The sequence below is a fragment of the Cervus canadensis genome, chromosome 7 (assembly GCF_019320065.1).
Source record: "Cervus canadensis isolate Bull #8, Minnesota chromosome 7, ASM1932006v1, whole genome shotgun sequence".
NCBI classification, from domain to species: domain Eukaryota; kingdom Metazoa; phylum Chordata; class Mammalia; order Artiodactyla; family Cervidae; genus Cervus; species Cervus canadensis.
In genome coordinates, this window is record NC_057392.1 from 8,800,738 (window position 1) to 8,913,252 (window position 112,515).

Below are 112,515 nucleotides of genomic sequence, written 5' to 3' on the forward strand. Positions count from 1 at the left end.
CCCACCTCCCTCTCCACCGGATTCCTCTGGGTCTTCCCAGTGCACCAGGCCCGAGCACTTGTCTCATGCATCCCACCTGGGCTGGTGATCTGTTTCACCCTAGATAATATACATGCTGTTCTTTTGAAACATCCCACCCTCACCTTCTCCCAGAGTTCAAAAGTCTGTTCTGTACTTCTGTGTCTCTTATTCTGTTTTGCATATAGGGTTATCATTACCATCTTTCTAAATTCCATATATATGTGTCAGTATGCTGTAGATGTCTCTACTTTTAATAAGCTGTCTAGGTTGGTCATAACTTTTCTTCCAAGGAGCAAGTGTCTTAATTTCATGGCTGTAGTCACCATCTGCAGTGATTTTGGAGCCCCCCAAAATAGTCTGTCACTGTTTCCATTGTTTCCCCATCTATTTGCCATGAAGTGATGAGGCCAGATGCCATGATCTTAGTTTTCTGAATGTTGAGTTTTAAGCCAGCTTTTTCACTCTCCTCTTTCACTTTCATCAAGAGGCTCTTTAGTTCTTCGCTTTCTGCCATAAGTGTGGTGTCATTTGCATATCTGAGGTTATTGATATTTCTCCCGGCAATCTTGATTCCAGCTTGTGCTTCATCCAGCCCAGCATTTTGCATGATGTACTCTGCATATAAGTTAAATAAGCAGGGTGACACTATACAGTCTTGACATATTCCTTCCCGATTTGGAACCAGTCTGCTGAGGAAAGGTTAGGGAAGAATATCAAAGGATTCCAAAGCATTTCAGTTGCTTTCCTTTGTCCACTTTGGACTTCTCTACCTATTGACTTACTGAATCCAAGATAGGAAGTTCCTGATGATTTCCTGAATCCTTCACTAGTAATTGTACCAAACTTTTGAACCCTTATCATAAAATCCATTTATCACTCTGTTGGGATACTCAATTGCTCTTACTCAAACTTTTTTTGGGGGAATTGCTTATATATTCATATAGAATTGAATTCCAATAGTACTAGATGCATATGATGAAAAATCTCTTTGTGTGTCTATTTCCGAGTCACTTGATTGCTTTGTTTTCTTTTAAGAATGATAGTGGTTCTCTTCTTTACTGTGTTTTTTTTAATCACTTAAAGTATATATCTTGGAGATGATTCCATGTCTCTATATAAAATGTTTTCCTTGTGTTTTTATGGAAGCTCATTATTCCATTGTATGTGTGTGTGCTCAGTCATGTCCAACTCTGTGACACCATGGACTGTAGCCCACCAGGCTCCTCTGTCCACGGGATTTCACAGAAAAGAATACTGAAGCAGTTTGCCATTTCCTCCTCCAATTCCATTGTGTGGATGCTTCTAAATTTACAAAAGTGAAAGTGTTTTGCTCAGTCGTATCTGACTCTTTCCGACCCCAGGGACTCTAGCCCACCAGGCTCCTCTGTCCATGGAATTCTCCAGGCAAGAATACTGGAGTTGATTGCCATTTCCTTCTCCAGGGGATCTTCCCAACCCAGGGATCGAGCCCTGGTCTCCTGCATTGCAGGCAGATTCTTTACTGTCTGAGCCACCAGGTCATTTGATGGACATTAAGTTTTTTACAACCCTTTGAACATAAACTCAACAAAAATGAAAACATATCATTTCTCTCAGGTACAACTAGATTTCTAGGGCAAATTCCTGGAAATAGAATTCCTGGACATAAGATACATTGGTTTGTAATTTTGATAAGTAGAACTTGACTGTCCTCTGCTGAAGCTATACAGATTTATGCTCCCAGCAACTTGTGAGTGACTGTTTCTCCACACGTTTCCCAACACCTTATATTATTAAACTTAATAGGCATTGAGAGATGAAAAATAGTATCTCAGGGCAGCTTTTAATTATCTTGTGAGTAAGACTGTCTTCATATATTGCAATCTATTTGGATTTCTCTTACTGTAGACTTCCTGGTCATAGTTTTTCCCTAATTTTCTACTGAATTGAAGTTTAATTTCTTACTTATTTATAAAATTTTTATATAACAGGCAATTTTTAACTTTACAATTTGATTATCTCTGACTTATTATTAAGGAGTTTGTAATCACTGTAGGGTCTGCAGGTCTTTCTATAAAATAAAATTATAAAATCAAATAAAACACAGAATCAGAATACCTCATAAGACAAAGGTGTTGTTACTGAATTATTGTTAGGTGAACAACCTTATAAGTATAATCTAGGACACTCAGGTGACTAGAACTTTGCCATTCGCCCCAGAAGCTCCATTCCATGGCTCCATTCTGATCTCAATACCCTTCCTTCTTCCAAAAGTATCCATTATCCTGTCTTTTATAGTAATCACTCTATTGTTTCTTTGTAGTTTTTCATCTGTGAGCAATCCTTGATACTACAGTTTTGTCCATTCAAAAATTATGTGTTTAAAGGGCTTTCAATCTTCAGGACTTCAGTCTATTTTTGCTTTTATTTAGATATTTCAGATGAAAAAATCTATGACTTTGATGTGTAGTTTCCCACAATGTAGATTTGGTTTTTGGTGCAGTTCAACATACTCCCCTATCTGTTTTTCCTGCAAATTGGCAGCTGAGGCCAGATGCTTTATCAGACTTAAGGGGAAATTCCTTTGAAAAGACCATAGGTGGTGCTGTGTTCCTTCATTAGCAGGTACACATGTCTGGTTTTCATTCTTTTTGTGATATTAGCTATGTTTCATGCCCAGTGCATAGATCCAGTCATTTATTGGGTGTTGAAAAATAGTGATATTCTAATTCAAGAATGTATTTTTCACTTATTAGTTGGAATATCTTTTATAACAATGCTATCTATATAGCCAGTAACCAATAGTGCAATTTTATATGGGAAATATAGGATGAATATTTGATTCTTTCTCTTACAAATCTTCACATAGTGAATAGATTCCCTATCACAATCTAAAGTAGAAGTAGAAGCATTGATAGACTTTATTTTCTTGGGCTCCAAAATCACTGCAGACAGTGACTGTATCCATGAAATTAAAAAACACTTGCTCCTTGGAAGGAAAGCTCTGACAAACCTGGATGGTGTATTAAAAAGCAGAGACATCACTTTACTGACAAAGGGCTGTATAGTCAAAGTTATTTCCAGTAGTCATGTATGAATGTGAGAGCTGGACCATAGAAAAGACTGAATGCTTTTTCTATGAAAGAATTGGTTCTTTCAAATTGTGGTGCTGGAGAAGACTCTTGAGAGTCTCTTGGTCTGCAAGGAGATCAAACCAGTCAATCCTAAAGGAATTAACTCTGAATATTCATTGGCAGGACTGATGCTAAAATTTAAACTGATACTTTGGCTACCTGATGGGAAGAGCTGACTCATTGGAAAAGACCCTAATGCTGCGAATGATTGAGGACAGAAAAAGAAGAGGGGCACAGAGAATTAGATGGTTAGAGAGCATCACTGACTCAATGGACATGAGTTTGAGCAAACTCTGGGAGGTAGTGAAGTACAGGGAAGCCTGGTGTGCTGCAGTCCATGGAGCTGCAAAGAGTTGGACATGAGTCAGTGACTGAACAACAACACCACAATCTAAAACTGGTCAATAAGTTTTTAAAACCTATGGGTTAAAACATACTGAGTTTCAATCAGTTTCATTTATGCCTTGTAAATAGAAGAGTATCCAATTTCTGTTAGTAGAAACCCCTATCACTGAATCATCTTACATGACTCTTTACTTGCTATCTGGTATGAGAATATATTTCAGACTTACCTTATATGTTTTTCTGCCTCAGGCATGAAATGAATCATTTTCCCCCAAAAGTCCTTGTTTCTCTTGGTGAGACATGATATTTCAAGACCATAATCTGAGTACAAGGATAGTTACTTATGATTGAATTGGTCATTGTTTCTAGGCCTCTTAAATGGACAGAGCTAGGAAAAGTGTATATACACACACACACACATCAAAACACCTCACACACCATAGATAATATACATGTTTCGATGCATGAGACAAGTGCTCGGGCCTGGTACACTGGGAATCCCCAGAGGGATCGGGTAGAGAGGGAGGTGGGAGGGGGGATCGGGATGGGGAATACATGTAAATCCATGGCTGATTCATGTCAATGTATGACAAAACCCACTACAATATTGTAAAGTAATTAGCCTCCAACTTACAAAAATAAATGGGGGAAAAAAAAAAACACACATTCACACTGATACTTCCAATTCAAAGTCAAGGATTGCAGGATGTTTCCCTTAACCTCTTGGATGTAGGTTTTTTTCTCCTGTTAGTTTGATTTTCTAATGCCACTCCCTTCTGGCCTATAAAGTCTCTGCTGAAAAGTCAGCTTATTGGAGTTTCCATGTATATTGTTGTTGCTGTTTAGTAGCTCAGTAGTGTCTCTTTGCGACCTGGTGGATGCAGCACACTCCAGGCTTCCCTGCCCTTCACCATCTCTTGGAGCTTGTTCAAACTCACGTCCATTGAGTTGGTGGTGCCATCCAACCATCTCATCCTCTGTTGTCCCCTTCTCCTCCTGCCTTCAATCTTTCCAAGAATCAAGGTCTTTTCTAATGAGTCGGCTCTATGCATCAGGTAGCCAAAGTATTGGAGCTTCAGTTTCAGCATCAGTTCTTCCAAAGAGTATTTAGGATTGATTTCCTTTAAGATTGACTGGTTTGATCTCCTTGCTTTCCAAGGGACTCTCAAGAGTCTTCTCCAACACCACAGCTCAAAAGTGTCAATTCTTCAGTGATCTGCTTTCTTTATTGTCCAATTCTCACATCCATACATGACTACTGAAAAAACCATAGCTTTGACTATACAGAACTTTGTCAGCAAGGTAATGTTTCTGCTTTTTAATACGCTGTCTAGGTTTGTCATAGCTTTTCTTCCAAGGAGCAAGCGCCTTTTAATTTCATGGCTACAGTCACCATCTGTAATGATTTTAAAGTCCCCCAAAATAGAGTCTGTCACTGTTTCAACTGTTTCCCCACCTATTTGCCATGAAGTGATGGGACCAGATGCCATGATCTTAGTTTTTTGAATGTTGAGTTTTAAGCCAGCTTTTTCACTCTCCTCTTTCACTTTCATCAAGAGGCTCTTTAGTTCCTCTTCACTTCTGCCATAAGGGTGGTAGCCTCTGCATATCTGAGGCTATTGCTATTTCTCCAAGCAATCTTGATTCTAGCTTGTGCTTCATCCAGCCTGGCATTTCTCTTTATGTACTCTGCATATAAGTTAAATAAGCAGGGTGACAATATACAGCTTAACGTACTCCTTTCCCAATTTGAAACCAGTCTGTTTTTCCATGTCCAGTTCTATCTGTTGATTCTTGACCTGCATACAGGTTTTGCAGGAGGCAGGTCAGGTGGTCTGGTATTCCCATCTCTTTTAAGAATTTTCTACAGTTTTTTGTGATCCACACAATCAAAGGCTTTACCGTAGTCAATGAGGCAGAAGTAGATGTTTTTCTGGAATCCTCTTGCTTTTTCTATGATCCAATGGATGTTGGCAATTTGATCTCTGGTTCCTCTGCCTTTTCTAAATCCAGTTTCTACATCTAAAAGTTCTCAGTTCATGTACTGTCGAAGCCTAGCTTGGAGGATTTTGAGAATGATCTTGCTAGCATTTTTAAAAAATTCTTTTCTGCTTGGGTGACTTCCACTACTCTGTCTTCCAGTTCACTGATCTATTCCTCTTTTTTTTTTTTTTTTTTTAAATCTATTCCTCTTTATCATCTAACCTAGTGTTAATTCCTTGCAGTGTATTTTTTATTTCAGTTACTTTTTTCTTTAAATCTATTTGGCTCTTCTTTGTATTTCTTGACTCTTTGTTAAGCTTCTCACTGTGTTTATCTCCTGAGTTTGTGGAGCATCTTTATGGTCACGACCTTGAATGCCTTATTGGTTAGACTGCTTATCTCCAGTTTGCTTGGTCCTTCTTCTGGAGTTTTGTTTTGTTCCTTCATCTGGAACATATTCCTTTGTCTTCTTAGAGAAATATATAAGAATGTCTCCTCATTTTGCCAAATTTTCTGTGCTTTTTTTCTGTGTATTAGATAGGTTGGTTATGTTTACTGATCTTGGAGAAGTGGTCTTATGTAGGAGACTTCCTAGGGGACCCAGCAGCACACTCCTCTCTGCTCACCAGAGCTATATGCTGTACGAGTGCCAGCTATTGGGCTGAGAGAGCCCTTCTGCTGTGATTGGGCTGACTAATGTGGGTGCACTGGTAGGTGGGGCTGGGTCTTGTTATGTCTGACTGTGTGGCCCAGGATATCCCAGGCTGGTACTGGCCTTCTATGGAGTAGGCTAGGTCCTGGTGTGGCTGGGTACGTATCTGGGGGGTGGGGTAGTATCCCAGGGCTGGTTCACTGGTGTGCAGGGTTGGGCCCTGTGTGGCTGGCCACAGAGCCTGGGGTTCTGGGAGTGGAGCTTACCTCCTGGGAGATGGGCCAGAACCTGGGGCATCTGGCCGGGGGCCTGAGTGGGCTGGCACTGATGCTGGCCCACTGATCAGAAGGGCTTGGTCTTGGATGGCTGGGGAGGCCCAGGACTGCTTCTGGGCTGCTGCTGAGCAGGTAGGCCCCCAGCATTCATAGGTTAGAGGGAGGACTCCAGTATGGCACTTGCTAGAACCTGTTTCCCTGTGGTAGCTGTGTTCCACCAGCGTCTATGTCCCCAAGGGGAGTCCTGGTTGCCTCCTGTCTCTCCAGGAGGATATCCAAAACCAGCAAGTCAGTCTGACTCAGTGCTGTTTCAAGCTACTGCCTCTGTGCTGATTCTTAGAGAGTGTGAGATCTGTGTGCAGTTTAAGAGTGGTGTCTCTGTTTCCCACAGACCTCTGCCTCTCCCAAACAGAAGTCCCACTGGCCTTCCAAGCTAGATGTTCTGGGAATCATCTTCCTGGTGCAGGACCCCCTAGCTGGGAAGCCTGATTGAAGCCTGATTGGACCCCTCCCTCTGGGAAAACCCTTCATATTTTGTTTATCCTCTTGTGGGTTGCCTTCCCAGGGGTGTGGGTCTTGACTATACTCCATCTCACCTCTGTTATCCGAATGACTGTGTTTTTTCTTTATATTTTTAGTTGTGGAAAAAAAAATTTTTTTAATAGATTTTTAAAATATTTTTTCCAAAGATTTATTTATTTATTTTTTGGCTGTGATGAGTCTTCGTTGCTGCATGCAAGTTTTCTCTAGTTGCAGAGAATGCTTCTCATTACAGCAGTTTCTCTTGCTGCAGAGCCTAGGCTCTAGGGTATGCAGGCTCATAGTTGCAGCACATAGTCTCAGTAGTTGCAGCTTGTGGGGCTCTAGATGCAGGCTCAGTAATTCTGGCACACGGGTTTAGTTGTGCTGCGGCATGTGGGATCTTCCAGGACCCAAGGATTGAACAGGGTATCCCTTCCATTGCAAGGTGGATTCTTAACCACGGGGCCACCACGGAAGCCCTGACCATCTCTTCTGTTAGTTTCCATGTCATTCTCGGTGATAGTTCCTCTGTAAATAGTTGCGATGTTGCATGCCTGTGGGAAGGGTTGAGCTCAGGGTCCTCCTACTCTGCCGTCTTGGCCATCTCCTCTGCTCCATCCTCTCAGGTCTTGCTTTTAGAATTTGTTAGGCAGAAAAAAAAAAAAAATCTGTTTGGCAGCATCAGAGCTGTGTTTAGTGTAAGGGTAATTTTTTCCCCCAGTACTGAGACAAGAGCATTCTGAGTTCTCTACCCCATATCCTATGAATTATCAGGTTTCTCAGCCTGGCTGGTGGGCCCGGGCGCTATTTCTGGCCCTGTGTGAATGCCACGTACTCTTCCTCTGATCCCTTTTGGTAGTTCTTTCCTCAGCCTCAGATGGTTATCTCATACACCTGCTCTGATTACTGCTTTGCTGAATACTCAAGCATTACCCTGTCTGTAGGTCTCTGGAATTTTTGCTCTGTGACTCTTTCTTCTCTAATACTCTGCTTACCTCAGTCTTTTGGATTCTCAGCTCTCTTTTTTCTCCCCAGTACAAAATGTGGGTTCTGCCTGGGCTCCCACTCTGCACTGAGACTAGAAATTCTCAGGAAGGTGGGTTAACCAGGCTTACCTTGTTCGTTTCCCATTGATCAGGGATGATTGTCTTTTATTGCCTGATGCTCAGTGTCTTGAAAATCACTGTTTCATACGTTCTACATTTTGTTTGTTTCAGGTGGGAGGATAAGCCTGGTTCCTTTATTCTGCCTCTGGAAATGGAATTCCTTATCCTGTATGTTTTTGATTGTTCCATTCATATCAGTAATCTCCTCTGTGTGAGGCTCTGTGTTGAAGAGAAAGCTCACAGAGCTGTTCCACCCGCTTCAGATCTTACTGGGAGCCCTCATCCTTGCCCTCGTCCCTGTTTTTATTTATTTATTTGGCTGTGCCAGGTCTTAGTTGAGGCATGTGGGGTCTAGTTCCCTGGGTAGGGGTTGAAACTGGGCCCCCTATATCGGGAATGTGGAGTCTTAGCCCCTGGACCACTAGGGAAGTCCTGCCTCATCTACTATCATACTGGATAAAACACCTCCCTGTCTCAGTGCGGCCACTCTTTCCAGTAAGTATCAACTGGATACTTTGATTTTTCCCTCCTCTCAGGTTTGGCTGCTTCCCTCTGCCTTCTCTACCACAGAGCCTGAAACCGTGGAGCTCTGGGGGCTACTGGTGATTTGTCACCATCCACTTGTATTCTGGGATTTAAGTAGATACCTTGCCACCTAGTTTCGCTGTAAATGTTGTCTGTGGGATTTTTGACTTTATAATTTAGTTGTTCTGCCTGTTTTTACACAGTGATTTGGATTTAGATTTTACACTGCTGCTATTATCATTTTCCCAGAATCCTGCTGAAATCCCTCAAGAGGAATTTATGTTTTTATCATGTCATGTACTTCTTTTGGCCCACTGCTTTTCACTAATAGTTCACCAATGTTTTCTCCTTCTGCATAATTTAAATTCTTCTTCAAATTCTTCACCCCCGCCAAGAAGGTATGGTTGCTTGCTCTTTTTTCTCCTTTTTTGCCCCCTCCTCTTTTCTCTTTCATTTCCTCCAAGAATATGTTCCATCCAGTCACAACTTTTTTGCCTGTTTCTTAACTCTTTATTTCCATCAATTTATTCTAAGGACAAGTTTCACCGTCATTCTTCCAGCTATTTTGTGCTGCCAGGGCAGCTTCTCCAAAGGCTTGTGGGGAAATCAGAAAAGGGAGTACTTCTTCAATGCCTACCACAGATTAAAAAAAAAAGCCAACAGAATTTAACAAGTACAGTTATGGGAACAGAAGAATCAGACCGGTGGAACAGAAGGGAAAACTCAAAGCCAGGTGTGCATACATATATATGGGGACATACATGTGGTGACTTGCTGCATGACAGCGCTATCACCGCCCAATGGAGAAAGCACATCTATACTGTAGATGATGTTGGAGAAACTGGTTCATTACATGGAGAAAAAAGAACAATCAATCTTTATATCCTACCACGTATAAATGTATGTTCCAAGTGGATGAATAAACTTAATGTGAACTATGACATAAAGAAAAACTATTTTTAAATGTGGGAAAACATCTTTGTCACTTAGGAGTGTGGAAGGTTTTCTTTAATAGGATTCCCCAAAAGCAAATCATTCAACAAAATATAACTGCTGTATTTATTGCATCAAGATGAGAATATGTGTTAAATAGAGGACATCAAAGACAAATTAATCCAGATGACATTTTGGGAAAAGAGTATTACAGTGTTTAAAACAACACAAAGCTAATATCTAGATTCCACAAGGGATTTGTAGATTTATAAGAAGAAGGCAGAGCAAAAACAAATGACAGACAAACCAGCAAAGCATATGGGAAAGCAATTTATAGAAGAGGAAAACAAATAGCTAACATATGTGAAGAGGTACTCAAACTCATTTGTTATCAGAGAAGTGCAATTCACAGCAATGGTGAGATACCTCACAGAATGCCGGTGCACTGATGACAATCTAACAACTGGTTACCAGCCTCGAGCTGGCATGATGGGCACGTGAATGGGCACACCAACAGGATGGATATGGTGACAAAGATAGCAGCCATACATCATCCAATAGTACAGACTCCCACTTACCAAGATTGATCCAACTTGTCAGCAACAGAGATCACCACCGAATCCTTGGTTTGGCATTATTTCTTGAGTCCAGCTGGCTACTTGGTGCCCAGTTGGTTGACTGTATCAGGCTCCTTCCATTGGAAGCACTAATGCTTCATTGTCACAGGAATGAATAGTCCAGGTATGAGTTTGCCTTTCCTGTCTGTAGGCTTCAGCTACAACACTGTTTGGGGTTATGTACTGCGTGATCCACAGACACGGGATCTCATATAGCATAGCATTTGAACAGAGGACTCACTCTGCAGTTATGGAGGTGCAGGAGTGGCTCCACTATCATGGGATCTACTGGTTGTGTCATATTTTGCACCATCCAGGGATGGTTTTCTGAAAAGAGATTCTTAAAGGAGCAGCTGAAGTTCTAGCTTGGAGAAAACACTATGAGAGAACTGAATACTATCCTTCAGTACACAGCATATTCATGTCAATTCAGAGACTTGTGTATGATGCTCTGTTCCTAATAGAAAGCATAGATGGATCTGGGAATCAAGGGCTGTAAATAGGAGTGGGCCCACTGATCACCACTCCAAATGACCTTATTAGAGGATATTGTGCTTCTGGTCCTGTAAATCTGGACTCTTCAGTGTTATAGGTTCTGGTCCCCAGTAAAGCAGATTCTTGCCAGGTGATACAGCAAGTGTCTCATTGAATTACAAATTGCTGCAAGGGCACATTGGACTTCTCGTGTCCAGAGACCAGCAAGTAAAGGGAACAGTTACACTGGTGAAGGTAATTGACTCTAATGAGAAGGAGGAGGTCAGGCTACTTTCACATAACGGTACCGGGGAGGAATATGTACTGAACTCAGGAGATTCAGTGTGGGGCTTCCTGGAATTCCCTGGCCCCATGATAAATTAACAGGCATGTGCAGCATCCCTGACCTGAGGAAGAGTATGACTATGAAAGGTCCAGGCACTTCAGGGAAATAAGTTGCACAACCAGCTACATTATGATGAGGTGATCTCTGGGGGTGAAGGCAATGGACATTAGACGAGGGAGAGGATGAGTTGCAGCCCTGAGATCAACTTCAACTACAGTGACAGGGCCTGTAGTTCACTGCTCTAACCTGCTTCTTGTTAGTTTCCCCTCAGTAAGAGAGGTCCGTGGGAACCATGGAAACACTGCTCCCTAAAACTATCCAGAAAAGTAAATGTGTGCATCTCAAGGGGTGCACTGTGGCAGTTGTGAGACTGTGCCTCATGGCTTTCCAACTGGAGGGAGCACAAGTGACCAACAGCCCCAGCTACTGCACTATGAAATACATCATTGAGTTGTGCTGGGGCCACTCTTTCCACCAGCTTTTCCCAGAAGTCACTGTGTGTGGGACTCATTCCCGGGAGACACAAGACCCCTCTAGTGGCTGACTTTGGTTTGAAGACTCTGATGACTTTGCTGAGCCTTCCTTAAACAAGCACAGCCTTGGGCAAGACAGCCTAGGACACTTCCACTCCAGCTTCTCTCAGACTTGCCCCATGATTTGACAGCTCTCCCAGCTGTACACATCTTGCTTCCTATTCTCATGCTGGCATTTCTCCTAATAAAATCCTTGCACAGCTAACCTCATCTCATCTCAGTCTCATGTCATCTGGTGGCCTGCTTCTGAATCAACTTGGGATTTGCCCCTGCTCCCAATAGGGTGGTGATGGTCCCTGAGCAGAGGAGAAGCACTGCCTCATACCTGGTTCTGGCCCTGCTCCCTCCATCTCCTGCCCTACCTCCTACCAAAGTGAGAGCTGCCAGCACACCCTGAGGAGAGATGTGACTCCTGTTCACATCAAATCTAGCTGATGTGACTCTTGTTCACATCAATTCTCCTGTTCACATCAAGGACATGGAAGCCTGGCGTGCATGGGGTCACAAAGAGTTGGGCACAACATAGCAACTGAACAACAACACACAGATTGCATAGGGATGCCCCCAAAGAATACCCCTTCAAGAATACCCCTGCAATTGGTGACTATTTCACCTAAATTCATAGAGGCAGAGAAAGTTAAGCAAAATGAAAAGACAGAGGAACTGGTCTCAACTGAATGAGCAAGAGAAAACCCCTGAAAAAATAATGAAACAGAAATAAACAATTTTTAAGATAAAGAAATCAAAGCACTAGTAATAAGACAGCCAACTGAATTATGGAAAAGAACAGATGGAAACAGTGAGAATTTTAATAAGGAACCAGAAAATATAAAAAGGAATGAATTAGGACTGAAGAATACAATAGCTGACGTGAAAAGCACACTAGAAGGAATGAATAGCTGAATAAGTGATATTGAAGAACACACAAGTGATTTGGAAACCTTCCAAATCTGGTTGGAAATCATCCAACCAGAATAGCAAAAAAAAAAAAAAAAAAACCAAAACCAAACAAATAAAAATAACTGTTTAAGAGGTCTCTAGAATAATATCAAGTATACCAACACTTGCATTGTAGAGGTCCTAGAAGGAAAAGAGAGAGAGAGAAGGGGGTCAAAAATGTGTTTGAGGAAATTATGGCTGTAAACTTCTCAAATTCAAAGAAGGAAACAGCTATCCAGGTATCATAGGAAGCACAGAGGGTCCCAAACAAGATGAATCCAAACAGAACCACACCAATAAAGTCATAATTAAAATGGCAAAAGTTAGAGAGAAATCTAAAGGCAGCAAGAGAAAAACAGAGTCATGTAAAAGGGGATCCCCAGAAGGCTATCAACTGATTTCTATGCAGAAACTTCACAAGTAGAAGGAAGTGGCATGATATATTCAAAGTGCTGAAAGGGAAAAACCTGCAACCTGTGATACCCTACCCAGGAAGATTATCATGAGAATGGAAGGAGAGACAATTTCTCAGACAAGCCCAAAGGAAAACAGTTCATCAGTACTAAATCTACCCTAAAATAAATGTTAAATGGTCTTCTCTAAGTGGAAAAGAAGTAAGAAGTAGTAGGAAAGGGGAAAATCCCAGTAGAAAAGGGTAATATATAGTTAGGATTGAGGCTCAACCACTTAAAAGAGCCAGTGTGAATATCAAAAGACAAAAAATTGTTAAAGTAGCTATAACTACAATAAGCAGTTAAGGGATAAACACAAAGATGTAAAACATGACATCAAAAACACAAAATGGGAAGGGGAGTAAAAAAGGTAGATCTTATAGAATGTGTTTGACCTTAAATGACTATAGTTAAAGCAAACAGATATAGTTATAGGCCTACATATATGAACCCTATGGTAATTACAAATTAAAAAGGTGTAATAGATACAGAGAAACTTAAAGGAGAGAAACACAAGTATACTGCTGAAGAAAATCATCAAACCACAAGGGAAGAAACAAACAAATGAAAAAGACATGAAGCATAGAACTACAAAAACAATCAGAAAGCAAGTAATAAAATGGTAATAAGTACACGCTTACCAATAATTACTTAAATGTCAATGGACTCAATGCTCCAATCAAAAGATAGAGAATGGCTAATTGGATAAGAAAGTAAGAATCTTCTATATACTGCCATCAAAAGACACATTTCAGAGCTGAAGACACACACAGACTGAAAATGACGGGCTGGAAAAAGATATTTCATGCAAACAGAAATGACAAGAAGACAGGGGTAGGAATACTCATATCAGATAAAGTAGATTTTAAAACAAAAGCTATAGCAAAAGATAAAGGAGGGCATTATATAATGATAAAGGGGCCAATATAAGAAGAGGCTATTACACTCATTGACATATATGTACTTAATATGTAAAGCAAATACTAACAGACATAAAGGTAGAAATTAATAATAACACAATAACTGTAGGGGACTCTGATAGCCCACTTACATCAATGGACAGATCATCTAGAAAGAAAATCAATAGGGACTTCCCTGGAGTTCCAGTGGTTAACACTCTGTACTTCCAATGCCAGGGGCATGGGTTTGATCCCTGGTTGGGGATCCTACATGCCATGCAGGATGGCAAAAAAATTTAAAAAAAAATAAAAGAAAATCAATAAAGCAACAGCCATAAATGACACAACAGACCAGTTGGGCTTAATAGAAAAGATGAGTTCAGCTAATCGCTGATTTTTTGAAAAGATAAACAAAATTGATAAACTTTTAGTCAGACTTATCAAGAAGAAGAGAGAGGACCAAAATAAATAAAATAAGATATGAAAGAACAAAAATAACAACCATTTCCACAGAGAGACAAAAAAATCATAAGAGAATTCTATGAACAGTTATATGACAACACATTGGACAACCTAGAAGAAATGGATAATTTCTAGAAAAATGCAACCTGCCAAAAAGAAATACAATTTGAACAGACTGACCATTAGTAGTGAAACTGAGTTTGTAGTAAAAAAGAACTCACAGCAAACCAAAGTCCAGAACTGGATGTCTTCACAGGTAAATTCTACCAAACATATAGAGAATAGCTAATATCTATTCTCCCAAGCTATTCCTAAAAATAGAAGAGACAGAACACACCGAAATTCATTCTATAAGGCCACCATAACCCTGTACCAAAGATACAACAAAAATAGAGAAAATTAGGGGCCAATATTCTTGATGAATATAGATGCAAAATCCTCAAAAAATATTAGCAAATCAAGTCCAACAATACATAAAAAGAGGTATACACCATGATCAATGCCAGGGATTGCTCAACATTTGCAAATCAATCAATGTGATAACCACATTAGCAAAGGAAGGATAAAAATCACATGATTATCTCAATAGATGCAGGAAAAGCTTTTGACAAAATTCAACATCATTCCGTGATAAGAACTCTCATCTCAGTTGGCAAAGAGGGAACATATCTCAACATAATAAAGGCCACTTATGACAAGTCCACAGCTAATATCATACTCAATGATGAAAAACTGAAAGCCTTTCTTTTGAAATCTGGAATGAAGCAAGAATTCCTGTTCTTGCCATTTCTATTTAATGTAGTACTGGAAGCCATGGCCACAGCAATCAGGTAAGGAAAAGAAATAGAAGGCATCCAAATTGGAAGAGAAGTAAAACTGTCACTGTTTGCAGATGACATGATACTGTATATAGAAAATATCCAACAAAAAGCTATAAGAACTAATAAGTGATTTCAGTAAAGCTTCAGGATATAAGATTAACATACAAAAATCTGTTGATTTTTCTATACACTAATAATGAACTATCAGAAAAAGAAAGCAAAAAACCAATCTTGTTTAAAATCAGATTCAGTTCAGTTCAGTTCAATCACTCAGTTGTGTTCAACTCTTTGTGACCCCACGGACTGCAGCACACCAGGCCTCCCTGTCCATCACCAACTCTCGGAGCTTACTCAAACTCATGTCCATTGAGTCAGTGATGCCATCCAACCATCTTATCCTCTGTCTTCCCCTTCTCCTCCAGCCCTCAATCTTTCCCAGCATCAGGGTCTTTTCAAATGAGTCAGCTCTGTGTATCAGGTGGCCAAAGTATTGGAGTTTGAGCTTCAACATCAGTCCTTCCAATGAATATTCAGGACTGATTTCCTTTAGGATGGACTGGTTGGATCTCCTTGTAGTCCAAGAGACTCTCCAGAACACAGTTCAAAAGCATCAATTCATTGGCACTCAGCTTTCTTTAGAGTCCAACTCTCACATCCATATGTGACTGCTGGAAAAACCATAGCTTTGACTAGATGGACCTTTGTAGGCAAAGTAATGTCTATGCTGTCTAGGTTGGTTACAACTTTTCTTTCAAGGAGCAAGAGTCTTTTAATTTCATGGCTGCAGTCACCATCTGCAGTGATTTTGGAGCACCCCCCCAAAATAAAGTCTGCCCCCGTCTCCACTGTTTCTCCATCTATCTGCCATGAATTGATCGGACTGGATGCCATGATCTTTAAAAAAAATATCTAGGAATAAACTTAACCAAGGAGGTGAAAGATCTATACTCTGAAAACTGTAAAACAGTGATGAAGGAAATCAAAGATAATAAGATGAAATAGAAAGGTATCTTGTGCTCCTGGAATGGAAGAATTAATATTGTGAAAATGTCCATACTACCCAAAGCAATCTACAGATTTAAGATGATCTCTATCAAAAGAAGAAAATTTTCATAGAACTAGGACAAATAATCCTAAAATTTATGTGAAACCACAAAAGACCCTGAATTGCTTTGAGAAAAAAGGACAAACCTGGTGGTATCATACTCCCTGATTTCAGACTATACTACAAAGCTACATTAATCAAAACAGCATTGTACTGGCACAAAAACAGATTAAATGGAATAGAATAGAGAGCTCAGAAATCAACCTACACATCCATGTTCAATTAATCTACAATAACAGAGGTGAGAATATACAAAGGAGAAAAGAGAGTCTCCTCAATAAGTCATGCTGGGAAAACTGGACAGCTACACGTGAAAGACTGTGATGAGAACATTTCTTCACACCACATACAAAAACAAACTCAAACTGCATTAAAAATCTAAATGTAAAACCTGAAACCATAAAACTCCTGGAAGAAAACATAGGCAGAACACTCTTTGACATAAATTGTAGCAATATTATTCTGGATCTGTCTCCTAAGGCAAAAGAAATAAAAGCAAAAATAAATAAATGGGACCAATCAAACTTAAAAGCTTTTGCATAACAAAGGAAACCACTAAGAAAAAAAAAGACAACATACTAAATGGGGGAAAATATTTGAAAATATTATAATCAATAAGGGGTTAACATCCATAATATATGAACAGTTCATACAACTCAATACCAAAAAGCAAATACCATATAAAAGGTGCTTATAAAATGGCCAGAATACCTGGATAGGCAGTTTTCCAAAGAGGATATACAGATTTTTAACAGGCAAATATGCTAAATATCATTAGTTATTTTAAAGCAATGCATATCAAAACCACATCTATCACTTCATGCCTTTCAGAATGTCTAACATCAGAAAGTCTACAAATAACAAATGTTGGCAAGGATGTGAAAAAAAAAAGCAATCCAAGCACACTGCTGGTGGGACTGTAAATTGGTATAGCCATTGTGGAAAATAGTATGGCAGTTCCTCATAAATAAAAATAGAGCTATCATGCAATCCAGCAAGTTCACTCCTGGGTATATACATCTAAAAAAACCTAAAACACTAATTCAAAGAGGTACAAGCTCTCAATGCTCATAGCAGCATTATTTACAATAGCTAAGATATGGAAGTAATACATATCCATCAATAGAGGAATAGATAAAGAAGATGTGATGTATCTATATGTGTGTATATATATAATATATATACATTATATTATATATTATAAATAATATACATTATATATAATGTATAATATATATAGTATTATTGCATTGTGTACATATAGTATTATTACATTGTGTACATATACATATACACAATGTAATATTACTCATCCATTAGAAAGAAGGAAATTCTGCCACATTTGCAGTAATGTGAATGGAACTAGAGAATATTATGCTTAGTGTAATGTCAGAGAAAGACAAATACTGCATGATATTGTTTATATGTGGAATCTGAAAAATAAAACAAATGAATGTATATAACAAAACAGACTCACAGATACAGAGAACAAAGTAGTGGTCACCAGCGAGATGGTGGAAGGGAGGAGGGGCAAGATAGGGGTAGGATACTAAGAGGTACAGGATTTCCAGGTGGCGCTAGTGGTAAAGAATCTGCCTGCTAAGGCAGGAGACATGTGGGTTCAATCTCTGAGTTGGGAAGATCCCCTGGAGGAGGGCATGGCAACCCACCACAGTATTCTTGTCTGGAGAAGACCATGGAATAGGGTTGCAAAGAGTTGGACATGACTGAAGCAATTTAGCATGCATGCACATTAAAAGGTGGAAATTACTATGTATAAAATAGATAAGCAACAAGGATATATTATACAGCAGAGGGAAATATATCTATTATTTGTAATAACTTTAAATGGAGTATAATCTATAAAAATATTGTACACCTGAAATTAAAGTAATATTGTAAATCAATTATACTTCAATTTTTTTTTCATTTATTTTTATTAGTTGGAGACTAATTACTTTACAATATTGTAGTGGTTTTTGCCATACATTGACATGAATCAGCCATGGATTTACATGTGTTCCCCATCCTGATCCCCCCTCCCACCTCCCTCCCCATCCCATCCCTCTGGGTCATCCCAGTGCACCAGCCCTGAGCACTTGTCTCATGCAGGCAACCTGGGCTGGTGGTCTGTTTCACCCTTGATAGTATACTTGTTTCAGTGCTATTCTTTCAGAACATCTCACCCTCGCCTTCTCCCACAGAGTCCAAAAGTCTGTTCTGCACATCTGCATCTCTTTTTCTGTTTTGCATATTGGGTTATTGTTACCATCTTTTTAAATTCCATATATATGCATTAGTATACTGTATTGGTCTTTATCTTTCTGGCTTACTTCACTCTGTATAATGGGCTCCAGTTTCATCCATCTCATTAGGACTGATTCAAATGAATTCTTTTTAATGGCTGAGTAATATTCCATGGTGTATATGTACCACAGCTTCCTTATCCATTCATCTGCTGATGGGCATCTAGGTAGCTTCCATGTCCTGGCTATTATAAACAGTGCTGCGATGAACATTGGGGTGCACGTGTCTCTTTCAGATCTGGTTTCCTCAGTGTGTATGCCCAGAAGTGGGATTGCTGGGTCATATGGCAGTTCTCTTTCCAGTTTTTAAGGAATCTCCACACTGTTCTCCATAGCGGCTGTACTAGTTTGCATTCCCACCAACAGTGTAAGAGGGTTCCCTTTTCTCCACACCCTCCCCAGCATTTATTGCTTGTAGACTTTTGGATAGCAGCCATCCTGACTGGCGTGTAATGGTACCTCATTGTGGTTTTGATTTGCATTTCTCTGATAATGAGTGATGTTGAGCATCTTTTCATGTGTTTGTTAGCCATCTGTATATCTTCTTTGGAGAAATGTCTGTTTATGTCTTTGGCCCATTTTTTGATTGGATCATTTATTTTTCTGGAATTGAGCTGCAGGAGCTGCTTGTATATTTTTGAGATTAATCCTTTGTCTGTTGCTTCATTTGCTATTATTTTCTCCCATTCTGAAGGCTGTCTTTTCACCTTGCTTATAGTTTCCTTTGTTGTGCAAAAGCTTTTAAGTTTAATTAGGCCCCATTTGTGTATTTTTGCTTTTATTTCCAATATTCTAGGAGGTGGGTCATAGAGGATCTTGCTGTGATTTATGTCGGAGAGTGTTTTGCCTATGTTCTCCTCTAGGAGTTTTATAGTTTCTGGTCTTACATTTAGATCTTTAATCCATTTTGAGTTTATTTTTGTGTATGGTGTTAGAAGGTGTTCTAGTTTCATTCTTTTACAAGTGGTTGACCAGTTTTCCCAGCACCACTTGTTAAAGAGGTTGTCTTTTTTCCATTGTATATCCTTGCCTCCTTTGTCAAAGATAAGGTGTCCATAGGTATGTGGATTTATATCTGGGCTTTCTATTTTGTTCCATTGATCTATATTTCTGTCTTTGTGCCAGTACCATACTGTCTTGATGACTGTGGCTTTGTAGTATAGTCTGAAGTCAGGCAGGGTGATTCCTCCAGTTCCATTCTTCTTTCTCAAGATTATTTTGGCTATTCGAGGCTTTTTGTATTTCCATACAAATTGTGAAATTATTTGTTCTAGTTCTGTGAAGAATACCGTTGGTAGCTTGATAGGGATTGCATTGAATCTATAGATTGTTTTGGGTAGTATGGTCATTTTGACAATATTGAGTCTTCCAATCCATGAACATGGTATATTTCTCCATCTATTTGTGTCCTCTTTGATTTCTTTCTTCAGTGTTTTATAGTTTTCTATATGTAGGTCTTTCATTTCTTTAGGTAGATATACTCCTAAGTATTTTATTCTTTTTGTTGCAATGGTGAATGGAATTGTTTCCTTAATTTCTCTTTCTGTTTTCTCATTGTTAGCATATAGGGATGCAAGGGATTTCTGTGTGTTAATTTTATACCCTGCAACATTACTGTATTCATTGGTTAGCTGTAGTAATTTTCTGGTAGAGTCTTTAGGGTTTCCTATGTAGAGGATCTTGTCGTCTGCAAACAGTGAGAGTTTTACTTCTTCTTTTCCTATCTGGATTCCTGTTATTTCTTTTTCTGCTCTGATTGCTGTGACCAACACTTCCAAAACTATGTTGAATAGTAGTGGTGAGAGTGGACACCCTTGTCTTGTTTTTGACTTTAAGGGAAATACTTTCAATTTTTCACCATTGAAGATAATGTTTGCTGTGGGTTTGTCATATATAGCTTTTATTATGTTGAGGTATGTTCCTTCTATTCCTGCTTTCTGGAGAGTTTTTATCATAAATGGATGTTGAATTTTGTTAAAGGCTTTTTCTGCATCTATTGAGATAATCATATGGTTTTTATCTTTCAATTTGTTAATGTGGTATATTACATTGATTGATTTGCAGATATTAAAGAAGCTTTGCATTCCTGGGATAAAGCCCACTTGGTCATGATGTATGATCTTTTTAATATGTTGTTGGATTCTGTTTGCTAGAATTTTGTTAAGGATTTTTGCATCTATGTTCATCAGTGATATTGGCCTGTAGTTTTCTTTCTTTGTGACATCTTTGTCTGGTTTTGGTATTAGGGTGATGGTGGCCTCATAGAATGAGTTTGGAAGTTTGCCTTCTTCTGCAATTTTCTGGAAGAGTTTGAGTAAGATAGGTGTTAGCTCTTCTCTAAATTTTTGGTAGAATTCAGCTGTGAATCCATCTGGTCCTGGGCTTTTGTTTGCTGGAAGATTTCTGATTACAGTTTCGATTTCCTTGCTTGTGATGGGTCTGTTAAGATCTTCTATTTCTTCCTGGTTCAGTTTTGGAAAGTTATACTTTTCTAAGAATTTGTCCATTTCATCCAAGTTGTCCATTTTATTGGCATAGAGCTGCTGGTAGTAGTCTCTTATGATCCTTTGTATTTCAGTGTTGTCTGTTGTGATCTCTCCATTTTCATTTCTAATTTTGTTAATTTGGTTCTTCTCCCTTTGTTTCTTAATGAGTCTTGCTAATGGTTTGTCAATTTTATTTACCTTTTCAAAAAACCAACTTTTAGCTTTGTTGATTTTTGCTATGGTCTCTTTTGTTTCTTTTGCATTTATTTCTGCCCTAATTTTTAAGATTTCTTTCCTTCTACTAACCCTGGGGTTCTTCATTTCTTCCTTCTCTAGTTGCTTTAGGTGTAGAGTTAGGTTATTTATTTGACTGAAGCAATTTAGTATGCATGCACATTAAAAGGTGGAAATTACTATGTATAAAATTGATAAGCAACAAGGATATATGATACAGCAGAGGGAAATATATCTATTATTTGTAATAACTTCAAATGGAGTATAATCTATAAAAATGTTATACACCTGAAACTAAAGTAATATTGTAAATCAATTATACTTCAATTTAAAAAAGAATATTAAAAAAAAAAGAATCAGTCCCTGATTTCTGACTTGGATGGTGGGTGCCTGGTGACTGTCAGGCATGAGATGAGAGAGACCAGGGATTTCCATTTAAAAACAGAAGTTGTAAAAAGGGCAGATTGTGGGGTGTGTGGAAAGACAAAAGGAAGGGAAGGCAGAGAAAGAGAAGTTGTAAACAGGGGGTAGACTGTGGGGTGTGTGGAAGGACAAAAGGAAGGGAAGGCAGAGAAGTCTCAGGTGGTACAGGTGTCTGTTGCAGTTAAATTTGCCCTTTCCACACTGGAGGCTTGGTGTCAGTCCTCCAAACCTTAAGAGTAGCTCCAACTGCAAAAACATATTCTCAGAAAAATATATGGATGGAGATCAGAGAGCAGTAGCTTACTGTGAGGTTTCTGTCTTAGTCAGCTTGGGCTGCTATACGAAATACTGCCAACTGGTGGTTTCTTCAACAGAAACCTTCTGCTCACAGTTCTGGAGGCTGGGAAGTCCAAGATCAAGGTACAGACTGGATTCCTGGTGAGGACCCTCTTTGAAGTTTGTAGACTGCTGCCTTCTTGCTGTATTCTCACATGGCTTTTCCTTGTGCGTGCTTGTAGAGAGAGGGAACTCTCTGTCTTCCTCTCCTTATAAGGATCCCACCCTCATGATCTCATCTAAACCTGATGACTTCTGAAAGGTCCTACCTCCAAATATCATCACATTGGGCTTAGGGCTTCAACATATGAATTTTGGTGGTGGGGGAGTTTATCCTCCACAAATATTCAGTCCATAAGAGTTTCTTTCAGTGAGAATGGGAAGTGTTCACTCTCAAGGCCACAGTCTTTATAAAGGCCCTGCATCATGTGGACTCTTGGCATATATGGCTCCAAGATGTCCCCAGTTCCTTACAGGAAGAAGAAATTAAGCATTGACTTCTAGAGCTTAATGGGGTTTCCCTGGTGGTTCAGTGATAATGAATCCACCTGCCAATGCAGGAGACACAGTTTCGATCCTTGGGTGGGGAAGATCCCCTGGAGAAGGAAATGGCAACCCTTTCTAGTATTCTTGCCTGGGAAAGCCCATGGACAGAGGAGCCTAGTGGGCTACAGTCCAAGGGGTTGCAAAAGAGTCAGACATGACTTAGGGGCTAAACAACAACAAATAGAACTTAACAGCAAAGTCCCTTTGAACAACCCACCAGGATCAGGCTGGTTGCACTGACTTTTGTGGGCTTCTTGCAGATCCTGTTCTCTAGCCTGGAAGAGTGGCGTCTGTGGCAGAGCTGATTTATGGAGAGCAATTATTTCCCCTTGTATCCCTGCCCTTATTCCCCACCCTTTCTTTTATCTGCAAGTAAATTTAAAAAGGGGGGAAATTACATGTGTGAATAGAGTAATTTCCAGGATAAGCCCAGGAGCACATTCTTGGTAGCTATATAAGGTTTTGTCAACAGGAGCATGTTTGACTAGTATGGCTGTGTGGAGGAAAAAAAACATTATCTCCAGAAACACGAGGCTAGAAGCATTTTTCTTGGAAATGCAGAATAGTCTAAATTATTGCCATGGGAAAAGGAGATTTTACTCTGGCACAAACTCACTGATTTTTAGTAACAAAAATTTTTTTCAAGATTTGATGTTGATAATGTCACTCCTCAGTGTGTGCCAAGGGTTAGGCTGTGGATTCTTTCTCAGTCTGCAGCAGTGAACTGCCTCTGTCCAGCGATCTGCTCCCCAGTCATGGAAAACCAACACACCAGCCTCTGTTTCAGCTTCAGAACAGTGGTGAAAGGAATTGGCAAGGTTGATAAGATATCACTCTGTGTATTGGTTTTACCCTGCTAATAGCTAAATGCTTTAACAAGTTTATCAGCCCCACTGGTCTGACACATATGTTAAAAACAGGAACTGGGGTTCCAACGGCTCCAAAGAAAACAGGACACGTATTGTTGGCTTGAATATTTCCTTCTTGCAGTAAATCAGAGTTCAAAGAAACTACAGAATTAAGAGGTAGGCTTTCCATGTGTAATTGCACTCGACAAACATTTATTGTTTAAAAATTCCTTTAATGTTTCCTTCTTGACACAGTGGATCTTTTACAATAGAGGTAGTTCAGATCCAAACACCAAACTATTTCCAATTGAGGTTATCAGAGGTTATCTGTAGGGCCAACAAGTGGGGGAAAACTAGGCTCTTCTTTTATTTTCTTCCCTGTACTCCCTTGTCTTTGCACTAGCTTCACGCATCCAAAGAACAGTCTTATAAGCTAGAAAGAACATGGATTCAGAGTTTCTATGCATCCTGTTAATTTATTGCAGGCTGATTCTTTACTGTTTGAGCTATCTTGGAAGCTCCGAGAATACTGGAGTGGGTAGCCATTCCCTTCTCCAGGGTGTGCTTCCAACCCGGGGTTTGAACCCAGGTTTCCTGCATTGTTGGCAGATTCTGTACCCTCTGAGCCACCAGGGAAGCCCCATTTGAGGCTACACCAATCCACATTTCCTAAGGTCTCATCACTCGGCAACAATTACCCAGGCTCCATAATCTACTGGATTGACCAAGTCTGTCTTACATTGCAGTATAGGAAGTAAGAACTCTCTTACAGGAGGCCAAAACTCTAGGAAAGGAGACAAAATAGACCTGGATGCATATGTGACTGTCACCAGTGCATTCAGACCCAACCATTGCGTAAAGATAAAGAACTCTGGGACCATCTCTACTCAGATATTTGTGTTGAGGTTCCCAAGGATTGTTTGGCTGGTTGGAGAAGACCTGAGATTGGATGGTGAAGATATCTGCAGGAATTTTAAACAGAATTAATGTCATAGAGGGTCAAAGAGTAGGGACATTCCTTATGTGATAGGTAGGAGAAGCCGTGGATAAGTGGCATCCAGGGTAAAGGTACCGATGGAAGCCGTGGCTTCAGCATCTAGGGTCTCCTGAAGCCCATCCTTGAGCCCCTAAGGGTCTGTGGAGTTTGGGATAGGCGCTGCCGCTGTGGCAGCTGCCTGCACAGACAGAAAGTTAGTGTGGTACAGGCCAGAGAAGGCAGACATGGGAGCAGACAGAAGGGAAGGCAGTTCTGCTCTGAACATGAGAGGGAAGGCTGGGAGAATCTGGGGATGTTCCTGGTAGAGAAGCTCAGATGACAGGAGACCTCCTTGGAAAGACTCTACAAGTTCATCATGCTGTGATCCTAAAAAGACCCCAGGCACCAGAGGCTGACTGCTGGCCTCTGCACCCATTTCAACAATTCTCACACAGGGCTGAGAATTTCCTTCTTAACTGTTCACTGGAAAGTATGAAGATTTCATTCATCTGAAAACAGTAACGACTTAATGTTTATCATCAGGGAATCTATGTCATCTACAGTACTAGTGTTCTATTTTTCTCCTCTTAGCCTCGGTGGAAAGGGGGAATCACTTCTTTGGCTTTTAGAGCCTTCTGTCTTCACAATGAGCCTGAGATCAGCACTGTACAGAGGAGCAGAGGCTCTGGGCAGCTTGGGGATTTGCCCTGGCCCCCTCGACCTATAGTGGGTAGAGGCATGATTCCAAGCTCAGTGCTCTTTCCATTATACCCTCTACTTGGTCCCTGGTCAGACAGGTCCTATGTTTTGTGCTTAAGGTTTCCCTGCATCAGGGCAGGAATACAGATGCAGATGTAGAGAATGGAAATGTGGATACAGGTTGGAGAAGGAGAGGGTGGGATGAATTGAAAGAGTAGCATTGGCATATACACACTCAGTTCAGTTCAGTTCAGTTCAGTTGCTCAGTTGTGTCTTACTCTTTGTGACCCAATGAACCGAAGCACACCAGGCCACCCTGTCCGTCACCAACTCCCGGAGTCCACCCAAACCCATGTCCATTGAGTCGGTGATGCCATCCAACCATCTCATCCTCTGTCGTCCCCTTCTCCTCCCACCCTTAATCTTTCCCAGCATTAGGGTCTTTTCAAATGAGTCAGCTCTTCGCATCAGGTGGCCAGAGTATTGGAGTTTGAGCTTCAACATCAGTCCTTCCAATGAATATTCAGGACTAATCTCTTTTAGGATGGACTGGTTGGATCTCCTTGCAGTCCAAGGGACTCTCAAGAGTCTTCCCCAACACCACACTTCAAAAGCATCAATTCTTCAGCACTCAGTTTTCTTTATAGTTCAACTCTCACATCCATACCTGACCACTGTATGGATAGCCTTGACTAGACGGAGCTTTGTTGACAAAGTAATGTCTCTGCTTTTTAATATGCTGTCTCAGTTGGTCAAAACTTTCCTTCCAAGGAGTAAGCGTCTTTTAATTTCATGACTACACTACCATGAGTAAAATAGCTAGCTAGTGGGAAGCTGTTGTATAGCACAAGGGGGCTCAGCTCAGCACTCTGTGATGACCTAGAGGGGAGGAAGGAGGCTCAAGAGGAAGGGGATATATGTATACTTGTAGCTGATTCATGTTGCTGTAGAGCAGAAACCAATACAACATTGTAAAACTATTATCCTCCAATTAAAAATTTAAAAAATATATCAAATGTGAGCCTAATAGATGGGGGGAAATACTAGACTTGTAAAGGTGTAATGAATTGATGTTTACACTTTTCCAATATTAAATAAAATTCCTTGAGTGAGAAAAAAAGATTTAACTGCATTACTCGTTTTCACCTTCATCCCTGTGACTGTGACAAAGATCACCAACTACTTCCCTGCTCTCTACCTCGACCGCTTGTGTGATGGTGTTGGCCATCTTGCAAACAGCTAGAAGGCACCAGGACCCATGATCCTCCTGAAACGTGGGCACTAGGAATGCACCGCTCCCACTAATGGAGTCCTTTCTTTACCCCAGAGTGAGGACCAGGAGCTTTGCTTCCTCCACCCCTCCATGAGGAAGGAACAACCCATCTATACAGGGCTAGGGAACTTTGGAAAGATTCCAAGGACCCTGACCCTGGAACTGACAAGGTCCAAAGAAAAAATTCAGTTTCAAAAAGAAGAGGTGTGTGTGGAGACCCAAAGAGCTGCTCCTGGGGAGCCTCGGGCACATAGTGGGTTGAATAAAAGTTCAGGTTTTTCTATATGATGTTATGGAAAAACCCAAATGAACTTCTTAGCCAACCAAACAGAAAACAAGAAGCCATTGATGAGTGGGACAGCTTTCCTTCCCTTGTCAGGATCCAAAGTCTGCTCAGGAGGGAGCCTCTCCGTCCATACCGGAGCATCCAGCGGATACCTCTTCATGGCCGAGAGAAAGTTCTGGATGAAGATAGAGCAGAGGATGGCTCAAAAGAGGATTACTACACACACCTGTTAGGCTTCCCAGGTGGTGCTAGTGGTAAAGAACCCACCTGCCAATGTAGGTAGACATAAGAGATGTGGGTTCAATCCCTGAGTTGGGAAGATCCCCTGGAGGAGGGCATTGCAACCCACTCCATAATTCTTACCTGGAGAATCCCCATGGACAGAGGAGCCTGGTGGGCTATAGTTCACAGGGTCACAAAAAGTCGGACGTGACTGAAACTTAGCACGCATAAAATTACACCTGTCAGGGGTGATGGGAGCAGACCACAGGAGAGTCACACTGTCTGGGGAAATGTGGGGATTACCATATCAGTGGAGGGTGGTGACACTGACTTCATGAGACTGAGAGGAAGCCCAGGACCTCTGAGCAAAGGGACCCTTCTCTTCGTGACCCCATGGACTGCAGCCTGCCAGGCTTCTCTGTCCATGGGAATTCTCCAGGCAAAAATACTGGAGTGGGTTGCCATGCCCTACTCCAGGGGTTGTTCCCAACCCAGGGATCAAACCCATGTCTCCTGCATTGCAGGCAGATTCTTTACCATCTGAGACACCAGGGAAGCCCTTCCTGAAGCCACTATAACTGAAATCAGGGAATCAATTCTAGTTCCAGATCACCAGGCCTTGGACTACTGGGGTTTGCACACGTGAGCTCAGTCGCTCAGTCATGACTCTTTGCAACCCCATGGACTGTAGTTCACCAGGCTCCTCTGTCCTTGGGATTCTTCAGGCAAGAATACTGGAGTGGGTTATCATTTCCTCCTCCGGGGGATCTTCCTGACTAAGGGATCACACCCTCATTTCTTGCATCTCCTGCATTGGCAGGCAGATTCTTAACCACTGAGCCTTGTGGGGAGCCCTTGAGGTTTGTACACTACTTACCTATTTGTGGAGGCGGATTTTCTTTTCCTTCAACAAAACCTTTTGTTTGCAAAGCTTGGACAAACAGGGTTGTGTGTTGAAGAAATTTCCCATGTCTCTGCCCATGATTTTGACTGAGGCCAAACTACTTGGGTGCACACTTTGTTGGCTCCAAGATTATACTATGGATTCAGTTTTCCCCAGGTGAAATTGTTGCCTTATAACACCCTGACAGGCCCACCAATAGGTAGGATTAGTGTGTGGGTCACCTGAAAAATTGTGTGAACCCCTTAATCTGCAAGTCTCTGTGTTTGAGGCAACTTAGTAAATAAAGGGAGGAGCTTCCTGGGAAGTTCTGGTGTTTAGCATTAATCTTCTGCCAATGATTTACTTCCTTTGGCACTGTTGAATTGAAGATTATCAGGTCATTTATCAGAAAGTGCAGCAGGAAAAAACTTGTCATTGCTGCTAAGACCACAGGTATTGGTCACCTACAAGTTTCTGGCTAGAAGGTAAGCTCTGATTCATTGGATTTGTATTTTCTGAAAGAGCTACATGTAAAGTAAAAAACTGACCACTAATGAATGAGATGTCTGCTCTCCTGGTGTTGGCTGGAGTTAGAGCTTATGTTGAAGGAGAGGGAGGTGCTGCAGGTGTCTGCTCAGAGCCCGGGTTTTGGGGACAGGTAGACCCAAGTCAAAATCATGGCTCTGCTAAATCTTGGCAAGTGATTTAACCTTCAGTTTGCCTCTTCTTAATTTTATTAGTTTTTCGGTAAGTTGTCTTGGATTTTCTCTGTAGACAATCATATTTTCTACAACTAGTGATATTTTTGTCTCTTCCTTTCTAATATTCATAATGGAAATTCTTTTCTCTTGTTTCATTTCATTGGTTAGACTTAGCAGAATGATGGGGACAGTAACAGTGATAGTGGACACCCATACTACATCCCTGGTCTTAACGGGGAGGTTTCAATGCTTCATGTTGAAGCATTCATAATCATTGCTATATGTTCTGGTAGACACTCAGCTTAAGAAAGTTTCCTTGTGCTTTTAAAAAATCATGAATGGATGTCAAATTTTATCTTGTCAGCATCTATTGAGCTAAAATGATCATACAGTTTTTCTTTGTTAATCTGTCAAAATAATGCATTTCATTAATAGTTTTCCTACTAATTAATGATTTTCCTATTGCAAATCATCCTTAAATTCCTCAGGTAAAACCTAATCAATGCACCTTTCTTTTGAACATTGCTGGCTTTGATTGGATCATATTTTATTTAAAATTTTAAAAATCAAAGCTTATAATTATTAAAGAAATGCAAATAAAAACCACAAAGACATATCACTTTACACCTGACAGAATGGCTAGTATCAAAAAGTCTGTAAATAACAAATGTTGGTGAGGAGGTACAGAATAGAGAACCCTCATACAAGGTCCATTGGAATATAAATTGGTACAGCCTCTGTGGAAATAGTATGCAGATTCCTCAAAAAACTAAAAATAGAATTACCATATGATCTAACAATTCCATTCCTTGGTATATATCCAAAGAAAACAAAACCATGAATTTGAAAAGACACATGTACCCCAATGTACATAGCAGTACTATTAACAACAGGCAAAATATGGAAGCAACCCAAGTGCCCATCAATAGATGAATGGATAAAGATAATGGGATTATTACTCAGCCATAAAAATAATGAAATTCTGCCATTTGCAGCAATGTGGATGGACCTAGAGAATATTATGCTTAGTGAAACAAATCAGACAAAGACAAATACTGTATGATATCACTAACATGGGGAATGTAAAAAGTAATATAAATGAATGCACATGCAACATTAGAATGGACCCAAAGAGAGAGAAAACAAACTAGTGGTGACCAAAGAGTAGAGGGAAAGGGTCGGGGGCAAACAGGGGGAGGGAATTAACAAATATGAACTACACTAGATATAAAATTGATAAGCAACAAGGATATATTGTCTAGCAAGGGAATTATAGCCATTACTTTGTAATAACTTTTATTGGACTGTAATCTATCAAAATACTGAATCACTATGCTATACATCTGAAAGTAATCTGATATTATAAATCAACCTTACTTCAATTAAAAAACCAAGCTTGAAAGTGGTATTCATATATTATCTTCTTGTGTACTATATCTTATCATGTTTTATGAATATAACTTTTAATGGATAGTGTTGATTTTAGGGAACAGGCCAGGAGAGAGGGGTGGACATGCTGACGAAGCTCCAGTTCTCCTTGTCGGTCACCCTGCTGTTTGCCTGTGGCTTCCTCTACCAGTTCACGCTGAAGCCCAGCTGCCTCATCTGCTACCTACCTTCCTACAAGTCGCAGCAGGGGCTGGAAGCCCTCCTGGGCCGTGGGCGCAGCATCGTGTTCCTAGAGACCTCGGAGAGACTGGAGCCAACCCCGCTGGTCTGCTGTGCTGTGGAGTCAGCTGCAAAGGTTTACCCCGAGCAGCCTGTGCTGCTACTTATGAAAGGGCTCAATAACTCCATGCAGCTGCCCCTGAACTCCACTTTCCCAGCCCTTTCCCTCCTCTCAGCGATTGACAATGTTTTCCTCTTCCCTTTGAATATGAAAAGCCTGTTTGAAGACACACCGTTGTTTTCGTGGTACACTCAAGTAAGTGTTTAGAGAACCTCAGAATCCCAGTGTTGGGAGGGACCATAGAAATTGGATCCAACCTACTCATTTTATAGATGGATACATTGAGGATAGATGGGTGGGGAAGATCCCCTGGAGAAGGGAATGGCAACCCACTCCAGAACTCGTGCTTGGAAAATTCCATGGATGGAGGAGACTTGTAGGCTATAGTCCATGGGGTCGCAAAGAGTTGGACACGACTGAGAGACTTTGCTTTTGCATTTTACTTACACCGAGGATTGGGGCTCAGAGATAGGCTGAGATAGGGTATCAAAGATAGGTTAGAACCCAGATCTTTTGACTCTTGCCTGGTCTTCTTTTTACGGTGTTGAGTCCCAATTCAAGCAATCAGGAGAGACTTGATTTAAGCTTACCTCTACCCTGCTGCCTTTTGCTTTCAATTTATTTCTTAGGATTTCTTGAGACTACTCTTAATTGAATGAATTTCTGTATCTTTTCTAGGTGTGTAGACCACTCATTTTTCACTGACAGTTTTAAACCCATCTATGTTAAACTTTTTATGCACCCGGGGCGGGGGGAAATTAGGCAATATTGAACTTGAAAATGATTTAAATAGATAATTCATGAAAGATCAGGTGGGTGCAACTATATAGGATTGTGTAATATTGAGAGATGATCAAGAAACTCCTGGGGCTCTTTGTAATTTTGTAATTTTGTGCCAAATCTCCCTCTACCTTTCCCTTTAAAGGACATTTATGGTGGCATTTAGGGCCCATGGTAATCCAGGATAATCTCCTCGGCTCAAGGTCCTTAAGTTTATCACATCGGCAAAGACCCTTTTCCTAAAGGAGGTAATTGTAGTTTTTAGGAATTAGGACCATTGAGTGGCTGTGATCCAATATACTGCAGTATTTGTATGAAAAAGAAAACTTCTGTCCCACACCCTCTCTCAGTCACCTAGGGACTGGGTGGGGTGTCCTGGATGGGGGACATGCTTGCACCTTCGGGGAGCTGGGCTGTGGCGTTTTCTGCCCCAGTTAGCCACCATAGGTTAGCTGGCGGCCAGCTGTGAGGATGACTGAGTGTGCCATCACCTGCTGATGATCACTGGATTCGCTGCACTGATTTGAGCAACTGTAGCCCTTGAAGATGCCCAGGGATGAGTACTGTGAGCTTGGGGAAGGAATGAGCAACCAGAATCCGATTCCCCTTTCTGGGGCTCACCTCTAGGGAAGGTTTTATTTTACATTGACGTCAGTCCAATGTCCACATCAAGGCAGGCTTCCTCCTCCTGGTTCTATGTGGCTTCTGATATCTGGGTCTATTCATTAATAATCACCAATTTACTGACAATCAACTTCAGTTCTTTTTACTGAAAATAAGTGGGCCTCCAGAGTTAGACTGCCTGGGTTAAAATCTAACCTCTGCCTCTCTTACCTTGGGCAAAGGATTGAACTTCTTGTTCCTTCCTTTTAATTTTTCCCTTGAAAAACAGGAATAATCATAGTATATAGGTACAATGATTTTTAAAAGATTTATGATGACTTTTTTTATATTTGGCTGAGATGGGTCTTGGTTGCTGCGCTTGGGCTTTCTCTAGTTGCAGCGAGCAGGGGGCTGCTCTCTAGCTGTGGTGTGCCAGCATGCGGCTCTTGCTATAGTGCACGGGCGCCAGGGTGCATGGGCTCAGTAGCTGCATGGGCACAGGCTTAGTTGCTCCTCAACATGTGGGATCTTCCCAGACCAGGGATCAAACCCGTGTCCCCTGCATTGCCAGGCAGATTCCTAACCACTGGACCACCAGGGAAGCCAGGTACTATGATTTTTGAGGATTTGTGTAGATTATAAATTAGAACAGTTATTGATAAATTTTAGCTATTATTATTCATGAGGTTTTTGGTAATTGTATACAATATAATGCTATTAATAGTTCAAGTGAGGATTTCGGCAGTCTTAGCTGACTTTCTTTTGTTTGGTTTTAGAGCAGATTTTTTAAAAAAATGTTTATTTTGTCAAAAGCCAAGGGTCACGGTTTAATCTTTTAACCAACATGTTTAAATTCAGAAAAATCTATTTTTTTTTCTGTATTCAAAATTTTAGCATTCCACTTGGGAACATGGATATTTATAATGGTTTATTTTTATTCGTTTCAAAGTCATTTTCTGTTCTGCTCACATTTTAGCATTTTCAGTTGGCCTTGACTCCTCGGTCTCCGGCTCCATATCCAATCCATCAGCAAATCCTGACCAGCTTTATCTTTCTCATGTGCTCAGAATCTGACTAGTTCTGTCATCTCCTTTATTGTCACTCTGGTCTAAACCATCATCATCTCCTGCCTGGATTATTTAAACAGCTTTCAAATTTGCCTCTTTGCTCCTGCCCCCATCTATTTTCCATACCATAGCCAGGGTGACCCTTTTTAGACTAATTCAGATCATATCTCCTTTCTACCAAATCTTCCAAATCATTTTGGTCTCTACCCCAGCATAGCATCGCCCTCACTCCTGCCCTGCCCCTTCTCTGACCTTGTTTCCTATCCCTCTCCCTTCACTACTCTACACTGCTGTTTTCCTGTTCCTACACACCATGAGTGTGGTCCTGCCCCAGGGCCCTTGCACTTGCTGTTTGCTCTACCTAGAACCCTCCTCTCAGAGATACCCACATAATTCATCCACCCACTTTATCCAAGGTTCTGCTCGAACTCAAGATAGTGCTCCATCCTGCCCCCTTCATAACCCCCTTGCCGATTTTTTCTTTCCGAGTCCTTGTGAAAACCCAACATATGGTATATTTATTTGTTTATTGTCTATCTTCTGCCAGTAAAGATTATTGTCTGTTTGTTCACTTTTGTATCCTTAGCAACTTAGAGTTGCATGAATGGTAAGTAGGCCTTCGATGAATGTTATTAAATGAATTAATCAGTGGACAAAGGCATGGATGCATTTTAAGATTCTTTCACCAACTTTTCAAAGAGCATAGATATTAATATATCCTATAGTTTCAGAGTTCATTTTTTCCTTTATCAGTTCTCAGCATTTTTAGGATGTATAAAAAATTCTTTCTTCACAGTTTCATATTTGTGGTTACTTTCCATCCTGCTGAAAGTGACTCATGAAATCCCTTCTGAGTTTCATCTTTCTATTGCTTTTATAAAAAAACAATTTCATGAAATCTTTAGAAGCTGCTAAAAATCTTCCTATTGATACTGACTGCTGTAAATTTTTCACTTAAAGGCAACTTTTTTGGGTTGGAGGTAATTTTGATAAATTTGCAACACTGGGCTTTTGGCAAATAGATTTTTGGGAGGTTGACTTGCTTCCTTCTCAACTACCTGTGCCGGGCCTCCCCCTTCCCCTTTCTGGGGGCTGATTTGTACTTGTTTCTGCAGATCAACAGCAGTACCGAGAGATTCTGGCTCCATATCAGCTCAGATGCATCCCGCTTGGCCTTCATCTGGAAGTACGGCGGTGTCTACATGGACACAGATGTCATCTCCATCAGACCCATTCCTGAGGACAACTTTCTGGCTGCACAGAAATCTCAGTTCTCCAGTAATGGGGTGTTTGGATTTCTCCCCCACCACCCCTTTCTGTGGGAGTGCATGGAAAACTTTGTGGAAAATTACAATCCAAATATTTGGGGCCACCAGGGTCCCGAATTGATGACGAGGCTTTTGAGAGTATGGTGCAAACTCAGAGACTTCCAGGAGGTGAGTGACCTCAAGTGTTCAAACTTCTCCTTCCTACACCCCGAAAGATTTTACCCCATTTCTTTTCGAGCCTGGCGGCGCTATTATGAAGTCTGGGATACGGAACCGAGCTTCAACAATTCCTATGCCCTCCATCTGTGGAACCACATGAACCAGGAAAGGAAGGCTGTGGTCAGAGGAAGCAATACACTGGTGGAAAATCTCTACCGTAAGCACTGTCCCAAGACTTACAGGGACCTGCTTCAAGGTCCAGAGGGGTCAGTGACTAAGGAGCAGGGTCGAGGTAACAAATAAGCCAATGCTGAGTTGTTGGTGCAACACTGCAGGTTTAGCCACTTCCTGGAGTGCTAGGCTTTCACCTGATCTCCACTTCCCCGGAGTGTAGAGGCTCACCCATATATCAGTTACAGTCACAATTTTCTATGTCGCTTCACCAAAAAACCATTAGAACTAATAAATGAACTCAGTAAGTTGACAAAATCAATACACAAAAATCAGCTACATTTCTAACCACTAATAATGAACCATCAGAAAGAAAAAGAAAACAATTCTATTAACATTTGCATCAAAAAGAACAAAACACCTAGGAATAAATTTAACCAAGGATGTGAAAGCCCTGCATATTAAAAGCTTTAGGACACTGATGAAGAAACTGAAGAAGATACAAGGAAACAGAAAGATATCATATGCTCATGAAGGATGAGGACTTCCCTGGTGGCTCAGATGGTAAAGTGTCTGCCTACAACACGGGTAGACCCGGGTTCAATCCCTGGGTTGGGACGACCTCCTGGAGAAGGAAATGGCAACCCACTCCAGTATACTTGCCTGGAAAATCCCATGGACAGAGGAGCCTGGTAGGCTATACTCTCCATGGGGTCACAAAGAGTTGGACACGATTGAGTGACTTCACTTTTCACTTTCATGAAGGATGAATATTGTTAAAATGTCCATTCTATCCAAAGCAATGTGCACACTGAAAGCAATTTATACCAAAATTCCAATGGCATTTTTCTCAGAAATAGAGCAAAGAATCCTGATATTTATGTTGAACAACAAAGGACCAGGAATAGCTAAAGCAGTCCTCAGAAAAGAGAACCGGTTGGAGGTGTCTTGCTCCCTGACTTCAAACTGTATTTTGAAGCTACAGTAACCAGAACAATTGTTGAGCTCAAAAACAGACTCACATGCCAGAGGACCAGAAGAGAGAGCCCAGAAATAAACCTACATGGATGTGGTCAGTTTATTTATAGCCGAAGGGTCAAGAACATACAGCCGGGCAAGTGCAATCCCCTCAATAAGCAATGCAAGGAAAACTGAACACCACACCAAAGAATGACACTGGACACAGTATACATTGCACATACCATGGGCTAAAAACCTACACTTTTCCACATCAAGACCTTCCTTTCCTGGGTCCTCTGAAGATGGACTCCCCCAACCCCCACCAACCCTCAACTCCTGGCAGTCAGTTGCACACAAGAAGTTTCTCCCCACCTTCCCTCATCTCACTTTTCCCTCACCTTTTTCTCCCCATGGGACCTCCTAGGGCGTGTCCTGAGAAAACTGTTCCTATCTGCATGGACACAGCATCATATTGTGCTCAGGTTGAAACCTCAGCAGGTCGTAAGAAGACTGAGCACTCACAGCACTGACCTGTGGTGTGCGGAAGCTGAACCCGTACTGGTGCTGAAGGAGGCGGAGCTCCTGCAACACAGCGAGCTGAAAACTCTCACGTGCCCCTGCTCACCGCTCCCTGCGGGCAGTGGGGAACTGCAGGCCCCGCTTGTCAGTTGGGATGGGTGGACTGTGTCTACAATAAAAATCCCAAAGAGCATTGGTATATAAAATATAGAAGTTTCTCTTTCATGTAAAAGTAGCCTGAAGGTAGGCAGATGAGGGTGGGTATGGTCACTGCAGTCGTCAGGGACCCTGGCTTCTTGTATCTTTCTGCTTACCATCTTAGTGTCCACAGGCCATGGTTCATACTGCAGCTTGGTCTCCAGTCCGTCATTTCTGCATTTCAGGCAGCAGGATGAAGGAAAGAGGAAAGGTGCACTTTCCTTATTTTATAAACTCTTCCTGCAACTTACCATATAACACTTAACCTTATATCTCAGTGATCAGTATGTAGCTGCAAGAGAGGCTGGAACATTTAAGGAGGAAGAGAAAACAGGTGTTATGATAGGCGGCCGACAGTTTTACTACATGTTAAATTTACTTCTGTAAGATTAATTATGGAGTCTGATAGAGCAGGGGTCCTTAACCTCTGGGCTGTGGACAGGTGTCTCCTGTCAAATCATTGGTGGAATTAGATTGAAGTGCACTTGAATCTTCTGAAAGCATCCCCCTCCCCCCAACCCCTGGTTCGTGGAAGAATTGTCTTCCATGAAATCTGTCCCTGGTGACATATAGGTTGAGGACGGCTGTGTTAGAGAATTGGCTGGAGAAAAAAGAGTCTTGATTTCTAGCCTTTAATTTGATACTCATTAAAGCATTCAGTCAATAATATTAATTCTGTCTCTCTGTGTGCCAAGCACTGATTTAGATGCTAAAGATTCAGCTGGATCAAGCAGACAAGGTCCTAAGTCAGCTTGGACTGCAATAACAAAGTACTATAGACTGAGTGGCTAAACCACAAAAATGTATTTGTCACAGTTCTGGAGGCTGGGAAGCCCAAGATCAGGGTGCCAGCGTGGCTGAGCTCTAGAAAAGATCCTCTTCCAAGTGACAGACTGCATATTTCTTGTTGAATCCTCACATGGTGGAAAGAGACTAGGGAGATCTTTGGGGTCCCTTTTATAAGGGAACTAATCCCATCCATGAGTGTTCTGCCCCTCATGACCCAATTACCTCCCAAAGGCCCCACTTCCTAATATGATCACTTTGGGGTAGTAGAATTTCAACATATGAATTTTGAGGGGGATCACATTCAGTCCATTGGAGGTCCCCAGTACTTATATCTAATGACTGGCCATATCCTCCCTGGGATAGTCTCCCCTGCTCCTTAGGGTGTCTGCTATTCCCTTTTCTACCCCAGTTGTCTTAAAAAAGCAAATCACACACTCAAATTTTAAAAACAGCTGCCCCTTCTACAGTCATATAAAAATTTGCTTCCTCTTCCTAGGAGGTATGAGAATTAATATTTCTTCCACAAATAATCATCAATCAAGATTTTCTAGAAATTTTTTTGATAGTTTGTTTTTAAGGAGAGCATACATTGATGTTTTTCTCCAGATATGAAGTGATGATACTTTTCAAACTACATCCACCCATCCCCTTTCATTCTGATATTTCCCCCTTTGAGAATCACTGCTCTGACTGTCTTACTAAAAAATAATCGCAAGTCACGTCTCCTGCCATAGCTTTGTTTATTCCCAGCTAATTGCTCTGGATTCTTGGGTCCAGTCTGACACTACAGTGAGACTTTGAGACCTGCTGCTACTTACCGTGGCAGCCCTCTGACCTGTGTCCCCAGAGTCCCTGCTGGATTTCAGCTCACCTGCATGTCTCCACAGCCATGTCTCCTAGTATTAGCCCTTTGAGGGTGGAGCAGGGTCATACACTGGACCTAATTTCCGCATCTGGAGAATGCATGACAAATGCATGACTAACGTTCCTAATCACTAGGGTTTTGAAAAGTTTGATTAAAAATATTGTCAATATTTCAAAAATATATGAACTGTTTTATATGATGGGACCAAATAGGTCAAGCTGAATGTCACATTTCTTTATACTGGGCTGTGATTGTATGAATTCACTCTAGCAATATTGATAATTTGACAGTTATAGAGAGTTTTACCTGGCAGCAAGATGTTTTTGATTGATAAGATGTCAGGCAGAAATTAATAATGTATTACTTAATAAATGCAGTTTGTTTAGTAGAAAAGAATATTTCAAAACTTGGTGGCGATGGGAAAAATGCGTAGACTAAAAGGTATGTGATTAAAAAATAAGTACTAGAGATGTAATGTACAACATGGAGATTACAGCTAACACTGCTGTGTGAAACATGGGAAAGTTGTTAAGAGAGTAAATGCTAGGAGTTTGCATCACAAGGAGACATATTTTTTCCTTTTTTCTTTTTATTGTATCTATATGAGAAGACGGATGTTAGTTGAAACTATTGTGGTTGTCATTTCACAATATGTGTAAATCATGCCATATACCTGAAACTTTATAGAGTGATAAATAACAATTATTTTTCAATAAAGCTGGAAAGAAAACATGGTGGTGAGGAGGGTACTGGGCAAAGTAGAAAGAGTAATGAGCCATCAGAAATGTGGATTCCAGATGACCCTGGATTCCTTATGGCCTTTGGTGAACATATGCCACACGTTTACATCATGACATACTTTGAAGTTAGGTCATGTTAGTGTTTCCCCCATGTTAATTTTTCTTTTTTTCAAATCTGACACTCATTCTTAGAATTTCAAATGATAAGATTGCATAGAGTAAAAGATGAAAGTCCCTCTTGTACCACTGTCAAGTTTGGTATGTCTCTCACTTTTCTCTGAATATATATCCATGCTATTTGTAAATAGTTTTGGCCATAGTCTTCCAAGTATCCCCCACTATCAGCTTATCTGCCCTAACTCTTCTCTCCGAGACTTCCATGATGCAGCAACTAACGTGTGAAGATTTGCTCACAGAGGGCTAATGACTGTGTGAGCGTAATGGTTAAAATGTATAATTAAAAAACATAAATGGATTCATATAATACATAGTATTATGTCAGTTGTTTTTTAATTTAACAATGCATATGTCTTGGACACCTTTTTTCATTAACATAAGATATATTCTTCATAAGGGCTGCAGAGTGTTTTATTGTGGGATATATCATAATCTATTTACTTAAAACCCAATTGGTGGACATTTAAGATGATTCTAATTTTAATCATACAAGTGGTACTGTAGTTCTGATTACCACATTTTGAAGACTTTTAAAATTTGATATGTGCTGTCAAATTGCTTTCAAAAATACTGTTTGTTATTGCTCATTTTCCCATCCTTCACCAGTGCCAAACTTCTACTTAATTTTAGCCAATATGATTGTTTAAAAATGTATCTAATTATTTTACTTTTGGTGAAGTTGAGTGTTTCATATGTTTAATTGGTATATTTTCTTATTCTATGACTTGCCTAATCTTTTGTTCACTTTTCTATGGGATTGCTCTTCTATTTCTTATTGATTTTTATCTGGTCTTTGTAGATCATGGACACAAACATTTTATTATTTTGTTGCATTTTTTTTTTCAATCTGTCTCAGCCTGCCCCACCTAGTGTTTGCTTCTAGACTCAGAGAGTGGGTCCTGGTTAAACTGACCCTGCATCTCATTCTGCAACAGAGGAGAAAGTTTTCCTGAGAATAGAGGTCTTTCTCTAAGCGCACAGACTTCTTCAAAGTGATCTTTTGCAGGGAATGGGTTAGAGAGTAGGTAAGAGGTTCTCCCTCAGTTTCAGCCAATTCTTGATATGTGAGTATAGGCTTTTTGGTGCCAGATCCCCAGATTTTTCAAGAAGAAACTAGCAAACCAGGTTTTTATGTAAAATGTTCTTCTAACTATATGCCTGTCTATATACATTAATACAGTGAGAACCCAACAGTACACCTTTGACCTCAAAGCACCGCTGGGACCATCAGTGGTCAGCAGCCCAGCCCTGGGAGACCTGTCCCATACACCAGAAGCCCTTTGCGAAATTGGGATCTGGAACCCGAGCTGGCTTCCAAAGTGTGATGCCAGCAGTTGACAGCAGAGGGCACTCCAACTGTGGACTCCCTAGAGCCTAAAGTGGGCTTCCCTGGTGGCTCAGTGGTAAAGAATCCACCTGCCAATGCAGGAGATACAGGTTTGATCCCTGCGTGGGTTTGATCCCCTGTCGAAGTAAATGGCAACCCACTCCAGTATTCTTGCTTGAGAAATACCATGGACAGAGAAGCCTGGTGGGTTACAGTCCCTGGGGTTGCAAAAGAGTCAGATACAACTTAACAACTAAACAGTAACGACAGAGTCTAAAGCAGACCTTCAATCAGCAGACATGTCCCACTGACATATTTCCTGACACATCCCCAAGTGTAGGAAGGAGATCAGTTGTGGCGGTGTCTATGCCTCTCAGGAAGCGGCTATCTGACACTGGCCTGAGGAAGTGCGGGGAGGCAACAGGGCAAAATGTAAACCATGGATATCGAGACCCTACCCTCTGTCCTCCCATTCTATAGTTATGGCCCAGCCACTCGGGTGACAGGAGTGTCCCTGGCGTAGCTGTCTGGGGCAGTCTCCTTCGGCCTGTTCCTGTGTCTTGCATGCGTACCTGTTGTCACTCGTGCCATCACATCTTGTGTGCGCTGTGGCATGGGGGCAGCAGAGGTGACAGCTTCCTGGCGCCACGTGATCTAGTGCATCTTAGAACACAGCCTGCCTCCTAGCAGGCACTCGGAAACTCTCGGTGATACTGAATGTCAAACTGTGGCCCAGTAAGGGGGGAGTGTGTGGGTTCCATGCATGGAAGGTCTTGGTCAGTTGAAGATGGAGTCTTTAGCTTTTGGCATTACTGAGAAGGTGGATCTGGGTGCATGTCAAGTTCATTTTCCCACAACAGCCCTGCAACAGATAGCACCCATTTCTACGGGGGGAAATTGAGGTTGGTGCAGATCACACACACATGCGTGCATACACACACACACGTGCGCGTGCACAGAGCTACTTCTTGTATACTTCAGAAAATTGAGTTGAGAAGCCTCCCATCCCTCACACTTGACGGAACTTAGGAAGACATGCTAGCGACTGCCAGGCCCTTGGCTGAGATGTTTTAACTAAGTTGGTTCTCATAATGACCTGCTAGGTAAAGTTTGGGCTTCCCAGGTGGTGCTAATGGTAAAGAACCTGCCTGCCAATTCAGGAAACATAAGAGATGCAAGTTTGATCCCTGGGTGGGAAAGATCCTCTGGAGGAGGAAATGGCTACCCACTCCAGCATTCTTGCCTGGAGAATCCATGGACAGAAGAACCTGGCGGGCTACAGTCTATATGATCGGAAAGAGTTGGACATGGCTGAAGCAGCTTAGCGTGCAGGTAGAGTTTATTTTCCCCATTTTACAGAGAGGGTAAGTGACTTCCCAGGGTTATATAGCCTGGGAAGGAGGAATGTAAATGCGTCTTTGACTCCACAGTCCGCATTATTCTTTGCCCTCCTGCAGGAAGTCCTGGAGGGAAAACGTGCGCTGGCCAGGAAAGCATGGGAACAAGACTCCCCATGAGAGCTGGTGCCTCACAGATACTCCTACTCGGGCCTGGTCCCTGTCCACTGTTTTGTGGTTTTTTTCTTTTAATACATTTAAAAGATTGTGGTAAAATGCACATACCATAAATGTGCACTTACACATTTACAATTTTAGTCATTTTCATGTATACCATTCAATGGCATGAAGTACATTCATACTGTGCAACCAAGCTCCACCATCCACCTCTCTAATTTTACCATCATCCCAGACTGAAGCTCTGTATCCATTAGACAATAATTTCCACTCCCTCCTCCCCCTAGCCCTGGCAATCACCATACTACTTTCTGTTTCTAAGAATTTGACTATTCTAGGTACATTATACAAGTGGAATCATATCATCCATGTCCTTTTGTGCCTGACATTTCATTTAGCATAAAGTTTTCATGATTCACTCATGTGATAGCATGTATCAGAATTTCATTCCTTTTTAAGAACATATATATGTGTGTGTGCATATATGTATGTATATATAACATTTTGTTTTCCATTCATTAATGGAGACTCCAGTTATTTCCACCTTTTGGCTATTGTGAATAATGTTTTTATGAACATGGTGTACAAATATCTTTTTGAGTCTCTTCTTTTAATTCTTTAGTGTATATCCACAGAGGAGAATTGCTGAATCATATGGTAATTCCGTGTTTAATTTTTTGAGGAGTCACCATTTTCTTTTCCACAATGGCTATACCATTTTACACTCTCACAGCAATGTACAGGGGTTCCAATTTCTCCACATTATTGCCAACACTTTTTCCCATGCAATTTTGTTTTGAATATCCCATCACACAGCTTGGTAGCTGGGGTGAGAAGAAGGCTTAAAGGAAAAAACCCAAAAAACTCCCAGAAATCCGAGTCTCAGTAACACAACAAATGGCTATAGGAAGGGTTCAAAGACTGTTACCCAAAAAGAGCTTTTTATGGTCCTGGATTTCCCAACTGGATCTTCAGGACTGACCAAATGGTTGGGGGTTGAGGGGAAAGTGGTGGCCATCTGAACAGACCTGGGATTTACTCAAAGGACTAGCATGGGTTCTGATCAGAAACCAAGTGCATGCGTGCGTGCTAAGTCGCTTCAGTCGTGTCCGACTCTTTGCGACTCAATGGACTGCAGCCCCCGTCCCAGGCTCCTCCGTCCATGGGATTCTCCAGCAAAGAATACTGGAGTGGCTTGCCATTTCCTTCTCCATCAGAAAACAAGGTCCCTTTAGTTTGGTAATGGTGGCTCCCAGCATTCAGCAGGTCAGGCGACTGTACCGGGTGGGATGTAGGGGGCTGTGTGTGTGTGTGTGTGTGTGTGTGTGTAGACGGGAGGGCGTCCCCGCCTCTCAGCAAGGCCTGGGAGCCACTCACTAGGATCCTGGATTTTCCTGAAGGATTAAACGTGGCATTCCCTCCTTCCCGCTTCCGTAACGGACCTAAAAATAGCTTGTCCCGGAGGGACTGGGGAGAGGCTCCGCCCCTCCTTGGGGTCTGGTGGGGCGGCTCTCGCGGGAGCAGGAGGCAGCGGAGACCCCGGCCTCCAGCTGCCGGCGCCCGGAGGGTGTCTGTGCCCCGGGGCTCGCAGGTTGGCAGCAGGTGGCCGGGCGGCCCTGCCCCGAGCCGTCCAGAGCCCGAGCTGCCGCGCGGGGTGGGGGTGGGGGAGCCGGGGAGCGGAGGAAGCATCCCAGGCCGGCGCGGCGGCGAGGATTCCGGGAACAGCCTCGGTCCAGGGCGGTGGAGCAAGTCGGGAGGCGGGGCCGGGGCGGAGGAGCGGAGCCGCTCTCTCGCGACCTCTGCCCACTGCCTGGGTTCCGGGGACCCCCAGGTGAGCCGGGCCGCGTGGGAAAACTATGCCAGGAATTTGGCCAGAGCGGGAGCGGCGTGCAGTCCGAGTGACGCGAGCCTCGGTCGCAGTAGCCTCAATAGCAGCGCCTCCGACGCCCAGCGGGGTCCGGCGGGGAGCTCCGCCTCGGGACGCGCCGCCCCTTGCGTCCGGCGGCCTCCGCATCCCCGGTGCCTGGCCCACTCCGGACCGAGATACTTGGGGGCGGGGGAGAAGGAATGACTGAACCCGCAGGACTGGACTTGCCTGGGAGGACGGCCTCAGATTTTCACTTTTTGGAAAAAGTAAAATGATTGGGGATGGGGGTGGGGGTGGGGTTGCTGCTTTGCGTTCTGTAGGTAAAGGGGGATCTTCCAGTAATGAGGTGATGCAAAAACAAACGGATTAGCATCTCTGGTTGCTCCGCCTTGCTTCCCAAGGCTGGAGTGAAGCAGGAGGCAGCAACCATGTTTTTTGTTTGGGGTGGCTGCAGGTAAAAGCCCAGGGGAACTCGCTTAGTACCGGACAAATGTCCAGGAGGCCCGTCAGAGGAGGGGTCCGGGGTACCTGGGCAGGGGTTATCCAGGTCTGTTCCTTAAGGCCCTGCCCCTGCACGATCTCTTGGAACGTGGTTTCTAACAGGGCTTTGAAGAGAGGCCTGATGAGTGGGAGGTGCTCTGACTGGCCTCCCACAGAGGCAGACTGGGTGGGTGGTCTTTCTCTCCTTTGTCTCAGCTTCTCACACCTCCTCCTGGAGCTGAGGACTGGCCAGTGAGGACAACCCCACCTAGAGAAGGCCGGTTCTGCAGTCAAGTGGCTGATAAGAGGTATTCTGTCCGTCTCTGTCAGCACCAATGCTCTGGAGACGTTTCCCTCACGTGGAAATCTTTTTGGATACCATCCAACTTGTTAAGATGGTCACATGAAGCTATATGCTTTAGGTAGAAACAGAAACCTGAATTCACTTGTGCAGCATAACTGGGTTCTACCAGGGAACTGAAGTTTGGTCCAACTTGTTGGTTGCTCAACTGAAACTGACCGAAAGAGGGATGGAAATAACTTGATGGGCTGTTCTGAACCTCCTTGTGGGCCCCATGCAGGGAGGGCCAGTCCTGATCAGCAGGCTAACCACTTTCAATGCCATCTGTCACTGGACCTCCTACCTCTAGGGAGGATTTGAAGGGGATCTGGTGTCCCAGGATCTGAAGTTGGAAAAACTCTACTGAGAAGCAATGATTTCTCCATGGAGAAGAAAAATACCAGTATGTTCTAAGAAAGAAGAAAAAAGTTGCTCAGTCGTGTCCAACTCTTTTTGACCACATGGACTGTAAGCCTGCCAGTTCCTCTGTTCATGGAATTCTCCAGGCAAGAATACTGGAGTGGGTTGCCATGCCCTTCTTCAGGGGATCTTCCTGACTGAGGGATTGAATCTGGGTCTCCTGCATTGCAGGCAGATTCTTTACCATCTGAGCCACCAGGGAAGCCCAGTATGTTCTAAACTGCTGTTCTTTTAGATGTGAAAAGTTGTGTTGGTTTTTGACGGTTTTGCACCTGGAAAGATAAATCTTATCAGTATATGAAGTGAAGTGAAGTGAAGTTGCTCAGTCGTGTCCGACTCTTTGTGACCCCGTGGACTGTTGCCCACCAGGCTTCTCCATCCATGAGATTCTCCAGGCAAGAATACTGGAGTGGGTTGCCATTTCCTTCTCCAGGGGATCTTCCTGACCCAGGGATCGAACCCAGGTCTCCCGCATTACAGGCAGACACTTTAACCTCTGAGCCACCAGGGAAGCCCTTATCAGTATATAGTATATAGTCATATCTAAAATACTTTGAAGAGATGTCAATCGAATCCTTATCTCCCATTTTTATTTTATATTTTACTTTATTTATTTATTTCTATTTTTTGACCGAGCTGCACAGCATGCGGGATCTTAGTTCCCTGATGAGGGATTGAACACATGCTTACTGCAGTGGAAGTGCAGTGTCTTAACCACTGGATCTCCATGGAAGTCCCATCCCATTTTTATTTTAAAGAAAATTCTTTTGTGGCAAACTTAAAATAGGCTTTAACCAAAACAAGGAATCGTCTCTTAAAAATTGGAGACGTTCTATAAAGGGAGAGCTGTGTGCCTGGTGGAGTGGATCTCTCTCTTGCTCCATTATGGGCAAGAAAGACTGAAAAGGGGAGGGAAGTCTCCTTTTTTTTTAGAAAAAAAGCAGAAACAGAGAGCAAGGCAGAACACGGTCTGTAATGGCAGTGCTCCCAAAGTGCTCCTGGGTCACTCTTGTCTCCATTGGGGACTCTAGTGCTCCCTTGCCTACCGTGTATGCACAGCCTGTTTGCAAACTCTTCCAGGGTTTCCTTGGCAGCCAGAACAATTAGTGCTAATGACACACCTGAGTTCCCCCGGGGCCTGCACCGCCAAGTTAGCTGGTAGTCAGGGCAGGCTTGTAAATGATTGCCTGGCAGTTGCCTTGGAAGCTTGGCTCCTCCAAATTCTCCTCTTGGCTTGACAGCATTCTTTAAAAAAAAAAAATTGTCGAGAGGTTGTTTCTTATTTAGTTTTATTTTTGTCTGCACTGGGTCTTCAATGCTGCTCATGGCCTTTTTCTAGTTGCAGAGCCCTGGCTCTAGGGCGCATTGCAGTGTGTGGGCTTAGTTGCCATGAGGCAACTAAATTGCTGGTCCAGGGATCAAACCCAAGTCTTCTGCACTGGCAAGCAGATTTTTAATCACTGGACTTTCCCTGGTAGCTCAGCTGGTAAAGAATCTACAATGCAGGAGACCCCGGTTTGATCCCTGGGTCGGGAAGATCCCCTGGAGAAGAAATAGGCTACCCACTCCAGTTTTCTTGGGCTTTCCTGGTGGCTCAGACAGTAAAGAATCCACCTGCAATGCTGGAGATCTGGGTTAGCTCCCTGGGTTGGGAAGATCCCCTGGAGAAGGCTACCCACTCCAGTATTCCTGCTTGGAGAATTTCATGGACAGAGGAGCCTGGAGGGCCACAGTCCCATGGGGTCACAGAGTCGCACATGACTGGGTGACTTTCACTTTTGCCTCTTAATCACTGGACCACCAGGGAAGTGCTGGCAGCATCCTTGAAGAAGCAGAACAGACAGCAAGGTGGCAGTGGTGGTGGTGTACACTAGTTGTTAATTTATATTAAAAAAACAAATCATTTTATTTTGAAAAAAATCACCTGTTCATTTTTGTGGAAACCATCTTTGACAGTTGATAGGTGGCAGGTTTCAGAAGTATTTTAAAGTTTCCAGGAGTTGTTTCACTGAGAGGTGGCTCCCTTGTGAGGTAGTGAGCACCCCATCTTTGGGAGTGTGCAAAGCTAGGTGGTAGACGGGCTTGTGTCTCAGCTGTGAGGTTACTCCAGGTAGAAACTGTCTCTTCAATGATGAATGATTTGGAATGCTAGCATAAATATCATTCTTCTTCCCACTAATTCATGACAGTGGTCTAGTATTGGGAAGTTCCTAGGACCCCATTGAAATATATAGAGATGGTTAATAGTTCCTGATTTCCTAATGATGGGGAGTCATTTTTGCTTTGCATTTCTGTTCCCAGGTGTGGGAAAGCAGTCTGCTGATAATTCAGTTTGGAGAAAACACGGCGTTCCTGCCTCTGGGGTGTGTGGTCTCCAGGTAACCAGAAGCATTCTCACTTGGCTTTGTCTTCTGCCCATCTGCACCAGGATGCAAGCTGAGGAGCTGAGTTGTGTTTGGCTAAATTCTGCAAGGAGACAGGGAAACTTTAGGGTCTCCAGCACTGATTTGTTATGATGTGCTGTAAACTCTTTCAGTCCTTGCAGTTTGATCAAGAAATCTCAGGTATTATAATTTACAAAATGGGAAAGGATATTTTGTATTATCATCATCACCATTGGGAGGTAGTTTGGCAAAATTCAGAAGCTTTGGACTCAGAACTTGATTTCAATCTTGGCTTCCTAACTTGGTAACTGAAGGACTTGGGGCAGGTCCCTTAGCCTCTCTGACCCTTAGTTTCTACACCTATCAGATGAGGCAAATCATAGCCACATACAAGGCTGTATGATGGTTAGAAATTGAACTATAAAATGCTGGCACAGTGCCTGGCACATGGATAGTTAATAAGTAATAGCTGCTGTCATCTTAATCAACTTCAGATTTCCAAAGTTCTGTTCACCTTTTAAAATATATAAATAAATTTTTGCTGCACTAGGTCTTCGTTGCTATGCGCGGGCTTCTCATTGTGGTGGCTTCTTTTGCTGAGGAGAGTACACGGGCTTCAGGGGTTGCACCTCTTGAGGTCTAGAGCTCAGGCTCAGTAGATGTGGTGCATGGGCTTAGTTGCCCTCCGGCATGTGGAATCTTCCTGGACCAGACATCAAACCTGTGTCCCTGGCATTAGCAGGCACATTCTTAACCACTTGACCACCAGGGAATTCTGCTCACCTTTTTATATCAGAGCCCTGGGACTTCTGAGAACTGGACTCTTAGGGTTCCAGTGACAAACAGGGATGATACTTTTGTGGTTCAGTAAAAACTCATGAGGGGCTTCCTAGGTGGTGCAGTGATAAAGAATCCGCCTGCCAATGCGGGATAGGTGGGTTCAATCCCTGGGTTGGGAAGATCCCTTGAGTAAGAAATGGCAACCCTCTCCAGTATTCTTGCCTGGAAGATTCCGTGGACAGCCTGCCGGACTATAGTCCATGGGGTTGAGAAGAGTCGGATACGACTGAGCATGCCACACAGTGCAAAAGCTCATGAACACAGACTCCCTAATTCAGTATTTTCTATAACTGGGATTGGGGCTGCCACCTTGGGTATTTACAGAGTGTGCTCAGAGTGTAAACATGAGGGTTTAAGGACTGCTTAGGAGGCCAACTAGAACACAGCTGTTACCTCCTGAAAGTCAATGTGCACCCTGGGGCGTCTCACTGATGAGCCTGCGCCCACCCATAAGGGCTCCTGCATGCTAAGCTTTCATTAGCAGCCTGGGGGATTAAGCTTAGGACACAGATGGTCAACAAATCGAGCATTTTACTGTCCGAATGGTGTTTCTCTCCAAGGAATCCAAATTAACTTACCCTAACTCAATTCTTGGGCTTCCCTGGTGCCTCAGTCAGTAAAGATTCCGTTTGCAATGCTGGAGACCTGGGTTCAGTCCCTGGGTTGGGAAGGTCCCCTCGACAAGGGCATGGCAACCCACTCCAGTATTCTTGCCTGGAGAAAACTCATTGAAAGAGGAGCTTGGTGGGCTAAAGTCCATGTGGTTGCAAAGAGCAACTAAGTACAATTCCATTCTTACTCTTTGTCCTAATTCTTTTTTTCTTTTTTTGACAGGAAAGTAGGATTTATTGGTGGACATGAGTAAGGAGGGGATAGTGCCAAGGCACTCATGAGTGTGGGGTCTGCTGTTTGTCCAGAGGGCTATGATTAGGGATATATTTGACCTCTGGGATGAGCCATGTTTTCAAATTCATCTGCGTTAAACTTGAACTCAGCCTTGCAGAGGGCCTCAATCATGTGCTCCTTGTTCAATCACATATTTATATGTATATGTATACGGAAGTTCAGAGAAGACAATGGCAACCCACTCCAGTACTCTTGCCTGGAAAATCCCATGGGCAGAGGAACCTGGTAGGCTGGGGTCGTGAAGAGTTGGACATGACTGAAGTGACTTAGCAGCAGCAGCAACATACAAAAGTTTTTCTGCAACTCTTGATAAAGGCTTGAGAAAGAACATCAAAAAAAAAAAAAGATATGGAGAAATTGGAGAGCATAAACTTATTGACATGGGAGCACTGAATTTGAAATAGAAAAAGTGAAATAAACTAGATAAAAGTAAAAGATCATCACACAGTGCAGTTGTTTTTAAACATGACTGCTCATTAGAAACATATCTGGAGCTCTGGAGAAAATAAACAATACCTGAGCATTAGCATTTTTCAAAAAATTTCAAGGTATTTCTGATATGCATCTGGATTTTAATAGATGATTACAGGCTTTTCTATTAGATCCTAGTTTTGGTGATATAGAGTTCTATAATTATTCTGTTGATCAATAATGATACAATGGTATTAAGTGAGTAATAATTGCATAATCATAAGAGTTAGAGATGTTTGTCAGTTTTCACAATCAATAGCCGGACAAAAATTAAAAGACAATTGCAAGCCATAGGGGAACACGATTAACTTAACAATATAAAATAATTACATACAATTATTTGGGGGGGGGGTCAAGCAGAGTGCTGTGGTAATTGGAAGTGCATACTTGTACATGTTTTTATCCACCCAGTCATTCTGTGTCTTTTGGCTGCTGTGTTTAATCCATTTACATTTTATGTGTGTGTGTGTAGCAGAGTTTTATTAAAGTAAGAAAAGGGACAGAGAAAGTTTCTGACATAGGCATCAGAAAGGGGTTGGAGAATGCCCCCTTCACTAGTGTTAGCAAGGGAGTTATATACTTTTTAATTAATTATTACAATAAATCAAAAGAATGTCTTAAGGTTGTAAAGATCTTACTAGACCCACTCCCTTAATTTACATTTTAAGATAACAGGATTAGCCAGAAGGTTTTCAGGAAGGAGAAGCTGGCTCAAGCAGAATATATTGTTGTTATATAATCCTACATATAGTCATGTCCACCTCTTTGTGACCCCATGGACTGTAGCCCACCAGGCTCCTCCGTCCATGGGATTCTCCAGGCGAGAATACTGGAGTGGGTTGCCAGTTCCTGCTTCAGGGGATCTTCCCGACCCAGGGATCAAACCCAGGTCTCCGGCATTGCGGGCAGATGCTTTAACCTCTGAGCCACCAGGGAAGCCCAAATATTGAAGTGAAGTGGCTCAGTCGTGTCTGACTCTTTGTGACCCCATGCACTATACAGTCCATGGACTTCTCCAGGCAGAATACTGGAGTGGGTACCCTTTCCCTTCTCCAGGGGATCTTCCCACCCCAGGGATTGAACCCAGGTCTCCCACATTGCAGACAGATTCTTTACAAGCTGAGCCACAAGGGAAGCCCATATAATCCTTAGTAGGAATTTAAACTGAGTTGTTTGTTGTGTAATCATCAGTTCCAGGCTTAAAGAAAAAAAAAAAAAAAGAAACGTTTTATGTGACTAAGACTAAGGAATGTAGAGGAAAAAAAAAAATTTGTTCTTTCTTCCTCCTTAAGAATTCCAGACCCCTAATTCCTCCTTGAGAGCCCCAGACCCCTCTCTTCTCGGGGACCCCCGGTAATCCATTTACATTTAAGGTAATTATTGATATATTATGATCCTACTACCATTTTCTAAATTGTTTTGGGTTTATTTTCTGTAGGTCTTTCCCTTCTCTTGTGTTTCCTGCCTAGAGAAATTCCTTTAGCATTTATTGAAAGCCAGTTTGATGGCGTTGAATTTTCTTGACTTTTGCTTGTCTGGAAAGCTTTTGATTTCTCCTTCAGATGTGAAGGAGAGTCTTGTCAGATAGGGTATTCTTGGTTGTGGGTTCTTCCGTTTCATCACTTTAAATATATTGTGCCATTCCCTTCTGGCTTGTAGAGTTTCTGTTGAGAAATCAGCTGATATCCTGATTGGGAGTTCCCTTGTATGTTATTTGTTGTTTTTCCCTTGTTTCTTTTAGTATTTTATCTCTGCCTTTAATTTTTGTCAGTTTGATTACTATGTGTCTGGGTGTGTTCCTCCTTGGGTTTATGCTTCCTTTGACTCTGCTTCCTGGACTTGGTTAACTGTTTCCTTTCCCATTTTCTGGAAGTTTTCAGTTATTACCTCTTCAAATATTTTTCTCAGGTCCTTTCTCTTCTCTTCTCCTTTTCGGACTCCTATGACGCAATTGTTGGTGGATTTAATGTTGTGGAGGTTTCTTAGGCTGTCTTCATTTCTTTTCATTCTTTTTTCTATATTCTCTTCTGTGGCAGTGATTTCCACTATTCTGTCCTCCAGTCGATTTATCCTTTCTTCTGCCTCAGTTATTCTTCTATTGATTCCTTCTAGTGTATTATTCATCTCTGTTTGTTTGTTCTTTAGTTCTTCTAGGTCTTTGGTAAACATTTCTTGCATCATCTTAATCTTTGCCGCCATTCTTTCCCTGAGATCCTGGTTTATCTTCACTATCATTATTTTTTTTCTGGAAGGTTGCCTGTCTCCATTTCATTTAACTGTTTTTCTGGAATTTTATCTTATCCCTTCATCTGGGACATCTTCTGCTTTTTCATCATGATTAACTTTCTATAATATGGTTTTTGTTTTAGCTGCTTCTTCTTGCTTCTTCTGTCTGCCCTCTGATGGATGAGGCTAAGGAGGCTTGTTTAAGCTTCTTGATGGGAGGGACTGGTGGTGGGAAAAGCTGGGTCTTGCTCTGATAGGCAGGACCTTGCTCAGTAAATCTTTAATCTAATTATCTGCTGATGGGTGGGGTTGTTTCCCTTCCTGGTAGTTGTTTGGCCTGAGATGACCCAGCCCTAGGGTCTAAGGGCTCTATGGTAAGGTTAATGGTGACCTCCAAGGGGAAATTAGGGAAAACCACTAGACCATTCAAGTATGATCTACATTGAATCCCTTATGATTATACAGTGGAAGTGGCAAATAGATTTAAGGGATTAGATCTGATAGAGTGCCTGAAGAACTATGGACAGAGTTTTGTGACATTGTACAGGAGGCAGTGATCAAGGCCATCCCCAAGCAAAAGAAATGCATAAGGGTAAAATGGTTGTCTGAGGAGGCCTTACAAATAGCTGAGAAAAAAAGAGAAGTGAAAGGTAAAGGAGAAAAGGAAAGATATACCCATTTGAATGCAGAGTTCTGAAGAATAGCAAGGAGAGATAAGAAAGCCTTCCTCAGTGATCAATGCAAAGAAATAGTGGAAAACAATAGAATGGGAAAGATTAGAGACCTATTCAAGAAATTTAGAGATACCAAGGGAATATTTCATGCAAAGATGGGCACAGTAAAGGACAGAAATGGTATGGACCTAATAGAAGCAGAAGGTACTAAGAAGAGGTGGCAAGAATACACTGTGGCAAGAACTATACAAAAAAGATCTTCATGACTAAGATAACCACAATGGTATGATCACTCACCTTGAGCCAGACATCCTGGAATGCAAAGTCAAGTGGGCCTTATGAGGCATCACTAGTGGAGGTGATGGAATTCCAATTGAGCTATTTCAAATCCTAAAAGATGATGCTGTGAAAGTGCTGCACTCAATATGCCAGCAAATTTGGAAAACTCACAAATTTTCCAAGAATTTGGAGGTGGCCACAGGACTGGAAAAGATCAATTTTCATTCCAGTCCCAAAGAAAGGCAATGCCAAAGAATGTTCAGACTACTGTCTAATTGCAGTCATCTCACATCATAGCAAAGTAATGCTCAAAATTCTTCAACAGTACATAAACTGTGAACTTCCAGAAGTTCAAGCTGAATTTAGAAAAGCCAGAGGAGCCAGAGCTCAAATTGCCAACATCCGTTGGATCATCGAAAAAGCATGAGAGTTCCAGAAAAACACTTACTTCTTTATTGACTATGCCAAAGCCTTTGACTGTGTGGATAACCACAAACTGTGGAAAATTCTTAGAGAGATGGGAATACAAGACCACCTGACCTACCTCCTGAGAATTCGGTATTCAGGTTGAAAAGCAACAGTTAGAACTGAACATAGAACACTGGTTCCAAATAGGGAAAGGAGTACGTCAAGGCTGTATATTGTTACCCTGCTTATTTAGCTTATATGCAGAGTACATCATGTGAAATGGTGGGCTGGGTGTAGCACAAGCTGGAATCAAGGTTGCTGGGAGAAATATCAATGGCCTGAGATATGCAGATGACACCACTCTTATGGCAGAAAGTGAAGAAGAACTAAAGAGCCTCTTGATGAAAGTGAAAGAGGAGAGTGACAAATCTGGCTTAAAACTCAACATTCAAAAAACTAAGATCATGGCATCTGGTCCCATCACTTCATGGCAAATACATGGGGAAACAGTGGAAACAGTGTCAGACTTTAATTTTCTGGGCTCCAAAATAACTGCAGATGGTGACTGCAGCCATGAAATTAAAAGATGCTTGCTCCTTGGAAGAAAAGTTATGACCAACCTAGACAGCATATTAAAAAACAGAGACATTACTTTGCTAACAAAGGTCTGTCTAGTCAAAGCTATGGTTTTTCCAGTAGTCATATATGGATGTGAGAGCTGGACTATAAAGAAAGCTGAGTGCAGAAGAATTGATGCTTTTGAACTGTGGTGTTGGAGAAGACCCTTGAGAGTCCCTTAGAGTCCAAGGAGATCCAACCAGTCTGTCATAAAGGAAATGAGTCCTGAATATTCATTGGAAGGACTGATGTTGAAGCTGAAGTTTCAATACTTTGGCCACCTGATGCAAAGAACTGACTCCTTTGAAAAGACCCTTATGCTGAGAAAGATTGAAGGTGGAAGGAGAAGGGGACAACAGAGGTTGTGGTAGTTGGATGGCATCACCGACTTGATGGACGTTATTTTGAGTAAGCTCCAGGAGCTGTTGATGGACAGGGAAGCCTGGTGAGATCACAAAGAGTCGGACATGACTGAGTGACTGAATTGACTGACCAAGAGGACTTAGGCCAAGGGGGACCTTCCAGTGCCCCATCCTTGTGGTGAGCCCCTGCCGACCCATGCCTCTGCAGGAGGCCCTCCATCACTAGCGGGTAGTTTTGGTTCTGTCTCCTGTGGGATCACTGCTCCTCTCCTCTGGGTTTTGGTGCACGCAAAATTTTGTTTATGCCTTCCAAGACTAGAGTCTGTTTCCCTCAGTCCTCTGGAAGGTCTATAATCAAATCTCTCTGGCCCTCAAGGCCAGATTCCCTTGGGATTCCCAGTCCTTTGTCAGATCCCCAGGATGGGAAACCTGCTGTGGGCTTCAGAACCTTCATAATAGTGTGAGAACTTCTTTGGTATTATTCTTGTCCAGCCTGTAGGTCACCCATCCAGCAGGTGTGAGAGCTGATGTTGTTGTGATTGTGACCCACCTACCATCTCACTGAAATGGGAATCCGAGCTCTCGTTTGTGGAGCATGAACTTCACAAACATGCAAACACAGTAGCAAGTGAATAGGATTTATTAAAGAGAAGGAAAGTACAAAGCTCTCAGCATAGGCACTGAGAGGGGGTAAAGAGTCTCCCAAAGAGTGGGTATTACAGCAGTTTTATATCCTTACCAGTATTTGTACATTTTTTGTTGGCTCCTGTCCTTAAAATACATCATTTTTAACCAATCATTTTAAAGGTCACAATGTTTAATTTAACATCTTTATGACTTTTCTTGATCACCACCCTTTTTCATGCCCCTGGCCATTTTAAAATAGACTAGATGTATTGCCCACATCATCGAAAAGGCAAGAGAGTTCCAGAAAAACATATACTTCTGCTTTATTGCCTTTGACTGTGTGGATCACAACAAACTGTGGAAAATTCTTAAAGAAATGGGAATACCAGACTACCTGACCTGCCTCTTGAGAAATCTGTATGCAGGTCAGGAAGCAACAGTTAGAACTGGACATGGAACAACAGACTGGTTCCAAATAGGCAAAGATGTAGGTCAAGGCTGTATATTGTCACCCTGCTTATTTAACTTATATGCAGAGTACATCATGAGAAATGGTGGGCTGGGTGAAGCACAAGCTGGAATCAAGATTGCTGGGAGAAATATCAATAACCTCAGATGTGCAGATGATACCACTCTTACGGCAGAAAGCAAAGAACTAAAGAGCCTCTTGATAAAAGTGAAAGAGGAGAGTGAAAAATGAAACTAGAACACTTTCTAACACCATACACAAAAATAAACTCAAAATGGATTAAAGATCTAAATGTAAGACCAGAAACTATAAAACTCCTAGAGGAGAGCATAGGCAAAACACTCTCCGACATAAATCACAGCAAGATCCTCGATGACCCACCTCCCAGAATATTGGAAATAAAAACAAAAAGAAACAAATGGGACCTAATTAAACTTAAAAGCTTTTGCACAACAAAGGAAACTATAAGCAAGGTGAAAAGACAGCTTTCAGAATGGGAGAAAATAGTAGCAAATGAAGCAACTGACAAAGAATTAATCTCAAAAATATACAAGCAACTCCTGCAGTTCAATTCCAGAAAAATAAATGACCCAATCAAAAAATGGGCCAAAGGTCTAAACAGACATTTCTCCAAAGAAGACATACAGATGGCTCACAGACACATGAAAAGATGCTCAACATCACTCATTATTAGAGAAATGCAAATCAAAACCACAATGAGGTACCATTTCACACCAGTCAGAATGGTTGCTATCCAAAAGTCTACAAGCAATAAATGCTGGAGAGGGTGTGGAGAAAAGGGAACCTTCTTACACTGTTGGTGGGAATGCAAACTAGTACAGCCACTATGGAGAACAGTGTGGAGATTCCTTATAAAACTGGAACTAGAACTGCCATATGACCCAGCAATCCCACTTCTGGACATACACACCAAGGAAACCAGAATTGAAAGAGACAAGTGTACCCCAGTGTTCATCGCAGCCCTGTTTATAATTGCCATGACATGGAAGCAACCTACATGCATATCAGCAGAGGAATGGATAAGGAAGCTGTGGTACATATACACAATGGAATACTACTCAGCAATTAAAAAGAATACATTTGAATCAGTTCTAATGAAGTGGATGAAACTGGAGCCCATTATACAGAGTGAAGTAAGCCAGAAAGAAAAACACCAATACAGTATACTAATGCATATATATGAAATTTAGGAAGATGGTAACGATAACCCTATATGCAAGGCAGAAAAAGAGACACAGATGTATAGAACAGTCTTTTGGACTCTGTGGGAAAAGACAAGGGTGGGATAATCTGAGAGAATAGCATTGAAACATGTATATTATCAAGTGTGAAACAGATCGCCAGTCCAGGTTCGATGCATAAGACAAGTGCTCAGGGCTGGTGCACTGGGATGACCCAGAGGGAAGGGATGGGGAGGGAGGTGGGAGGGGGGGAACACATGTAAATCCATGGATCGTTCATATCAATGTATGGCAAAAACCACTACAATATTGTAAAGTAATTAGCCTCCAACTAAAATAAATAAATTAAAAAAAAAACAAAACTCAACATTCAAAACATGAAGATCCTGTCCCATCACTTCATGGCAAATAGATGGGGAAACAGTGGAAACAATGACAGACTGTTTTCTTGGGCTCCAAAATTACTGCAGATGGTGACTGCAGCCATGAAATTAAAAGACTCTTGCTCCTTGGAAGAAAAGGTATGACCAACCTAGAGAGCACATTTGCCAACAAAGGTCCGTCTACTCAAGGCTATGGTTTTTCCAGTGGTCGTGTATGGATGTGAGAGTTGGACTATGAAGAAAGCTGAGTGCTGAAGAATTGATGCTTTTGAACTGTGGTGTTGGAGAAAACTCTTGAGAGTCCCTTGGACTCCAAGGAGATCTAACCATTCAATCGTAGAGGAAATGAGTCCTGAATATTCATTGGAAGGACTGATGCTGAAGCTGAAGTTCCAATACTTTGGCCACCTGATGCAAAGAACTGACTCATTTGAAAAGACCCTGATGCTGGGAAAGATTGAAGGTGGGAGAAGAAGGGGACGGCAGAGGATGAGATGGTTGGATGGCATCACCAACTCAATGGACGTGAGTTTGAGTAAACTCTGGGAATTGGTGATGGACGGGGAGGCCTGGTGTGCTGCAGTTCATAAGATCGCTAAGAGTTGGAAAGGACTGAGAGACTGAACTGAACTGAATGGCCTTAAGATTAATGATCACGGTTGTTTTTTCCTCAGGCAAATGGAAGTTAATTACTGCCCTTCCCTGGATCCCACTGCTGATAATTTATCAGACCAAGGACACATTCCAGGAAGTTGGGACAACAGGTATAGCTTCAGGCTAATGGAGTGAGATGTTTATTGAAAACAGAACCATGGTCTCAGAGTCCTTCACTGACTGCCTAGCAATTTCTATCTCATTCCTGTGGCTTCTTCTTTGTCTTTGGACATGGTGTATCTTATTTTGGTGGGTTCCAGTGTCCTCCTGTTACCGAAAGGTATGAGTTGGGAACCTGGCTGCTTGCCATTCAAAAGTGAGTAAATGGGCCAGGTTGGTGGAAAGGAAAGTTTGGTTTATTCCAGATGTTGGCAACTGGGGTGGGTGGGTGGCAGACATCTGTACAAAGGCTAACTACTGTCTCCCCCCCCCACCCCCGCCCCCCGCCCCACCTCCCTGCTGACACAAGCAGAGGGTGACAGCTTTTATGGACAAAGTGTGTGTCTGGGAAACATGCAGAAGCAGTACAGTCATTTCTAACAGTCATCTTCAAAATGGTCATCAGTTTTCTGACTAGCATCATCTTGTTTTAGGTATAGTTAATCTTCGGTTCCTGGGTGCGCTTGTTCCCATTTCTTTGCGTCAGTTCTCTGAACTGTGGCAGCTCATGTCCTGGGTAGTCTGGTCATCATGTAGTTAACTTCCTGGTATTTTGGTATATCTATAAGACAGTTCACAGGATATGGCTCAGAATATTATCTATAGCCCTCGAGAAAGAACTGAAGGTCCTTGACTATGCATAATGACTACATTATTATTATTTAGTTTCCTTAGACTGTTTTCCTTTGTTTCAGCATTTCTCACTTCTCTGATTAAACTTATTTTTTGACTAAAGTTTTCCACAGGCAAGAGGCAGGCAGAGGACGTGGTGCAGGGTGAGGCAAGGACCATATGGTCCTGCTCTGCTTTACTGCTGTTGATAATTGTTCAACAACTAGTTGCAATTTTGGTGCTCTTGGAGGAGGAGATGAGCACATATCCTTCTCCTCCACCATCTTGAACTGGAAGTCTCAAGTTACTCTTTATAAAGCACTTGAAAACAGTGCTTATCGATAAATAACCCAGAGATATGAAAGTTTGGACAGCAAGTAAATGGTAGGTGGGAAATGAAGTTAGAAAGGTAGTTGGGGAACAGTTTGTAGAAGTGTTTGAATATCTTAATTTTTATTGAAGTATATTTGACTTACAGTATTATATTGGTTTTAGGGGTACAATATAGTGATTCAATATTTTTATACTTTATAGAATGATTACCACTGTAAGTCTAGTTACCATCTGTCACCATACAAAGTTGTTATAATTTTATTGACTGTATTCTCAATGCTCTACATGACATCTTAGTGCTTATTTATTTTGTAACTGAAAGTTTGTACCTCTTAATCTCCCTCACCTGCTGTACTCATTCCTTCTCCCCACTCCCCCTGGCAATCCCCAGTTTTTTCTCTGTATCTGTAAGTCTGTTTCTGTTTTGTTATGTTTGTTCACTTGTTTTGTTTTTTAGATTCAAAAGTGAGATCATACGGTATTTGTCTTTCTGTGTCTGACTTATTTCACTTAGCATAATACCCTCTATGCCCATCAGTATTGTTGTAAATGGCAAGATTTCATTCTTTTTTATGGCTGAGTAATACATACATACATACATACACACACACACACACACAAACACTCACACGTATATTTATCTCTTTTATCCATTCATCTGATGATGGACACTTAGGTTGCTTCCATATCTTGACTGTTGTAAATAATGCTCTAGTGAACACAGGAGTGCAGGTATCTTTTTGAGTTAGTGCTTTTGTTTTCCTTAGAAAAATACCCAGAAGTGGAATTTCGGGGTTGTATGGTAGTTCTGTTTTTAATTTTTTGAGGACCCTCCTCCATACTGTTTTCCATAGCGTTGTACTAGTTTACAATCCCACCAACAGTGCATGAGGGCTCACTTTTCTCTACTTCTTAACACTTGTTATTTCTTGTCTTTTTGATGGTAGCCATTCTGACGGGTGTGAGGTGATATCTCACTGTAGTTTTGGTTTGCATTTCCCTGATGATGAGTGATTCTGAGCATCTTTTCATGTCATGCCACTCCCTTCTGGCCTGAAAACATTTATTGAAAAGTCAGCTCATGGTTTTATGTGAGTTCCCTGTACCTAACTAGTTGCTTACCTCTTGCTGCTTTTAAGATTCTCTTGTTATCTTGAATGTTTTTCATTTTTAAGTATAACGTGTCTTGGTGTGGAACTCTTTGGAGTCGTCTTGTTTAGGACACTCTGTGCTTCTTGGACTTGGATGTCTGCTTTCTTTCCCAGGCTAGGGAAGGTTTCAACTTTTATTTTTTCAAATAAATTCTCTTCCCCTTTCTCTCTCTTCTTCTGGGATCTTTATAATGTGAATGTTAGTATATTTGATCTTGTCCCAGAGATCTCTTAAACTTCCCTCACTTAAAAATTTTTAAAATTTTTTATTATTTTTTGGTTGTGCTGGGTCTTTGTTGCTGCATGGCCTTTTCTCTAGTTTCGGTGAGCAGGCACTACTCTCGGGTCGTGGTGCATGGGCTTCTCATTGCAGTGGCTTCACTTGTTGCTGAGCACTGGCTCTTAGGGCGGGCAGACTTCAGTAGTTGTGTTTGCTGGTCTCTAGAGCACAGGCTCAATATTTGTGGCACCTGGGCTTAGTTGTTCCTTGGCATGTGGGATCTTCCCAGACCAGGGATTGAACCCACATCCCTTGTATTAGCAGGCAGATTCTTTACCACTGAGCCACCAGGGAAGCCCTGCCCTCACTTTTAAAAACTCATTCTTCTTTTCACCTTGGGTGATTTCCACTACTCTGTCTTCCAGTTCACTAATCCATTCATCTGGATTATCTAACCTACTGGTGATTCCTTCTAGTGTAGCAGTCCCCAACCTTTACGGCACCAGGAACTGGTTTCATGGAAGAAAGTTTTCCATTGACTGTGTAGGGGGAATGGTTCAGGCAGTAATGTGAGTGATGGGGAACGGTAGATGAAGTTTCATTAGATGGCCTGCCGCTCACCTCCTGCTGTGCAGTTCAGTTCCTAATGAACTGTGGATCAGTACTGGTCCACAATCTGGGGAGTTGGGGACCCCTGTTCTAGAATATATTTTATTTCAGTTGTTGTATTCTCCAGATCTGTTTGGCTTTCCTTTATATTTTATAACTCTTTGTTAAATTTCTCAATGTATTCATGTATTCTCCTGAGTTTGTGGAGCATCTTTATGATCATGACCTTGAATTCTTCATTGGGTAGATTGCGCATCTCCACTTCATTCTTTTGGGGTTTGATCTTGTTTCTTCATTTGAAACTCATTTCTCTGTCTTCCTCATTTTGTCTAATTCTCTGTTTATTTCTTGTATTAGGTAGGTCAGGTTTTGTTTCCAGATCTTGGAGAAGTGGCATTACGTAGGACATGTCCATGGAGCCTAGCACCAAACTCCACCCTGGTCACCAGAGCTATATGCTCTAGGGTGTGAGCTATATGCTCTAGGGTGTCAGCTATGTGGGCTGAGTGGGCCTTTCTGTGTGGCTGGGCTGGCTGCTATGAGTGTGCTGGTAGGTGTGGGTGGCCCTGCCTCACGTGGTAGATGCCTGCCCCCTGGTGATCAGGGGCGAGTCCTGGAACATCTGGCTATGGGGTTCAGGGCTTGTGGCAGCTCACCCATATGCAAGTATGCAAGCCCTACTGGCCTTCAGAGTCAGGTGTTCTGGGAACTCATCTTCATGGTACATGACCCCTGGGCTGGGAGCCCTGAGGTGGGGCTCAGACCCCTTTTTCCTTGGGGAGAACCTCTGCAGTTGTTATTATCCTCTTGTTTGTGGTTCACTCACCCAGTGCCCTCAATCTCTTTACCTAGCTTATCGTTTCTTCTTTATATCTTTAGTTGTGGAAAATATTTTCTGCTAGTGTTCAGGTCATTCCTATAGATAGTTATTCCTGTAAATAGTTGTAATTTTGGTGTGTCTGTGGGAGGAGGCGAGCTGGGGTCTTCCTACTTTACCATATTGCCCATACCTACTTGAATATCTTATTAAGGAATTTGGAATTAGTCCACAAGGAACACAGAACATCCCTTCCTGGAAGCCTGAAGCTCAGTGGTGGCTGCCCCTTGTAACAGGGCATGAACTCCCCATTTTGCCACAGTCCCTAGCGCTCCCTATGCCAACACTCCCAGCAGTGGTTCTGTCAGTCAGTCTGAAGATCTGCATTTCTAATGAGTTTCCAGTTGATGCTGATGCTGCCAGCCAGCAACCACACTTGAGAACCGCAGCCCAGTTGTATCTTTTTAAATATTTATTTGGCTACACCGGGTCTTAGTGGTAGCACATAGGATCTTTGATCTTTGCTGCAGCATGCGGAATCTACTTCCCTGGCCAGGGTTTGAACCTGGGCCCCCTGCATTGGGAGCACGGAGTCTTAGCCCCTGGACCACCAGGGTAGTCCCTGCCCAGTTACATCTTGGACACTAGGTTAGGGAATTAGTTGCCACTTATCATGGCTGAGATAGTAAAGCATCTGCCTACAATGTGGGAGACCTGGGTTCGATCCCTGGGTCATGAAGATCCTCTGGAGAAGGAAATGGCAACCCACTCCAGTACTGTTGCCTGGAAAATCCCATGGACAGAGGAGCATGGTAGGCTACAGTTCATGGGGTCGCAAAGAGTCAGACACAACTGAGTGACTTCACTTCACTTCATCATCAAACTTATGGTTTTTCTTATGCCTGGCATGTTTCCTACGTTTAACACTGCTTTCCTGGTCCTGATGAAAGTTAGATTTGCTATTTCTAGTGTAATCAATTTTTTTTTTTAAGTTGCTCAATCATGTTTCACTCTTTGCGACCCCATGGACTTTAGAGTCCATGGAATTCTCCAGGCCAGAATACTGGAGTGGGTAGCCTTTCCCTTCTCCAGGGATCTTCCCAGCCCAGGGATCGAACTCAGGTCTCCTGCATTGCAGGTGGATTCTTTACCAGCTGAGCCACAAGGGAAACCCAAGAATACTGGGGTGGGTAGCCTATCCCTTCTCCAGTGGATCTTCCTGACCCAGGAATCGAATCGGGGTCTCTTGCATTGCAGGCGGATTCTTTACCAACTGAGCTATTAGGGAAGCCAGTATAATCAATATTGGAAGGTAAATCTAAAGATATCAAGAGACAGGTCTGTGAAAAACAGATTTGGGAGTGGCTGAGGCTTATGGTAGCTGAAGCTAAGGGTATGTGTGAGCTCATCCCCAGGGAACGTGTGCCAGGAGTGACGGGTGGGGGGTGAACAGCAGACTGTCACGGGGCACTGAACACCCTGCCTTAAAGGAAGGGCAAGAGGATAGTAACTGTTCAAGGGAGAGGCATTCAAAGAGGTGGGAGGCAAGCCAAGATGGAACATTCTTGGCCTTATTATTAGAGAGGGGCTATGGGCAGACATCTGAGGCCAAAGCTTAAATAGTTAAACAGCAAGTTCTCAGGTGAGCTCCTGGTCTGTGGGAGGACAGGAAGCAGGAGTCCTGTTACCCTTGCCCACAGCATGCCTGGTAACCTGCTGTTGCTCCAAGGCACGGCTTGTTGTGGCAATTGTCTCTGACGCTCTGATGACAAGGTTGCAGCCAGCAGCTGAGCATGGTGAGTGTCATGTCACCTGCCTTCTTTTTTTAAAAAAAAATAATGTGCCTTGTTAAGAGAAATGTGCTAATCTCATGGCCATGGTTAGTATGCTTGTGGCTGGATGGTTTTTTTTCTGGAGTTTGTGTTGAGGAGGAGTATCTGAGAAAGGGAAGCATGGGAGCTGAAATGGAAAAGGTGGGTCAGTGGCGTCCAGTGGCAGCTTCAAGACCAGGCTAAGGGTTTGCACTGGGTACTGTGGCAGCCAGGAGCTGTGCTAAGCTGCTGGGGGGGGGAGGGGTGGGGACAGCTGTGTGGTCAATGCGTCTCGGTGGCCCCAGCGCCTGGCACCAGGCCTGGCCAAGGTAGGCATGCTCTAAATGGGGGAGGTTGAGTGAATGAATGGATGAATTTGATGGATAAGGAGCGATGATCTGATCAAAGCAAAATTGATGTAGGGTGGTTCAAAATCCACAAGCTTTGGAACCTGTGTGTGTGTGTGTGTGTGTTCAGTCATGTCTTACTCTTTGCAACCCCATGAACTGTAGTCTACTGGGCTCCTTTGTCCATGGAATTTTCCAGGGAAGAATACTGGAGTGGGTTGCCATTTCTTTCTCCAGGAGATCTTCCCTACCAGGGATCAAACCCATGTCTCCTGCATTGTGGGTGGATTCTTTACCACTAAACTATCTGGGAAGCTCCAATATATGTGTGTGTGTGTGTGTGTGTGTGTGTGTGTGTGTGTGTATACATATGTGAGATACACATACATATGTGAGATACACATATCTCCTTTATTTTTGCAAATTATTATTAAATTTCATGTTAATATATTATTTAGACAGAAATGCATATATATGTGTATATAATTATATGTTATCAATATATTATTATAATTATTGTATTATAATTATATCAATAATATATTATTAATATATTATATATTATTCTCTATCAGTACATAAAAAGCTGCCTTCTTCTTATCAATAGCTGCATAGTATTTCATTGTATAGAGATACCTTACTTTGTACTTTCTTGTAATTTTCTTGTACTTTACAATTACAAATAATACTGCAATGACAGTTTTTGCACAAGCACCTTTGCACACCTGTATGAGTTTATCTGTGGAATAAATTATAATTCTTAGTAGTGGAATGTTCATTTTAAATTCCAGTTGCTATTGTCAAATTACAAAGAGAACAATTTCTTTGTCTAACAAGAAAGTGGTGAGTAGAATCTGAGTCTTAAAAAAAAAAAAAGAATCTGAGTCTTTTAAAAACAAACTGGAGCTGTTTTCTAAACCATAAGGATTGGAAAAGAGACCATCGTGGACAGAACAACATCTCTGTGCAGAGACCCAACTGCTGTCTTGAGCGCCACCCTGTGGCAGAGCTGGACATCATTTCACTCACATCCCACTAGAGAAAACATGGTCATATGGGTCCAGCTTACAGCGGGGGAAACTGGGAACTGTAGCCCATCCTGTCCATTAAATTTTGCAGTTACTGAAGGAGAACCATTTAATGTCCACTGTTAAGTGGCTCTGCCTCCCAAGGCAGAGTTACTGGACTTAATCCTGAGATCAGTATAGGGTTACAGAAAGACTTCCTGATGCATTTGACAGCTCTCTCCTGACCCAGCCCTCTGGCAGGCACTCTTGCAGTGCACTTGGGCATGGTGGGGAGTACACTGAGGACCTACTGTGTGTCAGGCCCTGGGCTGGGTGTTTCTCCTGCCTCATTCCTAGCCACAGGCCTGCAGAGGAGGCACCGTGATTCCCAGTACACACGGAGGCTTAAAATACAAAGGATCTTGCTCAAGGCTGAGGATCTGAAGCCGCGCTTGTGTGTTATACAGCCCACAGCCTTGCCTTGGCCATGTCACGCACACCGTGCATCCTAAGGCTCCTGCGGTCCCGTGTGGTACGTGCGGCCACATGCAGCAGGCCTGACCTCGGCTCTCTTCTCATTTTCCAGGCCCTCTCTCAGCTCCTGTGCCTGTTGCCGTGGCCTTGGTGGCACCCTTCCCCGGTGGCCAGCCCGGGGCTTCCCCCGCCCATGCAGTCCCCCACCAGCACTGCCCAGGGCCTCAGCGGCCCCCTCTTTGGGGCCTACACTATCCCCACCTTTAAGTTCCAGCCTCGCCGTGAGAGTGTGGACTGGAGGCGCATCAGTGCCCTGGATGTGGACCGCGTGGCACGGGAGCTGGACGTGGCCGCCCTGCAGGAGAACATCGCCGGCGTCACTTTCTGCAACCTGGACCGGGAGGTGTGCGGCCGCTGCGGGCAGCCCGTGGACCCAGCGCTGCTCAAGGTGCTGCGGCTGGCGCAGCTCAGCATCGAGTACCTGCTGCACTGCCAGGACTGCCTGAGCGCCAGCGTGGCCCAGCTGGAGGCGCGGCTGCAGGCCAGCCTGGGCCAGCAGGAGCGCGGCCAGCAGGAGCTGGGCCGCCAGGCCGGCGAGCTCAAGGGCGTGCGGGAGGAGAGCCGGCGGCGGCGCAAGATGATCAGCGCTCTGCAGCAGCTGCTCCTGCAGACGGGCGCCCACAGCTACCACACCGTGAGCGCCGCTGCGGGCGGGGACCCTGGGAGGGCCGTGCGCCCGGCCAGCGGCCACCTCTGCGGCACTGCCGCCTGGCCCCGAGGCAGCTGTGGCCATTCTCACTGGGGCTGGGAGCAGACTTTAGAGATGCCCTTCATCACCAGAGAGCCCCCTGGTGTCTGGTTAGGTCTACAGTGCGTGTGTAGTTGTGTGGCAGGTGTGTATGAGTTCAGAGTATAGGTGTCTTATGTGTTATGTCTCATGTGTGCATGTGTGAACATATGCAGGGTTGTGTGAGTTTTACAGATGGTGGGTAAACATACCTAAGGTGTGTATATGATTGCTTGGAGGGTTTTGTCTGTGAATGGTGTGTGCATGTGTGTATGTAGAGTGTGTGGCATGTAACATGTGCTTATGTAAAATGTGCATGTAAAGATATACTTTTGTCACATGTGCGGATGTATGAAGGGTGTGTATGTGTGTAGAGGCCCAAGTGTGTATGTGTGAAGGCTTTGTGTGTGTGTAGAGGTGTGATGTGATAAATGTGTATAAGAGATATGTGAGGGTATGTGTGAAATCAGTGTGTGAGGGTATGTGTGAAATCAGCGTGTGGCAAGGAACTGGTGAAGACAAGCCCGTTCTGGAAAAGTGACTCCATTAGTCAACCAAGTAACAGTTCATCACCCAAAGTGGCATTTGAGCATTTGCGTCTCTTTCCATGGAAAGTGTAGATTGGGATCAGTTGCCCTTTAATGAATTGTTGGTGGCTAGACCCTCTGTCAGGCTCTGAGGATGAAGGCACCAATCATGCTGGTTCAGATTTTTCAGCAATTCACAGTGTAAGGGAGATTGGACAGAAGAAATCACCAAGATATGATGTTAGTGACTAGAATGGTAATTGATACAATTAATGTAATGTTAATTATGATAAAAGGGTCAGACCTTTTCCAGTAGTAAATTACAAAACAGCAGTTTAACTTGGCTTAGGCCAATAAGGAATTTATTGGTTAATTTAACTGAAAAATCCAGGATTATGGTGGACTCAGATAATGGCACCAGAGTCTAGTTTCTCTCTCTGCAGCTCTTGGCAATTCTTTGTCAGTGTGGATTCCATTCTCAGAAAGAGTCTGTCTGTGTGGAAGCAAGTTGGGCCACTGCAATGCCAGTATTTCGTTTTCCCAGATTCAGAGCTGGCATGGCAGAGAGCCGTGTTTAGTGCCTGGTTTGTGAATGTGCTGCTTGGGGTGGGAAAGGGGAAGCAGGGAAGGGGAGGAGGAGGGGAAAATTGTGAGAAATATCAAATATATACAAAAGTAGAGAATAATATAACAAACCTTCATCTGCATACTACCCAGCCCAATAGTTTTCAACTCATGGCCAATGTTGTTGCATTCGTTCCCCTACATACTTTCCCCTACCCCTGGATTATTTTGAAGTGTATCAGTCATATGAGTTTATCTGTAAATATTTCACTTTGTATCTCTGAAAGGCAAGGACTCCCACTTTTAAACATAAGCGTAATACCATTATCATGCCCTGAAAAACCAACAAAAATTCCTTATCATCAAATGCCTAGTTGTTGTTCATAGCTCCCTACAGCACTGGTAGTGTTTTAAAGCTCAGAAAATAAATATTTTGAAGGGGCTGTATAAAAAAATATATATGTGTATATAATGGCTCAGTGGTAAAGAATCCACCAGCAATGCAGGAGATGCAGGTTCGACCCCTGGGTTGGGAAGATTTCCTGGAGAAGGACGTGGCAGCCCACTACAGTATTCTTGTCTGGAAAATCCCATGGACAGAGGAACCTGGGGGGCGACAGCTCATAGGGTCGCAAAAGAGTTGGACGTGACTTAGGAACTAAACAACAGCAACATTTATATATATATGATTCGCATCAGCACCTTACTTTGTAAATCAAACTCTTCATTTGTGAAGCAGCCCAGGGTTCCCAAGGAATGGGAGTGTTGACAAAGGGAGAACCATCCCAGGACGACTCAGGGGAGCTGACCCTGCACTTCCCGCTGCTCCCCTCTGTGTAGTGCCACCTGTGTGACAAGACCTTCATGAACGCCACCTTTCTCCGGGGCCACGTCCAGCGCAGGCACGCAGGCATGGTGGAAGGCGGTGAGTGGAAGGGCCTGGGCTTCTCTAGAAGGCTGGGAGGTAAGGCCCTTCAAAGTCACTCAGTCTGTCCCATTCACAGTCAAGGACACTGAGACTCAGAGAGGAAACACTGACCATGGTCACATGATTTAAGGGACAGAACAAGGACTGGAAGCCACCTGTCTGGCTCCCAGCCCAGTTCAGCAGGTGGAGGACGTGTACAAAGCCCAGAACCTCATCATCCAGTTGAGGAGCCGGTGATCCCACCAGCCACATGGAGGGATCCCACAGGGGATTAGGGACGTTTCTGGCCACATGTTTAGAGAAAAAGGGCTGGGGGTCAGACAGGTAGGTTCCAGTCTTCACTCTGTCCCCTTCTGTTATGTGGCCATGGTTAGGGTGGTTTCCCTCCCTGAGTCTCAGCGTCCTTGGCCGTGACTGGGGCAGTTAGACACAGTGACTTAGACGGGCCCTTACCTCCCAGCCTCTTCTGAGAATTGGTGTTGACTATGAGTAAGCCTAACTGGGCCTAAGGAGCAGTCAGACCGGTTCTTTGACTTTTTAATGTACATGAATTCATTATGATTTAATCACTGTAATTTTACTGTTTCAAATTCTAAAACAAGTAGCAAGGCTATATGTTTTCCTCTTTAAGGGATTTTTTGAGGTTCAAGAAGAATTAGCTGTTAATGCAAATATATTATAAAATGTAATATAAATTAAATACAAAATCTCATTGAATAAAACATTTTTCCCTTTATTTTAATTTCCTTTTGAAAGAACAGACAGAGTTTTAAAATAGCACTATTCACCTAGTTACTATGCATTTATTATATATCTGATTCTTCTTGGTTCTACATTGGAGGCAACTAAAGAAAATATATTTTTATTTATTAAATACTTTTTTTCTGGAAAAAAAATATGTTTTTGAAGAGATTGTTGTACACTCATTTTCATAGGAGCATTATTCACAGTAACTAAAGGTATAGAAGCAACCTAAATGTCCACTGACAGATGAATGAATAAGCAAAATGTGATATGTATATATATATATAGAGAGAGAGAAAGACGGGGTGGGTGGGGGAGAGAGAAAGAGAGAGAGAGCTATAAAGAAATATTTTTCAACCTTAAAAAGAAAGGTCATTCTGCAATTTGCTACAATAGGTTATTTTGCTAAGTGAACTGTCAGTTAAAAAAGGACAGATACCATATGATTCACTTACATGAGGTACAAAGAATAGCAAAATGCATAGAAACAGAAAGTTGCTAGGGGCTGGAGGAAGAGGGGATGGGAAGTTAGTGTTTAGTGAGGACAGAGATTCTGTTTTACAAGATCAAGAATGTCCTGAAGATGGGTAGTGGTGATGGTTGAACAACATTATGAATGTATTTAACCCTACCGAACTGTACATTTAAAAATGGCTAAGATGGTAAATTTTATGTTAGGTATATTTATCACAGTAAAAAATTTGAAAATACATGCCTTTGATATAGAAAATTTAAATGCAGAAAGGTAGAAAAGAGAAAATAAAAACCATGGATGATATCATCTGCAGCTAATATGTTGGTGTGTCCATGGTCATTATTTTTTGTGTATGAATATTATCATATAGGATGCAGTTTTGATACTGCTTATTTTCAATTAAGAATATATCATATTTTCCAAAGTCATTAAATCATCTTTGAAAACATGGTTTTTAATGGCTGAATAGTATTTCATCATGTGCTGATCATAATTTATTTCACAACTGAATTATTTCTTAATTTATTTGGATAACTAAAACATTCCCCAGTTATAAATCTCATGGTGGTAACATTCTTGTGCATAAATCCTTGTGCATGTTCCTTATTACTTCCTTAATGTACAGTGCTGGGAAAATATGGAGACGAAAAATATATTCTTAAGTAAATCCCATGGACAGAGGAGCCTGGCAGGCTACAGTCCTTGGGGTCACAAAAGAGTTGGACGTGACTTAGCAACTAAAACAACAACAATGAAGACAACTTTGGCTGTATTAGTGTTCATTAATTTATTATCAGGCAGCTGACTTCTCAGATACTGCAGTTCTCCCATTCCAGACTCACCTCAGATCACTTTATTTTTATTTTATTACTTTATGTTTTTGGCAGTGCTGCATAGCATGCCGAATCTTAGTTCTCTGACCAGGGTTTGAACCTGTGCCCCTGGCAGTAGAATCTTAACCCTGAATCTTAATCACTGGATTTCCAGGGAAGTCCCTCAAATCACTTTATTAATCCAAATTAATTTTCACTGCATCTAAAAGTTGCTTGTTTCTAAAAAGCCCCATTTGAGAAAAGCCATATATCTTTTCAAAAAAAAGCTTGAAGTTTTAATAAAAGTACCATCTAATAATCCCTAAATGTACTTTGAAAAGTAACAGATGTTCAAGTACAATTGGTGTCTTTTTCAATAACCTTTAATTCTTAGTTTATCAGTAGGTGGTTTAGTTAGAATATTCTTCTATAATTCAAGTTTTCTTCATAGTGCACAGTTCCTTTTTTTTATTTGAAATTTATTTATTTATTTTTATTTGAAATTTAAAACTACATATTTAAACTGTACTACATTACTGAAAAGAATGAAATTAAAACTAGAATTCTTATCATTACTTTAAATTCCCCTCTTCGTATTAATAATCAGTGTGTTCATACTATTTGGTATCCTGATTCTGTTACTCTACAAGTTTTGCATTCATATTTCCCATTTGTAAGTACTGTCAAAATAGTTATTTTAGGGACTTCCTTGGTGGTCCAGTGGTTAAGACTCCAAGCTCCCAATACAAGGGGCCCAGATTTGATTCCTGGTCAGGGAACTAGATCCCACACACTGCAACCAAAGATCTGGTACAGCCAAATAAATAAACAAAAATAAATACATATTTACAAAATAGTTATTTTAAATAACTATAGTTCACATGTATCGAGCTGTCTGCCAGGTGCTACACTAGGCACTTTGCATTATCACATTTCATCCTCACAATGACCCTCTGGGTTCAGTTCAGTTCAGTTCAGTTGCTCATTCATGTCCAACTCTTTGCAACCACATGGACTGTAGCATGTCAGGCTTCCCTGTCCATCACCAATTCCCAGAGCTTGCTCAAACTCATATCCATCAAGTTGGTGATGCCATCCAACCATCTTATCCTCTGTCGTCCCCTTCTCCTCCTGCTGTCTCCTCATGCCCCTCTGGGTTAGGTGCTGTTATTGCTTCCATTTTCCACTTTGGAGAAACAGAGGGTCAGGGAGGTTACGTCATTTGCCCAGAGGCAGTGTACAATGTAAGTGGCAAAGCTGGTCTCAGACTGAGGTGGGACTGCACACAAGAACTGTACGCACCAGTGACTCTGACTCATGCTGGTCACCCTCGCTTTGCGTGGATCCCACAGGAAAGCAGAGGAAGCAGGAGCAGCCAGTGGAGGAGGTGTTAGAAGAGCTACGGGCCAAACTGAAGTGGACCCAAGGGGAGCTGGAAGCCCAGAGGGAGGCGGAGAGGCAGCGGCAGCTCCAGGTGGGCGTGGAGGAGAAATGGCAGGGGATTCGGTCATGGACTGGCCAGGAGACCTGTAATGTGCTCAGATCCCACAGAGTCGACATTCTGGCTGTTTCCCAGAGCTGAGACTCAGGGCTAGGATGGTGTCTTCCTGGATGTGCCAAGTGGTTTTACGTAGTCTGGGAAGGAAAATTCAGTTATTTGACCAGAACTGTGTGGCCAAAAGAGAGCTACAGCTGCCTGTGTTCGCACCCCCTGAGGGCATTTGAACCTGAATTTTAACTTCTTACAATATACTGTTAGCTTTTGGAGGACAAAGACTGGGTAAACTCCAGAAGGCAGCTCAGAGGAGGTATTCAGTAAATATTTGTAGAATGAAAATACATACACTTGCGTCACACCTTCCGTCATTTATTCTTTCATCACTCCTTGCCAGGCATCATGAAGAATATAAAGACAGAAGAGATGGGATCCCCATCCTTTACAGTTCAGATAAGACTAATTCCACTCCCAGTCCAAACACTGGGGACTGGGGGATAAATGTTATTTGGGTCTCCATAGTGACTTGCACAGAAAAGGGGCCCTGGCAGTTTCTTGGTAAATATTTGTCATAGCGTGGAATTAATGATTCTCTTGTTCTTGCTTTTCTTTGTAGGAAGCAGAGATCATTCGCCAGAGGGAAGCAGAAGCTAAGAAAGAATTTGATGAATGGAAAGAAAAAGAGCAGGCCAAGCTATATGGGGAAATAGACAAGCTCAAAAAATTATTTTGGGATGAATTTAAAAGTGTTGCCAACCAGAACTCTACCTTAGAAGAGGTACCCAACCTAAAAGACTTCTCAGAGTTCTTTAGCTGAAAACCTTATTTGTTCACAAAATTTATTTCTTTGTACTAGTTCTATGAGTTCAGACACAAGAGGGCAGTGGCTGGTAACCCCTGCTCCATCACATATTGACTGTGTGATCTTGGGCGTGTTACTTAACCTTCTTTTGCCTCAGTTTCCTTTCTGTAGGATAGGTTTCTGAAAGGGTTAAATTAGCACACCGACAATACCTAACATTATCTGGCATATATTATAGTAAGAGCTCCAGAGATGTTATGCTTATTTTTGCAAAGGGCTTCACTGGACAAGAAATGAGGCAAAATGTAAATGGATGCATTTTTCTTCTAACAAGTATTTGCTGAGCACTCCTTACAAGCAGGCACTCTATTGGGGCCTGTGGAATCACAGAGTAACTAATATTTACTGAAACATTTCCAGCCCCTGTACAGAGTTCTTTATATACACTAGCTTTTAATTCTCATAACAACCAAACAACTAATATTCTAAAGGTAGGCATGTCGTTAGTTTGTTAATTTCTTAAAAAAAATTATTTATTTGATAAATATTTAATATAAATATTTATTTATTAAGATTTATCAGATCTTAGTTGCAGCACCGAGAGATCTTTTGTTGTGGTGCAGATTCTCTAGTTGCAGCATGCAGACTTAGTTGCTCTGCAGCCTATGGGATCTTAGTTCCCCAACCAGGGATCGAATCTGTGTACCCTGCATTGCAAGGTGGATTCTTAACCACTGAACTACCAGGGAAGTCCCTAAGTTCACTTTTAAAAATATTTAACAAATTTGTTTATTTTTGGCTGTGCTGAGTCTTCATGGCTGTGTGTGGGCTTTCTCTAGTTTTGGCGAGCAGGGGCTACTCTTAGTTGCCATATGCAGGCTTCTCATCGTGGAGGTTTCTCTTGTGGAGCACGCGCTCTAGGGCATGCGAGCTTCAGTAGCTTGGGCACACAGGTTCAGTAGTTGTGATGCAGGGGCTTAGTTGTTCCTCGACATGTGGAATCTTCCTGGACCAGGGACTGAACTCATGTCCCCTGCACTGGCAGTGGATTCTTATCCACTGTACCACCAGGGAAATCCTCCCTAATTTATTTTTTAAAGGAATTCCCTGGTGGTCCAGTGGTTAAGGCTTCCATTGTACAGAGTGCATGTTTGATCCCTGATTGGGTATCTTACAGGCCGCACAGTGAGTCCAAAAGGTAAAAAATAAAATAAAATGCTTTTTTTTTTTTTTTAAAAAGCTATTATCATTCCTCCTTTTCAAGCAAAGACATTGAGGCCACATAACATGCCCAAGGTCACACGGCTGTTTTAAGATGTAGACCTGGGATTTAAACCCAGCTCCTTAAAAGCCCCTGCTCCACTACTGGATATATTATCAAATTTATTCACGAAAAACTTATTAAAATTATCCCTGGACTGTATCTTCCCACATAAACCTGTGTAACTAAACCTGTATCAGGGAAACGTTTTGAAAGTATTTTCAGAATGTTGTTGTGTTTTAGTCACTCAGTCATGTCTGACTCTGGGATCCCATGGAGCCTGCCAGGCTCCTCTGTCATGGAATTTCCCAGGCAAGAATACTGGAGTGGGTTACCACTTCCTTCTCCAAGGGATCTTCCTGACCCGGAGATCAAACGCTTCTCCTGAGTCTCCTGCATAGCAGGCAGATTCTTTACCGCTGAGTCACTGGGGGAGCTGTACAGGGAAAAGATTTGAGCAGAAGTATTTTCAGAATGTATTCAGCTGTTATTGGTTCTCTGAACAGCAAGGAATATCTTTTCTTATTTTTGAAAATGAATTATCTAATAGTGTTTCTCACGATCATTCTACATTTTGCCTAAAGAAACACCTAGGCAGTTTTTCCATAAGGGGATTGTTGTAGGATATGGAGGGAGCCTTGAGGGATCCATCATCTCAATCTGAGATGGAAAACCAAGGATGGAGGGTGGTGGTGTTGAAACGAGAGGTAGGGGTGTGTGTGTGTGTGTGTGTGTGTGTGTGTGTGTGTGTGTGTGTGTGTGTGTGTGTGTGTGTGTGTGTGTGTGTAGGGACTTGAGCCCTCCCATCCTAAATGTTCCCCTGGCGTGGACAGGGGTGGTTTATGGAAGACAAGATGCTGCTCCAACATGTGGTCATGGTCCTGACCCCAGCTCCACACTCATCATCTCTGAGCTCATCTGAACCTCTGACTCCCATGCTTCCCCTGACATTGCTCGCTGACTAGACCCGTTCTGTAAATAGGTACTGATTTAAATTTGGAGTTGTTGTTCATAAACCACGTCCTCAAAAATCAAAGGTTACATCTGTTAGGAAATTCTGAGTTGTGGTAAATAAGGACATAATTCTTCCTACCATCCATGGTTTCCTTTTAACCAGGATTGCATCGTCTTAAACTGGAACATCCATTTTTTTGTCTTCCCCCATAGGATGACTTCTGTTGAATTTTTGTGTTTGTGTGTCTCCCCTCATCTCCTCTCACCTGACATTTTATTATTTTAATTTTATTAAAGTATAGGAACCAAACTGGATACAAAATTCTCAGTGTACTTGGATAATTATTTTGTTGGTTCACTTTTAAAAAATTCTGGGAGTGGGGGAAACAGGTAAGATTCCGTTTAGAATGATCGTGTAAAACACTGTAAGGCTACTTTCAAAGCACAAGAGAATATGTTAGGAGGGCCAGTGAGAGTTCAGTGCATTTTGAAAATATTTGTTCTCATAACTTTGTCCCTGATAGAGAAGTCAGAGAGCTTGCTTTGGCTAAATCATCTCACTAAAGAGAGAACTTTAGATTAGACGTAGGGTAAGTCCAGCTGCCAAAGGAGGCCCCAGTTGAAAGGAAAGCACCGTGACGGTTTGTGACACCAAGAAAGCAGCCCTCTGGTGTGTCATAAGCAGCAGTGAAGACAGAAGTGACACATTGGAGGCTGAAAGTTGTGCATACATCTGATAAAGCATTTGACGCTACAAAAATATTCAAGGGGTTTAGAAATGGTTTTCTCAGGTGGCGCCAGTGGTAAAGAGTCCACCTGCTGATGCAGGACACAGGAGACATAGGTTTGATCCCTGGTTGGAGAACATCCCCTGGAGAAGGAAATGGCAAACCAGTCCAGTATTCTTGCCTGGGAAATCCCATGAACAGAGGAGCCTGGTGGGCTACAGTCCCAAAAGAGTCTCAAAAGAATCAGACATGACTGAGAATGCACTACTGTATTTTGTATGAGAAATGGTTAACATTTGGACCCATTATTGCTTTAGCAGAAGAGTTAAAGATAATAAGAATGTGAAGTTAAACTCAGGGGCTTAACAGTTCTCTGAAGCTATAATAGGGTGTATGAGTTTTATATAGTAATAGAGATGTAGGTAATTGCTTTTGTCACTACAGTAGTGATATATTTAAAAATATAACCATGGGGAAGAGGTGGAAAGGTATCTTCTCTTTGATCCACTTTTCCTTACCTTTTTCTTCATATTAGCTCAGGAACTGTTAGCTCAGGAAGCACTCGCTAGGCACTGGTGACGTGACTCCAAGCTGTGAAAAGCCAGGCCTCCTTGGAGACAGCCAAGATTCTTTTCTTTGTTGGAAGAGGAGCAGGATTTCTCAGGGAGTGGTCTGGAATGCCAGAGATCCTCCTCAAGGCTCTGAGTCTGATTCTCTTTATCCTACTCGAGACTGAGGAAGAAATGGGAAAGCTGTCAGACAAGTTTTGGGCTTGAAGTTCAGCAGAATTTCAGTGCAATGGAAATGACACTCTTGAATGTGTTCTTCCATGGGATTTTCTTCTCCTGTGCAAGAGCTGAGCTTTCAGGAGAACCTTGGTGAAGGGGAGTGTGGACTTGTGGGAACATTTGCAGGCATGCAGATACCCAGTAATTTCAGTTCAGTTCAGTTCAGTCGCTCAGTCGTGTCCGACTCTGCGACCCCATGAGCCGCAGCACGCCAGGCCTCCCTGTCCATCACCAGCTCCCGGAGTCCACCCAAACCCATGTCCATTGAGTTGGTGATGCCATCCAACCATCTCATCCTCTGTCGTCCCCTTCTCCTCCTGCCCTCAATCTTTCCCAGCATCAGGGTATTTTCCAATGAGTCAGCTCTTCGCATCAGGTGGCCAAAGTAAGTTCAAATTGGGGCTTTGTGGTTGGGGTAAGTATGCCCTTCTGACACCGTTCAGGGTATAAAAGACAATGTCACAATTAGATCTTCATCTGAATGAAACTATACTTTGGCCTTTTCAGAAGCTGCAGGCACTGCAGTCCCACAGTGTGATGAAGTCCAACCTGGGGTCCCTGCGGGATGAGGAGCCCGAGGAGCGACTCAGGCAGGCTCAGGAGCTCTGGGCTCTGAAGGAGAAGATGGAAATGCAGGTGAGCCAAGGTCCCATGCTTTCTTCCTGAACCAGGCAAGAAATGTGCTGTCTCCCAGCAGAGTTTCTTCTTTTCACTCTGGTTTTAGGGAGGTTGCTGTTTTTCAGTCCCTTAGTCGTGTCTGACTCTTTGTGACCCCATGGACTGCAGCATGCCAGACTTCCCTGTCCTTCATCTCACGGAGTTTGCTCAAACTCATGTCCATTGAGTTGGTGATGCCATCCAACCATCTCATCCTTTGTTGCCCCCTTCTCCTCCTTTCCCAACATGAGGGTCTTTTCCAGTGAGTCAGCTCTTTGCATCAGGTGGCCAGAGTATTGGAGCTTCTACTTCAGCATTAGTCCTTCCGATGAGTATTCAGGATTGATTTCTTTTAAGATTGACTTGTTTGATCTTCTTGCAGCCCAAGGGACTCTCAAGAGTCTTCTCCAACACCACAGTTCAGAAGCATCAGTTCTTCAGTGCTCAGCCTTCTTTATGGTCCAACTCTCACATCCATACACTGACTATTGGAAAAACCGTAGCTTTGACTATTTGGACCTTTGTTGGCAAAGTGATTTAGGGAGACGGAAAGACATCACAGTTCTATCATTTCAGACCTTGTGCCAATTAATGAACGCATAGAGTAGGGTTCTTAGGGTTCTCAGATGTGGCTGGTGACATTCAAGTGTGCAGTGTCAGATTTGCCAGGGAGTTTTTTGAAAATACATTCAGCTGTGTATCTTACTGGACACCCTTGCCCTCACTTTGAGTCCAACCCAGTTGAAAACTCTTCTTGAAAGTGTGACAGTCTCCTGGCTTTGAAGATATTTGCATGGATCTAATAGTATGATCGGAGAAGGCAATGGCAACCCACTCCAGTGTTCTTGCCTGGAAAATCCCATGGATGAAGGAACCTGGTGGGCTGCAGTCCATGGGATCGCTGAGTCAGACACGACTAAGTGACTTCACTTTCACTTTTCACTTTCATGCATTGGAGAAGGAAATGGCAACCCACTCCAGTGTTCTTGCCTGGAGAATCCCAGGGACGGGGGAGCCTGGCGGGCTGCCATCTATGGGGTCGCACAGAGTCGGACACGACTGAAGTGACTTAGCATACATAGCAATGGTGTGATGGTAAATATTTAACAACCAGTTGACTGGAACTAAAAAAGCTTTGATTTGCAGCATTTGTCATTTTCTGTGGTAAAATATTCCCACTATGGTTGATTTGACTCTGCCAACGTGAGGTCACTGGAGATGGAACTGGGAAGACTTAGGCACAGTCTGCTGTCACTGGCTGGGAGGAGGTGGCCTGGCTTCCATTGGCTGAAACTTAAATCAGTCCAGTTATATATGGTCCATCTCACTGATAATTCCATAGCAAGGAAGGGCAATTGACACTGTTATTAAATCATATTGTCCTGCTTCTTCTCTCCAAGACCATTAAGAAAGAGCTTAATGTTTAACTAACAGCAGTAAAGTGTTTCCACTGCTTGATGTTTCACAAATTTCAAATTTAAAAAGCCATTCTTTTTCTGTGAACTTTATTCACACGCTATTTATCTGTTGATTCCCTTACCAATTTGTGTGTTTGTATAACGTATGGAAATTAACACAGTTCTTTGTTGCTCTTGTGGCTATTTTCCCCAGTTTCCTGTTGTCCTTAAACTTTATTGTGGTTTTGACTATGCAAAATTAATAATGTTTATGTGGCCAAAATTATCAAATTATCAATCTTTTTTGTTTATAGCCACTTTGAGATCTAAAAAGAAAATATTCCTGGGAATTCCCTGGTGGTCCAGTGGTTAACACTCCATACTTCCACTGTCAGGGGCCCAGGTTTGATCCCTGGTTGGGGAACTAAGATCCTATGAGCTGTGCAGTGGGGCAAAAAAAAAAAATGCTCTCTTTTCTTTTTTTTAGTTTGCTCATCCATTCATTCATTCACATATGTCACCTCATTGAGGTACGATTAACATGGAAAAAGCTGTGCATATTTAATGTCTATAACTCATTGAGTTTGGGGGTAAATGTAGCCATATTTTGCTACTGTGAATAATGCTGCAGTGAACAGGGGAGTGTGGGTATCTCTTTGAGATCCTGATTTCAATTCCTTTGAATCAGTATTGAGAAGTGGGATCACTGGATTATTTGGTAGTTCTATTTTTAATTTTTTTAATAAGAGAAAACCAAACAAGTTTATTAACGGGTATACCTCATGGATACATGGGGAGATTCATTGGGGAAAATGAGTAAATCTCTTGGTTTTTAACTTTTTTGAGGAGCCTCCATACTGTTTTTCTATAATGACTATGCCAACTTACATTTTCACCAACACGGTAAAACATTTCCCTTTCTCCATGTCTTTGCCATTTGTTATCTTTTGTTACTTTTAAAAATATATATCTGTTGACACTTTGAAGGTCTTCTTTGGAGAAATGTGTAGTTAGGCTCTTTGTCCACTTTTAAATTGGGTTATTTGTTTTTTTGCTATTAAGTCGTATGAGTTCTTTATGTTTTAGAGATGAACTCCTTATGAGTTACATGGTTTGCAAATATTTTCTCCCATTTAAAAAAAAAATTATTTATTTATTTATTTTTTCTCCCATTTTTTAAGTCATCTTTTCATCTGTTGATGGTTTCCTTTACTATGTAGAAACTTTAGTTTGATAAAGTCCTGTTTGTTTATTTTTGTTTTTGTTGCCTGTGCCTTTGGTATCACATCCAAAAAATATCATTGATAAGATCAATGTCCCTCTTTTATTCTAGGAGTTTTAGAGTTTCAGATCTTACATTTAAGTCTATAATCCATTTTGAGTTGATTTTTGTGCATGGTATAAGGTATTGGTCCAATTTCATTCTTTTGCATGTTGATATCCATTTTTTCCAATACCATTTACTGAGGAGACAATCCTCTCTCTATTTTGTATCTTGGGTGCCATTGTCAAAGATTTGTTGACCATACATATGTGGGTTTAATTTTGGGTTTCGTCTCTGTTCCATTGGTCTATGTGTCTATTTTTATACTACTACCATACTGATAAATTCTATAGCTCTATAGAAATGATGCCTCTAGTTTTGTCTTGCTCAAGATTGCTTTGGCTATGTGGTTTCACATGAATTTTAGGGTTGAATGGGTATGTTAAGATTGTATGGATATTTTAACAATATTCTTCCAATCCATGAGCATGAAATATCTCTGTTTATTTGTCTTCTACAATTTATTTCATTGATGTTTTAGAATTTTCAGTGTACTTATAGATCTTTCACCATCATGGGTAAATTTATTCCTAAGTATTTAATTAATTTTGATGCTACTGTAAATGGGACAGTTATCTTAATTCCTTTTTTGGATAGTTTGTCTTTAGTGTAGAGAAATGCAGCTGCCTTTTGCATGCTGATTTTACTGAATTTGTTTATCCTAACAGTTTTTTTTTTTTTTTGGTGCAGTCATTACGAATTTCTATTTATAAGGTCATCTCATCTGCAAACAGATAATTTTACTCCTTCCTTCCCAATGTGGATGCCTTTTATCTCTTTTTTCTTTTCTTTTTTTTTTGTCTCAGTGCTCTGGCTAGGACTTCCATACTATGTTAATAAGAATGGTGAGAGTGAGCATCTTGTCTTGTTCCTGATATTGGAGGAAAAATGTTTAGCTTTTCACTATTGAGTATGATGTTACTTCTGGGCTTGTATATGGCCTTTATTATGTTGAGGTACATTTCTTCTATACCCACTTTGATGGCAGTTTTTATCATAAAAGGATGTTGACTTTTGTCCAATGATTCCTCTATATCTATTGAAATGATCATGTAATTTTATCCTTCATTTTGTTTACATACTGTATCACATACATCAATTAGTGTATGTTGAACCATTTTTATATCCTGGGATGAATCCTACTTGTTCATGTTGTATGGTTTTTTTACTGTGCTGTTAGATTTGGTTTGCTTGTATTTTGTAGAGTATTTTTGTATCTATGTTCATTAAGGATATTGGCCTGTAATAATTTTTATAGTGTCCTTGTCTGGCATTTGACAAGAGTAGAAATGACCTCATAAAATGTGTTTGAAAGTGTTTCTTCCTCTTCAATTTTGGGGAAGAATTTGCATTAGTTCTTTAAATGTTTGGTAGAATTCACCATTGAAGCCATCAGTTTCAGCATTTTCTTTGTTGGGAGATTTTTGATTGTTGATTCAATCTCCTAGCTCATTATTGGTCTGTTCAGATTTTCTTTTTTTTTTTTTTTTTTTATGATTTAGCCTTGGTTGATTGTGTGTTTCTAGCAACTTGTCTATTTTTCTAGACTGTCCAACTTATTAGTAATTGTTTATAGAAGTCTCTTGTAATCCTGTGCATTTCTATAATATCAGTCGTAATGTCTCCTCTTTCATTTCTGGTTTTATGTTTGAGAGTTTTCTTTTTTTCTTAATCTAGCTAAGGATTTGTTAATTTTGTTTATATTTTCAAAGACCTAACTCTTACTTTTGTTGACCTTTTTTGTTGTTTTTCTATTCTCAATTTCATTTACATCTGATATAATCTTTATTATTTTCTGCCAGCTTTAGGTTAGTCTGTGCTTCTTTCTCTTGAGGTATAACATTAGAATGTTTATATGAGATCTTTCTTTTTTATTAATGGAAAAGTTCATGACTATAAACTTCTCTGTTAGAACTGCTTTTCCTGCATCCTAGAAATTTTGGTATGTTGTGTTTCCGTTTTTGTTTGTCACAAGTTATTTTTTGGTTTCTCTTTTGGTTTCTTCTTTGTTTAAGAATGTCTTGTTTAATATCTACACATTTGTGTAGATCACACAAGAAACAATTTCCTTGTCTCTCTCCTATTATACATTTCTAGTTTCATAACTGTGTGGTTGGAAAAGATTAACTTGATATGATTTCAAGTTTAAATTGGCAGAATTTTGTTTCATGATCTCTCTTGGGGAATAGCTTTGGGCATTTGAGGAGAATGTGTATTCTACTACTTGGATAGAGTGTTCTATGTATGTCTGTTCAGTCCACTTGTTCTATAGTGTTGTTCAAGTCCGTTGTTTACTCATTGATTTTGTCTGGATGATATATCCATTGTTGAAAGTGGAGTATTGAAATCCCCTACTGTTACTGTATTACTGTCTGTGTCTGCCTTCATTTCTGTTAATATTTGCTTTATATATTTAGACGCTCGTATGTTGTGTGAATACATAGCCATCCCTCAGTATCCATCCATAGGAGACTGGTTCCAGGAACCTCTATAGATGCCAAAATTATCAGGTACTCAAGTCCCTTATATTTTGCATATAACTCACACACATCATTTTTAAATTCTTTACATAATTTATAAATTACTTATAATACCTAATTACAATGTAAATTCTATGTAACTTATTGTGACTACAACGTAAATGCTCTGTACATATTTGTTAGCATGAAGCAAATTCAAGTTTGCTTTTGGAACTTTCCAGAATTTTTTTCCAAATATTTTCAATCCACAGTTAATTGAATCCCTCGATGTGGAATACACAGATGTGGAATCCACTGATATGGAGGACTGACTGTATATTTACAATTTTATATCCTCCTGATTAACTGACTCCTTTAGCATTATATAATGACCTTCTTTGTCTCTTATAACAATTTTTGACTTAAAGTCCATTTTGTCTGCTATAAATACAGCTACTGTTCTCTTTTGTTTACCATTTGCAGAAATGTCTTCTCTCATCTCTTTGGTTTCAGCCTATATGTGTCCTTAAAGCTGTCTTTTGTAGGCAGCATATAGTTGGATCTTGCTTTTAAAATCCATTCAGCCACTTTAAATCTTTTGGTTGGAGAGTTTAGTCCATTTAAATTTAAAGTAATTGCCAATAAAAAAGGATTTGCTATTGGCCATTTTGTTGTTTCCAGACTGTCCTGTAGTTACTTTGTCCCTTTCTTTCTCTCTTGCTGTCTTTCTTTGTGAGTTGATGGCTGTGTGTGTGTGTGTGTGTGTGTGTGTGTGTGTGTGTATACTTTGATTCCTTTCTCTTTCTCTTTTGTTTATCTGCTACAGTTTTTTCTTTATAATTAGTATTTGTTGTTGTTGTTCAGTCACTAAGTCATGTCCAACTCTTTGCGACCCCATGAACTGCAGTATGCCAGGCTTCCCTGTCCTTCACTATCTCCCTGAATTTGCTCGAACTCATGTCCATTGAATCAGTGATGCCACCCAATCATCTCATCCTCTATAGCCCCCTTCTCCTCTTGCCCTCAGTCTTTCTTGGCATCAGGGTCTTTTTCAGTGAGTCAGCTCTTCACATTAGGTGGCCAAAGTATTGGAGCTTTAGCATCAGCATCAGTCCTTCCAATGAATATTCAGAGTTGAGTTCCTTTAGGATTGACTGGTTTGATCTTATTGCTGTCCAAGGGACTCTCAAGAATCTTCTCCAGTACCATAGTTTGAAAGCATCAGTTCTTTGGTGCTCAGCCTTCTTCAAGGTCCAGCTCTCACATCCATATGTGACTACTGAAAAAAATCATAGCTTTGACTATATGGACCTTTGTCAGCAAAGTGATGTCTCTGCTTTTTAATATACTATCTAGGTTTATCATAGCTATTCTTCCAAGGAGCAAGTGTCTTTTAATTTTGTGGCTACAGTCACCATTCATAGTGATTTTGGAGCCCAATAAAATGATATCTGTCACTATTTCCACTTTTCCCCATCTATTTGCCATGAAGTGATGGAATCGGATACCATTTTTGAATGTTGAGTTTTAAGCCAGCTTTTTCACTCTTCTCTTTCACCTTCATCAAGAGGCTCTTTAGTTCCTCTTTTGTTTTCTACCATTGAAGTGGTATCATCTGCATATCTGAAGTTATTGATATTTCTCCCAGCAATCTTGATTCCAGCTTGTGATTCATCCAACCTGGCATTTCACATGATGTACTCTGTATATAAGTTAAATAAGCAGGGTGACAATATACAGCCTTCACGTACTCCTTTCCCAATTTTGAACCAGCCTGTTGTTCCATGTCTGGTTCTAACTGTTGCTTCTTGCCCTGAATACAGGTTTCTCAGGAAGCAGGTAAAGTGGTATGGTATTCCCATCTCATTAACAATATTCCGCGGTTTCTTGTGATCCACATACCCAAAGGCTTTTAGCACAGTCAATCAAGCAGAAATAGATTTTTTTTGGAATTCCCTTGCTTTTTCTATGATCCAGCGTATATTGGCAATTTGATCTCTGGTTCCTCTGCCTTTTCTGAATCCAGCTTATACATCTGGAATTTCTCAGTTCATGTACTGCTGAAGCCTAGCTTGAAGGATTTTGAGCATAATCTTGCTGGCATATGAAATAAGTGCAACCGTATGGTAATTTGAACATTCTTTGGCATTGCCTTTCTTTGCGATTGAAATGAAAACTAACCTTTTCCAGTCATAAAATATCTTATAATTACAGCACTCTATTTTAAGCTGGAAACAACTTAACTTTGATTGCATACAAATAGCCTACACTTTTACTTCTCTTCCTCCACACCTTCTGGTGTCCACAAGCTAGCCAGTAGGATCTGAAGCTGGTGTTGAGATCTGTGTGCCAGCGCTGAAAACTGATTCAGCTATGTCGATTCCCTCAGTTCTGGTGGAGTGAGACAAAAGTGGGCCTCCTGGGCAGCATCCTTCAAGCCCTGGGCAGTTGGGTGCTCACTTGCACTCACTTTCCTTGTGGGAGAGATTGTGGGCTGAGGGGGTCTCTCTTAGCACTTAGTTGTGCTGTCTTGGGTGAAGGGTAACACAGGTAAGGTGAAACTATTCTTCCCCCCTTCAGTGTATCCACTCTTGGGTTTTTTTGCTTCATCAAGGTGCTAGGACCTCTAGCTGGATTCCCGAGCTCTCATAAAAGTATCCTAATCTGTGGGTATTTTGAGAACTGGAACCTACTAGTCCATCATCTTGTTGACATCTCTTACATTTTTTAAGATGAAATCTTTGGCCACCTAGAATTTGTTTTCATTTAAGATGTGAAATAAGGATACAAGTTCATATTGTTTTGCAGTCCAGGTTCAAGTAGTTAACTACTTGTTTGAACACCATTTGTCAATAATCCATCCTCCCCCCAGAGTAGATTCCATTTCCCCCTGCCCATCTTTGGGCTTTCTAGTCTTTTCACTGCTCTTTCTGCCTACTCTGTGAGTCAGTACATTTTAATTCTTTAAGCTTTGTACTATATTTTAATATCTAGAGGGGCCCATTCCGTAAGCATTTAATCTGTTTCAGAAAGCAGAATGGAGGAGGAAAATGAAGGCACTGCAGGAAGAGCATGCAGCTCAGAAGAGAGAGGTAGGTCTCACCGGACTGTCTTGGGGAGCCTGGTTTCCCATGACTTCCTCTCATCCTTCAGCTCCCCATCCTTTGCCCCCTGCCTTGAACTGGTTGGCAGATATTTTGTTGCTGATACAGTTCCTCGTTGCTAAGCCCTGTCAATACACAGAGGGGCAGCTGCCCAGACGGCTGCTTCCCTGGCTGGAAGCAGGTGCCTCTAGGCCTTCTCTTCTGAATCCAGCACATCCTTTCTCCTTTCTTCATTGACCCCTTAAGGCTCTCTAAGTAGGGCTGTTCTTTAAAACTCAGAGAATTGCCTGGTCATTCAGTGTTTGGGCCCTCCTTTGAAACCCCACCCAGGAGAGATCCAGGTGGTTGTGGACCTCAGCGATAATTCAGGGGCAGCTCAAACGGAAGGGTTCAGACACTGAGACCAGTGGGGAGAGACCAGTGGTCCTCAGGACAGAGAAACCAGCTTCTATAAAAATGTCCCCGAGGATAAGGCAAGTGGAGGATGAAGCCAGTTAAGAAGAGCCCTAGGTTCTGCTTCAGAAAGCTCAGAAGGTAAAGGTGCTTAGATCTGAGTCTGGTGCATGATGGATGGCCCCCCACTCAAGTGGTTCCCATCTGATAAGTTTATCTTTAAAAAAAATCTTTATGTATTTATTTTTTGGTTGTTCCATGCAGCTTGTGGGATCTTAGTTCCCTGACCAGGGATCAAACGCTTGGCCCCTGCATTGGGAGTGGAGCGTCTCAACCATTGGACCACCAAGGAAGTCCCTGATAGGTTTATCTTATTTGAAAAATTCAAAAATGGGAAATGCATTCAAGTTTATTCCAAAAAGCAGAAGAGCTGTATTAAGATACATGGAGTAAAGTCTCACTTCTGCCCCATTTCCATCTACCCCCCCCACAGGTGACTACTTTTAGTGCATTCTTGTGTTCTTCTAGAGGTTCTTTATGCAGAAATAAGTGGTGTCATTTTCTCTCTGCTCTTAGATCAGAGGTAGCTTGTAACCACATTTCCTTCATCTTTGGTCTTCACCTAAAAGCACCCATTTGATGATTTTTGAATGACCTCAGCTTACCTGACTGCCCTCCTGGGGGTGACACATCTGACAGAGGGCCCTTGCCCTGACCCTAGGGGCCTGCACTCAGTTCTCACCTCTCCTCAGGTACCACTTAAAACGTCCTCGAATAGGAAGGGAGTGAGTCTTGCTGGAAAGCTACGTGCCCAGGTCTGGAATCCCTCCACCTACTTCAGGTGGAACTCCAGCCAGCGTTTGCCCACAGGTGCAGGCCCTTGCAGGCCCTGAGCCCCCAGAGGTCACTGCAGACAGGTGACTGACCAGCCACCATGTGCCGCCAGCTGCAGGAGCAGAACGAGAGGCTCCAGGCTACCCTGTCTCAGGATCAGAGGAAAGCAGCCGCCCAGGCCCAGCGCCAGATCAGTGCCCTCCGCGCCCAGCTCCAGGAGCAAGCCAGGCTCATCGCCTCCCAGGAGGAGATGGTAGGTGTGTCCCCCCTCCCAGCCGGGACGTGGAGCCGTAGACCCCGTCCCTGTGAGGATCTCCTTAGAGTCTCTTGGACTTGTTGGCTCCAGTCTCATTAGTTAGGGGCTCTGAGGAGAGGGAAGAGCCTCAGACTTGAGGGGCAGAAAGTGATGAGGATGTGGAAGACGTGACTGCTGTCCTTAGGGGTTGTGTTGGTGGGTTCCCAGTACCAGCAGAGACCGTGTGAATGCCAGCACCTGGTTGATACTTTGCTTATTCCTCCATGTAAACCTCACTGCTGCCTTTCAAGGTAGACATTGCCTTCTCCCCAGCGTACTTTGACAGAGGATGAGACAGGCTGGAGAAGTTAAGCACCTCACTTGAGTCTACACAGTGCATGTTATAAATGATAGGGGTGAGAGTCAACCCTAGCCCAGGAAGGTGGAATACGAAACCTGTGCTCCTTTCACTGTGTTCTCAGACACCATTTATTAACTAATTCCTTTTTCATAAGTTAACAGCCTCTGAGGAGGTTGTTAGATAAGCTAGTATGACGAGAAGGCATCACTAAGCACCCTTCTTCTAAAACTCGCCCCTCTGACTCTTTGTCTGATGCGGATCATTCTCTGCTCAGCCCAGATGTAGCTCCCCTTTCTGAGCCCCAGGTCGGTGGAGACATGTGTCTGTCCCCAGCTGGGTCCTCCTCTGGCCTCAGGTCCTTGCCATGAACCACCCTCCCCATGGCTTTCCTGGGCGGAACACCCACTATCACTATCTAATCCACTGTTCCTATGCCTCTTGCTATTTGTGCCTTTCTGTTCTTCCAGCTGTCAACATATCTAACCCACTTCCTCGCTGCTTGTCTTTTTACTACTTCCCCTAACACATTTAGGTCTTCAAAGCTGTGGCTGCCTGGAGGTTTCCTCCTTTTGTTACCAGAATTCTTATTTATAGTTGTTTCAGTTAGGAACCCACTGGCTAAATATAACAGAATAGGTTAACGGGTGTTTATTTTTATTGTAACACCAAAAGAGGTCACACTTGATTTAGCAGCAACATTATGCCATTGGAATTCTAGACTGTTATTATTATTTTTTTTAATTGCCGTCTTTAGCATATTCCCTGGTGGCTCAGATGGTAAAGAATCTGCCTGCTATTTGAGAGACCCCAGTTTGATCTCTGGGTTAGGAAGATCCCCTGGAGAAGAGAATGGCAATCCACTCCAGTATTCTTGCCTGGAGAATCCCATGGACAGAGAAGCCTCATGGGCTATAGTCCATGGGGTTGCAAAGTGTCAGCGACTGAGTGACTAACACTTTGATCATTTTCACTTTAGCCTACTGACTTATGCGTGACTCTGATAGTTGCAAAATGGCTGCCATAGCCCCAACCATCACAACCATATTCAATGGAAAAAGTTGATGAGAGGCTCTTCTCAAGGCTTCTGCTTATATTTTACTAGTCAAACCTCTGGAAACTATAGTTGTGAGGAAGGTTAGAAAAGAAATAATTAGCTTTATACTTTCTAGGATAGAGGTAAGCAAAGGAGGAATAGAAATGGACATTGGATGAATCATTCATCAGTAAGTAGTGAAAAACAACTCAAGCCTAAGCAGAAGGGGAGATTTGTCATAAGGTTAGATAAGGTCTCTCAGAAAGCTCGAGGCAGGGGAACAGCTAAGTCTAGGAATAAACTGAATCCAAAGACATGAAGTGTGGTCAAGTCATTGCTCTGTGATATGTCTCGGTTCCTTTTTCTGTAACTGTTTTGATTTTTCCTGTGAAGGTCAGCTTCTATTCCATGTCTGCCCCATGTGGCAAAACAAAGAAAATAAAAACTCAACCCAGTTAGCTGCCCAGAGCTCTTGACTCCACGTGTTACCAATCCAGAATTCTCTGCCCAAATCTGGACAGTCAGCTATGGCTGTGGTGTGGGGGTCACGTAGTCACAAGGGGCTGTCCTGTCTGCGACTATGTAAACCGAGGAAGAAGAGGCACTTCCTGGAGAAGAGGGGTTGAGCAGACAGTCAGTGACTGTTCACATCCTGCCCCCTCCCCCAGGGGGCACTCAGCTCAGAGGCCCACATCTCAGGAGCGGAGCCTCCCTGGTCCTGGCTGAGGTTACTTTTGTGCTTGTGCCCCTCTGCTTGCGTGGGGCTCCTGTGCTTCAGGCCACAGTCCCTCTCTGTAGAGGGGCCTTCTTGCCTCCCCACCGTGGGGAAACGGAGCATGGTGCCAACCTGACTGCCGCTGTTCAGTCTTGGTGCCATGCCCTCACATCTGCTCGGCAGGAGGTGTGTTGCGGGGCTGGGGCAGAGTATTCTGAGCTCCAGCTCCCAGTGGATGGCGTGGAAACACTGGCCGTCCCTTCTTCACAGAGCTAGGCAGCCCCACCGCTCACAGCAGAGCCCCCTGCTGGCTGTAACCTGCTTTGTTCCATGTCTTTGCAGATGCAGGCCATGTCTCTCCGGAAGGTGGAGGGTAAGTCTGCTGTCTCGGCCTCTCCTGTCTCCTGTCTCTGGTCCCCTCCCCTGTCTCTGCCATGCTACACCAGTCAATGTATAGGATGAGGATGGTGGCAGCTGCTCGGGGGCCTGTGGCGTCAGGCTCTCTGGCTGGACAAGGGAGGGTGAGAAGACGCTTGTTTCCAGGACAGACAGGGCTCCAGCCCAGTTCATGCTGAAGGCATTCTGTGCAGGTAGCAGGGTTTCTTGCCTGGCCTGCTCTTCTCTGTAGGATGAGGGAGACGTGAGGTGGGGTGAGGGATGGGGTGGGGTGAGGGCATCCTGGGCGGGAGGTGATGGATGGAGTGGCAGGGCTTGTGAATTCACCACAACTGTGAATCAGTTCCATCCCACAGCAAGTTGACCCCAAGTCTCTGTGAATCTGCCTATCTAGAGAGTCTGCCCTCCTCGTCTTGTGTGCGTGCTTCTTAGTGTGTGTGTCTGACAGGTGCAGGCGCTGATGTCTAAAGGGCGGCGGTAACCTGTAGGGGGCCAGCCTGCTTGGAGGACCTTGCTGCCCCTTGTGAAACCTTCCGACTCCACCCCACCCCCGCTGCCCTATGTCTGTAGCTTCCCTTCTGCCTTTTCTGGCAAACCCACACATCTTCCCCATCCTCTGCCTTGAGGTTAGATGTTTCTTTTGCAGTCTTGCAACCAGTTCGGAGAGGCGCCGTTCTATGGCTGTGATCTGAGTGCTGGGGCTGGGGCATGTGCATGTATGTGTGGTCAGTTGCTCAGTCACGTCTGACTCTTTGCGATTCCACCAGGCTTCTCTATTCATGGAATTCTTTAGGCAAGAATACTGGAGTGGGTAGGCCATTTCCTACTCTAGGAGATCTTCCCAACCCAGGGATCGAACATGCATCTCTTGCGTCTCCTACATTGGCAAGCCAGTTCTTTTACCACTGAGCCACCTGGGAAGCCCAGGGCTGAGGTGGGCCTTTAATGAGAGCTGTGTGTCATAGACTTCAGATCCATTGTCTCAGCACTTTGTCCCCACACTTTAGTGAGGGGTGGGGGGTTTGACTGTCCTCACTTGCTAGAAGAGGCACCTGAGGCTTAGAGAAGTTCAAGGACTTGTGTCATGGGCAGCTAGTGAGGGGCGGAGCTGGAATGTGGATTCTGATCTTTCTGCCTCCAAGGTCATGGTTGTGACCACTGCTTCATCCTGCCTCTGTCTGCTAGAGGACCGACTCGAGTCCTTGCTCTTTGTGGCCTGCACTCACGTGCTGTCCTGTGGTCTTCTCTGAGGTGGGGGTGGGGCCCAAGGCCCTGGCGACACTAACTACTCCTGCTCTTCTCAGGGATCCCTGAGGGCCCGAAGACTGTGGACACAGATTCGGACTCTTCTGAGGAAGGTGAGGCTCCAGTTTCTTCCCTGGCGGCTGCCCTCTTCATTGTTGAGTTTGTCTCTACTTAACTGGATCTGGCTGCCTGAATCTGGGTGCAGGGAACTGGGGATATAAAGTAAAATATTTCTTAAGCACCCTGTGCTTGTCAGGCACATTACATGAAGGGACACATGTGCAACCTCCTGGTTCTCCCTGGATCAGAGAGGATCAGTGAGTTGCCCAGAGTCACAGGGCAGCAGGGGTGGAGTCAGGATTTGGCATGATGGCGCCTGCTGCGTAGCCTGTCCCCGGTGCCTGCCCCACCGCCTCTCGCCTGGAGCAGTGGATGCGGCCTCACTGTGTTGGCTTAGGTGACCTTTGCAGTTTTCTTCTGTGTGGTGAGCATGCAGCAGGCAGATCACACCAGCCAAACTGATGTGCAGGAATCCTCCTTGGTGCCCTCTGCAGAGCCCTGGGAGCCTGCCACTTTTATTCACTCTATTCAGTGACTGACTCCGATTTGCAGAGCTCTCAACCGAATGTTTCCAGGGGATGCAAAGGAGAAGTGAAAAAAATAGACTCTCTTGGGTGAGTCGGGGAGGAGGAACTCCCAGGAAAGATCAGAGAGCTCACAGCTGACCTGCTGACCAGGCCCGCCCGCCCAGCCTGGCTGTGATGTGACAGTTCCAGAGTGACCCAACAGATGCACCGAGGAAAGGGTTTTATTTGTGTCACCAGAGAGTTCATCATGGGGTATTTTTTTTTTAATGTAATGTTTTTCTTTACTTTTGAGGCAGTCATCTATGCTTTTGGCAGAAAAAGCAAAAGGGTGCACAGTAGGTCTCCCTTCTGCCAGGCCATCCAGTCTCTGCCCAGAGATTCCATTATTAATCGTTTGTCACATTTCTTTCCAGAGACACTTGGTGCAAACACAAGCATGTACATGTATGCATTCTTTTCCTTTTTCCTAAATGGGAGCACAGTATACATATTGTTCTATGGTTGTTTCTTAACAACTTATTTGGGGGGTCATTTCTTATCCCTTTATATAGAGCTGCTCCATTATTTTTTCAGGACTTCACAGTACTCCATCATATGGATGAACCAAAATTTAATCAGTCCTCTGCCACCATCCCGCCCCAGTGCACTTAACCTTGGAATATAGTAGTAAAAATAAGTTACAGGTAACCCTGAGTAACACAAGGTCCATGGTGAAGATGAACTAAATCCTCCAGCGGGGGCACAGAGTTCTATGAGGTGGACACTGAGTGAGGGAGACTCCTCCCCACCTCCTCCACACCCCATCGCGTTGCAGGGAGGACCCAGACCTTGGTCAGACTCTGCTGTTCCTCTTTACTTGGCTTTTCCACTTCTAGTGTCAAACCAGCAGGAGCAGCATCCCCTGGTAACTTGGCTAGAAATGCAGATTTTCAAATTCTCAGTCCCAGGCCGCACAGACTGAATCAGAACTTCTGGGGCAGGGCCTAGCCATTTCTGTCTGCACCTGCCCGCCTGGGCACTCTGGTGCTTGCTCAAGTTTGAGGACCTCTGTGGGTCCCACAGCTCTCTGCAGTGGTCGCACACTAAGAATCTCCCGGGCTGCTTGCAACTCTCTGGAGGAGCAAGCACACCAGCCGCCTGCTGCCTAGATCACCACACTCAGGGCAGGGCTTCGGGCATCAGTCGCACACAAAGCTCCAACGGTGATTTCAATATACAGCCAAGTTGGGGATCATGCCTTGTGCAGACTCAGCAGATAATCAACCCTGGGGGTGAAGGAGGACTTGTTAAAACACAGATTGCTGGGCTCCACCTCCTGAAGTCTCGATTCAGTCAGGTTGACGTGGTTGAGTAGGAAATGGCAACTTCCCTGGAGAATTTCATGGACAGAAGAGCCTGGTGGGCTACAGTCCGTGGGTTACAAAGAGTCAGGCACGACTGAGCAACTAACACACACACAGGTTGGAGTGGGGATCTGAGAATCTGTGTTTTTAATAAGTGACAGGCGGCTCCCATGCCGTGGCTCACACTTTGAGAACCGCTGCTCTAGACCAATTGGTCTTCAGGCATGGCTGTTGTTAGAAGAACTGGGAAGTTTCACAAATAGATCTTAAGGCCTGGGGCTGACCCTCTAAGATTCTGACGCACTTAGCTTGGGATGGAGCCCAGGTGTTTCAAATAAGCAACCAAAGGATAAAATTACTACTTGACTTTGAGCTCCTTGAGGGTTTTCTTCTGTGTCCCCAGTGCTGGCCTGTCCACACTCATATTACTTGTCATTAGGCTGGTCCACCTCTAACCACAGTGGCCCCTGGCATTAGACCTGAAGAGCACTCCTGGGAGGTCTTCCCTGACTCACCCTGGACAGCCCCTTTATAGCAGTAATCACATTTTATTTTAATTGCCTATTTTGTTACCCTCTGGGTCAGTAGGTCTTCCCCAGTGGCTAAGTGGTAAAGAATCAGCCTGCAATGCAGGAGTTGCAGGAGACGCAGGTTCGATCCCTGGGTCAGGAAGATCCCCTGAAGGAAGACATGGCAACCCACTCCAATATTCTTGTCTGGAGAATCCCATGGACAGAGGAGCCTGGTGGGCTACAGTCCATGGGGTCGCAAAGAGTTGGTCATGACTAAAGCAACTTAGCACGTATGCACACTGGGTCAGTATTTCTTAAGGAGTGGTCTGTGGCTCACCTCCATCAGAATCATCTGAGCAAGTTAAAATGCAGGGCCCTTCCCCAGATCCATGGAATCAGACTCTGGAAGGTGGGGCCAGAGAATCTGTACTTTAAACCCATGCAATTCTACTGTATTTAGTTGGAGGGAGAACACATAATTTAGACAGTAGATTCGAGGGGAGCAGGCAGCTGTCTGTCCTATGTATATGTGTATACATATATCATGTGAATCAAATCATTATGTATATGTGTATACATATATCATGTGAATCAAATCATTATGTATATGTGTATACATATATCAAGTGAATCAAATCATTATATGTGTATACATATATCATGAATGTGAATCAAATCATTATGCTGTACATCTTAAATGTATACAATGCTGTATATCAATTATACTCAATAAATTTGGGTGAGGAGAGAGGGGAGGAAGAATGGAGCCCAGGGAACAAGCTGCTGTCGGGAATCAAAACCCCGAAAGCTCTGAGTCAGCCTGGGACAGGACTGAGCCAGATCTTGAAGGTCCAGGGGGTGAGGGTCCCAAAGATGGGTTGAGGGTCTGCTGCTGTGATTCTCAGAGGAACAACCTGGGGGTGGACACTCAGGTGGGGTCTGTGGCCCTGGGTCATAGGCTGGAGACCATGATTCCTGGCTGGGTGCCCTGGGGCTCTGGGAGCGGAGGTTCTGGGCACCCCGGCTGACCTTTGTGGTTGTCTTGTGCTGCAGAGCTGGAGGACTCCTACAGTGGACAGCAGAAGGTGCTGGAAGCCCTGAGGCGAAACCCCACCTTGCTGAAGCAGTTCAGACCAGTCCTGGAGGACACCCTGGAGGAGAAGCTGGAAAGCATGGGGATAAAGAGAGTGAGTTCCGGTACCACCGTGGCAGGGCCGCACCTACCGTTTGGACACAGGGCGTTCTTAAACCAACAAAGGGTCAATTGTTCTTTGTCCTGTAATCTTATTCATCTCATTCGTTCCAGTGTGGCACCCTTGGTGTCCGGGAACATAAACCACACAGCTGGCCCTGTGGTCTCTCCTGTTTCCTCCAGTGGCTTCCTGAGGTGTCAGCCCATGTCCTGGCCCCCTGTGCTCTCCACTCATTGGCTACTTTCTCTGTGTCTCCTGTTCTTTTTCTTTGTTGTCGTTCACATATTCAGCAAATATTTATTGAGCACCTTTATGCTAACTAACTGTTGTACTAGGTTCTGAGAAAGCTGGAGAAGGAAATGGCAACCCACTCCAGTATTCTTGCCTGGAGAATTCCATGGACAGAGGAGCCTGGCGGGCTACAGTTTATGGGGTCACAAAGTCGGACACAACTGAAGTGACTTAGCACACACGCATGCTGAGAATACAGTGATGAATTAGAAAGGAAACTTTTTTTCATGGAGTTTATAGATGGTAGGGAACTCAGATACTACTAAACAATGGTTGTCCAGAAATTTAATAATTTAACATTGTGAAATGCTCTGCAAGTGAAGTGTTGGATACTATAAGAATGAATAGTAAGGGGATGTGCCTTAGTTTGAAGGTCCAGGTCTGATGGTGGACATTAAGTGAACAAGGGATTCCCTGGTGGCTCAGACGGTAAAGAATCCACCTGCAATGCAGGAGACCTGGGTTTGATCACTGGGTTAGGGAGATCCCCTGAAGAAGGGAATGGCAACTCACTCCAGTATTCTTGCCTGGAGAATTCCATGGACAGAGGAGCCGCCTGGCGGGCTACAGTCCATGGGGTTGCCAAAAAGCTCAACCAAGTGACTAATACTTTCACTTTTCATATTGATATTATTTTGACAAATTACAATTAGATAGTCTTGGTGGAACTATTAAACAAGATGTCCCATCTTCTCCTGGACAAAGGGACCATACGTGCTCCAAAGTACTATGTCTCCATTTTCTGACAAGGGGAATTTAATTGGCTCAGCCTGGCCTTTGGAGGGGTGAAGTGTCTATTATCAGTGGCACCCGTGGCCATGCCCACTCAGAGGTGGCTGTGGGTGGAGCAGGCTCTGACAGCCTTATCTGGTACAAATTAATATTTGAACACCATTGTTTTCTCATGCTCCTGTTCAACCAGAGTATGCATATTATAATTAAAGGCATCAATGAAATCCATTTTTACAAACACCCACCTTATTACTAAGGCAGCTGGCATATCACATCACTGAGGATACTGTGTGTATAGAGTAAAGTAAGAAAAAAACCCAAACACCTAGGTTTACTTTAGCAAAGATGCTCCCTAATCATTGACTTTTTTCAACTACTGCTCAATCTAACTTTGGCCTTATGTTCAGACTTGATTAAAACATTTCTTCTAATCTTAAATTATTCCTCAAGGGTGGATGTCAAAAGCCCAAGAAGCTTCCAATAAATGTTGGAAGGGTGCCTGGCTTCGATTTTTTGCAGCTGATGTTTTCAGCCATTGTCAGCCACAGAGGACAATGTTTCCGGCCAAATGATAATGCAAGTACAGAAAGGAGCAATCCCGGCTCTCCCACAAGGATAGTGGAGAGGCATGTCCCATCTCATCCTGTATGCTTGATGTTGATAGAACTGTGCGTAGCCCCTCTGCACCATCCTTCTACTCGTGCTTTGCTGGGGCTCCCAAGCCCTAGCCCACCTCGCTTTCAGCAACCTGCTCGCCCTGCCCAGATGCTCAGCTCATCCTCTCCCAGAGGCACCAGCACGGATCCCAGCGACTCCCAGGCCAGCAGCAGATGTGAGAGGCCGAGGGAAGGAGCAGGGGAGCCCATCTCCAAAGGGAACCTCTGTGTCTTCCAGGATGCCAAGGGAATCCCCGCTCAGACCCTCAGACACCTGGAGTCCATCCTGCGAACCCAGCGGGAGCAGAAGGCCAGGAGGTTTTCCGAGTTTCTGAGCCTGAGGGAGAAGCTCATTAAGGAAGCCACCAGCAGAGTGAAGGACAGACAGAGGGTCGGGGCCCCGGTGTCCCAGCCAGAGGGTGAGGTGCCAGGTGAGCTGGCAAGAGGGCCTGCTTAGGACGGGGAGCTGGGAGGGCCCAGGCTTGTTTGCATTTGCGGAGGAGGGATATAATCTCTGTCCTCATTGGGGCGTTGCTCATTGCTCAGAAAGACCAGACAATAGGGCTCTTGCAGGTGGCTGAGTCCAAAAGACCTCTGTTGGAAAAACAGGGTCTAGGAGTGGGGTGGTCACCTGGGTCCCTCAGGGAAGCAGAGAACCAGGACCACTGTCCCTGCTCAGACACAAGGCCTCCTCAGCAGCGCAGTTCTGCACTGTTTTGCTTGCTTGGACCACAGGCTGAACTCGGCTCCGACAGAGTGTTGTCAGCGCAGGGGCTGCAGGTGAAAGCAAGGGTCAGTCAAATGGAGTATTCTGCGCTAGAGCAGTCGGGGGGCGCGAGAGGCTGGGCCAGTGCAGTAGGCGGACACATCCTCAGAGCTCAGACTCCTTCCCTGGGACAGCCAGCTGCTTTGTCCCTGGGGTTGTGACAAGGAAAGGCCTGTGTGTGGTTCCTGTGGAAGACTGAAGTATGTGGGTGAGGGCCCTCTGGTCTCCGTCCTGAAGGAACTTAGGGAGCAAGGGAATTGTGTCTTTGCAATAGGAGCCCCCATCTTCTAGAGGGGTCCCAGATCCTCATGCAGGATGACGCCCTAGCTCCTTGCAGTCATGGCTGTATGTGGTCAGAGGAGGGTCACTTTTGTTATCTCCTCATGTCCAGGCAGACCCAACCTGAGCTCTTTGTGCAAAGGAAGTTTCCAGAGTGTGGTCCACACATCTCTGGGAGGTATGCGAGATGATTTTAGCTATCTATATTTTAGTTATTTGGTACATGAATCAATAATTTTAAGATTTAATCTTTATTTTTCTTCATGTACATTGGAAAAATATTACTAACATAGCAACCCTGAAAGCTCATGGAAATGATTACTTGAGTAAGTATAAAGTGGGAATTTTATGTTTAAAAGTGGTATCATTTTCTATAAAAATGTTACATAGAAAACAGGACAGTTAGTATGAGAATACAGTAAAAATTGTATCAATGGTCTGGGTAACTCTGTTCTATTTGGTTTAAACACCTGACCTTAAAATCTCTAAGGAAAGGATAGTTTTCAGTCTCGCACAAAAATCTCAATCAAAGGAGATTTGTCACAAAGCCCTCTGCCTCAAATGTTCCTTCATTCCTAATTTGTTTAACTTAGTGCGGTATCTACTGAGGTTGGGCTTCCCTGGTAGCTCAGCTGGTAAAGAATCCGTCTGCAATGCAGGAGACCCAGGTTTGATTCCTGAGTCGGGAAGTTCCCCTAGAGAAATGTTAGGCTACCCACTCCAGTATTCTTGCCTGGAGAATTCCATGGACAGGGGAGCCTGGTGGGCTGCAGTCCAAGGGGTCACAAAGAGTCAGACATGACTGAGAGACTTTGACTTTTCACTTTACTGAAGTTGATCTGGGCCAGGGCCTGCCCCTCAGCTGGAAACCAGCCAGAACTAGGTGATGTGATGGGGCCCAGCACAGGCCAGGGCAGCTCAGAGGAGAGGGGACAGGCCCCAGGGGTGGGGATGGGGTGGTGGATGGAAGCCCCTCTGAGTCCTGGTTTCCAAGAGAAAGGCTTCTTGCTCTTGTGGTGCCACCCCCTCCCCCAGCACTTGTGCCTGTGGTCCCAGAGCCTGGGGTAGGAGCATCCCTGCCCCCCACTGTCTGTCTCCCCTTCCCTGGCCTTGGGTCCTGCCTTCTCAGGGCCGGTTACTGACCTGTGGAATGAGCTCTGTTCTCTCGGCCTTTCTTAGACCACTTTCTGGCTCTGCACCCACGCGCTCTCTTTCTAGTCCCCAGGAGTGTTATACAGATCGCACCTCCCGTCTCTGCTCAGACCGTGCCTCTTTTGTCTGGGGGCAAAGCTGGGGCATGTAGCCCAGGCAGTGGCAAAAGCCCGAGATTTGGGGTGACTGACCCCCTAGGTCTGCATCTGCCATGGACTCCCATGGAATCGTGGGTCTTGAGCAAGTTCCTGAAGCTCTGGAAGCCTGTCGGGCTAAATGGATGTTGGATGTAAAGTGCTTAGCTTGGTCTGTGCACTGTAACTGTAGCTATTATTATTTTCCCTCAGCAAGTTTACTTTAGCAAGTTACCTTTAGTTTGCTCTTTCCTAGAAGGCTCACTTCTGTGTAAATGCATCCTCCGGGAGTAGTGCATTTCAAACACCTTTAACTTTGAAATACAGTAAGAAATGCATTTTATGCTGTGGCTCAGTCCATACTTTCGAGTTTCATGAAACAGTACTTACTTTGCCTCCCTGTGATGTACTGTCTCTGCTCTTCTCTTTGTATAAAAAAATCGTGGGTCCTGCGGAAACCCCCCCGCCCCCACGCTCTGCGCTCCTGGTAATTGGGAAGAGGGAGGGGCTGTGTCTGATTTCCTGCCTCAACTCCAGCCACAGACCCCTTCTGGGAGGAGGTGTGTGGATCTTGACGGCCCAGGTGGTCCTACAGTGCCCTCTGGTGGCCTCAGGGCCTTCCTGCAAGGCTGCCTGAGCTCCAGCAGCAGCCGCTGGGGTTGGGTAGACAGGGTAGGTGGCCTTGGCAAGGCCGGCTTCTAGGATTGTGTCGCGGGGTGAGCTGCAGACATGCTGGGCTCCTCCTTAGACCTGCTGCCTCCCGTAGGTCTCCTGGAATGATGACATGACCCCGGAACACCAGTCGCTCTCCTGGTCTTTGATGAAACCGGGGGTCCCAGCCCCAGGCCTGGCTGGCAGTGGGATACTTGGGGTGGGGGAAATAATTAAATCTGCCGTGGTTATAGCAGTACACTGCACAGACTGACTTGTCCTTTTCCAGTGTGTTGGAGCCTCTTTCTGCCTCCTCTCAGGCTTGAGGGTCCAGATGGATATGCCCTGAAATGCATTCTTATCTGTGTTTCTAGTCAAAAGCCAGCAGAGCCCGCTGGTCACCAAAGAGGCCCAGCCGAAGGCCAGGACCGTGCCTGTGGCACAGCCGCCCAAGCCGGCAGAGCCCCCCGTGACAAGTCTTCAGAGCCGCAGCAGCCATAGCCTGGGCCTGGCCCCGGGACCCACCCCTACTCCTCGCTCCAGAGCGTCTGGACCCCCTGGCCCCCCTTCCTCCCCAGGGCCTGGGCTGAGGTGAGCTGGGCTCCGCATTCTCCCCGAGTCCATGGTGTGGCTCCCACCCTCTCCTGGGCCCCCCACCAGCTTCCGCAGACAGGTGAGGGGCAGAGAGAAGTGAGCAGGGGGGGCCTCAGGTGGGGTCCAACCCATGAAGAGACTGGAGTCCCTTGCTCCTGGCCAGGGCAAACCTCTTACTGACTCATCCCCAAGCCCCAGTTGCCACCCTGGAGGGGCTGGGTCTTCATCTTCTAACAGAGGGTGGCTGCCCCTCTGCAGATGACTCCTGGCTGGTGTCTGGGCCCAGGAGTGCCAGGGGCAGAACTGGCTCTGGGCCAACCAGCTTGCAAGTGGTGAAGTGTGGCTGTGACCATCTTCCTTCCGGCTCACGCACTCCTCATTTCCTCTCCTTCTTGACAGTACGCCCCCGTTCAGTTCTGAAGAGGACTCGGAGGGAGATGCTGGGCCTCGTGCGTCCCTCCAGCCCCCGAGAGTTCCTTCGAGGGTGGGGCCCCGGCCGCAGGATGACTGGGACTGGTCTGACACCGAGACCTCGGAGGGGAGTGCCCAGTCCCCTGGCAAGGGCTCAGGCGGGCTGGCCTCCTCAGGTGAGGAAGGTTTTCTTACAGAACTGTTAACGAGGCTTGTAGGTGCTGGCTTCAGTTGCATTTTCTAGCCAAAGTTTAAAGAATATAGAGCTTAGGTTTTGTCTTTCCAAAGGCAGTAAGTGGACGAGCTGGGGAGTAAGCCAGTTCTGTGCCATCTGCCAAGTCTACAGTGTCATGAATTCTGCGGAACTTCATCTTGTCCATGGCATGGTCCCAGCCTGCCAGCCCATCGAACCCACGAGAACCAGATATCTGGAGAAGAACTGACGACCTGCCAGGTGGATGATAGGGCGTAAACATCTAGGAACTGCGAGTGTGGAGTCCTTGAACACACTTTGGACTCTGTCACTTGCTCCCTGTGTGCTGGTGTGGAGGGTTTTGGTTCCTTTGTTGTAAAGGGAGGTATCTGGGTAAGATGAGTGATGAGGGGCAAGGAACATAGTATGAACATAGTAGACCCTTAACTAACTGGTTTTTAATCAATCAGTGAGCCAAGGGTCATCATCTCTCTGGACCTTTGCTCAGGCCCCCAGACATTTGAATCCTGGAAGGCCATGGCTGGCTCCCTGCTTCCTGGCCAGTCCTGAGGTCTGAACATCCACCTTCCTTTCTCACACTGATAATGTAGTCACTGCTTAGCCCCCTTCCTGTGTGGAGTTCATAGAAAGTGGATCTGGCTCCACAGTCCTCCTGTGCGAATTTATATTGATGATATTTCTTCATTTCTCTGTGAAGATGTTGGAGGAAAAACTGCATATTAATTTTGCAGTTCATGTACCAACTGAGCTGCAGTTCCTCCTGCTAAGAGGAAAGGGCAGCTTGCTAAGCTTCTGTGCCCAGCCATGCCCTTCAAGACATAGTACATTTCTGGATGTTCCAAGCCTCTTTTCCCCACACACGCTGGCCTGGGCCCCTCTCTCCTTGCCTGTCTTCTACTGCTTTTGTCCTTCCTTGTTCCCTTCGGACTCTTCTCCACTCTCCCTTTATCCACACTGGAGCTGAGACGTGACCCGTGGGGATGATGCATTCATACTCTGCTCTTCTCCCCTGGTTGCCTTCCAGGAACGCTGGTGCAGTCGATGGTCAGAAACCTTGAGAAGCAGCTGGAGGCTCCAGCCAAGAAGCCTGCTGGAGGGGTCAGTCTGTTCTCAGTGCCCAGTGCCGGGCCACATAGAGCCGCTGTGCCAGGAGGAAAGCCCCAGGTAGGCTGTAGGACCCAGAGGCTCCCCTGCAGTCTCTTACAGAGCCAGCTCCGAGTTTGGGACCCTGGGCTGGGCCTGAGGGCGCACCCATGTGCGACAGGACAGTTGACCTCACGCCCCTCGTCTCCTCTGCCCCTGCAGGAGTGGCGGGATGCCCACTCTCCAGTGCTTGTTGTTTGTGTCCCGTGTTAACATCGAAAAGCCTTGTGGTTCATTGCATGAACAACTGCTCGGTGGGTTGTGTCTCCCAGCCATGCACGCCCCCACTTCTGGCTCTGATGGGGCCTGGACCTGGCTCTGTGCCTGGCTTCCAGCAGTAGCTGCTCTATTTGGGCTCCAGCTCATCCCACAGCCAAGCTCTCCCCTTTCTTCACTCCCTGAGGACCCCAGCACAGGACTGTGTGCAGAGAAGACTGCTCCATAATACACAGTGGAGGTATTAGGCACCTTTGTTCCAAATGTCCAAGGCCATTCCTCATCACTAAGAATGTCTTAATGGCCTTGCCTCTCTCCGGCTCCAGCTGCCATCAGATTTATCGCTCAGATGCTCAGCCTCCCAGACCATTCCCGTTAGGATGTCCTTGCCACCTCCCTTCTCCCCCTAACGGAACCACTTCTGTATTCCTGTTGTGTTTTCTTAGGCAGAAACATTTCAAGCTCTTGTAACTTTACACTCCTTTCTCAATCAGAAAGATGCATCCTAGGATGACCTATGTTATTGCTGTAAAATTCAGAAATAATGGGCAATCACTTTTCGGTTTTTCCTAGCTTACACCTCCCCTGGCAACCCTAGCACCCACCTTGTGCTATGTAATATGTTCAGTTTATTATGTCGCTCATGTGTGTTTGTGAGTAATGAGTCTAAATGATTCAAAATGTGTTCAAAAAGAATTCATCCTCAGCTGTAAGAGAGCACTGACCGCCCTATGCAGGTTGAAGCACTGTCCAGAGCCTGCTTGCCACCTGGAGGTTTCTGATTGGCTGTCCTTACATTCCGAGGCAAATGGTCTGGGCACTGAGAGCTCTGGTGGGGGTGGGGGTGACCGTGGTTCTGGTTCGGGGACAGCCTGAGAGTTTGGCCCACTCTGGGCTCCCCTGTTGGCCCTAGCTCAGACCTTTTCCAGGCTGAAGGATTCCTGCATTTGGAGCTCCCCTCACGCACCTTTGGTCAGAGTGTTTCCCAGCCCTGGACCAGCGGGCTGTGGCAGGTGGGGGTGTGCATTAGTCCCTGGTGTGTCAGCTCAGGAGTTTGGAGAAGACAAGATGTTAAGTCCCTGGACTTCGTCACTGTGGGCAATTAAAAAATCTGGACAAAGTTTAAATTTCGACAAGAGCAACCTGATCTTCTACAGGCCTTGGGGCTGGCCTCAGTATGGCCAGTGGAATTTCAGGGGTGTTTGCAATGGCTGTGACCCCAGGTCTCTGAAGCAGGTTCTCCAAGACATGGAAATAAGAAGATGGAAGAAGTAGCGCCCCCTCCTGCTTTCTTCCAAATCTGCATTTTCTTCCCACGTCCATCCTCCCTGGTCAGATGCATTTTCTTCTCCCCTGTTCTCCCTGCAGCTTTCTGAGGATGAGAGTGACTTGGAGATCTCTTCCTTGGAAGATCTCCCGCAGGACCTAAACCAGAAAGAGAAACCGAAGCCCTTGTCTCGCTCAAAGCTCCCGGAGAAGTTTGGCGCCAGCTCTTGGAGCCCCAGTCAACCCAGGGTCCCTGGCTGGTGAGCCCGCTTCTGATTCTGGCAGCCAGAGGACCAGCCTTGTCGCCCAGCTGGGGTGGGGCTGGCTCAGAACCCCCCAGCGATGGGGCTGCTGGGCATCTTGTCTCCCCCAGGAGCCAAGAGGTCTTCTCCTTGGACAGAAGCAGAGTAGAAGACAGATATTATTTCTCCCGTCCCCCATGAGAGCCCTGGTAGGGTCCCTTGGGTCCCGGGGCTGAGAAAGGGTTGTAACAGAACCTTGAAAGAGCATCCTTTTTTTACCTCCATATTCACTCCAGACTGAAAGGAGACACTTGGTCTCTACTCTGCAGTGTCTTGTAAACCTTGGCAACACCGTAGAGCTGGGTCTTTTATGGGGTCCTCTGGGGGACTTACACCTGAGTCAGTCATTCAGTAATTGACCCAAAGTCGTTTACTGAGAGTGTCTGGCCTCTTGCTGCTGAGCTGGGGTGTAGGCAGAGAGGGGGATGGAAATGAAAAGTACGGGGTCATAATAGAGATTGGGACTTTAGTGGGGAGCACAGACAGAGTCTCTCAGTGCAGCTGGGTGTGAATGTGGAGAGCTTCCCAGAGCTGATGTCCTCAGGACCTGCTCATGGGTGGGAGGGAACGAGGGCCCCCTGGCTGGGGCGGCATATCTCCAGGGGACCACAAATTCAGTTTTGATAATATTTCTAAAATTAGGTTATATACATATCTATGGTATTTTTTTAATGTGAAGAGCATTAATTTATGTAAACCCTTAAATACAGCATGTTTATCACTCTCTGGTATTTCTTCCATGTTTTTGGAGCTTCAGCAGGGACTGGGTGGGGGCCAGAGCCATCTGTACCCCAGCTGTCAGTTTAGGACTTTGGGGTGACGTTGCCAAGATGGTGGTAGCGGTGTGATGGGTTTGTTGGGGAGTCACTCCTGTGAAAAGTGAAGGCAGAAGAAGCTGGATCAGGGCAAGTGCTCAAGTGCAGTGTGGGTCTGGCCCCCATGAGAGGAGGCGAGCAGGCAGCAGGAGTGGGCAAGGGGAGGCCAGACGCTGTGCAGCTGACACCCCCACCAAGCTGGTGGGAGCTCCAGAGCAGGCCCAGCCCACCAGGGAGTCCCCACTGGGCAGGGTGGCCAGAGCCCACCCTGCTTGGCCGTGGGCTGCGGTGCCCAGGAGAGTGAGAACTAGTAGAGTAGCCATGGCTTTCCATAAAGGGAAGTCCAGCCGTGCACCTCCAGGCCTCATGAGTAGAGGGAACAGACCCTTCAACCCTTATTAACTCAGCTCATTGCCAATTTGGCTTCATCTCTCTTTCCCCACTACCTCGGGTCTCTCCCCAGCTCTCCATCCAGGCTTCTTTTCACCTCTGGGTGGTAAGCCCTGAGGTTCTAGCAGGAAGAACTAGGGGAAGTGAGGAGGAAAGGCATTGCCGAGGATAAAGGGGTCTGGGGGTGGGGAGGCTTGGGGGTATCACGGTACCAAGCTGTTCAGTGAGGCTAGGGCACAGTTTATGAAGGGCCTTATGTGGGACCTGGGGTCAGCCCACCTTAGCTTCTAGGGCGTAAATTCCCTTTGTGGATCTTATACCTTTGAACAGCTGAGAATATGTATGGATTACCCCAGTGGCTTGGTGAGGAGGGGAAGGGGCAGTGAGTGGGGAGTGGTAGTGAGGTTCATCCCTCTCTCAGAAGTCTTCCAACAAAGTCATGCTTTCCTATTCACAGGCTTTGGGCGAGGGAGGTTAAAAAAAGAAAAAAAGATGCTTGTGGGTCCCTTGCCACCTCCTGGTTTCCTGTAGCTCTGGGTGCGCTACCGATGCCGCTCCCCACATCACAGTGCACCCTGGGACCTCTGCTGCTTGTCCTCAGGTTGTTTCTGCTCTGGGAGGCTGCACGGGCTACATGCAGGTCCAGCCTGGAAGTGGCAGAGAGCTGACTCTACCAGGGCAGCCTGCACTTGAGGTGGAGTGGGAGTTGGTGAATAATTGCTCCAGCTTCCTGCCCTTTGGTTTGACAATTCAGAGGTTTATTCCACAGTTTTTCAAAGTCCCTAGGGTAGGTGAATCCCAGTTGTCTTGAACGTTACAACTTGTTAATGCATCCTTTATTGGCCTTTCTCCTTCTGGTTTCACTTTTCTCACTCACATTTGCTTCTTGGGAGTACCTCTGAAATAAATTCACTTGTACCCAAATCTTTGCCTCAGGCTATGCTTTCAGGGTGACCCAAGTGAAACAGATGTGAAAGCCCATGTGTTTTCACACACGTTGGTGATAATCACCCATGAAGAATGACTCTATTCCTGAATGTTCATAATTAAATCCTATGTTTCTGAATCTGTTTTTCTACTTTGGAGACTAATGTATTAGTTTTTCATTTGCCAAGCTCTGAAGAATTGATGCTTTTGAACTGTGGTGCTGGAGAAGACTCCTGAGAGTCCCTTGGACTGCAAGGAGATCAAACCAGTCAATCCTAAAGGAAATCAACCCTGAATATTCATTGGAAGGTCTGATGTTGAAACTGAAGCTCCAGTGCTTTGGTCATCCGATGCAAAGAGTTGACTGATTGGAAAAGACCCTGATGCTGGGAAAATTGAGGGCAGGAGGAGAAGGGGGCTATAGAAGATGAGATGGTTGGATGGCATTACCCACTCAATGAATATGAGTTTGAGCAGCCTCAGGGAGATAGTGAAGGATAGGGAAGCCTGGTGTGGTTCTGTCCATAGGGTCACAAAGAGTTGGACATGACTTAGCAACTGAGCAATTGCTGTTTATCCCTTCCCACTTTAAAATACATTGAAAAATTTGAGGGCAAGATTTATAAGAACTTTGGAGCATGTGTATTAATTAGGGTTCTCGGGCTTCCTTTGTGGCTCAGCTGGTAAAGAATCTGCCTGCAATGCGGCAGACCTAGGTTCGATCCCTGGGTTGGGAAGATCCCCTGGAGAAGGGAAAGGCTACCCACTCCAGTATTCTGGCCTGGAGAATTCCATGGATGACTGAGCAACTTTCACTTTTCCAGAGAAACAGAAGCAGTAGGATATAGATATAGATACAGATGTAGAGTTAAATACATAGAAGAGGAAATTTATTATAGGAATTGGCTCATACAGGAGGGAGGCCAGGAAGTCCCCTGATCTGCTGTATGCAGGGTTGGGAACCAGGAGAGAACCCAACCCCTGGTCTTGGTCCTGGAGTGCGAAGGGCCGAGAACCAGGAGCTGGAATGCCCAAGGGCAGGAGAAGGTGGACATCCCACTCAAGAAAAGAGAGCTGAGTCATCCTTCCTTCTTTTTCCTTCCTTTCCGTTCGATTTGGGCCCTTGGTGGATGGAATGATGCCCAGCCAGGCTGGTGAGAGTGGATTTTCTTTATTCTGTCTACTGATTCAAATGCTAATCTCTTTCAGAGGCACCCTGAGAGACATGCCCAGAAATAAAGTTTTCCCAGCTATCTGAGCATTCCTTTGCCCAGTCAAGTCGACACATAAAATTAACCACCACAATATATTAAATTTATTATGTAATGTATTAAATTATTTTAAAATTATCCAAACAGTAAGATGATGTAGAAAAATTAGAAAACACAGATGAGCCAAAAGAAAAATAAATCTGAATAGTCCCCAACTCCAGAGTCAACTACTAGATATACATGCATTGATTAAAAAAATACATATGGCTCCTTCCTACAGTTCAACTATATTTATTCTTCTCTAACTTGATTTTCCTTCTTGAAAATAGATAATAAATTTCCTTACATCAGTACATATGTATCAACTTAATTATATTTAATGACCACATAGTATCACATGGTAAAGATTACAGAAATTTATTTAACCAGGCTTTTCTACTTTGGGCCTTTGATAAATCATGAAATGATAAACAAATGTGTATATACATCTTTGTGTGCTTAATTAAGATTTCCTTAGGATAAGTACTTAGAAGTGAGGTTGCTGAACCAACATGGTAATGAAAGCCAGCACTGTATGCCAGGCACTGGTCCAAGCTTCTTATGAATATTCACTGAACTTCACAGCAACTCTTTGAGGTGGTGACGCTCTTACAGTCATTTTGGAACCAAGGGGCTGAGACACAGAGCAGTTAAGAAACCTGCCTTGAATCCTGTCTCCAGTAAGTGGTATGACTGGGATCCAATGGGGCTGGCAGGCCCTGGAGCCCTGGCTTCTCACCATGTATTTTGGGGAATTTTTGTTACATAAACACGCTCCAGAAAACCTGAGGCACTTGAGTCTAATGTTTGAGATGCTCCTTTTAGCATTTCCTTGCCACCAGGGGGTATCATTCATCTTTACATGCTTGGACAACGTGATTTGTAAAAAATGAAACCTCATCTTTGAAAAAATTTACACTTTTTAGTTTTCTCCTAAGGCAGGATTTTTTTTTTTTTCATTTTCTTATTGATTATTTCTATTTCTTCTTTCATAAATTGCCTGATTGTATTCTTGGTGCTCTTTGGGTCAGTTGATTCAATTTTCCTTGTTGCTTTTTTCTTTATCTGTTTATTATGGAAAATTTCCAGCATATATAAAAATACAGAGACTGTATAATGGCCTTGATGTTCTCATCACTCAGCTTTAATAATTATCAGTATGTGGTGACTCTTATTTCCTGCAAACCTCTTAGCAACCTCCCCCAAATAGTCATATTATTATATCTACAAATACTTCATATGTATCTTCCATATGTACTTTCTTTTCAAAATAACCACTATACCACCACCACTAAAACAAAAATCAGTAATATCTTCTAAACATTGTCTAATATCTACTGTGCTCATGTGTCCTCTCTTTTCCTATATATTTAAGTCTCTTTTAATCCATAGATTCCTTCTCTATTTTCCCCTTCCTTTCTTCCTTCCCTCCCACATTTTCTTCCTCACAATCTTTATTATTATTTTGTTTTTGTTGCTAAAGAAATTTGGTTATTTGCCTAGAAGAATTCCCCCATCTGGATTTTGCTGACTGCATTGCTATGATGGTGTTTAATGCATTCCTCTTTCCTCTGAACTATCTGTAAATTTCTAGTTAGATCTAGAAATTGATCAGGTCTCCCTGGTAGCTCAGTCGGTAAAGAATCTGCAGGCAGTTCAGGAGACCTGGGTTGATCCCTGCATCGGGAAGACCCCCTGGAGAAGGAAATGGCAAACCATTCCAGTATTCTTGCTTGGAGAATTCCATGGACAGAGGAGCCTGGTAGGCTGCAGTCCATGGGGTTGCAAAGAGTCGGGCATGACTGAATGACTAACAAGGACTGAATACATGATCAGTTTCAACCTTTATGATTTTTTGATTCTTTTTTGACAAGAACTTCTTATGTAGCACTATGCATCTCTGGTAGGAGGCACATAATGCCCGGTTCTCTCTTTTTATGGTGTTGGTGATAGCATTGATGATATATTGAAGATCATTGCCTAAATCTATTGATTAGGGATTTCCAAAATTCCTTTGGCATTTACTAGCTGGAAAATGTCTACAAGGGGGATTTCCCCAAATAGAACTGCCTGGTTGCCTTAAGATATAGTTTATATAGGTTAGGCACCTAAGAGATTGATTCTTTCCTCTTTCAAAATAATGAGATGGTTTCCTAGCCTTCTCCATGGGTACCATACAAACTCCTACATTGAAATATATTTGATTTGTTGAAATTGATTGTAGTTGTTATCCTTATTGTTGCTGAACTTGTCCCGTCTTTGGCCAGTGGGTGCCTCTTCAAGTTGGTTCCTGGGTCCTTTTGAATAACCTTAGTAATCTGATAGCTTCCTTGCTATCTGTTATGAGAGATGATCCAGGCTCATTGCATACATTTCCTGCCTCAGATTTGAAATTAGTAATTTCTTTGGGGGAATCCTGATTACTTTTAGAGGAAAATGGCATTTACAGATACAATCTGGGTGCAGGATATACTGATTACTATTAGTCTTGTCATTACTTCTAAGCCCTTTCAGTGGACAGAGACAGGAAATAAGCAAGAAAAGATAAGTTCATACTGATATTTCCCATTCAAATTTATGACTATAGGATTTTTACTTTATTTCATTGATCTAATATCTATTTGTATCTTTTTTCTTCCACTCTAAACAGTCTTGGCTCCCAACAGCACAATCTCAGTCTCAGAATAGCAACACCAACTTTATTGTCCACAATGTAATAATTGGAAACAGTTTAACATTTATTGCTGTTACATTTTGGAGTTTTGGGGTCCTTAGGGTATATCCCACTGGGGATGTACAGTTAAATTACTATGTTTTAAAATCACATCCAATAGTTCTCTCTGTGGTTATGCTACTGAATGGCTACATAATTTGGTTTGCTTCTTAATTGTACTTTTGATTTTTAGAGATTGTATCTTAATTAATTTGCTTTATATAGCTTATATATATATATATTGCTAATATATAAAAATATTAAAATTACATATATTATTATATTAAAAGTCTATACATATTGAAAATATTAATATATTGTCATATTGCTACTATTTGTCTTTTTGTTTATAGGTTCATTCTCATAGAGAGATTTTTAAAATTCTTTTATATCTAACTGATGTTTTCCTTTATATCCAACTGATGTATGCCTTTGGTGTCAGAATTAGAAAGGCTTTTTTCATTCCAATATTCATACAGTTTCAAATATATTTTTCTTTTACTTCTATTACAAAATTTAAAATTTGACTGTTAATATATCTGAACTTGGTGTGTGGAGGATTGATGGCTACACGCTGTGAGTTAGGGATGTTACCTATTTTTTTTCCAAAAAATTAGCCAGAGGTTTCACCAACATTATTTGACAATTTATTCTTTCTTCACTTTTAAAAATATCCCCTTTATCAAATGTAAATTATTGTATGTGCTTATGTCTGTTTTTGGACTTTTTATTTATTCCATTAATCTGACAGTTTTGGCACTAGAATTGTACTGTTCTTAATAAAATTTATCATCTTGCAGGACACAAAATTATTTTTACCTCTCAGAATTTTACTACTGGCTAATTTTCAAAGTTGAAATTATATCAGATTCTTGTAAATGAACAAATAAACATGGGTGGCTCAACATGCAGCTTCATGAATCCTAATTACAACTCATTTGAAATCTTAGCAAAGCTCGATCTTGAACCTTAATTGGGTATCTTTTGAATATTTCTAAATAGAGTATTCTGTTTCTCACAATTCTTCCTGGATCTCACATTTCTTCCTAGATTTCCATCAGTCTGATTCTTTGTAGAGGGGAACATAGTCCCTGTTAGTGTGGGGTGGCAATGTGCTGTAGGCTCAATCAACAAAATGTTATTCAAGGTTAACAGCTTTTATTTTGCCGATTACAGAAAGTATGCAACAGTTAACACACTAGCACCATTATTTTATAGAAGATTTTTAATACCAGATGAATGAGATGGGATTAATCTTGGAATAGAAAACTGAACTTCCTAAGAATAGGCCCCTTACAATGACATGCATCCCTCACTTTCACTCATTCATTTTGAGATGTGGTGAACAAAGACTTGGTTGTGGACCAGCTCTGGTCCCCAGCCTGGCACTCGGGAAGCACAGTTTGTATCTGTGGACCATCCATTCCCTGATTGCATGATTCAATACGAAAACGAAAATGTAATAAGTTATATCTTCTGACGTAACTTCAATAATGAGCTTAACTTATGCATATAGGGGGCTTCCCTGGTTACTCAGATGGTGAAGAATCTGTCTGCAATGTGGGAGATCTGGGTTCAATCCCTGGGTCAGGAACATATCCTGGAGAAGGGTATGGCTACCCACTCCAGTATTCTTGCCTGGGAAATCCCATGGACAGAGGAGCTTAGTGGGCTACAGTCCATAGGGTCACAAAGAGTTGGACATGACTGAGCGACTAACATGCATGTAGGGATAACAATGACTGGAAGTTTGTAATAGGTTGACGGCTACAACCTGAAGAAGACTTTTTTTATCATCTAAAAATCTGAACCTACAATTTAGGAAATAGAAGATGTTTTGATATCATGGCTGGAATCTGATAGTGATGGGAACCTGAGATACACATTAAGACCATTTTCAGTTTTGGAAACTCTAAAGTGAAATGATGTGTTATAAGTTGATTTATACACTGTTATCAATTCTCAGTTTATAGGGAATTGAAGTAAAGCAGACTCTCAAGTCAACAAAACTTCAGGTGTGATCCTGCATGTTTCTGTCTACCTGATGTGTGTCCCCTGCCAGCTTGTGAGGGGAGCTACTGAGATCCTTCAAATCCTCTCTTGGAGGAAAGGATGTGGAAAGAATCATTCTGACCCATACAGCCTACTCTGTCTGTTCTTGTGCTGTTACAAACATTTACACACCCGACTCCCTGCTGGACATAATGGTGCAGGTTCAGCATTAGAATAATAGAAGATAGAGCTGCCAGACACTAACAGGAGGATGTGTCGCTGATCCTTGTACCACCTGTTTCTGCAGAGATTAGACACTCGCCATCTGATAAGCTGACAGGGCCGATTCCAAGTCAGTTATTGTGCCAGGAGTATCTTCATATGCATGTCATGAGGACATAACTAATGACAAGACAAGAGAGAAGAACCATCCTAAGCAAGGAAAGAAACATATTCCCAAAGGACAGAGAGGACTCAGAATAAAGGTCAGAGGGGAGTCAATGGGAGGACCTGGACCAGGATGAGGTAATAAACTGAACTGTTGCAGCCACTGTAATAACTGATCAGCGTCAGGCCTTTGTAGGAATGAAGATGTGCTCCATACTTAACAGAGCCCATCGGTGGCATGGATCAAATGGATGGTCTAAAGGAGTAGAGACCTGCCCTCTGCTCAGTAAGTCTATGATTCCTCCTCTTCTTCTCTTTTTTTTTTTAACATTAGCAGCAATCTAAACTAACCTGAGGGAGAGCTTTATTTATTTATTTTTTAAATTAATTTTTTCTTTTTAAATTTGGCCCTGCCATGTGACATGTAGGGTCTTAGTTCCCCAACCAAGGATTGAACCCATGCCCCATGCAGTGAATGTGCAGTCTTAACCAATGGAAAACCAGGGGAGTCCTGATTCCATGATTTTGATTGTAATCAGAGATCTTATAGAGGAGATCCATGAGAATTTGGGACCGATAGCTAATCATGAAGGATTCATTGAGCCCCAAGATTCAATTTTCTTTTCTTTGCCATGGTTCAGCACAATAGTCATATAGAGAAAGTGCTTTGAGTTCCTGACCAGAAGTGGTATGTAGGCTTAGCAGCTGCTACTGCTTGTTTTATTTTCTGCAAGATCAGCCCACGGGTGCCTACCGTGGCACTGTGGGCCACAGATTGGATGGCTCATGAGGACTGCTCAAGGGCATGTGGACCCCTCTGCAAGAGAAAACCAGGGCTCTTCCATCCCGCACCACCACTTGGATCAGGTGGGCAGGACTTGGCAGATTGTCTTATTCAGCCAGGCAACTGCCTTATCAATTAAAAAGCAAAATAAAAAACCTTTGAAGATAAGTGTAGAGCAGGGACTTGTCGTGCCTTCCTGCTTACCCTTGTGTTGCCAAAGCCCAGCAGAGAGCCCTGCATGGAAAAGGCAATCAATAGATACTGATGGGTTTTCACAACCTGTGTTCTCAAGGAGACTCACGCTCAGGAGGTTTCCCCAACCTGGAAGTATCCAACACCAGGGGACAACCCTGCACAGAAAAGTCCTTATGACCTCACTGCTTCCTCAGTTGGCTTCCTGTTTCTCTCATTTTGTTTACAGATACATCTAGTTGATTTGCCTATACCTGCCACATCCAGGCCTCATTCCATCAATCTGTTAGATTAACCCAGTCATAACTGAATCTCAGTCTTGGCTGACATGCCTTTGAGCTGCCGATGAATTGTCCCCTACTTTTCAGGTTTTCCAGCACATATGCACACCACCATCACCACCATCTCCATCATCATCACCACCTCCTCTGCCTCTGCCTCCTCACCACCACCACCATCACCTCCACATCACCACTGTACAATAATTCTGGGGACTGTCACTCATTTGTAAACATAGCTTCTACCATAGACTGAGTGGAAAGAGCCTGAAGCAGGGAACTAGGCAACCCTGATTCAAATCCTGAAAACCACAGACCTGTTTTGTGACCTTGGGAAAGTCATGTAACATTTGTTTTCTCACCTGTGAAGTGAGAAGTTTGGCAGTGACGATCTTCTAGGCTTACAGTATTCTATAATCCCATGAATGCCTTAGGCTTTGGAAATTCACTTTTACCTTTAAAAAGGTTAGTCAATTTACTAATTATAACCTGAAAATCCTTTTGATATTTAAAAGATCCTCTTGTTTTCTCTTTGTTCTTTGAAAATTTAGAGCTGCCTCATTTCATAATGCCTAAAGCCTATATTTATAATCAACATCTATTTCATGGTTCTGGGCCGTTTTTCACATAATTGTCTTTCTTTCTTTTTTTTTTTTTTTGCTTTGGAATTAGTTCTTTTGTGGTTAATGTATAACAGAAACAAAATGACTTTTAAAAAAGCCCTGTGGGAACTCGGGTTCATAGCTGTGTCATAGGGGCCCACACATCACGGAGAGAGAACTAGGTCTCAGAAAGGAGAGCAGCCCATTCCGGGAAGAGAGAAGGGAGTAGCTGAGACCAGAGGCAGGTGGTGTCTCTAAGATGTGTAGTAGACGGTGGTTTAAGGGTGGCCTGGAAGAAGCTAGTAAATGGTAGTCTGGACTCCAGGGGAAGGGATGAACATGTCCAGTGAGACCAGCAGGGGGCAGC

General features: G+C 43.4%; 2 protein-coding genes across 11 annotated transcripts; both read left to right on the forward strand.

Annotated features, from left to right (window-relative positions):
- Positions 1 to 28,009: 28,009 nt before the first annotated feature.
- A4GNT (alpha-1,4-N-acetylglucosaminyltransferase) lies at positions 28,010 to 34,601 on the forward strand. Its single transcript, XM_043474161.1, has 3 exons — positions 28,010 to 28,126; positions 29,829 to 30,266; positions 33,637 to 34,601. The coding sequence occupies exons 2-3, from the start codon at positions 29,856 to 29,858 to the stop codon at positions 34,249 to 34,251; spliced, it is 1,026 nt and encodes a 341-aa protein (XP_043330096.1). The 5' UTR covers positions 28,010 to 28,126; positions 29,829 to 29,855; the 3' UTR covers positions 34,252 to 34,601.
- An 8,080-nt stretch (positions 34,602 to 42,681) lies between these two features.
- On the forward strand, positions 42,682 to 102,544 carry DZIP1L (DAZ interacting zinc finger protein 1 like). 10 transcript variants are annotated; one of them, XM_043474314.1, is made up of 18 exons: positions 42,683 to 43,039; positions 43,772 to 43,863; positions 46,617 to 46,693; positions 64,471 to 65,052; positions 67,077 to 67,161; positions 70,548 to 70,669; positions 71,307 to 71,468; positions 75,731 to 75,859; positions 84,090 to 84,152; positions 85,504 to 85,644; positions 88,078 to 88,108; positions 89,436 to 89,489; positions 92,872 to 93,005; positions 94,929 to 95,121; positions 98,047 to 98,263; positions 98,666 to 98,853; positions 99,916 to 100,055; positions 101,619 to 102,544. In XM_043474314.1, exons 4-18 carry the CDS (start codon positions 64,552 to 64,554, stop codon positions 101,778 to 101,780), a joined length of 2,322 nt encoding a protein of 773 aa, XP_043330249.1. In that variant the 5' UTR covers positions 42,683 to 43,039; positions 43,772 to 43,863; positions 46,617 to 46,693; positions 64,471 to 64,551; the 3' UTR covers positions 101,781 to 102,544. The 10 variants fall into 10 exon arrangements, 9 of the variants coding, with proteins under 9 accessions (XP_043330252.1, XP_043330249.1, XP_043330248.1 ...); XM_043474313.1 differs by lacking the exon at positions 43,772 to 43,863; XM_043474310.1 differs by lacking the exons at positions 42,683 to 43,039; positions 43,772 to 43,863 and adding an exon at positions 43,046 to 43,251.
- Positions 102,545 to 112,515: the final 9,971 nt, after the last annotated feature.

Coding starts and splice junctions, on each gene's coding strand:
- A4GNT (XM_043474161.1), top strand. CDS start 29,856: ATGCTGACGAAGCTCCAGTTCTCCTTGTCGGTCACCCTGCTGTTTGCC. Junction 30,267..33,636: donor TGTTTTCGTGGTACACTCAA/GTAAGTGTTTAG, acceptor TTGTTTCTGCAG/ATCAACAGCAGTACCGAGAG.
- DZIP1L (XM_043474310.1), top strand. CDS start 43,065: ATGCCAGGAATTTGGCCAGAGCGGGAGCGGCGTGCAGTCCGAGTGACG. Junction 67,162..70,547: donor CGCAGGCATGGTGGAAGGCG/GTGAGTGGAAGG, acceptor TGGATCCCACAG/GAAAGCAGAGGAAGCAGGAG. Junction 88,109..89,435: donor GTCTCTCCGGAAGGTGGAGG/GTAAGTCTGCTG, acceptor TGCTCTTCTCAG/GGATCCCTGAGGGCCCGAAG.